Below are 125,177 nucleotides of genomic sequence, written 5' to 3'. Positions count from 1 at the left end.
GACTATAATTAGTGTTTGGAGAAGTACACAATTCTGTTACTTAGTACTGTAAGGTAGTACAGTGAGTGGAGAATACCTCAAGTAAAAATGAAAGTATCACATGAAAAATGTACTTTAGTAAAAGTATTAAAGGAACTGTTTAAATGTACTTAAAGAGTAAAAAGTAAAAGTATTTCATGCAGGGGCTTTTTTTTTTTTTTTTTTTTTTTTGGTAATAAAGCTTCAAATGTAGTGATTTTGATACAAATTCGTGCTCAATGTTGTTCAACAAAAACAACAGAATCGATTTTTTTCCCCAGCTGTTTTTATTTGTATGTATATATATTTTGCTCAAACTATGAACATACTAAAAAAACAAAAAAAACAAACAAAAAAAACAAAAACCCTCAGACTTTTCAGTAGGTCTAATAAAAAATACTTTTACTTTTCAGTCCAGTTCAAAAATGTAGTGAAGTACAGATATCTAAAATGTATACTTAAATACAGTACTTTGCTACTTTTACTTTGCTACATTCGACCACTGACTATAATTGATATAACTGGTATTTTCTGTATTAAAAATGTGTATATTTTGTATTTTGAGCGATAGCACTTTCATTGTGTTCATGAGTTTTTAATATTACCACTGCATTATTTTATGTGTTTACTCATATCCCCAAAAATATAACACAAAATCTAACTTGGTGGCATTTCTTGAACTTCTTGAGCGATGTGAAAATAATCTTAAAGGCCTTTTGGGGTCAACTGATACAATATACAGTTTGATTTATGTAAAAAAACTGCAACTTAACACAAGCTCAGATCTTGTACTAAAGCTTTCAACTGCACAGAGTAAACTGGAAATTCCCCTTTAGACTCGGACAATAGTGGTGAACCATGTCATAGCAGCTTAATGGACAAAGGACTGTGTGACCTACATAAACAAACAAAGACCTACGATCACGTGAAACTCAAGCGCTGGGTGTTTTATTTTGAAGGGCGTTCGTTCTCACTTCCGGTAGAGCTTCGCGTAGCTTTTTAACCCAGATTCACCCACTTCAGACGCTCCATGAATGAAAAGCAGTGACATCACATCAAAAAGAAAATACTACAACTTTAGCACCGCCAAACAAACAAATATACAAATATATGCTCGGATTTGGAAGTAAAAATGTTTAAATGTAAATTAAAGGTACACTGCAACTTTTCAGGTGAAGGGTCCGTCACGTGCTGGTTTCCATGGAGATGTTTAATGATATTTGTGGTGAAATGTTCACTTCATGGTTAAAATACCGCCCACTGACATTAAATTAATCCAAATAAAAAGTGCTAAGGGACTATAAATGAAAACTCAGAAAGAAAGAGAGAAAGAGAGAGGGAGAGACAGAGAGAGGGAGAGACGCAAAGAGAGACAGAGAGAGATATGGAAAGAGAGAGAGGGAGCGAGTGGAGGGGAAGGGGGAAGAGAGATAGAGAGAGAAAAAGAGAGAAAGTGGAAGGGCAGGGGAAAGAGAAGGAGAAGGGGAAAGGGAGAGAGAGGGAGAGTGAGAGAGAGAGGGAAAGAGAAGGAGAGTGTGGAGGGGCAGGGGAAAGAGAGAGAGAAGGAGAGAAGAAGAGAGAGGGGGGAGAAAGAGAGGGGAGGGGGGGAGAAAGAGAGGGAGAGGGGGGGAGAGGGAGGGAGAGAGGGGGGGAGAAAGAGGGAGAGAGTATGGGGCAGGGACAGAGGGAAAGAGAGGGAGGGAGGGAAAAAGAGGGAGACGGAAAGAGGAAGAAAGGGATAGAGAGAGAGAAAGATAGAGGGAGAGAATATGGGGCAGGGGGAGAGAGATAGAGAGAGAGAGAAAGAGAGAAAGTGGAAGGGCAGGGGAAAGAGAAGGGGAAAGGGAGAGAGAGAGGGAGAGTGAGAGAGAAAGGGGGAAAGAGAAGGAGAGTGTGGAGGGGCAGGGGAAAGATAGAGAGAAGGAGAGAGAAGAGAGAGGGGGGAAGAAAGAGGGGAGAGAGGGGGAGAGAGGGAGAGAGAGGGGGGAGGGAGGGAGAGAGGGAGGGGGGGAGAAAGAGGGAGAGAGTATGGGGGCAGGGACAGAGGGAAAGAGAGGGAGAGAGGGAAAAAGAGGGAGACGGAAAGAGGAAGAAAGGGATAGAGAGAGAGAAAGATAGAGAGAGAGAAAAAGAGAGAAAGTGGAAGGGCAGGGGAAAGAGAAGGGGAAAGGGAGAGAGAGAGGGAGAGTGAGAGAGAAAGGGGGAAAGAGAAGGAGAGTGTGGAGGGGCAGGGGAAAGATAGAGAGAAGGAGAGAGGAAGAGAGAGGGGGGAAGAAAGAGGGGGAGAGAGGGGGAGAGAGGGAGAGAGAGAGGGGAGGAGGGAGAGAGGGAGGGGGGGAGAAAGAGGGAGAGAGTATGGGGGCAGGGACAGAGGGAAAAAGAGAGAGGGAGACGGAAAGAGGAAGAAAGGGATAGAGGAGAGAGAAAGATAGAGGGAGAGAATATGGGGCAGGGGGAGAGAGAGATAGAGAGAGGGGGGGCAAGGATGAAAGGGGGAGAGTATGTGAGGAGAATCATATGTGATCTCTTGATAAATTCATTGTATTTGCTTTTCTACACATAATTCCACAGCTTTTTAGTGAAACCTGAACAGTTTTAAGCCCTTCTTTGATACTCTTCTGTGATACCTGTAACAGATTACTGAAATGTTAATCTCGGTTTGTTGTGTCCTATTCAAATAAACAATAATAATCAATTGCTGTGTTTCAGGTGAATTTTCATATTCTATAACCAATAATATTTAACACAGATGAGCAGCTAATATTAATATTGTTAAAATGCAGATTTCTTGCGAGTTCTTGCATCTAGTCACTGATACAAACGACGAGATTCAACATTTGTGCATTTACTTTTTGGATATTTCATGGCAAAGTACAATGTAATCAATAGGGAAAACGGTCTCTTGCGCCCCCCTCTGGCAGTATAACGTCATCACACTCTAGAATTTGAAAACACCAATATTTTACTCCTTCTTTCAGTGACTTTTTTCTGCAAAAGTTTAAATGTGTTAATTTTCCTCCTCGTTGATGCTGTTGTGCTATTTTTGTTATGATTTTTCTGGACTACTAATTAAAAAAAAAATTACAAACCAACAGACTTTACTTTCCATATCTTTTTATTCTTCCCTAATAGATCTGTACAATCAAGAAATCAAACTTTAGAGACGACCCTCTAGCAAAATATGATCTGTACACGTCGTTAAATGCTTTTGGGCAAAAAAAACGCGAAAAATACACACATATTTAAATAATCAATCGGATTACTTGTCTAGACCTATGCAAACAACACTTCAGTCATTTCAGTCCAACGGCTTGAAAAAAAATAATAAAATAAACTGGAAAAAAATGGACTTAAACAGTGAGTCGATATGGAGTAATGTTCCCTTTGAAATCTGCCCAGTGAAATAGAAAATTATTTAATATTTACAGCAACAAAAGCTGAAAGAAACTGATTTGGAAAGAATTATTCAGTCTGGAGATACGTTTTTTTTAAAGATATTGATGGACAACTGGTGTGGTTTTAAGTGAACGTTTTATATTAAAGGATTGGAGTAGCAGACAAAGTTATTTTACGGTTCAAAATCCTTCTGAGACTTTTGGGTGTGTCTATGGGTAAATGCAACAAGATTAATTGTATATAGCGGCAAAGTTTCTTGTAACCTACATTTCAATTATGATTTTGTCACGATTTATAAGATTAGCTACATATTAGAGCAAAAATGTACCTTATAATTTGGATTTTTCTATGATTCATGTACAATTATCTATATTATTATCATTATTTTAGAAGTTATTCAAGTTATATTCTTATTTTGGAAAGTCACACTTCGTTCGGATTGGTTTAAGCGTGACAGAAGCTGCGTTCACGTGACACCGCAACACTGTAGAAACCCCCAGAATTTATTAAACTGGAGACAGGTCCGAATTCTCAGGTGGAATTTGCTGTTAAACTGTTAAATTGTAGCGGTGTTGACCTGGTTTATGGTTAATATCTTTGTAATTACTGGGTCTAGCCACGTGAAACAGACACGACGATGTTCAACAGTCAGTTTACGCTTTTTCCAGGGGCGGCGCCAGATATTTTTGGTTGGAGGAGCAATGAGGGGGGCCCGCTCTTCAACGTGGGTGATCACTTAACATGTTAATTTAGAGCGTGACCCCCCAAACTCTATCATGTTTGAGTCGCTGTTTTAAACTAGTTTAAATGTAGCTAGCCCTTTTAGTGATCTATAAAAACGTTAACATGGATTTTTTAAAATTGTTATTATTTTTATTGTAATCTCATTTTGGATTCCCCCTGGTGCTGCCCTGTTTTTTTTTTTAATGTATTTATTTATTTATTTTTACATCTTTTTAAGAACAGTCCCAATTGTATCAAAGTTCAACCCGAAGACGTGACTGCTGTCAGTTGAAAGTACATTTCACTTGCGGATTTCAATTTCAATTTCTTTCAAAAACAGTAAATCTCGCCCTCATCATCAAATTGCAGAACGTGAACGCACCCGATTGTATTAAATATCCTTATTGTCATATTGTCCAGCCTTAACTTTACACATAAAGCTGTTAAACGGAAACTTAATTTAGCCAAAAATATCAACTTTGCTTTTATGTACAGGAAGTTACATCATTCTTCAATTGTTGCACGTGTCTGCTACTCCAAACCAAATACCAAAACGTGTATTTATACTTAGCCAACCGTTAACACCGGCTAATCCATAAATACCTTTTCAAACCGGCCAAAAACTCTACGTGTGATTCAAGACGAGAAGCAGAAGCAGTGAGCTCAGTGCAGATAATACAATGATCCAAATGAGGGAAGACAACCCATTGAAAAAAAAAAAGAAAATTAAAGTTTTTATGGCTAATTCCCCATCCAGCACCATGACAACACACTTCTACTGATGATTTAAAGGGGCTATATGTATGTTTACCTTTGAAATAAACGGCCTGTGATTGGTAAAATACAAGGCGTCCATAAAGTCTTTTTACAGTTTAGAACATTTATTATAAAGGCAGTTGATCAGACATATTAATCAGACTTGTTCTATTGTGTTCAGTGGTTTCCAAAGTGTTTTACTTCATTTAATCCACCTCTATCTGGGCACCATTAGCGGCATGAAGACGGTGCTCGACTTCTCGCCGTGTCCGCTGCAGTAGAGCCTCACAAAAGGTTCAACCGCATCCGTATCTTTTGCTTTAGTTCAGTAACGTCCCGTGTCTTTGTTCGATACACGATTTCTTTAACATAGCGCCGTGGAAAGAAATCCAGAGGTGCGATATCTGGTGAACCTTCCGATCCAACGGTCTGGAAATATTTGGAACATGCAGACCCCAATGTGATTAAAAACTTTTATAAACACCGAGTACAACAGAACAAATCTAATTATTATATCTCTTTGTAATTAAAGTTTAAAAATGTAGACGCTTTTTGGACACCCTGTACATGAATTACTTACGACTTAAAATTTTGAAATAGATTAAATGTAAGTACACAATCACCAGAAAGCATTTGTAGTACAGACTTAATAAGATACTGCATATTGTGGTATATATAGTAGCTAGGGAGAGTTTAGTGTGTAACATCTTATACAGTAATGAATGAGATTTGGTTATTATTTATACGGAACAATTCAAGTCCATATTATTTGAACGGGTTTATCATTTCAATAGCCAAACGAAAAACACAATTCTGTCAACTGGATAAAGGTTTTAGACTGAAAACATGAAGTGTTAAGTAGTAAGCGGCTCCCTTCAGACAGAGATATAAGGCAGTGTCCAACAGTAATCTGACCAGAACTGACAAAACGGCTTCGCTCTAAAACTTTTGTCCAGTTTACAAAATAGATTTTTTCTTTTGCTATGGATCATACCAAGACGACTGAGGGATTACACAGTTATTTCATATGCAGTACTATCTTGTACATGGGTGTATATATATATGAAGGTCCTATTTAAAGGCCTGTCATGATAATTAATTTGAATATATAAAAGCTGGTGCACTTTTAGAGGTCAAAATGTGTTATTTTTCTGTTCTGCGATGAGATTTCAGCCGTAGCCGGTTGTATTGTGACTCATTATAGAAACAAATCATCTAGTTAAGTGTAAGATTCTGTTATTTATTTATATCGGCAGCACTTTTCTTTTTTTTAAAACAATTTTGCATATTAATAATCATTTTGGGTGATATTTCTGGTTTACGTTTTGCTTTCAATATTATCGTTTATCGTCTATATTTACTTCCAACGATATATTGCACTTCAAAATGTGTTATCGTGATTTATTCAGGTTTTTCTTTATAAACTTTTTTTTTTTTTATTGTAACTTATTTTACAGAGTACATATAGCCCCTTCCTTACAGACTTCAAATACAGGAAACCGAAAATACCATGTGACATATGTTTGTATTTGCCCACATAGGCACAAAATGTACAGCAAACCCTTCCAACCGTTCCTGAGTTAAAGTATTGTTGTATTGTTTTTGTGTATGAATTACAGTAAGTTGGTTATTTCACGAGCTGTTAAGTGACCCCCGACTTCCCTTTGCATTTTTGATACTGTCCTTCAACTTAAAAAGCTGCCTTATTGCTAATAGAGTAACAATGATTATTTAATGAAGTCGATATAGAAAAAAAAAAGTCAAATAATCCCTTCAAAGTTTAGGAAAATGAAAAACAACAGTGATGAGACCCGCAGTGCAGTTGTCCAAAAGAAGGGAGCAGCTATCAAAAAACCCAGAGACAAAGTTGAAATGGTAAAACCGAGTTACATTTTTAAAGGGATAGCAGCAGATTGTTGTCGATTTGGTGTGTGATTCATTTTTAAGAATATAAAAAAGGTGCCCCGTGTTACTTTTCTGGTTTGAGAGGTTGTTGCGTTGCCTGGAATGATCCATAGTTATGCCGTTAAACTAGAGACAGACTGATATTGGACGATATTTGGGTTTTTTTAGCATATCGGCTTTAACCTCCAGCAGATGAGCAATATTTTGTTTTGATTTGCTGCCAAGAACATACGCAAAAAGCTTTATTTTAAATTTTATCACATTTAGAGCAGTTTCTTCTCTCAAGTTAAACGGCTCTCTTAAAGGTTTGTGGTGAAAAACAGGACTGTGGGTCAGTTGTAGTCAATTTAAGTGACATAAATTGAGGAAAATGATAAATTTTGACTAATATATTCTGCTATTTTAAAGAGTTGTACGGCACTGGCCATGAAAAAACCCGGATCGTTCGATCTCTAATTAAAACTGTCTATTTTGCTTTAGTTTATTTAACTATAAGTGTTTTATTGCTCAAAAACAGCTCCAAAAAACCTGAAATCATAACGTGAGCGCTTGTCTGGTGGTTTCATCTGCTTCGTCCAAGATAGAGAAGTTTAAGGCCATACTGTGTTCATTCCAGCAAAGCAAAAAAATAAAAATAAAAAAACAAAACATCCAAGGAGACAAGAAGGTAGCGACCAGCTTAAACCAGGAGTGTCCAAACAAGTAAAGGTTTAGAGTCATGGCAAGTCTATTGAACTGAACACAGTATCAGTCGATGTGCATTTTATCGATAACTTCCCCTTTAATTGGCTCTGAAATAACACTAGTGCTCACAAACTACTTCACTTTCAAGAATTCAGGACCTCTCAGAGCACGTTTGTCATTAATGTCTACATGATTCAAGTCAGTTCGCGCACAACACATGCGACCAAAAACCCATTACGTTACAAAACACTATTAGCGTTCATCATTTCAGTGCGTTTAAGAACACTGAAATCCAAGTCGCTCCCATTTACCATGAACCGAGTCTGAGGAACACGGTGAAATGATAATAAAAGTACAATTTTACACTAAAGAGAGACAAACTTAAGACATTTTATTGGTGGATTTGAAGGAGAATGATCCAAAAGGTCGTTTGGATCAGGACTTCGCACTGTGGGAATATCGTGTCGTTCCTGGGACTTTTTCCAGTACTTCAAACATATTAAACCCAATTCCTGCACCGTTATAATGTTACGCAAAAGTGATCAAAAAGCAAGTCATGTTTTCTCGCACAAACTTGCATTATTGATCGTGAAATAACAGTTTGCTCTCTAGACAAAAAGGCCTGGCACTGAACGATGCCACGTATATGTAGTTAAAAGACGCTCCTCCAGCAATATTTGAAATCCTGATAATTCCTGTAAAGCTTGCGGCTACATTTTGTCCCCAAATTCAAAATGACCAAACTTTCATAAAATGGGAACACAATAAATTTGATACATTTTACACAGCACAATTTTAAACATGAAAAAATAAGTTAATTTCGGACCCGACTTTGTTTATGTCAGAGCTGAGTGGGTTTTACTTTTAGCTCAGCAATTGTTTTAACGCAATTTAAGTTCCAAGCCTTGTCCAATTCATGATAAATGGGAGTATGTAGATTTGAGCACCTTTGAGTTTCACAATTCATTCCTTGGTGGTTTAAAACATCCTTCCGTTTAGTGCAAGCTCTAGTTTTCATACATCTTAGCTGTAAAATGCCCAGAACTGTAGGTTTTTATGGCCCAAAAATACAGTGGTCCCGTCTTCCTGGGTGAATTGTGTAGTGGCATTACTCGTCAGTCAAAACAAAATTTTGCCGTGGAAAGCGAGTGGTTTTGCTGGTTTAAAACCCCAAAAATTATAAAATGATGAAAAAAAACAACATGATTTTATGGGATGAGAGGATTCCTTTGACATTGCATTAGGATTGAGTGTACATGCAAAGGGCCCATAGCAAAATTATTGTTGAAAATGTGAGGAGGAAAAAATATTGGCGAACCTTTATTTAATTACAATATAGATTTATCTTTTTAAAAATGTACAAGTGCCTCTTCTTATTTCACTCCTTTGTACAGACTGAAGCAGTGCCATGTTGGTGTAGATTGCCTGCAAATCATTTTAATATTTTGAAGTTTTAAGGATATATAGGGCAAAATGGTGAAAGAAAAAACAAAAACGGAAAAAAAAAAAAAAAAAAATCTCCTCATTAGATCCAGTGGTGTTGCAAAATAATGGTGGGTCCAGATTTGATGGAAGTTTAGAAGCTGTCCACCCAAACGCCAAGCCCGCGTTCAGCCAATGTACGGTTCACAGAGACCACCTGGAAAACAACAAGATGTTAATTAAAAGGGTTCTACCAACTTTTCCCCAGGTATTTGCGCAAAATGAGTGCTCCAGTACAGATATATTGTATGAGCAGCTCTTGTAGTCAAAATGAGACGGCCGTGTGTGTGTCTGCATTTAATTATAAAACGTTGTATCGTCAGAGAATCATATATAAAGAAGTCGACTAATGTGTGATGTTACCCAGAGTTCAGGTCAAATCAAGTCAAATGAAGTTGATCGAGACTAGAAGTTATGAGTTATGAATTTGGAGTCAAGTTCCTCATTTGAAATTCCATCCGCGAGTATCATAGCAAACAAAGAGCCAATCTGGAGCGAGGCCGATGAAGGTAAAGCCCCTTTCTGCTGGCACCGCTGATTTAGAAAGGAGCAGGCGCTTGGCAACGCTGTCAATCAAACCTGTTGCTAACGCTAGAGGGAAAGACCTCAGGGAAAGAAGGCATCTGATTTGTCTGTTATTGAAGTTTATATCTTGATTCCTGGACAAAATGGCAAAATAAAAATACTAGGATCATGTAGAGCGGGTTAATCTGAACATTTTAAGACCAAAATGACGAGGATCACCGCAGCAGTTACAGAGAGAGGGGCCACAATTTTTCAATTTATAAAGTGAAATGGGAGTTAATGGAGCCAGAAGTGCACCTATGATCACTTCCCATTTGGAGCGCGGCGGCTAACAGGTTAACCATATCCATTTATATACACAGTCTATGGTTAACATGCTCTGCTCTGGCCTCTGAAAGTTATGAAAAGCGGTTACAATCTTCTCATGTTGAAGAATACAGATGCTAGGAATGCATAAGGTAAACCAAGGTTAAGTATGGACCGCTGCACGCCGCTTATAATGAGCTGGAAAACCATACCTCATCTCCGACCATATTCCACAAATGGACCAATGGGAGCCCGGTGTTGTTGTCATAGTTTGAGACCTAAACACAGACAAGTTATTTAAGGGTTTTTATCAGAATTACTTGTTTAATAAAAAAAAATATATATATAAATAAATAATAAATAAAAAAAATAATAATAAAAATAATAAAAAAATATAAGCAGGTAAATATTTCCCCCTTACATTTCATTGGAAGTTTATTTGGTACATTCAAAAAAACAAAAAAAAAACCCCAAAACAAAAACACTGTAAAATATTCAAAATAATTTCTAAACGCTTGAACAAATATTGAGAAGTTACGGTGTGGAAATTTTCATTATCATTATCACTTTTATGGTTGTGTCTTCCTCTTTACTGCAACTTTAATAAACTTTACTTCTATATGTCCACTTAATGTTCCTTTCTCACTTATAAATAAGCACTCTATTGTAAATATTGATGTTTGCAAAATACAAAAAATAAAAAAAAATTAAAATGCATTATTTTCTTCTCCAGTGCATTAGTTCCCAAAGTGGGGCCGCAAGTGGGGGGGTCTAATCATTTAGTTTTTGTTAATAAAATCAAAGTTTAACCTGTGCCAGAAGTGCTACTCCTCTGGTCAGCTCCTCTAACGCAGTCGTGGCTTCGGCTGAAAACGGTCCTCTCCTGAAACACATTTGCAATTTGGTCAAATTTAAACTTTTCTTATGTTTATCACAGGCAAAATAATTACATGAAAAAAATATTTTACCTGGAAGTGGTGCGATGTTGTCAAGCAAAACTTCAGCACCTTGAAATGGTAGTGTTACAAAGTCAGATCTGTAGAAAGAAAGGAAGAGTTAAGGTTATTTTAGTAAGTCATTTATTAAGTCCACCACAAGAGGGCTCCACAGAAAAGTTATACTTGTCTTTACCATGGCTCTAAATCTTTTGTGGTGTCTAACTAATTTTGAAGCACAATATACTACAAAGAAATACCACAATAAATGATAATATTGAAACTACTTTATATTTTAAATTGGTTTACTGGGATTGTCCTGCTTTGTGTCAGTCGTATACAGTATCATTAAAAGGCCTGAGCTGCAACAAATATCAACATGAAGCAATAATTAGCCATAAAAGTGACTTGTTCATCTGTCCACAGCTGAAATCCTATAGTATTACAACAAAAATCTTCCAATTATTGCAAAGAAAAAGTCCCTATGATACATATTGAGCCCATGTCGCCCCCAAGCCTCACATGAGTCGCCCGCAGACCGGTTCTAAAAATAGCACAACTCACTAATGAGCTGCATCTTTTATCTGTTGCTATTTTTTTTAATCACCCTTGCATTTATATAGATTTAAAAGTGACAATATCTTAAACATATGTTCATTATACGTGAAGTTTAGATAAGTTAAGGTGAACTTTGACCTACTCACTTCAAAGGTCAGTATTGTGCGCGTGACAAAACCAGTGCTCCGCTCGTGAGCGCTGTGAGGATGCGCTGAAAGCAGTTTCTTACTCCAAAACATGGTAGAAAATAAAGAGATCACTTTCACAACGATTTAAGACTGTAAAAGAAACCTGCGTGTATCTCATCTGCGGAGCGACTGTGGTGACGGCAAAGTGGCACAATGTGGAGGGACATTTCACTACGTCTCATAAAACTCCACACTAACTCCCCACGGGGACGCACACTCCCCACGGGGGCGCACACTATGGGCAGAACAAGCCCAGAGCTAAACGCAGCTTTGGGTAAACAACAGGCTTTTTTTACGACACCGGAGAAAAAGTCACACAACGCAACCGAGATTTATTTAAAAATATAAGCTTATTTTTCTTTAACGTTACATAATTGATAACTTTATGAAACATGGTGCAATGTATATTATTTATGTTTTGTTAAAAAGGTTTGTCAATTGATAGTGAAAATGGGACACTTCCTATGAGATGTAGTGATGTAAGTGTCATCTGGAAATTTAACAATTACTAAGATTAGTAAAGTTAAAGTGCTGAATACAGATATGTTTCTCTCCTTGCTTATTGTTGACAATCATTTTGAGAAATTATTAATGTGATCAGTGTCTTGCAACGTGATCAGTGTGTTCACATAGATGATTATCATTTATCATTATTAATAATGTATATCTAAAGGCAAACTGAGCAAATGTGTTATTTCAGAAGAGCGTCTCAAACTGGTCGCCCTTCGTGCGACTCAGTGCCCATGAAGTAGCTCTCAGGTTAAAAAAGGTTGGTGACCCCTGGTTTAATATATAAAACCTGGGACAATACAAGTCAGTATAGTAATTATCATGACAGGCCTAGAATGTATAGCAACATTTGGTTGATACTGATTGTCGTAATGGAGATTTATTTTATATGAATATGGCTATTGCATTGAATAAAATAAACCCAGATGTATAAAGTGCACAAAGAGCATGGACCATTCACACTGAAAACAAGTACAATTGGGTCTCCAATGTGTCTTCTAAAACTATTCAGGAAAGGTTCATTTCTGTCCTGTGAACGTGACCTAGATACTCATTTGATCAGGTATCAGTTCTAGTTTAAATATTGATTAGGATCTGATTTTTGATACTACACAAACGCAATTCCGGTGGTGTGGGTTCAGACCTGATTTGCCGCAGTGTGTCGATCTTGACGCGGTCGTATCCTCCGTAGTCGACGTATCGAATCTCGACTTCGCTTGACTCTTTGTAAAACGTGATGACCTGAGCTCTCCACCAGGCGCCTTCTCCAGCCGGCGCAGCACAGATCACACCCACTGCACACAAAATACACAGGGTTTGGATTTTTTAAATACTTTTTTTCCCCTGGTACAGACATTTTCAAAGTACTCAAGCCTCAAATGCAGGACAATACAGGACTACTACACATAAATTAATCACTCAAAATATAATGTGTTTACACTGTCTTGGAGTTATAACAGTTAATAAAAAAAATAATAAGCAAACTTTGATTTTTAAGATTCATTCACTTTATATGTAGGCGTCTGGATCATACCTGAATGACTGAGCGATTACACATGGTAAAAAGAAAAATTCAAATCTGACAAAAAGTTGTTAAAACTGAAGAAGCAGCTTTGATGAGCTCTGAGAATGGAGTCCAGCAATCTGACCAGACCTAAATCTAAATAAGGAAAACCAAAGTGCTAGCCAGTATGCTAATAGATGTAAGAGCATCCATTAGGGGCTTGAATTATTCTGCTAAATTTGACTCAGGCACAGTTCTCACTTGGTGTAGCTCATTAGACCTGGCTAACAAACAAAACTGTAAACAATAGACGTGTTAGTTTCAGTGCAGTTAGCTTCTCCCTTCAGACAGATATAAGGCAGTGTCTCCCAGTAATCTGTCCAGAACTGAAGAAGCGGCTTAAATGAGCAGCGAAACAACGAAACTCTTGTCCAGTTGACAGATTTGAATTTTTCCTTTACTATTTATACGTAGGCCCTCGACTCAGCTCCCTCACTATAGATTACGATCACTCAAAAGCTCAGATGGTGCTGAATACTCGGCACGAGTGTCAACCAACTCTGTTCCCCCCGGTTAGATTTATGTCCAACTCCCCCCTCGACTTCTTAGTAAGATTATACGGTGGCAACAATTGAGCAGTGTATTTACTGTTTTGACGACAAGTGTGTCAAGGGGTGTGGGAGGTCACAGAGGCGCACAAACTTGTACATTAGTTTTATTTATTTAAGACAGATCCAGTAAGTCCAGAATTCTGCTGCTCGGGTCCTGACTAGAACCAGAAGTACTTCACACATAAGTCCTGTGCTCATGTCTCTGCACTGGCTCCTGTAGCTCAAAGAACAGACTTTAAAAGCAGCTCTGCTTGTGAACAAGTCTCTCCGTGGACCAGCACCAAAGTACATCTCTGACATGTTAGTGTCATATGAACCTCTCACACTCTGAGAACTTCAGGGACCGACTCCTGCTGGTGCTCAGAGTCAGGACTAAAACATGGGCAATCAGTTTCAGTTTTATGCAGCTAAAACCTGGAACAGTCTCCTGAAGATGTGAGACAGGCCTCTACTTTGACAATGTTTAAATTCAGGCTCAAAACTGTTCTGTTTATCTGTGCATACGACTGAAAGGCTTTACTCTGCACTCTTCTGTTTTAATGGTAATTTTATGATGATTATGTGTGATTATTTATGTTTTGATTTGTGTGATTTTAATGTCTTTCTTATTCTGTAAAGCACTTTGAATTACCTTGTGTATGACTTGTGCTATACAAATAAACTTGCCTTTCCTATTCAGCAAACATTTCCAAATGAAAAAGAGCCCTGCATTTCCACAAAGATGTATAGCACTTTTCCACCTTCAAGGCACTCAAAACATCAAGGAACCACTCACCCATTCACACAGATTCCTACACCAGTGTACACAGACACTGGGGGCGAGGCGGGTTAAGTGCCTTGTGAACCCAGCTTGTATATAATCATTATTATTTTATACATTTTACACTCTCTGTACATTCACGCTTACTTACTGTCTGTAAGCTCCAGTTACCATAAACCGAAATCACAACACTTTGCGGTAACCCCATGCGGAAATGTGACCTCTGCATAGGAAATAAACAGAGCAGATGCACACCGGTGGGAAGATGGGTGAAATGTTTTATGTCTATATCTGATCTTTGTGACCCTCAACTTACAGATGCCTCCACTGTAACCGAATCCTCTTACGGCTGAAAGGAGCTGCTGAGATGTTGCTAATGCTGATTGGCAATAGCTGCAGCTACTGCAAAACGTTAACATTACTTTTGTTTTTGGCACATAATGCCTCCATTTTGATCGTGCGTGCTGGTGACTTAAATATTTAAAATGTGATCTAATCAGCTGAATTTGAACCAGTTTTCATTTTCATTCATTGAAAGACTGAGTTATCAAGCACTTGTCTTATTTGAATAGTCTAATGTATCAATAAAGTGGATTTATGAATTGTTATGATACCACTGTGATGTATATATTCATTGCAATAAGGTTAAGGAAATGTGCAGAATACTGAAACTGGAATGTCCTGTACAGGCCATGTTTCGTCTGTCAGCTTGAGCCGGATGTTACTGGACAGCGAGGTCTGACCTGTCAATGTCCAGTGGACTACTGCTACATGAATGATAGAGCTGATGTGGTAGGATGCTCTGCAGGTAGCTCACACATTTGCTCCACCTATTCCAACGTGCCTGGATAGTCATACTTGCACAAGGACACAACAACACAACAACAGCATTCGTCTGTGGGAGCTGGAATCGCACCGCCAATTTGAGAGTCAGTGGATCTGACTCCTCTACAAATCATGTTTATGTTGAGAGGAGGATTCGACCTGCCAACCTTCGGATCAGTGGACAAACGCTCTACCAGCTGATCTATTGTCACCCCGTGTGATTTTCGACAAACAACCAAGCCTGTTTTTTTACCTTCAGCGGGCGAGGGCAGGGCGGGCGTCCCGGGCTGAGAGTAGCAGAGGAACATTTGCTGGTCCAGGCTCCTCAGGGCGTGGTACGTGGGGTGAGTGTGCTGCTGAACAAACACATGACCGGCAGAAACGATGTTCACCACGATCACCTCCACCGTGACTCCACTCGGCAACAACAGCTGAGGAGAAAGGGTTAATATTATGTTTTTAAATCTACTGGAAAGGACAGCAGCTCTTCTCTTGGTCTCTTGTCTAATGTAACAAAATAAGCAATCTGGTATATTCTTTCAAAAAAAAAAGGACACTTGTGGAAAAGAAGTTTTAAATTCTGTAAAATAAGTTTGGGTTCAAATGCAACTTTCACTCCAGTCAAAGCTCAAAACTACAGCCTTCAATGTTCAATTTATAAGAGACACTTCCCCCTATAATCCCCACGTTTGTTTGGGCTAGTGCCACAATATTAAAATTTCAAACTTTATTTCGATACTAAAGAATGGAATCGATACAGATTTTGATACTCAAATGACAAGCTCTTTTAGACAACATTGTAATTTTCAAAACAAAATAATGAGCTAGGAAAGAAAACATTATCGATACCTGCTCAACTGAGAATCCAATTTTGATACTAGTTTCATCAGCAATTAGTATCTGATTTTCGATACTTTTGTCAACCTTAGTTTGGGCACATTGGCACTGCCCAGACTACAATGCTGCCCTGTGATGTCTTGGGGGTCTTGGGCCTAACTGCAATAACGGGCGTCTGGTCAGATAGATTTGAGAGTTTTCAGAACTGAATATCATTTGGATTGATGTTGCTGGCCAAGTTAGTTAGTGGCCAAAAGATGGGCTCATTTCTAGTCCCATTCATCATTATTATGAACAGAAGCTCTCATCATTAAACCGCACTAGGCCTGTAATTGCAATAGTTGGTACAATTATCAAACCGCAAAAGAATATAATTAGTAAGATTACAGAATGTCCTCTGCTCATGACATAATATTCTTATCAGAAAAATCTTGTAGCTGCGGTTTACAAACTTGTTTTGAAATGCATGGGATTCTTGTACTGGTTTAAAGGGCCTGCATTACACAACTGTCTGATCTATGTTATCATGTTTCCTCATCCCAATCATACCTGTTGTGTTTCATTCACAAATGTTCAACAGCCTAACCCTGCATGTTGAGGCTGAGTTCTTCTCTCAGTGTCATGTGACAAGACAGAAAGTGCTCCACTGTGTTTTACTGTGTTAAACTACATACGCCTTCACTAGAATCATTTCGATCATTTCAGCCCTGAAATTGCCAATCTCTGCTAAACAAAAGGTAAAAAAGGTAGCGGTTAACTTGAAAATTACCGCTTCATGACATCACAAGGTGAGCATTTTGAGCTTTGGAGATGTAGACAGTAATAATAAAGTGTTACTCAAACATGTGTGAATGAAACAAAGCAACTCTGGGTCTGTTTTTGATGAGGTAACAGCATTATAACACGACTTAAAGCTCACAAGAGTCACTTTTGCACAATATATCAGACAAAGATATCTTTAATAGTTCATATTTTAGTCTTCTCTCAAACGTTAATGCTTCTGGAGTTGTTTAAAAAGTGGCATTTTGTTCAGAGTGCACATTGTAAACTATATCTCATATCTAATCACAATGGTAAAACCTGTCTGAAAATTCACAATTAGGTTTTTTATCAAAATTGTTCAGCCCCACACACACACAGACACCCACAGACATGCAAACACACTTTTAAATTTGTTTTTCATTACATTTTAAGCTTTAAAAGGTTAAGTTCTTACCCAGGATGTCATGGGAAGTGAGGGGAGTGTAAGTGGAGGAGCTGGAGGTGCGTACAAATTTGTCAGGTCCAAATCTTTAAACTTTTTCCCGATCAGAGCTAAGGCTTTGTCAACCTGTTGCTGCGTTCCTAAAAAGAAAAAAGTAACATCATCATTATTATTATTATTTGTTAATTCAAGTTTTTTCATATTAAAGTAAAAACCAAACCAAAAAATAAGGTGTACATTAATAAAATAAACATAGGTGCATTCATTATTTCTTCATATAGAGCTGAGAGCAGACACTGACCCTCGATGTGGCAGATCTGGAACTCCTGTGTGTACGGTAAAGTCGAGATGTAGATCTTTGCTCCTGAACTCTGCTTCAGGAAGCTCACGTATCTGCCCTGTTTCCCAATCAACCTCCCCACCAGATGCTGCAAGAGAAGAACACACAGCTCAGTACATTTAAATCTCAACATTCACTTCAATTATATCTCATTTGAGGGAGATCTACATCGTCAAGGTACAGTTTATTGTCCCTAGGTCTTGTTCGGTATATGAGAGCTGGAACAATATATTTTGGGCATCAGTATTTATCATGAGTACATTTTCTTTGCAGAAGTGGGGAGATTTGGAGCATTTTAGTTGCAATGTGATAAGGTTTGAGCTGTGGAGAGGTGAATACGTCCCTTTTATGGCTAATTCTTGGTACATTCTGCTGTTTATTCGTTACAGCTCATGGCATTTAACACAAACGGTCTATTTAAAATGAAAATCCCTGAAAATGAGCAAAGACCAGGAAAAGTGCAATCCTAACGCAAATAAAATTCCTGTTTCACCCCTTTGACACATAACCAAACTGTTTTTTGATTGTTCTTTCATAATTAATAACTAAACTTTTACTCTAAATTTCTCAGGTAACTAAAAAGATAGAATTTTCTGTGTCCAGCTACACAGTAAATTCATTAAGTAGATGATCATTCCAAAAACTTGTTTACCCAAGCTCTGGTAGCCTGGTAGGATGGATTAGTGCAGAGGCCCCAATTTTTCTGGGGGATCAATAGTTTTGTTATTTTATTGAAGGACCATGTTTCATTTAAAAACATCATACTCCACATTTTCCATATTTAAAATTACTCAAGTAGTATGTCAAAAATTTCCATATGACCTACAGCATGCAGATACAGATCAGTGCTGACAGAACTGACTCTTTAAAATGACTTTTCTAACTACAAGTGAAGTCCCTCAGGTCAGAGGAGAGTTTCTGTCTGGAGCTTCTTCCATTCTTTAAAGCCTTTGTATGAGAAGGCCGTCTGTGCAAAGGCTGAGCTACATCTGGGACGTCTGCAGACATTGTGATGCGTGGGCCTGGGCGTTCGGGGTGGACCTGGGCGTTGGGGTGGACCTGGGCGTTCGGGGTGGACCTGGGCGTTCGGGGGTGGACCTGGGCGTTCGGGGGTGGACCTGGGCGTTCGGGGGTGGACCTGGGCGTTCGGGGGTGGCCCTGGGCGTTCGGGGGTGGCCCTGGGCGTTCGGGGGTGGCCCTGGGCGTTCGGGGGTGGCCCTGGGCGTTCGGGGGTGGACCTGGGCGTTCGGGGGTGGACCTGGGCGTTCGGGGGTGGACCTGGGCGTTCGGGGTGGACCTGGACGTTAGGGGTGGACCTGGGAGTCATGGGTGGACCTGGGAGTCATGGGTGGACCTGGGAGTCATGGGTGGACCTGGGAGGGACATTTTTTTGATGATAATTATAATAACGACGATGTATTCCCTAACCCTACCTATATCGATCCTACTTTGTGAATTAAACAGTTTTGCATAAGGCAGGGCATCAAGTCTACATTACCTTTGGCACCTCGATCTCCCAAATGATGACCTCTGAACTGGACGAACTGTGGTTGCTCTCTCCAATGCAGCCGCTGTCCACAGAGTCCATACTGTTCACATCAGAGCCTGTGTACACAAACAGCACTTAGACTGACAAAGAACTACAAATACAACACAACATTTTTCCCCAATAGATGAATGTGATGTCATACTCCCAGAAGGACCGAGAGTTTTGAGTAAGAGCTGTGAGAGAAGTGAGTGCTCCAATAAATACATAGGTGGAAGATGCATCAAAAAAATACCATAATTGTGGAAATATACTCTATAGTCAAATTGCATACATATAAATAATACTATGAAAAAATGCTATCGCCCAATCAAATGTATAAAGTGATTTTTCTGTCCTTCTGTGGCAACTTTTATGGTCCATTCTCATTTTGTGGGACATTTGAACCCCAGTCATTGAAAAAAAAAAAACACATTCTAGGATATTCCAGTCCTGATGCATAGTTGAATACTGCCTGGATATCATAAATGAGAAGGCAAAAAATATCAAGTATCGAGTGGCCGATATTGATAAGTGATTTCGCTAACGCTAGCTGGAGTGACCTTGGGGAAAGAAGGCAGCCGATTTGTGTGTTATTACTGTTCATATCTTGATTTACAGACACAATAGCGAAATAAAAATACCAGGATCATGTAAAGCAACATTTTAAGACCTAAATGACGAGCCGACAGCAGCAGTTACAGAGAGAGGCGACAGTTTTCTAATGTAAAGTGAATTGGAGTCGATGGAGCCGGAAGAGTGCCCATGAACACTTCCTGTTTGAAGCGCAACAGCTAGGTGTCTGCTATGTCCATTTTTATATACAGTCTATAGACAAGATGAGATTTGGACATCATTTATAATAAATTGTGTGGTTAACTTCACAATTACTTTTTAAAAATGTACTTCACTGAATACTTTTTCCGTCATTGTAGCAGGGATTTTTGGAGCTATGCCTTCTCAAAATGTTAACTGACGAGCATTAAACCTTTTGTGGCCAATCCAATGTGAACCGAAATTGCAAAGTTCCAAAAAGATCCTCGACCTTTGCTCAGTCGGCCTTTCTTCAAGCCAGACGACACTGGAATCAACTCCAGACAGTCTGAAGTTGTCTGCAAATCTTTGAGATAATCAAGTGTGTCCACATTAGTCTTGCACATAATGATTTTTAATACGGACTGTAGGAAAAATACTGTCTTGGACTTGGTGACATTTTGTTGTATTTTACTGCTAATATTAATGAACTAAGTTAGTCTTATAATGTAATTGTAATGAAACGTATTTTTATGTGTGGTCACCAGCACAGGAACAGCAGATGGAAACAAACAACTGTACTTTTTTTTTATGCATTTATTTGTTCTCTGTCTGTACAGTTTAAGACCAGACTAAAAACCACCTCTTCTTCCTGGCATTTGGTTATAGCTTGGCAGGATATCTTGATGTTTTATTGTTTATTGTCCTGTATATCCGTTTTTGCTGACTTTATGTGAAGCACTTTGGGCAAGTTGTATTTTAAATGTGCTGTAAAAATAAAATTGAACCGAACTGTCTTTTTTAAGCCATGTTTCGGGTTTTTGTGTTTGGGGCTTATAATCTTTGTTGTTTTTATATCACTTCATAAAAGGTTATTATTTTGGCATTTGTGTTTTGTTTTAATGTTTATGATTATGGTATTGTTTCATGTTTTATTGAATTTATGTTAATGAATTAAATCTGGTATAAATCATCTTTTGTTTTGTAAGATTAATGCACTGGTAGATGGTCCCTGACAAATAAATAAATAATTAAAGAATCCATATGGAAATGCAAGGGGAAAAAAAAAAAAATCTCATGAGATCAACTTCCCCTTGTGGCAATTTGATCTTGTGAGATCTTGTGGCACGAGATCCTGTCCCATTCAATTTTGATCACCATATCGGCGAGTGCGAGTGTATAGGATTAGAACGTGCAATACTGACCCTCTCCTCCGGACTGGTCTGTCTCTGCGTCGGTGCCGTGGGCTCCGTTGCCCAAGCTCATCCCGTTCAGCCTCTTCAGGTCACACACTCCCTCCACAGAACCATCCTCACTCAGGGCTCTCCGCTCTGCTCCATCTAACCCCACCACCTCCATCTGCGTCTCCTCCTCTGGTGCAGACAAATCAGTCACTTGGATATTATCTGTTGGGTGTAAGTCCTCACTGCTGACCTCCGATGGCATGTACTAGAAGCCAAATCATCCTCCGAAACGCCTTCAACTTTCGGCTTTGTTTGCCCTGAACAGTTTGATCTGTCCATAACTATATCTGTGCTGCAGCCATTTGACATTCCCTCTTCAGAATTTTGGACATCGGAGCTTGTTCTCGAAAGTAATTCATGCTCTGTTTTGTCTATTTCTTGTGAGCAAATTCTTGTACTTTCCAATAGCGGGCAGCTGGCGTCACCCATGACTTCTTGCGTTGCTGCGGAGATGACTTCTGTTATCAAACCAGCTGCGAGGAGCTCCAAATCTGGCTCGACTTCTTTTGGCTGTTGATCTACCTTCTCACAGATAAATTCTTGCATTTCTGCTGCACATAGTGGCAAAGATGGTGTGCTTGTTAGGACATTTAGGTGGAAATCCTGCAACAAAATGGGCGTTTCTACTTCGATTTGCGGCGCCACTCTTTGCAACGGGCTAACTGCGCACGCTGTCGCAACTTCGCCCTCCGGTTCGGGCCTTTCTTCCTCTGAAATATTGGGATCCAAACGTGAAACTTTGGTAAGCTGCGTGGACAAAACAACTTCCTGTTTTGATTCGCAAATGTCCAAATCAGATGAGCGCATTTCGTTTCGCGTCTCATCCTTTAAACCTACGCTTTCTTCTACTCTTAATGTCGCATCTCCATTATCTTGAGCGTGTGAGCTAATATCATGGTCCAGTCTCTTTGCAGTTGTGTGCACAGGGCTGTCTGGTCTTGCGGTCTCATCTGTGGGAGAGTTGGTGCCATTTTCGATCACACCGTTGCTGCCCTCTGTTGGTGAAGTTCGCAGGCTGGCGGAGGAGGGGGGTCGTTTGAGTTCGCTGTGGCCCAAAACCCGATCTTTCTTTCGGGAGATGTACCACCACCAGCCGATTAGGGCGAGGACTCCGGGCAGCGTGTAGGGCACGACCGAGCGAAACCTCAGCGGCATTTCCACAGGACACTAGCAGCTAAACCTGAAACGCACAAACAAAGGAAATGGTAAATATGAGAGATTGTATGTAAAGAAATAACTATGAATTAAAAGACCTATTAAGCTCTCTTGAGAGTCTTAGAACATTAATTCCTTAATAAAGAAACACAAAACAAAGGAGATGGTAAATTTCAGACACTGCAAGTAAAAATTATGAATTAAAAATGTAATATTAGTACCACCTGTATGTTTATATTTATATTTAAACCTTTAGGGTACTATTCCAGTTTTATATCGCCTCACATAATACTAGAAATGTATTAACAGCCTATAGTTATGCCATAAATACGATACGAATAATACAAATCAAAATAACTTCACTTGATTTAGCATAATTTCCTGCAAATAAATGGTCACATTTTATATAGGGCTTTCAAGGCCTTCCCCCTTCAAGACACTCAAAGCGCATTTACATCAAGAAACCACTCGCCCATGCACACGCACAATCATACACCATTGTACAGACACTGGGGGGGAAGTGGGTTAAGTGTTTTGCCCAAGGACACAACGGCAGCATTCATCTGTGGGAGCTGGATCAGGGGATTTGACCGCCCTACTTATGTTCATGTGGAAAGCGGGATTCGAACCGCTAACCTTCAGATCCGTGGATGAACACTATATTTATTGGGTGACAGTAGCTAAGTTGTTATTTAAAAGTGCAATATTGTCCCGATTAATGATTTTTGTGATCAATTCTGATGCAAAATAATGACTATAGTTATAGAAAATAAAAAATTGATAAAGGTTTGTAAATATTTAATTTAATCATTAGTAACATTATCAACAGCCAATTAGTGATCTGCTAATGTTGCTTTTGGTTTATCAAGTGAGCTGTGTGAAAGTTACTGGAACTGATTAGATTTTAATTTTTTTTTCTGCATACAAGTTTAACAGTCAGTTTTGAAATGAGTACATCTTTTCTTCATCTCTAATAATTAAACAAAGCCCAGAGTGTAGTTGGGCCTGTCACAATAACACATTTTGAAGTTTGACATATCGCTGACGTAAATATAGACGATAAACGATCATAAACTATGCTAAATCTACAATATTGTTTTTTTTTAAAATCATGAGCTGCAATAAATAAAACAGCAGAATGAAACACTTTAAGTTTGCATCTGTAATGAGTCTTAGAAGTTATAAATTCAACCTTTTACAGCATAAATCTTATCATGCAGCCAAAAAAATAACCCAAATGTGCCAGTAGTGCAGTTTTCATGTACTGAATGATAAGTCGATATAGTGATTATCGTGACAGGTCTATGTGGGGTTTGGATGAAGCTTTGCCAATTGCAGCGACGGTGCCCTCTGAACTTTGTATCGGCGAGTCGTTGGTGTTAAAAAAAGGTCGTGGGTGCATGCCTTTCCTTACAGAGCAGCATTAGGAGGTATGCACCACATGTGACTGAGGCGAAGGCCCAGTCATGGCTCAGGCTGGCAGCTGCTCACACAAACTGCCTCCTATATATTTATACACTCCGTGACAGAGGGTTTCATTACGCTCTGAGGAAAGGGCAGTCCTGACTATGGCTGCTACTAGTGCTGCAAAGAGAACGTGTAACATTTACAGGTGGGCAGATAATCAAAAAACGTAAATATCATGAAAGTTATTTTGCATATTGAGTACATCGTAGATTGTTATTTTAAAAAAATGCACAAAAGCTGATTAAAAAGCTAAAGACTATTTCTGCAATTTAGTGGGTCATTTTAAATAGTTGTTTTCAGATGTATTTGATGGTTCCAAAACATCTACAGGTACAATTTCATTAAAAAAGTTCATTATAAAGTTATTTTATGAACTAATGGTTGCACAAAGTTGATGGAATTTAAGTAGTTGGAGTAGTTGGCAGAGGTGGGTAGAGTAACATTACAAAAATAATATTACTGTAGAAGTACAAAGTAGTGGTCCAAGAAATTACCCTATTAGTATTACTATTAAAAACAGCAAAAGGATAAATGTAAATCCTGCCAACTGGACAAAAGTTTTAGAGTGAAGATGTTTCGCTGCTCATCCAAACGGCTTCTTCAGTTCTAAACTAAAGAAGCCACTTGGATGAGCAGAACTGAACTTTTCTTTTTTTTGCTATGGACACAAACTCAAGTAAGAGTAAAAAAATATTTGGGAAAAGTACTACACAAGTAATAGTAATTTAAAGAGCAACTGTTGAGACGTAACATCTGATTTAGAATTTGAAGTCAATGTTGTCTGAAGTACACAACATTAAACACTGGACAAAATCTGGTATTTTCAAAGAACAGACGAACTAAATCATATCTAAAAGAAGCGATGCAAGAAATTCACATATTTATATAATTTCATATTGTCAACATAAAGCTTTTGTCACTTAGATTTCCTCACAGTAGGAGGTGTAACCAAAACTTTTACTCAAGAGTACTGTTACTTTAATAAAAATATTACTCAGGTAGGAATAAAAGTATGCTGCTAGAAAAGTATTCTGAAAAGTACAATTTCTTTAGGTTCACTGGGTTACTTTTACTTGAGTAACACTTTAAACATAAAATAGTTTCTTCAGCTACTCTGCAAATGCTGCACACTACTCCTGACAGGCTGCTCCTCCTGTATTGGAAAAAAAAGCAGACATTATATCGCCGGAAAACAAAGGTGCATCATATAAACGGTCTTTGTTGACGTAAACACAGCACTGACTGACCATTCAAATCTGAATCTGCACATTTTCAGAACTTTTAATAAGCTTTACAAATATTCAGGGACATACTTTCTAGCCAACACAATCCAAAACCTATTTCATATGTGTGTATTTCTGTTTCATCATGTTTCTGAGATGCCCAGAACTTCCCACTCCTCTGTTTGCCGTTTAATAAAGTAAGATTAAATACAAACAGTAAGAAGTTTAAGCCTGAGCAAACATCCAACCAGTTCTCGTAATCCTCGAATGCGTCGTCTCAACTCTCCAATGAGGACACTTGTGGCATTCGTCTGGAAGCGGTCGGAGCCTGCACTGAATAATGGATAAACACGATGACTCATTCTCAAAGTAGTGGGAAAGCGAATACCAAAGGAGAGACAACTGGACAAGACTGAACATTTTAGAAAGTTTCTGTCCAACTGTTGATTGAAACCTAAACATTAAAAGAGCATTAGTGCAAAGTTAGGACAAAAATGTGAAATGGTTTTGTGCAGATCTTACATAACGAATAGGAATGAGTAGAAGTGAGCAATGTATTGTGACCATTGTGTGAAAATGTGCCTAATTATATCAAGTTTAGTGTCTCTAACTTGCAATATAAAGAGTATACAGTGACATTTTTATATATTTTGTGGTTAGCTTTCTTTTCACCTCTAGTGCAATACAATTTGACAACTTTCTGATAAAACTGCAATAATATAATCCTTTTATTGTTATCGGGAGAATAAGACTGGGGCGCTGTTAGCATGCTAGTTGTTGTTAGCATGCGGCAAAATGGCAAAACTCCATTCCTGCCTGTGAAAGCTGAGAAAATTGCTTATAAACTCATTGTGGTGAATAGTTAAAATGCTGGGAATGTGTTGGCAAAGTGAGGAGGGATACGTTTGGACTGGTGTGCAAAATTACAATTAACTACTTCTTTTTCATATTTTTAATTCCAAAAAAGTGAATAAAATCCTACAGTACTTACAGACTATTGTTATGAACAAAAGAAAAGAAATAAGTCAGATTTATGTGTTGGAAAATGTGGCAGCTGCATGTTACTGTGAATTGCTTGTGTGGTCTGTACTCCAATTCAATTTAATTCCAATATAGAGCTTTTGATACCAGTAATTTCCTTGTTCTTTGCCTTTGTATTCTCCTATTAGCTGTGATAATTGACAAATTTATAAAAATGTATCATAATTAGCAAGGCAGAGTTCTGTTTATTTTACTTTTAGAGCAGGCAGAGTGCAATAGCTTAAATGTTTTGAATACAACCAAATTATGCATCCTAGACAAAAATAGGGATTGGTTAATGTGAGCGCTAGCTAGAGTATAAACCTTTGAAAATACTGGTGGTGCATCCAGTCGCTTATCAGATGAAGCCAGTATACAGACTTTTCTGATGGAGGGTCTGCCACCTGCTTATCCCCATGAAAAGTTATCATTTTGCCTGGAAAATTCCACAGTATGGCATTAAACCTATCAATCTTACATTCATTCTCATTGCTTGAGACTGTGCTTTCTTCCTGTGAGCGGGTGGCATCTCCACAGAGTTTACCTATAACTTCTCCGGGTGGCATCAGTTGCACAGAGATAGACAAGTTGAAAACCATAATGTGGAATATTCTAGGAAAAGCAATAACATCTTCATTGAGAGAAGCAGGTGGCAGTCCCTCCACCAGATTGCATCAAAATGTACTAAAACAAAAACGTACTATGTGAAATTGCCAGTGGTAAATGATTTGCTTTGGCACGAAAGGTAAAAACAGTGTAGTAAAGTGAAGTGGAGCCCTACATATAAGCGAATGGTTATTTATGTACTTTACAACTACGGGACTGAAAGAACGAACTATGGAGTGCTAAACTGCCTGCCCATCAAAAGGTCACCACTTCAAACCTCATGTCAGCACTGAGTCCCAAGTCACTCATGTCACTTGTCTATTGTAACCAAATTATACAGATAAAATAGTTTTTGTGGAATTTAATTAAAGACAACGTATGTTCGACTACAACCGTTGCAATAGATTCACCTTGATCAAGGAGAAACACAGCTAAATGACCGGAAATCTCTCCTTAACAATGAACTTTGATGTTCATTGGTGCATTTATCATTGACCTCAATGTTGGTTTGCAGACTATGACCTTGCAATTCAGTCGGTTAGGGGAGTGGCAGTATTTGCATGTCCCAGTCTCCTGAGGGTGGCCGACCTAAGCAGCTTACTACTACATGCATAACTAGCGATCTCATAACACTTCACACATGGTTATGAACACACATTTACTCTATGGGATTAATAAACACAAATCTATGAAGTAATACCTATACTTCCAAACCACTTGTGGCAATGGACTCTATAATAAGTGCAAACACAACATTTAGTAGTCCTTAAAATAGCAGGTAGGACCTAATTTTTTTTAGAAGTACGGTAATTTGTCATATGTCATATTTTTGAACACATGGCCAACAGGCTACAGCTATGCAACTTGGGATGGCATTATCCAGTAGTAACCCATTACGAAGCTTACTTCAGAATAGCAAAAGACAAAGTTTAAATCTGTCAACTGGACAAATCGTTGTAGGATTGAAGGCGTTTTGCTGCTCATCCAAGCCGCTTCTTCAGTTCTGACTTTAGAAATGGATAATAGAAACTGCAAACAAAATTAACCAAGCTTACTTTACACCAAGGTCAAATGCAGTTTTGAAAGCAATAGGTTTATTATTTGCAAGGCCCCATCAAGTGTCTATGTTGTTCTGATAGTGATAGCCTACAAGCAGTGTCCATAGCAAGATTCTAACGCTATCTAACATTACAAATCTATAAATTGGGAAGACTTAAAAACCATGGAATAACAGTGACATATTATTATTATTATTAGTCATTTAAAAATTTTATTCGTGTCCCTGACTGAGAAGTGAACAAAAGGTTATTCATTAGGCCCCTGTAAACTAATCATGAAAAAGCTCTGGACACACATGATGATGATTTGTGATTATGTTTTGATTTTATGTATTGTGTAAAGCACTTTTAATTACCTTGTGTACAAATTGTGCTGTACAAATAAACTTGCCTTGCCATAATAGCGGGTTGTAGTTGTTTGCGGTAATAGGAACGATTGAGCCGCACAGTGGAGGGGTTAAAAGGACGTTCCTAGTCGGACTGTCACTGCCCAATTTGAGTCACTGCCCGATTTGACTCAAAAAGTGCACTACACATGCGTGAGACACTCTGTCCTGTTGGGTACGGCTACTACATGTGGACAAACATCATCAGGTCACTGCAAAAACGTATAATATACTTTTCAGTAATATGCATTTTGCCTTTAGAATGGCTGCAATGACTAAAGCAGCCATGCAAAGAAACGTGGTAAACAAAAGTAGCTGGAAATGCTAGGTCTGTGTTCCCCATTAGGTCACCCAGGGACGCGGTTTTAACAGTACAGTTTCGACAGAATAAGAAAGTAAACCTCGGTTATATTAGCACAAGGAAAAACGGGATATTCTGATGGCAAATCCATGTTAAAGAAAGTAGCACGTCTGGCGCAAATCGGGTAATGACACGGGCCTCAGACCTTCACGTTAGCCACTTAGCCGGTTCTGCCCGAGTATATAAAAAAAATAAGCAAATAAATGCCCCCAGATGCTTTAATTCACTCAATAACAGTAATAAAGAATGCCAGTTTGCTGTAGTAAATTGCTTATGGACATTTGGTTTGCTTGTGGTTAGTAAGTTACACAACGTCACCAGGGTTAGCTAAAGTTGGATGTATGGGCTTACGGTTCAATGACATGGCTTTGCTGCACGAAGCCAAGACCACGGCATATTGTGAACAGTTAACAGCGTGAAAAAGCAGCGTTACTTGATGGGTTAAGCATAAGTATTATAAGCTGTGAGGACAGAAACTGCACGTTTGAATGAAGTCACGCCGTGTCCCCATGTTGCTGCTACACACTAGCACGATGTGCATTCTCTCTGCTCTGTGCAAAATGCAGCAGTTTCTATGCACAGGTATCGGATCACTTACGGTGTTTTAAGGTCCTCGGCGCCGCCACGATGAAATCAACAGTGAAATAATACCAATACGCAAGTTTTTCAATCCGTGTCCCCGTGCAAACTATGGAAAGTCACTCTCCTCCCCACGTGCTGACCGACTAGCATCAATTCTTAAAAAAAAAAACAGTCTAAACAGCTGAGCAAATCTCGCGAGATGTCTACAACGAAACTACTCGAAAGTCTCGCGTTGACTGCAACTACATACTTTTAACATGCATTTGAGGATTTGCCGCGCCGTCTACTCTACAATGTTTTATTATTAGTTTTATTATTAGGCTTATTACGTTATTTATTAGGTTTATTAGGTTATGCGCATTATGAACATTAACTTTGCTAATTGCAAGAAGTAAGTAAGAAATAATACATTCATTTTTAATATACAATTTTTATTACCTTATTTATAAAGCTAAAAGGCTATAAGTGTTTCAAACAGAACAAAGCTACTGATAAATGTTACACCGTGTTTTAGGTGTCTATATTTAGAGATTCTGATGTATTAACATTAGTTTAACCGCCTCATTTCTGTTGTCATGGCAGTACATGTATGTAACTCTTAAGTGAAATGCTTTCATACAAATTCTGTATTTAGATTTTTAAACTGCCATAAAGCACCAAAATGTTAATATTTGTCAAAGGACGTGTCTTTTTTTCCTTGAAGAGATTCTCTTAAAAATTGAATATTGGCATTATAAATTATCATAATCTATTAATTTATTAACACCTTTAGATGCTAGGTTTTGTCACATGTAATATAGTAACAATAATATTCCATTATAGGACTTTTCATATATTAATTCATTGTGTTCCTTGTGGTTAGTAATATTTTGAATTGGTTATATTCATCCTAAAGCTTACAATGCACTCGCAGCATTCATGTGGTTGTTGGGAATTTGAAATTCCAAGATGAGAAGTCAGGGTGCCGACTTGTATACATTAATTTTCTTTTATTTCAGAAAGTCAGGATTTTGATATTACCATCAATAAAATCACTATAACAGATTTCATTGAGCTATCCAATAAGAGTTGTTGTTGCTGTAAACATTTTCCAAGGACCACATGAACATGAACGCATTTTAGTATTGCACTAAAATGGATTACTATATTTTTCAGATTTCATTAAGGACCTGTGAAGTCAACCTTGAACTACAGTCTACATCACATCTGGTATGTACTTTTCCATATGAATTGTGAGCTCTGTTTTATGTAGTAGGCTAATTTGACTGAACAAATTCTGCATTTAATCTTGAAAAATCAGGTTTTCACTGTAATTTGGCATTTAATGTCAAAATTATAGGGATTTGAAATCCTTTTGTCTTCCATTACAATCACTCTCATTTTTATCCTGCTACCATAGGATTATCGAAATCCTGTTAATTCCAACACAACTTTGTGTGTCAGGAGCTAATGAAATAAAGAAAATCTAAAGGGGTTTTGTGAGCTCAAATTCTCATTTTAATACCAAAGAAATTGTTGGGCATCTGAAATGACACAGTTCCATGAATGTGTTAGCTTCTCAAACAGAGGGGAATAATGTAAACAGAATTCTATATGATTATAAGATTGCAGTTTCAGCCCCTGAGCAGTAAAATACTTCTGTCGTCTTCACCATGAGGCCTGATTCTAAGGTACGGTGTAAACTTTAGCCTGACCAGCCAAAATAACACACGTTTCATATTCTATACAAAGATGATCTTTCTGGGATCCTGGATTATGTTTTTGAGTTCTGAATGTTTTTGAACTTTCTGGAAATGGCACGTCACCTGCATGAAATAAAATGTTGAAAATCTATTGAGATAGATCAGGTTTATGGCATTTTACAACATGGAACAACATTTCCATTGGAAAATAGCAGGCCTCTTCCAGGGCAAATAAACTCTCTTTTCCATTGTCACAGTTTAGCATTTGTTGAGAAATTATTTTATGTTTATTTTTTCTGCCTTTTGCCTTGTTTTCAGCTTCCTCTTATTTCCTTGTGTAGTCAGGCCCCCTGTGTGAGCTAGTACCCGTACGGTTCAGATTTCTCAAATGGGCCATTTTTGGGCCATACCGATCCACTCCGAAATGAACCAATGGAAACAAGGCTTATGAGTCAGATTTGTGGAGACAGGCACTAGCTTGCTTGCAGTTAATACGCATGTTTTTCTACAATTTCCAGTGTAGTAAAAACATCCCAAAATATTTTTTTTTTTGCAAAACAGTTACACTGTAGGGCTTTCACAAATACAAGCAGAAATGCAGAGCACATCCATATCAAAACAAACGTGGCAAGCATAAATGAAAGTTTGAAATAAAAAAAATGTAATCACACATTGGACATAAAATAGTGCACATTTGTGCCAACTCAGCAGGTAATGGAGTAATAATTTGCTTTGCAGGATCCCAGAATGATTCCCTGTATTTGAACTGAAAGGAGTTGCTGGTTTGCCAGGCTACACACATTTGAAAACAAATTAAAATTAATTTATGGGAGACTCTGTGTATCAATATATAGCTATAGGTTTTATTGAGGTCCTCCTTTTAGTTATTTATCTGTAGCAAATTCTGATGGCAACATTTTGATGCATCCACTTTTTATCAAGGACATCTCATTTCATTAATTTGTCAACATGCTACTAGTACAGGTAAGTAATTTTTTTTTTTTTTTATCTTTACTGCACGAAAGATAGGGCTCTTGTGGCTAACTAAAAAATCATAAGTTGTTAGCACTTTATTATCAAATTGTTTATGTTTTTGTTGTGGTACAAAGCTAATGTACTTTCTAAATTTGTCAAAGGTCAGATTATGTTGTTTAGTGTGTTGTCAGTATCATTTCCTTTACTGCTGCTATTGTTCCTAACAAGAGCGATCTATACGATAAAATAGTTTCAGTTAAACCCACATAATTTTGAAGCACTTCATATTAATATAAAACTGCTGAAGCACAAATAATGTAATGTTTTCACAAATCAGAGCAAAAAGGCGCTTAGTAATTCCAAGTTTGTGTTGCTGTGAAATGTGGCTAAAGCACAAAACAACTTACGATTTATTGTGTTTTTTCTCTACAAAAGCATAATTCGTTCCATAAGGAAGGAACTGTTATCAAATAGTTTAGCTTTTTGTTGTGGTACAAAGTTAAAGTACTTTCTAAACTAGTCAAATGTCTGATTATGTTTTAATATAATACTTCTGAAGCACAAATAATGTAATGTTTTGTCCACCAGGGGACAGCAAATCATTGACACGTTTATTTTTTTCTTGAACGATAACAATTAAATGCCATTCTCTGAACCAAGTCACAAACAGCTTGAGCTCATTTACCAAAAACATCTTTTATCAAAACATTGAATACTGAATATAATTGTGCCCTAAACTCTAACACTTTGCAGAAAACCAGCCACATTTGAACATACAAAAAGTGAAATTAACTGTCTCTTTACACACAAGTAAACACACTACCTGGCCAAAAAAAAAAAAAAAAAAAAGTTGCCCCCTGGATTTAACTAAGGAAATAGGTACGAGCCTCCTATTGGATAATTACTCTAGGTTCAACAACAGTCTGTGCTCAAAGACTGAGGTCAGCTGACGCCTGAATATACTGAATGACCAGGTTATTCCATAAATAGATTTTTTCTTCTCTGGCGGCATGGACATATTCCAAGATGACAATGCCAGGATTCATCAGGCTCAAATTGTGAAAGAGTGGTTCAGGAGCATGAGACGTCATTTTCACACATAGATTGTCCACCACAGAGTCCAGACCTTAACCCCATTGAGAATCTTTGGGATGTGCTGGAGAAGCTTTGTGCAGCGTCAGACTCGACCATCATCAATGCAACGCGAAGCGAAATCAAAACAGTGCCACAGTGAATCAAAGCTAAAGGCGGAATATTGAGTGTGACCTTTTTTTTTTTGGTAACGACTTTTTTTTGGCCAGGCAGTGTATCTCACAATTAACAAATAAATTAATAAATTAATTATTGTCAGATCTAAAAATTTAAATTTGACGACTTTTTACCTTCATGATTATGGATTATTATTATTATTATTATATTTTTCACCAATACATCATAATGATGAAAGTTTTACAGAGCACCACAACCTCAATCTTAAAAATAAAAATAAAATAAATAAATAATATTTAGTGATATTTGGCTGTCTTAGGCTAGACAACATTCCACAGGCAAGGGCAGCCAAAGAGACCTGTATATCTGAGGCAGCAGAGTCCTTTTTGATCTTGGCTGAAGTAAACAAATCCTTTAGTTGGACTGAATCTAAAATAGTGGAAAAAAGTAAGTGCACTTTATGTAGTGTTTTTAATAAAAATCACCAAAAACATGTTTGCAGTGCACATGCACAACAAATTACACCAACACTGATGTTGCAATTCTAAAATAAGTAGAATAGGAAAATTAAAACAGAACCCAGTCAAACAAAGGCTTTTCTGTCTTTATCTGCTTTTTAAAAAAATCTACAGAACAACTGCTGTTGTTTAATAACATCCAAATGCTACACTACTTTTTTTTTGTCTGAATTTGAGTTATGTCTTGTGACAATATACGTCTTAATATTACTCTCTTTTTTTGCTCTTTGTGTGCAAAACAAATATCCCTTGGAACAATAAAGGTCATTAAACTACAACATTCACAGGCAACAAAACTTTATTAATCCCAATTCAGTTTGCAGACTTTTGATCATGCACAAACCACAAGTAAATTCATGTATATATAACATATCATACATTCAAACAATCTTAGTTCATGAGGAGACACATAAGCAAATTTACTTTCCATTTAAAAGTTTTATGGCACAAGGAATAATGGAATAGTACCTTCCTTCGGGAATAACCACAATATTGGTTACTCCACTATTGTGGTTATTGTCATTACGACCCCAAAATGGTACCCCGAGTATGTATACACTTTTTGTCATCCACACCTATTTAATTAAAATAATAATAATAATTGTAAACTCACAGTGGAAAGTTTGACCAATTACGTCAATAGGAGTGTTAGTGTTTCTTGCCTCAACCTCAATGTTCCCATTAGAGCTAATTTCCACTTTTAAGTACAATGAGTTGCAGTATTTTTTAATAACAAGGTTTAGGGCATTAAAAAGGCCTTCAATTCCACAACACAAATCACAACCCAGTAGTCACCTGGACACTTAGAGCTGACTCACTTTGCACCAAACCTGTGCAAGAGATTGTCACCAGTCTGAGTTCATCTACATGATGCCTCAATGTGTTACCCACTAAATTTCTAAAGTTTTATGCAGCTAAAAGCTGGAACAGTCTTCCTGAAGATGTGAGACAGGCCTCTACTTTGACTGTGGCCGTGTCTCCATTCTCCATGGACGTGCGGTCCGTGGTGTAGGCCTGTCCCATTTCAGCAAGATGGTGGCTGCACTGAGGAGGACACATTCTTGTCCGGAAGCTTCAAACTATACTTTGAGGAGTACTTCGAAGAGTACCTTCAAAAGGTGCATTTGGCGAATTGAGACACAGTCAATGTTTAAATCCAGGCTCAAAACAGTTCTGTTTAGCTGTGCATATGACTGAAAGGTTTTTATTCTGCACTCTTTTGTTTTAATGTAAATTTTATAATGATTATTTGTGATCATTTATGTCTTGATTTGTTGTATTATAATTTTAATGGATTTCTTATGCTGTAAAGCTGAATTAGTCTGTGTACGAATTGTGCTATACAAATAAGCTTGCCTTGCCTTACCTAGTCCAGCACACTGAGCATATTTAAACACAATCATGAATAATACCAAGTTGTATATTATTAGTCTTTAAATTAATCTACACCTCTTTGGACAACTCCTTGGGGCACAGGAAGCGGACTTCATGGCAATCGCAACCTTTCTGGTCTTCCTGTTTACAAAATTTAAGTTTCACTCTGTTATGGCTCTGTTATTTTTTTTTTTTTATGCTATATATCGAAATCCCACAACAACTCGAAAACTCCTCCCTTTGTGACTGGACATAGTAAACTCAGTAAAGGTTAGGGTAAAGCCCAGTGCTTCAAGCCAGTATCATCAATTGAAAATGGCTTTTGGATGGGGAGCCAAAGTATCTTGATCTCAAAAAACAATCTGCAAATAACCACCACCTATACAGCTTTTTCAGTGGTTTCCAGAGTTTCCATTTTTTCCAAAATTCCCATGTTTTTGTTGTTGCCTTGGTTTCCACTGTTACTTTTATTACCACTTTTTCCATTATTTCCTTGATTTATACTGTTTATGTTGTGTCCAGTGTTTACTTGGGTACTGTTGTTGTCCTGGTTAGCATTTATTCCTTGGTTTCCCTTGATACTCCATCCTTTCTATTGTTCCCCTTGGTTATCATTCCCTTGATTATTGTTGGTTCCATTGGTTGTTGTTGGTTCCTCTGATTCCTTTGTTATATTCTCTGTCATACTATCACACCATGTGTATATTGAAAAATTGGAAACACAAATTAAAGAAAGTCTGCTTGATTGTGGCAGATGTTTAATCTGCATATTTTAATCAAGCTGAGAAAATGTGACTTGGTTATCACGTGTGGTGTAGCTCCTCCCTCGAAAATTCCCTTTCCCAAAACTCCCAGACGGAAAATTCAAATGTACACAGGACAATTACAGGAGCCTCTGTAGAGCAGTGTAAATCCAGGATGACTGTGAGAGCTGATTTTTAAAGTTTTTACACGTTTTCTGGTCAAGAATGCAAATAGGTGTGTGTTTTATTTGAAATTAGAATTAATGTAAGAGTGCTGTCCGCTGCTAACATTTTTAGACACAGTAGACACACTGGTCTTTCCTCGTCTCTCACCGTAGTCACGGTGAAGCCAAGTGCTACATATGCTTCATCATACTTTCTTGTCTTAGCTTTCGGGTCTCTTTCGTTTATCTTATTACCTCTCTTGAAGGGTTTGTTCACTGCTGTGTTTACGATCTGTTCATTATCTCTTGCTCTTTGCTGTGTACACGCACAAACCCTACACCATAGAGCTAATACTACCTGTGCACACTCTGACAATGTGTGACAATCTCAATGTAGATGAACAGCGGCTGTACTCCGAGCTCCTCCTGTGTGACCGAGCTCCTCACCCTATCTCTAAGGGAGCACCCTGCCAAACCTATTTTGGTCACTTGTATCTGCGATCTAGTCATTACCCAAAGCTCATGACCATAGGTGAGGGTAGGACCATAGATTGACCGGTAAATTGAGAGCTTTGCCTTTGGGCTCAGCTCCTTCTTCACCATAACAGACCACAGCAACCACAATTACTGCAGATGCTGCACCAATCCACCTGTCAATCTCATGCTCCATCCTTCCCTCACTCGTGAACAAGACCCCAAGATACTTGAAGTATCTTGGCAAGGACTCACCACCCAGAGAGGGTAAGCCACCTTTTTCTGTGACAAAGGGCAGCCCTGGCAGATTCCAACATGCACCAGGGACAGGCCTGACTTACTGCAGGCAATTTTAACACAGCTCCTGCTCCAGTCATACAGGGACCCTTAGCAAAGCTCCCTGGACCCCATACTCCCAGAGCACCCCCCAAAGGACACCGTGAGGGACACGGTCGAATGTCTTCTCCAGATCCACAAAACACATGTGGACTGGTTGGGCAAACTCCCATGAACCCTCGAGGACCCAATGGAGTCCAGTGTTCCGCGATCGGGACAAGAAACACACTGCTCATGCTGAATCCAAGGTTCAACTATCGGTCGGATTTTCCTCTCCAGATACTGTCCCTGACCGCCACGTGATGTTGCAGAGATGTGTCAGCCAAGGCAGCCCCCAACATCCAGAGACTTGAGGTACTTGGGACGGATCTCATCCACCTCCGGAGCCTTGCCACCGAGGGGAGCTTGCCAACCACCTCAGTTAAAATAAAAATACTAAAACAAAATAAAATGCCTGTTACTTTCAGAAAAAAACGAAAACGTTTGAGAGCCATCAAAACACAGGCCACAGACAAACAAAGTAAGTAAACCAACTAAGCGTAGTTTTATTTAATGACAGATAATTACCAAGAAACATAGGTGTGACAATTTTAAAAATACAAGCCAATTATATCATTGTAACATTTATACTGTTGGTCATCAGATGATTTTTTTTTTTTATGACTTACCAAACCCTTGGATTAAACACTGACTGTCCTCTTTGTTGATTTACTCATCACCCAGTGATTTGGTCTTGAGAACCATTTCATAAGCACTTCGTTGACAAGTATGCACATTATTTACTTAATAGGGATGCGTCTACTACCCAGTGTCAGGTATCAGTCCACCGGGAGCTTGTTCTCGTACACGTACTTATCGTTGCATCAATGGCAATCATTGATGCAACAGAGGAAATCACAAATGCATTGGACCAAAAACAATATGCTTTTGGTATCTTTATAGACCTGAAAAAAGCTTTCGATACCATCAATCATGATATTTTACTAAAAAAGCTTGAACGATATGGGATCAGAGGACTAGCCGGTAACTGGTTACGAACGTATCTCACAAAGAGAGAACAATTTGTACAGATGGGAGTGCACACTTCTGATATGCTTGGTATTGCTTGTGGAGTTCCCCAGGGCTCCGTTTTGGGGCCAAAACTGTTTAATATATACATAAATGATATCTTTAATGTATCCCCGTCATTAAAACTTATCTTATTTGCGGATGATACTAACATATTTTACAGTAGTCCAAATTACAATGAACTCATTTGTACTGTAAACAAGGAACTTGATAAAATAAAAAAGTGGATGGATTGCAACAAATTATCGCTTAATTTAAAGAAGACAAAAGTTATGCTTTTTGGAAATTCAAAAATTAATACAGAGCTACCAATCCTGATTGATGATGTTCAAATTGAAAGTGTAAATGAGATAAAATTTTTGGGTGTTATAATAGACAATAAATTATCATGGAAAGCCCATATTAGACAAATAAAAAGCAAAATCTCAAAAAGCCTCGCAATAATAAATAAAGCAAAAAACTACCTTGATCAAAATGCCCTACGTACTTTATACTGTTCCTTAGTACTCCCATACCTCACTTATTGTGTTGAAGTGTGGGGGAATACTTACCAATCTACACTTAATCCACTAGTTGTATTACAGAAACGTGCTTTGCGAATCATCCATAAAGTCGGATACTTGGAGCACACACATGCTTTATTCATATATTCAAAGCTCCTAAAAATTCCTGATCTTGTAAAATATGTTACATTAACTATACCATTTAAAGCTTCCATAAACGTGTTACCGAGTAAGCTGCAAGTTTTGTTTACAGCCAAAGAGAGAACATACAATCTTAGAGAATATGAGAAATTCAAATTGCCTAAAGTTAGAACTACTCGAAAAAGTTTCTGTGTATCGGTATGTGGTGTTAAACTTTGGAACAGTCTGGATATACACATCAAGCAATGCCATAGTATCAGTACGTTCAAGCATCGATATAAAAATATGATCTGGTCGCAGTATCTAGAGGAAGAGTCTTAATATAATTTCAGTAATCTTGTAATGTAATCTTGGCTTGTATCTGCCATTTCTTTACCATTGTTGGTATCTGTTGTCCATTACCATTGTTGGTATTTGTTGTCCATTACCATTGTTGGTATTGTTGTCCATTACCATTGTTGTATTTTGCTGTCCATTACTATTGTCGTATTTATTGTCCATTACTATTGCTGTATTGCTGTTCATTACCATTGTTGGTATTTACTGTCCGTTACCATTGTTGGTATTAATAACTTTCCTTACCATTGTTGGCACCTTATCCAATATGATGTAACACATAAGTTGCATGAGTTTAACTCATAGTCCCCAATGTAATCATGTAATACAATCATGAAAAGGAAGTAAAGTATGCTAAAATTAAGAAATAATAGCAGAGGGGGTGGGATTAAATAAGTTTTCTTCTTCCCACTCCTTTTTGGGCAATCGGAGATACTCTTTTTTTGTGTGTTTTGCTGTCTGTTTTTGTTTATTTTTCCTTGTCTCTTGTATCATGTGTTGATTGACATCGATTGTGGCTGCCTAGGCTATGCAAGAGAAAAGATGTCTATTTGCCCAAGACAAATAAAATAATAAATAAATAAATAAATAATAATTTTGCTGCCGATATCAAGAGCTGATACCACTATAACTGTGCTGAATCTTAAGATAACCTCAGCTTGCCTCCCAGTTGAGGAATGAGGAGTTGAGCACATTAGCTGCCAAAGTCGTATTAAGCTTAGCTTTAATCATGAGTGACGAATGATGACGAGTGATGAAGTCATCCATGGTAATCCTTGACCAACCAGGTTGACAAATAACATGATCCACTGTCAAGTTTGCCTCTACTGTGGTTTAAAAGATGACTGGGAACACCTCTCATTGTTCCTGACCGCTGCTCCTTGCAGTCAGACTATTATCAAAGCTTTGCTTTGTTTTAATGCAAGTGGTATGTCAACATGCAAAGAGACAAGCACACATCACGGGAATTAAAACAAATGGTGCTTGGCGACAATATCAAAGACACAGTAAGCAAACAGATGAATGCTCTTTTCAAAGACAGTGACTTCATCTGTAAAATCACTAAGGTATTGGGAAAAGGTCCAGACTGAAACACGGATCCGGTCTAGTTTGTTATATCTTGTTTGAGCAGCTCTTCTTTTTGATGTAATTCTTTATTATTTCCTCTTCAGGTAAACGCGGCATTTAACCATATTCCATGCCCTCATGCTTTAAATCCCGGGGGTGAGGCAAACATGAATACATATTTTGGGGCATTTCATTCAAATGATGCAGGTTTTCTGCCTCTGCATTTACCAGCTGCTTGTGCATACTGCAGGACCAGTGCTCTGCGCACAGGTTCATAAACACCTTGAGCCCTCTGCCGAATGCCCAATATACACACAAATATACACCCTTTTCACAGCCATGTTAGTAAATGAGCGTCAATATGTTTTATTGTTCAGAGAATTAAAAGATTCTATGGAATTTGACATTGCTTCCATCTTAAGTTCACTTTATTAAAGTGCGTATGACAGGTTCATTTCACTAAAACGTGGTTAACATGGACTAATCTACAGTTGAACCCAGAAGTTTACATACACTATATAAAAAGACACATGTCTTTTCCTGTCTTTTCCTCACTGTCTGACATAACTGAACTTTTCCTGCTTTAGGTCAGTTGGGATTACCAAATTTATTTCTTGTTGCTAAATGTCGGAATAATGAGAGATGGACTTTTTTTTAGACAATTCTTCATTTCTTTCTTCAAAGTCAGAAGTTTACAAACACTCAGATTCCTACGCATTTAAACAGTTTGGAAAAAAAAACAGATGATGTCATGTTTTTGTAAGCTTCTATTTATTGACGACAATTGAGTTAATTAGAGACACACCTGTTGATGTATTTGAAGGCACACCTGATACACACTTCCTCTTTGTGTAACATCATCAGAAAGTCAAAATAAATAAGCCAAGAAGGAAGATAGGAAGTAGAGGAATATCGGTATTTATTATATATCAGCTATATATCATATATCAGCTCTCATACTGCTCAGGAAGGAGATGGGTTCTGTGTCCCAGAGATTAACGTGCTTTGGTCCGAAATATGCATATCAACCTAAGGAATAAAAGCAAAAAACTTCGTGAAGATGCTGGCTGAAGCTGGTAGATTGTCATTATCCACAGTGAAACGAGTACTATACCGAAAAGGCCACTCTGCAAGGAAGAAGCCATTACTCCAAAAGAAACATTAAAAAAAAGCCAGATTGCAGTTTGCAAATGCATACAGGGACAAAGACCTTAATTTTTTGAGACATGTCCTGTGGTCTGACGAAAGTAAAATTGAACTATTTGGCCATAATGAGCATTGTTACATTTGGAGGAAAAAGTGACAAGGTGACAACACCATCCCAACTTTGAAATACAGGGCTGGCAGCATTGTGTTGTTGGTTTGTTTTGCAAAGGGAAGGACTGGTGCACTTCACAAAATAGATGGCATAAAGAGGAAAGAACATTATGTGGAAATACTGAAGCAACATCTCAAGACATCAGCCAGGAAGTTAAAGCTTGAGTGCAAATGGGTCTTCCAAATGGACAATGACCCTTAAGGTTAAAAAGTCAATGTTTTGGAGTGGCCCTGATCACAATCATATAGAAAACTTCTGGACAGACCTGAAAAGGCATGTGCAAGCGAGGCGACCTACAAAGTTGGCTCAGCTCAGTTGTCAGGAGGAATGAGCCAAAATTCCTGCCAACGATTGTGAGAAGCTTGTGGAAGGATGTCCAAAACCTTTGACCCAAGTCATACAGTTTAAATGCAATGATACCAAATACTAATGAAATGTATGTAAACTTCTGATTTTGAAAAAAGTAATGAAACTGTCTAAAAAAATTATCTCATTATTCTGGCATTTAGCAAATATAAATAATTTTGGTAATTTTATTCGTTCTAAAACAGAAATAAATATCTTTCTACAACAGCAAGTGGCACTAGTGGCTAAACTGTGTCTGTATTTGACCAGTGTAATCCATAAACTAGAATCCTGAACATGACATGACATGACACGTGAAAAAACCTGCCTATCCAGTTGGGCTGGATATCATCTCCTTGGTGTGAAAGAGCTTGTACCAAGCTGACTAGACTACCAGCTGTGTTTCCAGCTTGTATTAATCATTACATATTTTTTCTTTATGTGTATGTCAATGTTTGGCACTGGTTTGGCCGACACACCAGCAGATGCTTGGATTTAAAGACATTGTGATTTGTCTGCTATTACAATCGATGACACCCATGGATCATTATGATTTAATTAAGACATTTTAAATCGCAGTATTGATCTTAACTGTGATCTTAACTTAACTTCTTTAACTGTGCGGTGCAATACTGGAATTTCCCCACTGTGGGACTAATAAAGGCATATCTTATCTGATCTAAAACAACTTAATAAAAGAAACAAGTCCGCTGACCCGTTAGAAAATTGCGGTTGGACACACAGTGTATAAAATGGAAAAATTCAAGAGTTTTGTTACGCAAATATATAATGTATTATTGACTGAAAATTATAAACCATTGAAAATTGAAAACATGTGGAGTAAGGATTTGGAGGCAGTATTGGAGAATGACAACTGGAAAAGAATATGGAGCACAATTACTTATTCATCAAAAAATCCAAACAGATATTGCACTTTAACTTTCTACATAGAACTTATTTAACCCCCCAAAAGAGGCACTTGATGAAACTCACTTCTTCCCCATATTGAGGTAAACAACTTGACTCCTAATCACTGGAAAAATACCTTTCGTTATATCATAAACATGGAATTATCAGTAGCTAAAATGTATTCAACCAAAACAAAAACTGTCTCATTATGGAGTAAAACCTTATTAGAACTGGATTATCTCAACTAAGTAAGATTCAATAACTTATAATAAGTGGAAGAGATTTTATAATGTAAATATACTGTAAATTAAAAGTTAAAGCGAGTAGCTGTAAAGTCCCTTTAATTTAATTTAAATGTTATTATTATTTATTAATGATGATGGTAATAATAATAAATGATAAATAAAAAAAGAAAGGTTTGTGTGTGTATATGTGTGTATATATATATATATATACATAGGGGTGTGTGTGTGTGTGTGTATAGAATGTATAGTAATGTATAGGTATATATGAATACACACATAGTGCACAAGAATATAGGTGTATATGTATGTTTTGTGGATATAGGTGTGTATGTATATGTATGTATGCATATATGAATGTGAGTTTGTATTTTGTATGTTTGTATGTGTGTTTTGATCCTGTACATGTGGAGCCCAGGGAGAGGGGGTAGGATATCACCATGAGCTCGAGATTGGGGTTTCTTCCTTTTTTTTTTTTTTCTTTTTTTTTTGTTATTATACAAACAGCTATCAGCAGTTATGGATAGCTGATTTTTCATTTGCATCAAAACTGTAATATTATAATACTAAATTGTATGTCAGAACAAAAGTACATATACATTTGATCACTAAAACAGCTTTCTTTCACTTAAAAATATATATCTAGATTCACATGCTTAATGGCCCAGTATGAAAATCTCGTTCATGCTTTTATATTCAGTAGACTGCATTACTGTAACGATCTCCTGACCAGAGTCACCCAAAAGAAGATCAAACAGCTCCAGCTTATACAAAATGCTGCAGTCTGAGTACTAACCAGAACTAAAGGATCTTAACATATAACACCTGTCCTCAAGACACTACACTGGCTTCCTTTCAGCCAACATCTACACTTTAACGTCATGCTTTTTAACTACAAATCACGAAATGTCCAAATATCCTGAGTACATATAAGACATGTTATAAGAAATGAAATGTCAATAAATTACAAACCAAGAAACAAACTTAGATCTCAGAACTTAGATCTGTTAGCCAAACCAAGAGTCCAAAGAAAACAGTAAAACAGCTTTTAGTTATTATGCTGCAAATAGATGGAATAGATTACTCTTGAAAAACACCCCCAAACATGAATAAAAACAATCCTCCTTATATATGTGCATGGTTAGGTAACTAAAATACATTTGAATGTAATTCATAGCTTTCTTTTTAACTTATTGTAATATCTTTATATTTGTAAGGCTTTGAATTACCTTGTGTATGAAATGCACAGTATGAATAAAAATGCTTTGCCTTGCCCTAGATCTCACTTTAAGGGTGCCGGCTTTTACTGGAAATAATGGTACTGCTCCGAAACGCCTATAATTATTAGGGAATTTCTTTCACTTATGTTTAATAAGTTCAGATGAGTGAAGGCCAACTTGAAACTACATGGCTACCTGTTTTACAAGATTAATTATACCTTTCTCAACATAAAATTATGCAGTAAAGTATGCTTGGTCATCGACAACTCAAAGTTTCAAATAAGGCTTTGAATTTAAAAAAGCATAAAAGAGTTACTATGTTTCCTGTAGATACAAAAATGTGTAGAAAATAATTTCTGATTAAATAGCATGCATGAAAAGCTGTAAGTAGTCCAAATATCCTTTGCCACATAAGATAAATACTCGTACATATTTGATTATCATGACATCATGATCCATGTTTTCACTATGAAAATGGCTAAAGGAACACTTTATAATGGTTCACACGATTGATTGTGTCAAGCTCAAGTTTTCTTGTGATAACATGACTATTATGCTATGAGCTGAGGCTAACCCTTGGAAAAGTTCACAAATCAAAGAGAAATGGAAAGATATGGTTGTGTTTGCATCTCTGTTAACTGTTGATCACATTGCTGTTGAACACTGCTTGATATAAATCATAACACATCTTATGAAGTTTAATCTTTCTCCATGTGTCACTATGAGATCTATAGCTACTTTTGAGCCGCAACACAAAAATTTGATCAACCATCAGTAAAATTTACTCTTTACCAAAATCTTCTTTACCAAAATCATGCTGTGTACACCTTTAAATGGGACAGTTTAAATGAGTAATTTCACGAAAGCCCATGTTAACATTGTTACCTAGCAGGCATCCTGTGCCCCAGAGGGCAGCCGATATTGTACTTATTTTTCATGTTCGGAAACCTGGAGCACCTTGCTGTGAGGTGAGCACACTTAGCACTGCAACACCGTGCCACTCTTACCTAGGCCCTGTCCCAATATACTCACTATGCACTACATATTTCAATGAAGTGTGCATGAGAGCACAAGGGTGCAGAGGTGCGAATGAGAATTGGGACAGTCCACAGTTCAGATAACAGATGTAATGAATATAATAATGTAAAAACAGCTGTCTACAGTATTGCTATTGCAGTTTGGTCTCTTAGCATACAAGCTTTCTGTCATGATCCCAGTCTGTCTTGCCTTTATGAACTGTTTCCCCCCCTCCCTTCTGTATCTGAGCCTGGAACTGCTCAACTCCATGATCGATCTACCTGTCACTCGATCTAAAACTGTCAATAAACATTGTTAAATCTTTCCCCGAATTCTGTCTCTTTGGTCCCCCCTGTCAGTCGTTATGACACTTTCATGCAGACATGAAATTAATGTCTTCGTCTCACTTTGTTTATTTCAATTGCTAACTGTCCCCTACAAATATTTTAAACTGCTAGTTGTGGTTGTATCGGCCCAACCTGCTACATATCCTTTTTAATCTTACTGTATTTAAATTTCTGACTTTGAAGAAACTAATCAAAGAATTGTCTTTAAAATCCTCATTATTCTGGCATTTAACATATAGAAATTATTTTAGTAATTCTAATTGACTTAAAACAGGAAAAGATTTCACGTTAGACAGTGGGGAAAAAAGCGTATGTGTCTTTTTAAATAGTATATGTAAACTTCAACTGTACATACATCAATCTTGTACAAAAAAGTTAATGTGAAACTTCTTACATTACGTACATTTTTGAGACATAAATCTATTTAATGTGAAACTTCTTACATTACGTACATTTTTGAGACATAAATCTATTTTTGAGATTTATGTCTCAAAAATGGTCATTTTCAGCCATTGTTACACAATGCCATGATGAAACACTAATACATTTTTTTCTTAATTTTTTTGTTCACCTTTCTAATTTTTTTTATTTATTTTTTCACCTGCAGTGTCTGGCCTTAATTTAATGGAAATTGGTTCTGTAAGGATGGAATCCACTACTTCCTTTATTATTCCTGTAACACTCTGATTTATATGTACCTCTATTACAAACTGTTGACTAGGGATTGAGAAAGTAACACGACCAAGATTGTTTAATGGTTATGTAGCTGTTTTAATTATAAGGAGTGTGAGGGCCACTCAGGTTTACATAAAGAAATAACAAAAAATGTTCTCTAAGGCACGACTCAGACATCATATATAAATGAGACACATCATAAATAAACAGACACACGGGGAGCACAGAGCAAGGCGGGCCCTGGCCAAGTGCTATAACCTCAGATACTATCCCACTCGACTGAGGAATATTTTGAAAACATGAAGACTTGTTAAATGCACCTGAAGCTTAATACAAAAACGATTATATTTAATTTTAAAAAGTTGCACGGTTCTGGTAGGTTGTATATATTCCACTTATATTTAATAGTTTAAAATGAGTTATTGGTCTTACTGTCCAACAACATGAATTATTACAGTATTTAGACTACAATAACTATGGGCCTGGCCCATAACAATATGCAAAATCATATTCTTGAAAAGATTTCCATACACAATTGAATGACTTCTACAATACCTCCACTGTCATAATTTTGTCCAGTTACAGAAGTTACATACAATGTTAAAAAACAATCATACCAGAAATGTTCCTATTAGCACAAATGACCTTTACATACAATACTTACATAACTCAGAAAATAAATATATAAATATTTCAATATAGGTAATATCTTTTGATAATCATTTTAATGTGATAATGACGGGTAAAGTGTCTACACGTCACATGGACAGCCATATCGGACCTTGTAGTTATAGCAGCGACGATTTTTCTGGTCACGATTGCGGCAGACAAAACCTTCAGTGGGGCTGTATCTGAAAATGTGCACAGTGCTATAATTAGTCATTTTGTTGTTATATATGGAAAATATAATAAATAATGAACATACATGTGGAATGACTGTCCAGTGAAGTCAGCAGGCATATGGTTGTGCTTGGTCACAACTTCAATGTAAAGTGGACTTTCACAGATTTGTCCAGGATTTTCAGCTCTCAAGTCACAAAGGAGTTCAAAGTCCCCAATGCCACTAGGGCTGTCTTGGTCAAACCACCTGGTCCAGCACACTGGCACAAGAAAAAAGATGTGTTTAGTTAACTGGGGTAGAAATCTTTGGGTGTCTCACAATTTGATTTGATTACGATTCTGAGGCTCATGAACCGATGCAAAAAAAAACCCCAAAAAACGCATCTTAGTGTTTTACCATACATTTTACCATTCATTTCAAATTGTAACTACTTTTTACATATGCGGAACAACAAGATTAAGCAAGGACTCTTTATTTAATTTTAAATGGCCTATTGCATGGCATATTTTCTTTTCTGTGACAGGGTTTATTTTACCAGTTGAGAAATAATATTGCTGTTGCAACTAGAGCTTTAGCATCACGTGAGAAGTTATTTTTCTAAATGCTCAAATGTGAACAAAATAAAAGTGTCAGACAAATCCTGAACAGCCTGATATTTCTGTAGGTCACTGTGCAGAGTGGACAGCTCTGATCACAGGGCAGCACCAGCAGCGGTTCACTACAGTGTTGTGCTGCTAGTCTGAGTGACTGGAGGGAGTGGCCGTAACACAGAGAGACACGGGGAAAGCAAACAGACAGAACGGGCAGCTTCAGTCATTCAATCAATTTTTAATCATCATTTTATTCGAATCGATGATGCATCTAAATGCTTTTGTTTTTTGCACCCCTATTAGTTACAGAATTTTTGTTATATTTGAAGTTATTCATGCACATACCTTTGGGATGACAAAACTCTTGAGGGCAGAGGAAACGGACTTCATAATTCGCACACTCTGAACCTGGTTGTTGGTCAGAGTTTTTACAGACAAAGCCATTTCGTGTGTCTGTCCTGTTGAAGAGAACCCAGTGAATCAAAACACAACTCATTCTACAAAATTACTACGACGTGTTCAAACTCTTACATTGTAATGACATTCCCAGTTGAAGAAACACTGTGCCCAGATGTAGTCCTGACTTGCATACGAAGAGGCCTGTTGCAGATCATCCCAGGGTTTTCATGGTAAAGAAGGTCTAGGGTCTCCCAATCTCCTGACCCACTGGGATCATCTCTATTAAACCATTTTGTCCAGCATTCTGCAATGCACAGTTTATTTTAAATTTTAAGTATTTACTTGCACAGTAATCGTGATATAATTTCACACAGCAAGATGGATTCTCGCGAGTGAGTTCATAAAATCATGAGAATCCATCTTGGACCCACTAGCGCGGTAGGACCGGCTACTGGTCGACGGACCAATTAGAGATCAGCATTGAGGTTTGTGTGGAAATCAAAGTCAAGGTACCCAAAAAACTAAAACAAACGTGGCAGTGCCAACTGACGTCCTTCAGCCTATTCTAGCAACAACAAAAAAAAAGGAAATATGTGCAGAAGTTAAACGCTTTGTGCATCTAAGGACAGGTTATTGATGTCTGTGTTTTTCTCTTAGAAATAGATGTAACAAAAGTTAGAACCTGGAAAATCCAAATTCTTTTTAATAATACATAAAAAATGTGAAGTATTGTTATTCTTATTGTAGTTATTTATTATTCTTCTTATGCATAATGCATGCATGCATGCATTGTATCTACTCGACTACTATCAAATCACTGCTAAATAGTGCAAGTGCACAATTGATGAGAGTAGTGTGTGCAGGTTTCTGTAGAATTTTTGCAATATTATTTCATTCTTAAATGATTAGTTGTGATACACTGACTAGCAAACACTTTTTAATTACATTGTACATGTTGCAATGACCAAGAAGCTTATTCTTAAATGACTCACCATCTTTGTCCTCTTTGCTTTCATCGTAGTTGCACTCATGACTGTTGTCCCCTTGACTGTTGTCCCCTTGACTGTTGTCCCCATCTGAACCACTTCCACTGCTGAGGTCACTACCACTGGTATCATTTTCCTCATTGTCCTCAGTTTCTTCAGTGTCATCATCTGAACCACTGCCCTCGTTGTTGTCATTGCTCATATTACTACCATTGTCATCATCACTACCACTGCCTGTATCATTGCCATTGTCGTCACCTGAACCACTGCCTTGATTTTGCTCACTGTCTTCGTTGTGTCCCTCACTGTTGACATCTGAACCACTGCCCTCGTTGTTGTCATTGCTCATATTACTATCATTGTCATCACTACCACTGCCTGTATCACTGCCATTGTCATCACCTGAACCATTGCCTTGATCTTGCTCGCTGTCTTCGTTGTCTCCCTCACTGTTGACATCTGAACCACTGCCCTCGTTGTTGTCATTGCTCATATTACTACCATTGTCATCATCACTACCACTGCCTGTATCACTGCCATTGTTGTCACCTGAACCACTGCCTTGATCTTGTTCGCTGTCTTCGTTGTCTCCCTCACTGTTGACATCTGAACCACTGCCCTCGTTGTTGTCATTGCTCATATTACTCCCATTGTCAACATCACTACCACTGCCTGTATCACTGCCATTGTCGTCACCTGAACCACTGCCTTGATCTTGCTCGCTGTCTTCGTTGTCTCCCTCACTGTTGACATCTGAACCACTGCCCTCGTTGTTGTCATTGCTCATATTACTACCATTGTCATCATCACTACCACTGCCTGTATCACTGCCATTGGATTCACTTTCATTGCCTGGATCAGTACCAACGTCTTCATTTGTTTCACTGCTCACCAGTTCTTCAATGTCGTCTTTTACTTCACTGTCCTCATCTGAACCACTTCCACTGCTGAGGTCACTACCACTGGTATCATTTTCCTCATTATCCTCAGTTTCTTCAGAGTCATCATCTGAACCACTGGCCTCAACCTCTTCAGTGTTGTCATCCTTATCGTCCGTCACATCTGAACCACTGCCCTCGATGTTGTCATTGCTCATATTACTACCATTGTCATCATCACTACCACTGCCTGTATCACTGCCATTGTCGTCACCTGAACCACTGCCTTGATCTTGCTCGCTGTCTTCGTTGTCTCCGTCACTGTTGACATCTGAACCACTGCCCTCGTTGTTGTCATTGCTCATATTACTACCATTGTCATCATCACTACCACTGCCTGTATCACTGCCATTGTCGTCACCTGAACCACTGCCTTGATCTTGTTCGCTGTCTTCGTTGTGTCCCTCACTGTTGACATCTGAACCACTGCCCTCGTTGTTGTCATTGCTCATATTACTCCCATTGTCAACATCACTACCACTGCCTGTATCACTGCCATTGTCGTCACCTGAACCACTGCCTTGATCTTGCTCGCTGTCTTCGTTGTCTCCCTCACTGTTGACATCTGAACCACTGCCCTCGTTGTTGTCATTGCTCATATTACTACCATTGTCATCATCACTACCACTGCCTGTATCACTGCCATTGTCGTCACCTGAACCACTGCCTTGATCTTGCTCGCTATCTTCGTTGTCTCCCTCACTGTTGACATCTGAACCACTGCCCTCGTTGTTGTCATTGCTCATATTACTACCATTGTCATCATCACTACCACTGCCTGTATCACTGCCATTGTCGTCACCTGAACCACTGCCTTGATCTTGCTCGCTGTCTTCGTTGTCTCCCTCACTGTTGACATCTGAACCACTGCCCTCGTTGTTGTCATTGCTCATATTACTACCATTGTCATCATCACTACCACTGCCTGTATCACTGCCATTGTCGTCACCTGAACCACTGCCTTGATCTTGCTCGCTGTCTTCATTGTCTCCCTCACTGTTGACATCTGAACCACTGCCCTCGTTGTTGTCATTGCTCATATTACTACCATTGTCATCATCACTACCACTGCCTGTATCACTGCCATTGTCGTCACCTGAACCACTGCCTTGATCTTGTTTGCTGTCTTCGTTGTCTCCCTCACTGTTGACATCTGAACCACTGCCCTCGTTGTTGTCATTGCTCATATTACTACCATTGTCATCATCACTACCACTGCCTGTATCACTGCCATTGTCGTCACCTGAACCACTGCCTTGATCTTGCTCGCTGTCTTCGTTGTCTCCCTCACTGTTGACATCTGAACCACTGTCCTCGTTGTCATTGCTCATATTACTACCATTGTCATCATCACTACCACTGCCTGTATCACTGCCATTGTCGTCACCTGAACCACTGCCTTGATCTTGTTTGCTGTCTTCGTTGTCTCCCTCACTGTTGACATCTGAACCACTGCCCTCGTTGTTGTCATTGCTCATATTACTACCATTGTCATCATCACTACCACTGCCTGTATCACTGCCATTGTCGTCACCTGAACCACTGCCTTGATCTTGCTCGCTGTCTTCGTTGTCTCCCTCACTGTTGACATCTGACCCACTGCCCTCGTTGTTGTCATTGCTCATATTACTACCATTGTCATCATCACTACCACTGCCTGTATCACTGCCATTGTCGTCACCTGAACCACTGCCTTGATCTTGCTCGCTGTCTTCGTTGTCTCCCTCACTGTTGACATCTGAACCACTGCCCTCGTTGTTGTCATTGCTCATATTACTACCATTGTCATCATCACTACCACTGCCTGTATCATTGCCATTGTCGTCACCTGAACCACTGCCTTGATCTTGCTCGCTGTCTTCGTTGTCTCCCTCACTGTTGACATCTGAACCACTGCCCTCGTTGTTGTCATTGCTCATATTACTACTATTGTCATCATCACTACCACTGCCTGTATCACTGCCATTGTCGTCACCTGATCCACTGCCTTGATCTTGCTCGCTGTCTTCGTCGTCTCCCTCACTGTTGACATCTGAACCACTGCCCTCGTTGTTGTCATTGCTCATATTACTACCATTGTCATCATCACTACCACTGCCTGTATCACTGCCATTGTCGTCACCTGAACCACTGCCTTGATCTTGTTCGCTGTCTTCGTTGTCTCCCTCACTGTTGACATCTGAACCACTGCCCTCGTTGTTGTCATTGCTCATATTACTCCCATTGTCAACATCACTACCACTGCCTGTATCACTGCCATTGTCGTCACCTGAACCACTGCCTTGATCTTGCTCACTGTCTTCGTTGTCTCCCTCACTGTTGACATCTGAACCACTGCCCTCGTTGTTGTCATTGCTCATATTACTACCATTGTCATCATCACTACCACTGCCTGTATCACTGCCATTGTCGTCACCTGAACCACTGCCTTGATCTTGTTCGTTGTCTTCGTTGTCTCCCTCACTGTTGACATCTGAACCACTGCCCTCGTTGTTGTCATTGCTCATATTACTACTATTGTCATCATCACTACCACTGCCTGTATCACTGCCATTGTCGTCACCTGAACCACTGCCTTGATCTTGCTCGCTGTCTTCGTTGTCTCCCTCACTGTTGACATCTGAACCACTGCCCTCGTTGTTGTCATTGCTCATATTACTACCATTGTCATCATCACTACCACTGCCTGTATCACTGCCATTGTCGTCACCTGAACCACTGCCTTGATCTTGTTCACTGTCTTCGTTGTCTCCCTCACTGTTGACATCTGAACCACTGCCCTCATTGTTGTCATTGCTCATATTACTCCCATTGTCAACATCACTACCACTGCCTGTATCACTGCCATTGTCGTCACCTGAACCACTGCCTTGATCTTGCTCGCTGTCTTCGTTGTCTCCCTCACTGTTGACATCTGAACCACTGCCCTCGTTGTTGTCATTACTCATATTACTACCATTGTCATCATCACTACCACTGCCTGTATCACTGCCATTGTCGTCACCTGAACCACTGCCTTGATCTTGCTCGCTGTCTTCGTTGTCTCCCTCACTGTTGACATCTGAACCACTGCCCTCGTTGTTGTCATTGCTCATATTACTACCATTGTCATCATCACTACCACTGCCTGTATCACTGCCATTGGATTCACTTTCATTGCCTGGATCAGTACCAACGTCTTCATTTGTTTCACTGCTCACAAATTCTTCAATGTCATCTTTTACTTCACTGTCCTCATCTGAACCACTTCCACTGCTGAGGTCACTACCACTGGTATCATTTTCCTCATTATCCTCAGTTTCTTCAGAGTCATCATCTGAACCACTGGCCTCAAACTCTTCAGTGTTGTCATCCTTATCGTCCGTCACATCTGAACCACTGCCCTCGTTGTTGTCATTGCTCATATTACTACCATTGTCATCATCACTACCACTGCCTGTATCACTGCCATTGTCGCCACCTGAACCACTGCCTTGATCTTGCTCGCTGTCTTCGTTGTCTCCCTCACTGTTGACATCTGAACCACTGCCCTCATTGTTGTCATTGCTCATATTACTCCCATTGTCAACATCACTACCACTGCCTGTATCACTGCCATTGTCGTCACCTGAACCACTGCCTTGATCTTGCTCGCTGTCTTCGTTGTCTCCCTCACTGTTGACATCTGAACCACTGCCCTCGTTGTTGTCATTGCTCATATTACTACCATTGTCATCATCACTACCACTGCCTGTATCACTGCCATTGTCGCCACCTGAACCACTGCCTTGATCTTGTTCGCTGTCTTCGTTGTCTCCCTCACTGTTGACATCTGAACCACTGCCCTCGTTGTTGTCATTGCTCATATTACTCCCATTGTCAACATCACTACCACTGCCTGTATCACTGCCATTGTCGTCACCTGAACCACTGCCTTGATCTGCTCGCTGTCTTCGTTGTCTCCCTCACTGTTGACATCTGAACCACTGCCCCACGTTGTTGTCATTGCTCATATTACTACCATTGTCATCATCACTACCACTGCCTGTATCACTGCCATTGTCGTCACCTGAACCACTGCCTTGATCTTGTTCGCTGTCTTCGTTGTCTCCCTCACTGTTGACATCTGAACCACTGCCCTCGTTGTTGTCATTGCTCATATTACTCCCATCGTCAACATCACTACCACTGCCTGTATCACTGCCATTGTCGTCACCTGAACCACTGCCTTCGTTGTCTCCCTCACTGTTGACATCTGAACCACTGCTCTCGTTGTTGTCATTGCTCATATTACTACCATTGTCATCATCACTACCACTGCCTGTATCATTGCCATTGTCGTCACCTAAACCACTGCCTTGATCTTGCTCGCTGTCTTCGTTGTCTCCCTCACTGTTGACATCTGAACCACTGCCCTCGTTGTTGTCATTGCTCATATTACTACCATTGTCATCATCACTACCACTGCCTGTATCACTGCCATTGTCGTCACCTGAACCACTGCTTCGTTGTCTCCCTCACTGTTGACATCTGAACCACTGCTCTCGTTGTTGTCATTGCTCATATTACTACCATTGTCATCATCACTACCACTGCCTGTATCACTTGCCATTGTCGTCACCTAACCACTGCCTTGATCTTGCTCGCTGTCTTCGTTGTCTCCCTCACTGTTGACATCTGAACCACTGCCCTCGTTGTTGTCATTGCTCATATTACTACCATTGTCATCATCACTACCACTGCCTGTATCACTGCCATTGTCGTCACCTGAACCACTGCCTTGATCTTGCTCGCTGTCTTCGTTGTCTCCCTCACTGTTGACATCTGAACCACTGCCCTCGTTGTTGTCATTACTCATATTACTACCATTGTCATCATCACTACCACTGCCTGTATCACTGCCATTGTCGTCACCTGAACCACTGCCTTGATCTTGCTCGCTGTCTTCGTTGTCTCCCTCACTGTTGACATCTGAACCACTGCCCTCGTTGTTGTCATTGCTCATATTACTACCATTGTCATCATCACTACCACTGCCTGTATCACTGCCATTGGATTCACTTTCATTGCCTGGATCAGTACCAACGTCTTCATTTGTTTCACTGCTCACAAATTCTTCAATGTCATCTTTTACTTCACTGTCCTCATCTGAACCACTTCCACTGCTGAGGTCACTACCACTGGTATCATTTTCCTCATTATCCTCAGTTTCTTCAGAGTCATCATCTGAACCACTGGCCTCAAACTCTTCAGTGTTGTCATCCTTATCGTCCGTCACATCTGAACCACTGCCCTCGTTGTTGTCATTGCTCATATTACTATTATTGTCATCATCACTACCACTGCCTGTATCACTGCCATTGTCGCCACCTGAACCACTGCCTTGATCTTGCTCGCTGTCTTCGTTGTCTCCCTCACTGTTGACATCTGAACCACTGCCCTCATTGTTGTCATTGCTCATATTACTCCCATTGTCAACATCACTACCACTGCCTGTATCACTGCCATTGTCGTCACCTGAACCACTGCCTTGATCTTGCTCGCTGTCTTCGTTGTCTCCCTCACTGTTGACATCTGAACCACTGCCCTCGTTGTTGTCATTGCTCATATTACTACCATTGTCATCATCACTACCACTGCCTGTATCACTGCCATTGTCGCCACCTGAACCACTGCCTTGATCTTGTTCGCTGTCTTCGTTGTCTCCCTCACTGTTGACATCTGAACCACTGCCCTCGTTGTTGTCATTGCTCATATTACTCCCATTGTCAACATCACTACCACTGCCTGTATCACTGCCATTGTCGTCACCTGAACCACTGCCTTGATCTTGCTCGCTGTCTTCGTTGTCTCCCTCACTGTTGACATCTGAACCACTGCCCTCGTTGTTGTCATTGCTCATATTACTACCATTGTCATCATCACTACCACTGCCTGTATCACTGCCATTGTCGTCACCTGAACCACTGCCTTGATCTTGTTCGCTGTCTTCGTTGTCTCCCTCACTGTTGACATCTGAACCACTGCCCTCGTTGTTGTCATTGCTCATATTACTCCCATCGTCAACATCACTACCACTGCCTGTATCACTGCCATTGTCGTCACCTGAACCACTGCCTTGATCTTGCTCGCTGTCTTCGTTGTCTCCCTCACTGTTGACATCTGAACCACTGCCCTCGTTGTTGTCATTGCTCATATTACTACCATTGTCATCATCACTACCACTGCCTGTATCACTGCCATTGTCGTCACCTGAACCACTGCCTTGATCTTGTTCGCTGTCTTCGTTGTCTCCCTCACTGTTAACATCTGAACCACTGCCCTCGTTGTTGTCATTGCTCATATTACTCCCATTGTCAACATCACTACCACTGCCTGTATCACTGCCATTGTCGTCACCTGAACCACTGCCTTGATCTTGCTCGCTGTCTTCGTTGTCTCCCTCACTGTTGACATCTGAACCACTGCCCTCGTTGTTGTCATTGCTCATATTACTACCATTGTCATCATCACTACCACTGCCTGTATCACTGCCATTGTCGTCACCTGAACCACTGCCTTGATCTTGTTCGCTGTCTTCGTTGTCTCCCTCACTGTTGACATCTGAACCACTGCCCTCGTTGTTGTCATTGCTCATATTACTCCCATTGTCAACATCACTACCACTGCCTGTATCACTGCCATTGTCGTCACCTGAACCACTGCCTTGATCTTGCTCGCTGTCTTCGTTGTCTCCCTCACTGTTGACATCTGAACCACTGCCCTCGTTGTTGTCATTGCTCATATTACTACCATTGTCATCATCACTACCACTGCCTGTATCACTGCCATTGTCGTCACCTGAACCACTGCCTTGATTTTGTTCGCTGTCTTCGTTGTCTCCCTCACTGTTGACATCTGAACCACTGCCCTCGTTGTTGTCATTGCTCATATTACTACCATTGTCATCATCACTACCACTGCCTGTATCACTGCCATTGTCGTCACCTGAACCACTGCCTTGATCTTGCTCGCTGTCTTCGTTGTCTCCCTCACTGTTGACATCTGAACCACTGCCCTCGTTGTTGTCATTGCTCATATTACTCCCATTGTCAACATCACTACCACTGCCTGTATCACTGCCATTGTCGTCACCTGAACCACTGCCTTGATCTTGCTCGCTGTCTTCGTTGTCTCCCTCACTGTTGACATCTGAACCACTGCCCTCGTTGTTGTCATTGCTCATATTACTACCATTGTCATCATCACTACCACTGCCTGTATCACTGCCATTGTCGTCACCTGAACCACTGCCTTGATCTTGTTCGCTGTCTTCGTTGTCTCCCTCACTGTTGACATCTGAACCACTGCCCTCGTTGTTGTCATTGCTCATATTACTCCCATTGTCAACATCACTACCACTGCCTGTATCACTGCCATTGTCGTCACCTGAACCACTGCCTTGATCTTGCTCGCTGTCTTCGTTGTCTCCCTCACTGTTGACATCTGAACCACTGCCCTCGTTGTTGTCATTGCTCATATTACTACCATTGTCATCATCACTACCACTGCCTGTATCACTGCCATTGTCGTCACCTGAACCACTGCCTTGATCTTGTTCGCTGTCTTCGTTGTCTCCCTCACTGTTGACATCTGAACCACTGCCCTCGTTGTTGTCATTGCTCATATTACTACCGTTGTCATCATCACTACCACTGCCTGTATCACTGCCATTGTCGTCACCTGAACCACTGCCTTGATCTTGCTCGCTGTCTTCGTTGTCTCCCTCACTGTTGACATCTGAACCACTGCCCTCGTTGTTGTCATTGCTCATATTACTACCATTGTCATCATCACTACCACTGCCTGTATCACTGCCATTGTCGTCACCTGAACCACTGCCTTGATCTTGCTCGCTGTCTTCGTTGTCTCCCTCACTGTTGACATCTGAACCACTGCCCTCGTTGTTGTCATTGCTCATATTACTACCATTGTCATCATCACTACCACTGCCTGTATCACTGCCATTGTCGTCACCTGAACCACTGCCTTGATCTTGTTCGCTGTCTTCGTTGTCTCCCTCACTGTTGACATCTGAACCACTGCCCTCGTTGTTGTCATTGCTCATATTACTCCCATTGTCAACATCACTACCACTGCCTGTATCACTGCCATTGTCGTCACCTGAACCACTGCCTTGATCTTGCTCACTGTCTTCCTTGTCTCCCTCACTGTTGACATCTGAACCACTGCCCTCGTTGTTGTCATTACTCATATTACTACCATTGTCATCATCACTACCACTGCCTGTATCACTGCCATTGTTGTCACCTGAACCACTGCCTTGATCTTGCTCGCTGTCTTCGTTGTCTCCCTCACTGTTGACATCTGAACCACTGCCCTCGTTGTTGTCATTGCTCATATTACTACCACTGTCATCATCACTACCACTGCCTGTATCTCCGCCATTGTCGTCACCTGAACCACTGCCTTGATCTTGCTCGCTGTCTTCGTTGTCTCCCTCACTGTTGACATCTGAACCACTGCCCTCGTTGTTGTCATTGCTCATATTACTACCATTGTCATCACTACCACTGCCTGTATCACTGCCATTGTCGTGACCTGAACCACTGCCTTGATCTTGCTCGCTGTCTTCGTTGTCTCCCTCACTGTTGACATCTGAACCACTGCCTTCGTTGTTGTCATTGCTCATATTACTACCATTGTCATCATCACTACCACTGCCTGTATCACCGCCATTGGATTCACTTCCATTGCCTGGATCAGTACCAACATCTTCATTTGTTTCACTACTCACAAGTTCTTCAATGTCGTCTTTTACTTCACTGTCCTCATCTGAACCACTTCCACTGCTGAGGTCACTACCACTGGTATCATTATCCTCATTATCCTCAGTTTCTTCAGTGTCATCATCTGAACCACTGGCCTCAACCTCTTCAGTGTTGTCATCCTTATCGTCCGTCACATCTGAACCACTGCCCTCGTTGTTGTCATTGCTCATATCACTACCATTGTCATCATCACTACCACTGCTGTTGACATCTGAACTACCACTGCTGTTGATATCTGAACCACTGCCCTCGTTGTTGTCATTGCTCATATTACTCCCATTGTCAACAACACTACCACTGCCTGTATCACTGCCATTGTCGTCATCTGAACCACTGCCTTGATCTTGCTCGCTGTCTTCGTGGTCTCCTTCACTGTTGACATCTGAACCACTGCCCTCGTTGTTGTCATTGCTCATATTACTACCATTGTCATCGTCACTACCACTGCCTGTATCACTGCCATTGTCGTCACCTGAACCACTGCCTTCGTTGTCTCCCTCACTGTTGACATCTGAACCACTGCTCTCGTTGTTGTCATTGCTCATATTACTACCATTGTCATCATCACTACCACTGCCTGTATCATTGCCATTGTCGTCACCTAAACCACTGCCTTGATCTTGCTCGCTGTCTTCGTTGTCTCCCTCACTGTTGACATCTGAACCACTGCCCTCGTTGTTGTCATTGCTCATATTACTACCATTGTCATCATCACTACCACTGCCTGTATCACTGCCATTGTCGTCACCTGAACCACTGCCTTCGTTGTCTCCCTCACTGTTGACATCTGAACCACTGCTCTCGTTGTTGTCATTGCTCATATTACTACCATTGTCATCATCACTACCACTGCCTGTATCATTGCCATTGTCGTCACCTAAACCACTGCCTTGATCTTGCTCGCTGTCTTCGTTGTCTCCCTCACTGTTGACATCTGAACCACTGCCCTCGTTGTTGTCATTGCTCATATTACTACCATTGTCATCATCACTACCACTGCCTGTATCACTGCCATTGTCGTCACCTGAACCACTGCCTTGATCTTGCTCGCTGTCTTCGTTGTCTCCCTCACTGTTGACATCTGAACCACTGCCCTCGTTGTTGTCATTGCTCATATTACTACCACTGTCATCATCACTACCACTGCCTGTATCACTGCCATTGTCGTCACCTGAACCACTGCCTTGATCTTGCTCGCTGTCTTCGTTGTCTCCCTCACTGTTGACATCTGAACCACTGCCCTCGTTGTTGTCATTGCTCATATTACTAACATTGTCATCATCATTACCACTGCCTGTATCACCGCCATTGTCGTCAACTGAACCACTGCCTTGATCTGGCTCGCTGTCTTCATTGTCTCCCTCACTGGTGACATCTGAACCACTGCCCTCGTTGTTGTCATTGCTCATATTACTACCACTGTCATCATCACTACCACTGCCTGTATCACTGCCATTGTCGTCACCTGAACCACTGCCTCGATCTTGCTCACTGTCTTCGTTGTCTCCCTCACTGTTGACATCTGAACCACTGCCCTCGTTGTTGTCATTGCTCATATTACTGCCATTGTCATCATCACTACCACTGCCTGTATCACTGCCATTGTCGTCACCTGAACCACTGCCTTGATCTTGCTCGCTGTCTTCGTTGTCTCCCTCACTGTTGACATCTGAACCACTGCCCTCGTTGTTGTCATTGCTCATATTACTACCATTGTCATCATCACTACCACTGCCTGTATCACCGCCATTGTCGTCAACTGAACCACTGCCTTGATCTGGCTCGCTGTCTTCATTGTCTCCCTCACTGGTGACATCTGAACCACTGCCCTCGTTATTGTCATTGCTCATATTACTGCCATTGTCATCATCACTACCACTGCCTGTATCACTGCCATTGTCGTCACCTGAACCACTGCCTTGATCTTGCTCGCTGTCTTCGTTGTCTCCTTCACTGTTGACATCTGAACCACTGCCCTCGTTGTTGTCATTGCTCATATCACTACCATTGTCATCATCACTACCACTGCTGTTGACATCCGAACTACCACTGCTGTTGACATCTGAACCACTGTCCTCGTTGTCATTGCTCATATTACTACCATTGTCATCATCACTACCACTGCCATTGTCGTCACCTGAACCACTGCCTTGATCTTGCTCACTGTCTTCGTTGTCTCCCTCACTGTTGACATCTGAACCACTGCCCTCGTTGTTGTCATTGCTCATATTACTCCCATTGTCAACATCACTACCACTGCCTGTATCACTGCCATTGTTGTCATCTGAACCACTGCCTTGATCTTGCTCGCTGTCTTCGTTGTCTCCCTCACTGTTGACATCTGAACCACTGCCCTCGTTGTTGTCATTGCTCATATTACTACCATTGTCATCATCATTACCACTGCCTGTATCACTGCCATTGTCGTCACCTGAACCACTGCCTTGATCTTGCTCACTGTCTTCGTTGTCTCCCTCACTGTTGACATCTGAACCATTGCCCTCGTTGTTGTCATTGCTCATATTACTACCATTGTCATCATCACTACCACTGCCTGTATCACTGCCATTGTCGTCACCTGAACCACTGCCTTGATCTTGTTCGCTGTCTTCGTTGTCTCCCTGACTGTTGACATCTGAACCACTGCCCTCGTTGTTGTCATTGCTCATATTACTCCCATTGTCATCATCACTACCACTGCCTGTATCACTGCCATTGTCGTCACCTGAACCACTGCCTTGATCTTGCTCGCTGTCTTCGTTGTCTCCCTCACTGTTGACATCTGAACCACTGCCCTCATTGTTGTCATTGCTCATATTACTACCATTGTCATCATCACTACCACTGCCTGTATCACTGCCATTGGATTCACTTTCATTGCCTGGATCAGTACCAACGTCTTCATTTGTTTCACTGCTCACAAGTTCTTCAATGTCGTCTTTTACTTCACTGTCCTCATCTGAACCATTTCCACTGCTGAGGTCACTACCACTGGTATCATTTTCCTCATTATCCTCAGTTTCTTCAGTGTCATCATCTGAACCACTGGCCTCAACCTCTTCAGTGTTGTCATCCTTATCGTCTGTCACATCTGAACCACTGCCCTCGTTGTTGTCATTGCTCATATTACTCCCATTGTCAACATCACTACCACTGCCTGTATCACTGCCATTGTCGTCACCTGAACCACTGCCTTGATCTTGCTCGCTGTCTTCGTTGTCTCCCTCACTGTTGACATCTGAACCACTGCCCTCATTGTTGTCATTGCTCATATTACTACCATTGTCATCATCACTACCACTGCTGTTGACATCTGAACTACCACTGCTGTTGACATCTGAACCACTGTCCTCGTTGTCATTGCTCATATTACTACCATTGTCATCATCACTACCACTGCCTGTATCACTGCCATTGTCGTCACCTGAACCACTGCCTTGATCTTGTTCGCTGTCTTCGTTGTCTCCCTCACTGTTGACATCTGAACCACTGCCCTCGTTGTTGTCATTGCTCATATTACTCCCATCGTCAACATCACTACCACTGCCTGTATCACTGCCATTGTCGTCACCTGAACCACTGCCTTGATCTTGCTCGCTGTCTTCGTTGTCTCCCTCACTGTTGACATCTGAACCACTGCCCTCGTTGTTGTCATTGCTCATATTACTCCCATTGTCAACATCACTACCACTGCCTGTATCACTGCCATTGTTGTCATCTGAACCACTGCCTTGATCTTGCTCGCTGTCTTCGTTGTCTCCCTCACTGTTGACATCTGAACCACTGCCCTCGTTGTTGTCATTGCTCATATTACTCCCATTGTCAACATCACTACCACTGCCTGTATCACTGCCATTGTTGTCATCTGAACCACTGCCTTGATCTTGCTCGCTGTCTTCGTTGTCTCCTTCACTGTTGACATCTGAACCACTGCCCTCGTTGTTGTCATTGCTCATATTACTACCATTGTCATCATCACTACCACTGCCTGTATCACTACCGTTGTCGTCACCTGAACCACTGCCTTGATCTTGCTCGCTGTCTTCGTTGTCTCCCTCACTGTTGACATCCGAACCACTGCCCTCGTTGTTGTCATTGCTCATATTACTACCATTGTCATCACCTGATCCACTACTGTTGACATCTGAACTACCACTGCTGTTGACATCTGAACCACTGTCCTCGTTGTCATTGCTCATATTACTCCCATTGTCATCATCGCTACCACTGCCTGTATCACTGCCATTGTCGTCACCTGAACCACTGCCTTGATCTTGCTCGCTGTCTTCGTTGTCTCCCTCACTGTTGATATCTGAACCACTGCCCTCGTTGTTGTCATTGCTCATATTACTACCATTGTCATCATCACTACCACTGCTGTTGACATCTGAACTACCACTGCTGTTGACATCTGAACCACTGTCCTCGTTGTCATTGCTCATATTACTACCATTGTCATCATCACTACCACTGCCTGTATCACTGCCATTGTCGTCACCTGAACCGCTGCCTTGATCTTGCTCGCTGTCTTCGTTGTCTCCCTCACTGTTGACATCTGAACCACTGCCCTCGTTGTTGTCATTGCTCATATTACTACCATTGTCATCATCACTACCACTGCCTGTATCACTGCCATTGTCGTCACCTGAACCACTGCCTTGATCTTGCTCGCTGTCTTCGTTGTCTCCCTCACTGTTGACATCTGAACCACTGCCCTCGTTGTTGTCATTGCTCATATTACTCCCATTGTCAACATCACTACCACTGCCTGTATCACTGCCATTGTTGTCATCTGAACCACTGCCTTGATCTTGCTCGCTGTCTTCGTTGTCTCCCTCACTGTTGACATCTGAACCACTGCCCTCGTTGTTGTCATTGCTCATATTACTACCATTGTCATCATCACTACCACTGCCTGTATCACTACCGTTGTCGTCACCTGAACCACTGCCTTGATCTTGCTCGCTGTCTTCGTTGTCTCCCTCACTGTTGACATCCGAACCACTGCCCTCGTTGTTGTCATTGCTCATATTACTACCATTGTCATCACCTGAACCACTACTGTTGACATCTGAACTACCACTGCTGTTGACATCTGAACCACTGTCCTCGTTGTCATTGCTCATATTACTCTCATTGTCATCATCGCTACCACTGCCTGTATCACTGCCATTGTCATCACCTGAACCACTGCCTTGATCTTGCTCGCTGTCTTCGTTGTCTCCCTCACTGTTGACATCTGAACCACTGCCCTCGTTGTTGTCATTGCTCATATTACTACCATTGTCATCATCACTACCACTGCTGTTGACATCTGAACTACCACTGCTGTTGACATCTGAACCACTGTCCTCGTTGTCATTGCTCATATTACTACCATTGTCATCATCACTACCACTGCCTGTATCACTGCCATTGTCGTCACCTGAACCACTGCCTTGATCTTGCTCGCTGTCTTCGTTGTCTCCCTCACTGTTGACATCTGAACCACTGCCCTCGTTGTTGTCATTGCTCATATTACTCCCATTGTCAACATCACTACCACTGCCTGTATCACTGCCATTGTTGTCATCTGAACCACTGCCTTGATCTTGCTCGCTGTCTTCGTTGTCTCCCTCACTGTTGACATCTGAACCACTGCCCTCGTTGTTGTCATTGCTCATATTACTCCCATTGTCAACATCACTACCACTGCCTGTATCACTGCCATTGTCGTCATCTGAACCACTGCCTTGATCTTGCTCGCTGTCTTCGTGGTCTCCTTCACTGTTGACATCTGAACCACTGCCCTCGTTGTTGTCATTGCTCATATTACTACCATTGTCATCATCACTACCACTGCCTGTATCACTACCGTTGTCGTCACCTGAACCACTGCCTTGATCTTGCTCGCTGTCTTCGTTGTCTCCCTCACTGTTGACATCCAAACCACTGCCCTCGTTGTTGTCATTGCTCATATTACTACCATTGTCATCACCTGAACCACTACTGTTGACATCTGAACTACCACTGCTGTTGACATCTGAACCACTGTCCTCGTTGTCATTGCTCATATTACTCCCATTGTCATCATCGCTGCCACTGCCTGTATCACTGCCATTGTCGTCACCTGAACCACTGCCTTGATCTTGCTCGCTGTCTTCGTTGTCTCCCTCACTGTTGACATCTGAACCACTGCCCTCGTTGTTGTCATTGCTCATATTACTACCATTGTCATCATCACTACCACTGCTGTTGACATCTGAACTACCACTGCTGTTAACATCTGAACCACTGTCCTCGTTGTCATTGCTCATATTACTACCATTGTCATCATCACTACCACTGCCATTGTCGTCACCTGAACCACTGCCTTGATCTTGCTCACTGTCTTCGTTGTCTCCCTCACTGTTGACATCTGAACCACTGCCCTCGTTGTTGTCATTGCTCATATTACTCCCATTGTCAACATCACTACCAATGCCTGTATCACTGCCATTGTTGTCATCTGAACCACTGCCTTGATCTTGCTCGCTGTCTTCGTTGTCTCCCTCACTGTTGACATCTGAACCACTGCCCTCGTTGTTGTCATTGCTCATATTACTACCATTTTCATCATCACTACCACTGCCTGTATCACTGCCATTGTCGTCACCTGAACCACTGCCTTGATCTTGCTCGCTGTCTTCCTTGTCTCCTTCACTGTTGACATCTGAACCACTGCCCTCGTTTTTGTCATTGCTCATATTACTACCATTGTCATCATCACTACCACTGCCTGTATCACTCCCATTGGGATCACTTTCATTGCCTGGATCAGTACCAACGTCTTCATTTGTTTCACTGCTCACAACTTCTTCAATGTTGTCTTTTACTTCACTGTCCTCATCTGAACCACTTCCACTGCTGAGGTCACTACCACTGGTATCATTTTCCTCAGTTTCTTCAGTGTCATCATCTTCCTCACTGAGCAAATTTGGACCACCGTCCTCATTACTAACATTGCTCATATCACTCCCATTTTCATTATCACTACCACTGACATTGCTCGTTTCCCCGTTATTGTCATCATCACTACCACTGGATTCATTTTCCTGCTTGTCCTCATCTTCAGTTTCACCTTCACTATTCATATCTGAACCACTGCTCTGATTCTGCTCAATATTTTCATCAACCTCAGTGTCATCCTTTCCATTGCTGTTCACTTCTGAATTATTGCTCTCATCCTCTTCAGTGTCATCACCTTCATCACCGATCGAATCTGGACCACTGACCTCATGACTGACCTCGCTCATATTACCATTGCTGTCATCATCATTACCACTGCTCTGGTCACTATCACTAGATTCATTTTCCTGATTGCCACTTCTACTTCCACTACCACCACTGCTTTTCTGATCACTGACTTCATTTTCATCACTGTCCTTGTTTTCTTTAGTGTTATCATCTTCTTCACTGGCAGCATTTGAATCACTGTCCTCATTTCCAACCTTGCTTGTATCACTATCATTGTCATCATCACTACCACTGCTCTGGTTACTAGTACTGCCTTCATTTTTCCCACTGTCCTCTTCTTTTGTGTTATCATCCTCTGTACTGTCATCATCTGCATCACTGTTAACATTGTTGTTGCCTAGGTTACAACTGTTTCCATTGTTTTGCTCATTGCTCTCCTTGCTTTCACTATCTTCTGTTTTTTCAATGTTTCCAATGCATTTTCTCTTCGGTGGTCTACATTTTGCCTTGTAGCTGGGATAGCTGCAACTTTTTCCACCGTTGTTGCCTTTGTTACCACTGTTACTATTGTTACTGGATTCATTTTCCTGATTGCCTTCATCTTCAATGTCACCCTCACCCTGACTGCTCTGATCTAAACCACTGTCGTCATTGTGCTCACTATCTTTATCATCCTCCGCAATGATCGAATCTGGACCACTGACCTCATTACTTGCCTTGCTCATATCACTATTATTGTCATCATCACTACCACTGCTCTGGTCACTTCTACTGCCTTTATTTTCCCCACTGTCCACATGTTCTTTACTGTTGTTATCTTCTTCACTGTCCTCATCTCCTTGGTTTACGTTGTTGCCCTGGTTTCCGCTATTCTCATTGTTTTCTTGGTTGACACTGTTTCCATTGTTGGTTCCTTGATTGTTGTTGGTTCCTTGGTTGTGGTTGCTTCCTTGATTATTGTTTGTTCCTTGGTTGTTGTTGTTGTTGGTTCCTTGATTGTGGTTTGTTTCTTGGTTGTTGTTTCCTTGGATGTTGTTGTTGGTTCCTTGATTATTGTTGTTTCCTTGGTTGTTGTTGATTCCTTGGCTGTTGGTTCCTTGATTGTTGTTGGTTTCTTGGTTGTTGTTGTTGCTGTTTCCTTGGTTGTTGCTGGTGCCTTGGCTGTTGTTGTTTCCTTGGTTGTTGTTGGTTCCTTGGTTGTTGTTGTTTCCTTGGTTGTTGTCAGTTGCTTGGTTGTTGTTTCCTTGATTATTGTTGGTTCCTAGATTGTTGTTGTTTCCTTGGTTGTTGTTGTTTCCTTGATTATTGTTGTTTCCTTGGTTGTTGTTGTTTCCTTGGTTGTTGTCGGTTGCTTGGTTGTTGTTTCCTTGATTATTGTTGGTTCCTAGATTGTTGTTGTTTCCTTGGTTGTTGTTGTTTCCTTGATTATTGTTGTTTCCTTGGTTGTTGTTGTTTCCTTGGTTGTTGTCGGTTGCTTGGTTGTTGTTTCCTTGATTATTGTTGGTTCCTAGATTGTTGTTGGTTCCTTGATTGTTGTTGGTTTCTTGGTTGTTGTTTCCTTGGTTGTTGTCGTTTCCTTGATCATTGTTGTTTCCTTGGTTGTTGTTTACTCCTTGGTTGTTGTTGGTTCCTTGATTGTTGTTGATTCCTTGGTTGTTGTTGTTTCCTTGATCATTGTTGTTTCCTTGGTTGTTGTTTACTCCTTGGTTGTTGTTGGTTCCTTGATTGTTGTTGGTTCCTTGGTTGTTGTTGCTTCCTTGATTATCGTTGGTTCCTTGGTTGTTGTTGTTGGTTCCTTGGTTGTTGTTGCTTCCTTGATTCTCATTGGTTCCTTGGTTGTTGTTGTTGTTGTTGGTTCCTTGATTGTGGTTTGTTTCTTGGTTGTTGTTTCCTTGGTTGTTGTTTCCTTGGTTGTTGTTTCCTTGGTTGTTGTTGTTGGTTCCTTGATTGTTGTTGTTTCCTTGGTTGTTGTTGATTCCTTGGCTGTTGGTTCCTTGATTATTGTCGTTTCCTTGGTTGTTGTTGGTTCCTTGATTGTTGTTAGTTTCTTGGTTGTTGTTGTTGTCGGTTGCTTGGTTGTTGTTTCCTTGGTTGTTGTTGACTCCTTGGTTGTTGTTGGTTCCCTGATTATTGTTGGTTCCTTGGTTATTCTTGGTTTCTTGATTATTGTTGGTTCCTTGGTTGTTGTTGGTTCCTTGATTATTGTTGGTTCCTTGATTATTGTTGGTTCCTTGATTATTGTTGGTTCCTTGATTATTGTTGGTTCCCTGATTATTGCTTGGTACTAAGTTGTTGTTGGTTCCTTTGTTGTTATTTCTGTTGCTGTCATTGTTGGTGATTCCTTGGTTTACTCCATTGCTTTTGTTTCCATCAGTGTTGAGTTGTGTGCCTTTAGTGCCCCCTGCAGGAGATACATTTTGAGGTCAGTCAAATCATTTGACATAAATCTAAACATTATTTGAAAGTTAAAGCCCCAGTATGAAATTTATTTGCCAAAAATAGACTAAAATAAAAGCATTCATTTCAATATGGTTGTCTTTGACTGAAAAACACACTTCCTTACTCTGAGCGCCTTGCATTTACACAAAACTGGTTCTTATTTGGCCTGAAGAAGGGTATCCCTCTGCCGGTTTCTATGGACATGTTGTTCCTTTGGCTATGATATTCTTTAGTATGGTTTAGAACTTATATATCTTCAAGGAGAATGTTCTGAAGAATGGTTTTCTATTTCCATGGAATCATACAGTTGACTTTTCACCACTAAAATGTTATATACTTGGGCTTTAACTTATTCTATATAATCTATTTTTAGTGACCTGGCAGCACTTATTAAGTACATCTTGTAAACTTTTACAGCATTGCAATAATATAGCATAATAACTTGAATTAAGCCAAACGCTTATGGAATGTACAAAACCTTTGAATGTCTAAAATAACTGTAAAACAACTTACCAATAAGCAAGAATGCTATAAAAAAAATCGTAATCTGTTGAATAAATGAACACAAAAGATTATGATTCATTATTCAGGCATGCAAGTTATAAAATATTGTAGTAGAAATAATGTTATACCCAGTATGTCATCGTTGTCACTTTTTCAGCACACTTGAAAATGTCGGCTTAACCTGTAAAAACACACTTATTAAAACCAAAGGTACTTTGGGGCCTCAGATATTATGAGTTTGTGGTTTTTTGTTTCAATTTGGCCCCGTTAAGTCTCAGGACCCTCAAACGCCGTCTTTTTGGACTAAGAATCTGGACCAATTTTGTGAGTGAGTACAAAGTAGTACTACAGTCACATACATTATGTCACAGTAATGAAAACTGGATCAAAGAATACTGACATGATAGGCACTACAGCAATATCACATTATAGGGGTTTAAGTATTGTTGTTTCCAGTTATTAGAGCATTTAGATAAATAGCTAGATAGATTATTCCAAAGTCTTATTCCTAAAACACATATCTTTACCTAACATTAGTTCTTATTTTATTAGATTCAAACCAAAGCAAACCTCTTAAGTTACAACGTCTACTTCTTTAAAGATGGACTAAATTCCTACGGGAATATCCTTGTTCACAACACAAAACAGAATTGTCAAAATTTTTAACTTAACTATGTCCATAAATTTTAAATCTTCTATTTCATAAATAATTCATGAGTCGGATCATGGAATCCTGCTTTATGAATGATTCTTATTGCTCTTTTCTGTAGTTTAATTATAGGATCTACATATGTTTTACAGGCATTTCTCCAAATTTCCGAACAATAAGATAAATAGGAAAGCACAAGTGATGAATATAATATTTGCAGAAATTTCTTATTCAGTACAGATTTGGTTTTATAAAGTATACCAACAGTTTTTGATATTTTACTCTTGATGTACTGTATATGAGGTTTCCAACATCTCTGATGATCTATCACTCCCAAGAACCTTGTCTCATAAACCCTACTCTGATTCCATTCCAAAACAATTTTATATTAGAATTTGCCTTACTGGATCCAAAAATTATGAATTTTGTCTTCTTCTCGTTCAACGATAACTTATTTAAATCAAACAGTTTTTTTTTTAATTGTATGAACTCATCAACATCAAAACCTGTACAATATAAATGTGTATCATCTCAAAAAATAACCAGCTTCAACCAGTAAATATACTTTACAAATGTCACAACATGAAAGCCCCCCTCTATGTTTGACATGTTCGTCTGACAACGCAATTTGGATCAACTTAATATCAGCTACAGTCTCCTTCTGCTTCTGTCTGCGGAGGTGAGCCTGGGTCTGTCTGTGTGTCGTTCAAAAAGTGTTTTCTCCTCCACCAGCACATATCCTCACAATGTATTTAGGCACAGTTGAAACAAAAGACCGCCGCGTATAGGGGAACCGAGCATGTATGCGAGTATTTATAGGCTCCGGTCACTTGAAGCTCGTTGTCATAGAAATAAATTTGGTGATCAGCCGATGGACTCTCACATGGCTCATGGTGTTTGCACGGTGTATGTGAAGACCTGACCCAAAAGTGAAGTAAACTAAATCTAGCATGCACAGGAGTCATTCAACAGAGTGCACTAACATTTGCGAAGACAGCTTTAAATGATCTTTCTCGGGATTCTCGGGACCTTTTCCCATCATATATTGTTCCATCTGTCCCAGTTGTGTAAAATTATTTTACTTAAAAAACTAATAGTCGAAGACTTTGCATAGAAAGTATAAAAAATTGGAATAAACGCTCCTCTTTTATACACCTCAAAACTCAAACATTTTAAAAGATAAACAACTAAAATTTCGCTTTCTTCAACTGTGCCAGGTTTAAATCAAATACATAAAGGTTAAGTTGAATTGTTATTTGGGGGTATAGAATGTAGCAGTGAATGAACTGTTGGAGACACATTTACACATGAAACAGTACTGTGGTGTCACAGTCTGACTGTTTGTGAACAGTTACACTGCTTTGGTTTTTGTTTTGTTTTTTTTGTTTTTAATTTAGATTATTTTAAATAAATGGTCTAATCATTACCTATTCCTCCTAGTTCCTAATACCTATTCCTCATCATGTCAGTATTCTTTGATTCAATTTTCGTTACTGTGTCATACTGTTTGCACAGTATCACTTTTTTATTTCACTCATAAAATTCCATCTGAGGTTTGGTCAAAAGGGGGATTTTGGGAACAAATTGGACTGAGTTGAAACAAAAGACCGCAAACTTGTAATGGCCCAAGCTGTACACTAATGAAACTTATTAGTAAGAAAAAGATAGCAAAACAGGGACTAATATATGATCAGTAACTAGGCCAGGTGTCATCTGCTTGTCTCCATGTGGAACATTACAGGAAAATAGTGTCATGATACTTGACATTCAGTACTAATTCCAATACCACAATAACAAAAACCCTCTTTATTCAGACAATAGAATGTGATTTTCAAAATTAAATTATAGTTATTTATATAATAAATAAATATAATTTAACTATAATATACTAGTCTATATGACTGATACTTGATATTCTGTGAATCTGTGAAATTTTTGTATCTATATTTGTTCAGTATCTAGTTTCTGTACTAGTTTGAAAATTGATTAGTATCTGATTTTTGAATAACAACCCTACAGGCCTATAACACCTCCATGGAGAAAAGCAGGTGACGGACCCTCCACCAGAAAGTTACATAGTGCGCCTTTAAAGGAACATACTGTAAAGAATCACTCACCAGTTGTAAGCTGCAGTAAAAGTTTAATCGATTGATGCGATCTGGTACTAGTACTAGTACCAAGGGAAGTGGATTTTATATAGTTTAATTTAATGACAGATAATTACCTTGAAAAATAGGCGTGCAAACCTGCAAGGCACTCAGTTACGTAATCGTTGTGTAATTGGTCATCAAATGACTAACCAAACCCTTGGATTAAACACTGACCATCCTCTTTGTTTATTGGCGTTTTTATTGGCACTTTGTTGGCACGAATTGCACATTATGTATTTACTTAATATGTTTGGTAATTCAGAGAATCAGGATTCAATGGGTCAATGAATATAAACCCTCTTTCAACATAACATTGCTTCAGTTCATTGGTTTTAAGTGCATATGGCAGGTTAGACTACTATTCAGAGTTCACTGAATCCCTTACCCTAGTTTGGCAGTGTTGGTAATTATAATGTTTTTGTTTTTGTTTTTTTCATTTTTTTAACTGTTAACAGGAGCCACAGCTTGCCTAATAAACTTAGTAGTTCCAACAGGGCGTAGGGCTTTTCTGGTTTTGCAATGATAAGTGCATGGGCGAAGCACTCGTGCTCAACTGTCTTGACAAAAACGTCGTCCTCCCAGGAGCACTCAGCATTAAGCAATGACCAATAACACTTGTAATGGACATCTTTATTTATTACGATACATTTAATAATCAACCATGAGTCAATTGGCTTCACCCATGCACTCATCGTTGTCACCTTCGTCCTACCAGGAGAACCCATAATTAAAACCAGTAACCGAGCATGCAAATTTATTATTGTTAACAAATAATGAGTCAATGGGCGAAGCATCAGTCGTTCGATGATGCTTGAACCTTTAATTATCTTGTGTTCCTTGCACGTAAATTCTTCCGATGACATAAATTGAGGCACTATAAATGAAAGAGATCAGGCACATGCACAACTGAAGTGAGAAGAACTATTTGAGACCAAGAAAAAGCTGGAGTAACAGAGATGCAGGAACAGCAGGTCTAGAACATGAATACTTTTTCTCTACCTATACTGTGAGGAGAGAATATTTGTTATAAACTAGTTAAAAAAATACCTTAACTTTACAATAAAGCTAAACTAACTGCATGCATTATTGTCACAGATAAGAGACATGCTTAAATGAGAGTGAAAAGAGAATTTTGTGAATGGAGCATGGGGCTATTCAAAATGCACTTCATGTGGGAACTGGAGACACAGATTTTTCCTCCAAAAACCAGCCTCCATGTTCTCCTCTGTGCTCCTTTGAGGTCCAACGGTTTTATTCACTCTAAAGACATGCTGGCTACTGGTTGCAAAAACCTGCTTGACCAGTCCGGACTGGTTATTATCTCCTTGTGTGAAAGAGCCTTAAGTCAGGCTAAGAAAAAAAGAACAAAATTAGGGGAAAAAACTTCTTATTCCTTACTATTAAATATTATTTTTTATTATTTATTTTTGTGTGATATTTGAATAGTGCTGGCATTTACTGGAACCAGTGGCACAATTTTCAAAAGCTTATGATCATTAGGGAGTTTTTTAACAAGTTCTACAACCTAAAATTACATGACTACCCGTGTTATAACTACTCATAGCTTTGTCAGTATACAGTAAGTATACAGAATCTTTGGCCTGTGGTAACATAATAGTAGTTATTTAGATTTAGATGTCTTTGTTAGATCCCCCAAGAGGCAATTCTGGTGCAGCCAGCAGCTTAAAACATTCACTTAAGAAGATCACACAAGCAAGAATCAATAGTACATAAATACAACAGCATACAGTTAAGCAGGACCAAATAAAGGCAAAGTGCAGCAGTGACAAGTCAGTTATGCTGGTTAGCTGAGCCTGGCAATACAAGTTAGTAAATTAAAGAGAAATCAGGAGATGTCATCGCATTGGCTGAACTCTTCAATCGTGCACTTCTGTTTACTGTTGATCACGTTTGACAGAGGCTGATCATAGACGCAGTGGGAGGAGTCTTTTCTGCGTCAAATATTAGACACTGTTCAAATACCCACATTACACATTTGAATCAAGCGTGTATTGTTTGAAAACACATGAGTGCACTTGAATGAAAATTGGCAGTCTGCACTTCAGATCACGCGTAGTGAACCTGATAAATGTAAAACACACAGCAGCGTAAAATAGCTGTAGCTGTGTTGCCTTTATTATGTGCATTTTTTATTAGTTCGTAATGATTAATATTAATAATATTAACGCTACTCTAACTAACCATCTTCTAGGGCCAATTTATGTCATATTGTAGTGATTAAACTTAAATATGTATCTGTCCAAGTAAAAAAAAAATAATAATCTAATGAATTGAATAGCCAATTATGATGACTGGGGCTCTTGCTTTTTAACTACGTCAACTTTTCCTCCCTACAAACAACAACACAGCAAAGTGAACCATGGCAGAAAAATGATTAAAAGTAGCACTAATATCACATTCATCTCTCTCCTCTGTCTCAGCTCAGTCTCACGTCAGTCTCCTCCTCTGTGTGTGCATGGCGCATGTGTATTTCAGTGGGCTCGGATACAGCCCCCCTCCTCGCTTTAAACTACAACAACTGCTAATGCGTATGTGACATAACACGTGTGATTAACCACGTACACGAGCTATTCCCAGTTTACTGACGATGGAAACTGCGTGTAAACTCACATGCAGGTTTAGGTCAATCTTAAGTGGGGCATTCTACTGTGGAGGTCAGGATTCAGAAGATTGTATGTGCACCAGGACTCAAACTGTGACTGTTTTGGTCGCATGTTCACCAAAATTAAGTCAGTGCAACTAAAGAAAATAAAGAAAATACTTGTTAGCTCACTTGCAATGGAAAATTAAAAAAAAAAACGCCTACTATTATGAGTTTATCTGCAGATTTATGCAGTCTTAGAGTCATACAGTTGATCCTTGTGCCATTGGTTTGATTTAAATTACTGGAGCAAATGTGACAGATGTGCAAACTGGCATTGTTTTTTATTAAATGCTATAGTCATACAATTAATAATTAAACAAGACATCATACAATTGTAAATGTAAAAAACAAACAAAAAACAAATAAATAATTATACCTGCAAAAGGCATTTTATCACAAGCACTCAGCAACATGTAGATAGTCCAAATATAAATAGATACATTATTTATAAGAAAGTAAGGTATTAAATGTAACAGTGATATAAATAAATGCCTAAACATTACATGGACAGTTCTCTCTGGTCACAATTGTGGCAGGCAAGACCTTCAGTGGGACTGTAGCTGAAAAAGTGTACAGTGCTATATTTAGTCATTTTTTTTCTTATTTGTAGAAAAAAAATCATACATGATAAGGAACCTACATGTGGAATGAGTGTCCAGTGAGAACAGCAGGCAAACTTTGGCCTGAACTTCAATGCAAAGTGGCTCAGCTCTCAAGTCACAGAGGAGTTATATAATAAACCACATGTATTGTATAGTTGCAGACCAGAAGACGACTGAAGTTATTCATGTACATACCTTTAGGATGATGGAACTCTTGAACTCTTGAGGACAGACTTTATAATCATGACACTCTGAACCTGATGTTAGTCAGACAATTACAGACAAAGCCACTGTGTGTGTCCGACCTGTTGAAGAGAACTTAATGATTTTAAAAAGAGTGAGTTTGAAGTACTACTATTTGTTTAAACTTTTATAAAAATAAAATTAGCATTGGATTTTTTCATGATACCCAAAGAGCTTCACATTGAATTATTTATTCACAGACTCAGGGGTCGTAAGCCACTACTGAAGCCTCAGCCGATTGAAACAAACTGACTGATGGAAACAAAGCTGCCATTCTGCGTCATCTACCGCTACGACCAGGACCTGTCATACACTTACACACACTCCACATTCATACTAGACACGGTGGTTGTCTAAGGGCATGACAGCAGTATACAATAGAGCTACTGCCATTCTACTGCCATTCCACAGCTCACAGTGTATATATAGCTTACGTTGCAAAACCTGCTCAGAAACTGAAAATAATCTCTCATACGGTATTGGTATATGTGGTATTTCTACTCTTGAAGTGTCCACTCCCAGTGATTGAGTGATTGAGTGGCTGTTACGTTACTGTTTATAAACACAACAAAGGAAATACTTAACCAATTAGTTGGTTACCCGATACTCTGACGGTTTACATGGGATAAGGCTGCACTCTGATTTGCACTGGCTCTGGTGCCCAGACTGGTTTGCCTTGAAACTGCTTGACAGTTGGTGGCGTATGCTTCTCTGGTTCAATCACAGAACTGCAATGGGTTGTTCCTCCTTAGCTAAAGTGGAGCTGGTACCAGAATGAGCTACACCCATCTGGGAGTTATTACCTTGCGTGGCCCGATTTGGGTCTCTTAAATGGCCCGGTTAACAGTTAACTTTAGACAGTATATACAACATCAGACTGTACCAATCTGCTCCAAAGCTCCCCCCATGGAAAAGGGTCTGAAGTGACCACATTGTGACGGTGGCAAAAAAAGGAATACCTCACGTTTTCTGATGGAGGTTCTGCCACCTACTTGTCTCATGAAAATGTTATGGATTTGCCTTTGTTTCACTGTATAATGCAAACAACCAGTTTCTTTTTTTCAATTACATTTTTATTGCCAAAAACACATGTTTTGAAGGAGCCTTCTGTTTATAGATTGATCAGTTTTATGGCATTTTGTGGAACATTCAAGTAAAGCGACACCACCATGGAGACATTTCCACTATCTTAAAACTTTAAGATTTGCTTCTCTGGACAAGTTGCTTTGAATGATCAGGTCTGTTTGATACTTACTTCATTGTTTTCTCCATTGATAAAATGGAAAAGGTTATTTTGCATCCTGCAATACTGCACTGCCCTCTAGTGGTAGTTCTTTTGACCCTGAATGTTACATTTGAACTTCAGTTAAGAAACTCTTTGAGGGGAGGAGGGGCTAGGTTTTGGATTATGCTTAATAGCAGGTGAACTTGAGAAAGAATATTTTCCCAATGAATGTATTTTGTCCCATTTTTGAATCAGATTACTTTACTCCTATTTCTAGGGACAGTTAGTTTGCGCAATAAAAGTACGTAAGGGACAACAAAACATTCAGCACATAGTGGGGCAATTCTGAACAATGAGGAGCTTTGAGGTCAATCCAGCACCCAATAAGAAGACATTACATCTAAGCAAGTCAAGTTTATTTGTATAGCACAATTCACACACAAAGTGATGTGCTTTCCAGAATAAGAAAGACAATAACATTACAATACAACAAATCATAACATAAATAATCAATCATACATGTAATTTCAAATAGCTATTTGTTCTTGAATCAGGAACAACACTGCGATGGCCTGATGGCAGTAAAGAAAACTGTACTTATGACTCTGTGCACTTATGATGGCACTGGCTTTTTGTAAAATGTGTGTGCTACAAAAGGAAACCAAGTCTGCCTCACTGCCATAACTTTACAGTCGATTTTAACAATAGAATTAAGACTCTTCTTGTCTTTTACAGAGAGGCTGTTAAACCAGCAAATAAAAGTAAAACTCAGGAGGCTGTCAATAAAAAAAAGACACAAAACCGACAGAGACAGATCAACTTCCTAAAAAGCTGTACTTTTCTATTCACATCAAATTTAAGTGAATTGTCTAAAAAAAACTTGCCTAAATATTTGTAAGCAGGGTTTTAGCAGCATCTAAATCCAAAAAGTTATCGCACCAAGTAATAAAATCAGTGTAAGAACAAACTTTATTTATTTATATTTGTATATCATTATATCATTAACATGTGTTTTATACAAATGTGTTTAGAAAATCTAGTTACAGTCACCATCATTGTTTATTGTTCCATAAAAAATCATTTAATTGAAAATAAATTTGTTACAATTTTTCATAAATTAATATAATTAAGCTAAAGCTACATATAAAGTATTGTTATTAATTAGAAGAATTAGAATCATGAAGTAATCCTACTGATGATCATCTGTAAGGATTTTGATTTGTTGTTGTAATGGCAGCTGTAGACGCAGGGATGTCTAAACGGTGGACCTTGTAGTCATGACGGCTTCAGTGGGGCTGTAGCTGAAATTGGAGAGAAAATATTCTTTGTTATTCAAAAGACAAGTTATTTATGTACATACCTTGACAAAACTCTTGAGGGCAGAGGAAACGGACTTCATAATCTTCGCACTCTGAATCTGACTCCTGGTCTGAGTTTTTACAGACAAAGCCATCGTGTGTGTCTGACCTGTTGAAGAGAATTCAATAATTTAAAAGAAATTTTAACAACTCATTCAACAAAATTGCTATGATGTATTAAAACCCTTACACTGCAATGACGTCCTTTGTTGAAGATACACTCTGCCCAGATGTAGTCCTGACTTGAATACGAAGTGGCCTCTTGCAGATCATCCCGGGGTTTTCGTGGTAAAGATTTTCTAGGGTCTCCCAATCTCCTGATCCACTAGGATCATCTCTATTAAACCATGCAGTCCAACATTCTGCAATACACAGTTTAGCTCATTAGTCTGTCTGGTTAAATATCTACTGCTGACAATGTTCTCATTGTTTGCTTATCACATAATAAGCATACATATCTCCCAGTCTAAGAGAGTCTAAGTAAACCTGATTTTATTGTTATCATGCCTTACAATTTCTACTATCAAATCACTTAAAGCTGATAAATTGTGCTAGTACACTATTGACACACGTATGTGGAGATGAGTGCAGTGTGTGCATGTTTCTGTAGAATTATGACATTATTAAATCTTGAATGTTATTTGTGATGCACTGACTAACAAGCACTTTTTAATTTTGTTGTACACATTGCAATGACCATTAAACTTATTTTTATACGACTCACCCCCGTGCTCCTCACTGCTCTCTTCACCCCTGCTCTCATGACCGCTGTCCTCATGGTTTCCTTCAGAATTGATTCCTTTACTGTCGGTGTTTTGATTGCTACAACCATCACTACCGCTGCTCTGAACACTGGCTTCTTTTTCCTCATTGTTCTTATCTTCCTCAGTGTCGTGAACTCCCTCATTGATCGGATTTGAAGCACTGTCCTCATCACTACCATTACTTGTATCACTATCACTGTGGTCACCGCTACCACGGCTTTGAACATTACCACTGACTTCATTTTGTACACTGTCCTCATCTTCACTGTCCTCATTTGCCCTCAACCTTTTTAGTGTCATCATCTTCTTCACTGTCCTCATCTGAACCTTCACCTTCTTCTCGCTCTCTGTCTTCGTCATCTTTAGTGTCATCCTTTCCTGTTCACACCTGAGCCACTGCCCTCAACCTTTTTAGTGTTGTCATCTTCTGCAGAGTCCTCATCTGAACCACTGTCCACGTTTTCACTGTCCTTTTGTGCTCCAATGTTTGTATCTTCCCAAATTTCCACTGCTGCGCTCATTCTCACCCTGACGAATATTTTTATTATGTTTCTAAATGTGAAAAGAAATAAATGTAGTGAATTCAGATATTACTTAATGTTTTATAATGTGGTGGTAATATTTTTGTCAATATTTGAAAACACTGAATTAACACATTTCCCAAATAAAAATATGAAAAAAGAGCAGCATATTTTAAACTTACCTAGTAGAAGGGCCGCAACTATGACTAAAAGTAAAGTAGATTATTTTTTTAATTTATTTTTTTTACCAATGTCTTCATTTTGATAGTTGATGCAAGTTTCTCTAGGAATGATCAAATGTATTACTAAAAATTATTATATTGTTATTATATTATATTATTATATTGCTCTGAGGTGTGTACAATTCTGTGCCGCTTCTTATTTTCCTGTTCAGTAGATGGTAATAACTTGATTTTCATATCTTCAAAATGAGAGATTTTCTTAGAAGCCAGGGAACACCAACTTCACAGAAGATTGTACAATGCAATTATTAAAGAAGTAATAATTACTAAGTTGCGCCTCTACTATAACAACAGTAATGTAACAATGTAATAACCTGGTGACAACATTTAAAGCTTGTGGTTTTCTGACGTCATTATTTTGAAATTTCACTGATTTTGCTTCTCATTTTCATTCTCATATAAACACACGGTACAGCCGGTTCCACCTGAATTACCTTTTCGTCTTTCTTTGACTAGAGGACTGTGTCAGACCCTGCCATTGTGTCCTTAGGCAAGAGACTTCACCCACATTGCCTAACATGAGAACTGTTTAAGTTTTGGTGTTATGAAAGGTGCTGTACAAATCCAATGTATTATTATTCGATGATTTTGGTGATGAGGGGTAAACTCAAGTCCCGCTAGAAAGAAGTTGCCCTTGGTTTATTTACTATTATTGTTATTAGAACTTGCCAACATTGTCACCAACATTAATACTGTGCTTGCAAATGACCCCATTCGTGTTTCTTAAGTTGAATTTATCTTGAATAGTCATTGCTCATTCTAGGAACTGATCAGTGTGATTTGAAATAATTACATCCTTCATCATCCTTGCAGGCATTCCTTTGGTTAATTATTTTTATAGCCATCGAGACTATTCCCGTCACTATGATGGCACATTACACAAAACTGATCAACACTTACTTTAAGATCATAATTAATTGGTGGTGTCTTGTAGTTTATTGACTTGTTGTTTACCATCGATAGATTAAGGTTTGATCAAGTTCTAGTCATGGTCTAGTCAAGTTTTAGTTACAGATTTAGTCCAGGTTTAGTCCAAATTTTACATTTTCTTCATATTTATTCTTTTTTGCACCTCTATCGCTTCATGGATAATAATGTGCGGAGGCTGAGTTGGTGAAGGTCACATCTTTTATTTATTTATTTATTGGTTTATTTGACAGGGACAGTGTACATTAATAGCATTGCTGCAAATGCACCAGAATTAGCCAAAAGGCTATTTTTCATCTGTTGTCCCTGGACAGATGGCAGACCTGTCTCCCTAAAAACAAGAGTAAAATATTATAAAGTGAAAATTACAATAGTGCTGCCTTCAACTAAACGTGTCCAAAACAGTTGGCATGTACTTCACCAAAAGTGTCAACTCCACCACGAACCCTGACATATTTGTGTCTGGTCAAAAACTACAATTGGTGGAAGAATGTAAGTACCTTGGCATCGTAATCGACTCACATATTAACTTTAAGTCACATGTTAAACAAACCATCAAAAGGGTCAAATTCAATTTATCAAATTTCAGATTCATCCGAAATTCTATGTCCACACAAGCAGCCAATATTTACATGCACGCCATGATTCTCTCGCACCTGACTTACTGCCTGACGAGCTTCTCCCAGGCCAACCATACCACACTCAGACCACTACAAACTCTGTATAAACAGACACTCAAAGTTCTAGACAAAAAACCACGCCACATCCATCACTGCAGCATTTTATCTAAATATAATATTTTAAGTTGGGAGAATCTGATAAGATTCACAGATGCCTGCTTTGTTTATAAAATCTTACATGGACTCGCCCCTCCACGGCTCAATGACTTTGTTAGACTAAGATCAAGCTCAACCCACATCACTAGAGGAGCCTCAAGAGGAGACTGTCTGATTCCATTCAGAAAGACAGCATTTGGTCAATCAGCCTATTCTGTTAGAGCTTCTAAAGGGTGGAACAGCATCCCTACAACTATCAGGGAGAGCTCCACATACAACTCTTTTAAGTCTCAATTTAAACGTTGGCTTTTAACAAATCAGACCTGTCAACACCAAACTCCTGCTGCTGCCATCTAGTGTTTGTCCCTTTGCATGTGCGCCTCTGTAATTCTGCTTCAGCAAATCTTTTTATTGGCCCTTTGTTTATTTTCTTGTGCTTTTTTAACATAATCTTTTACTGTTATTAATTGCAAGCTGTTTTTAATAACCTGTCTGTTTTAATTATTTCATTTGTTTTCGCTATGATTCACTTCACTTGTCTTTGCTATGATTCACTGCTCAAGACTTAATGCTTTTCTACCTTTTTACCACACCTGTAAATGCACATTTATTTTTATTTTATTCTCTGTGTCCTCTGTAAATTATTTAAATTTGCAAGGAGCCATCTGTACATCATGGCAACGGACAACAGATGAAAACTAGCCTCTTGGCTAATTCTGGCATGTTAAACAGTTACTGTTGGTCAACATGCACTGTCCGCTATAAATAAAATAAATATAGTATAGAAAAATCATTAAAAACAGATATAACAAACACTGTAAACAAAAGTGTTCAGAAAGGACAAACAAAACACAGGCATCATACAGACAGTCCACAGCCATTCCACAACATCCAACTCAAGAGAAAACACAAGTGCTTGTCTGGTTAGTCAGGGGGGAGTCATTAGTAATGTTAATGCAGACAAGTTTGATGTGTTATGAACCAGTTTTTTAAATGTTTTTTGAACAGAATATAGGTGCTTATTTCTCTGATGTTCTGAGGGACCGAGTTCCAGTCCTGTGCAGCTGTAACTGAGAAGGCACTCTGACCGAAGACACTTCTCCTCAGAGGAACAATACAGTCTCCTCGGGCAGACCCTCGTGTGACCCTCTGAGAGCTGGTTCTTGTGTTCACAAACTGATTGAGTGGAGGGGATGACAGACCATTAATGATTTTATATATTAGACAGAGGTTTGAATACTTGATGACATTCTCCCAACTTAACAGTTTATGCTTCTGTAAAATGGTGCAATGATGACGTCTTGAAGGTTTTTTATCTAGAATCTTGATTGTCCGTTTGTATAATGATCCAATGGGTTTTAGTGTTGTTTTGTTTGCCTGTGACCATGTTGTAAGACAGTATGTTATGTGCGAAAGGACCATAGCATGAATATTTTAGCTGCCTGCAGTGATAAATGTGACCTAATGAATCTGAAATTGGACAAGTTAAACTTTACACGGTTGCACACTTTTTTGATTTGTGATTTAAACGTTTTTTTTAGCTCTTATATGCAGGATTACATAAACATGTATAAATTGAACAAAAACACGATTCCAAGTGTATTTTTTGTGGCTGAACTACAATTACACCAACTTCATCTTACTTTTTTCTTTACCTGTTTGCACAGCAAAACTCACTAAAATCACAGACTCACAGAATCAGAATTACTTTTACTCATCTTTACTGAAGATGCTGCTGAAGCTGGTACGAGTGTGTCATTATCCACAGTGAAACGAGGACTGTACCGACATGGACTGAAAGGACACTCTGCAGGAAGAAGACATGACTCCAAAACAAATGTAACCCGCTCGGTTAGAGTTAAAAATAATGTTTCATTTGTTTTGAAATTGTTTTATTTCATGTTATACATAATTTGTTTTATTTTGAAAACCGGAAGTTATTTTGACGGGAAACTGGAAGTAGAATGAATATGCACAGATAGCTTAACTTTGCTCATTGACAGCCTTTTGTCTCACGTGTTGGTTGAAAAAGAAAGAAAAAGGTATGAAAGCCGAAATACAATGTCTTGAAAATGACAAATGTTGAAGTCTATGTTCTAATATGATTAAAACTCCTGTTTAGAGGTGAAAGAACTGTCAAAGAAGCACTTTTAATTTGCTGAATCACCCGAGTTAATCGTCTTGGTAAGCTAGCACTCACGTGTTCTCATAGACTGTATGTATTTTGGCATGCTAGCTCATCATTTTGGGTTCTTTGCACATTTTAAGTTCATTTTGTAAAGAAATATATTGCTAAAAGCATTTCATTGATTGTGTAAGAAGGATAATTAATGGTGATATGTAACGTGTCATTAAAGGAGCAGTTTGGATAATTTTACACTAAAAAAGAATAGTCACACTCGCTAAATGCGACTCTGGGTCAAAGTAAAAAGCATTTGAAGATAAAATTGTCTTTATAATTTATCTAAATTGAGTAAAACCAGCAAAGCTGGGATTTTTGTTATTTAAAACTATTTTATTCCTTTTATCTGAAATCCTATGTTAAAAAGGGTTGCAAGCGTCAAAGAGGACTAAGAGACTGAAATATAAGTCAGAAGGGTTTAATGAGTTCATCACAGGTAAAGTTAACAATGAAGCACCGGACTCTCAGGAAAGGATAGGAAGAGAGTCCTGAGATGTTTGTGTTTCCAGCTTTTATAGGCCTCCCAGTGTGTGAGGCAGGTCTTCCTCTCGGCAACATGTGGTTACACATTAAAAACCTTTTTGGCAAAATCCCTGAATGTGCGTTTTTATGTCAGTCAATCTCATTGTTTTTTGACCCTCACAGGATGGGGGCACTCAGTCCTTGGTGAACAGGGCCACAGATAAGAAGTGGCCCTGGTCCTAGGTGTTATCTTCTTGGCCCATCTGAATTGTGAACTCTACCACCCATACAACGGATCCTTTGGTAGGATTGTATAGGTCCCACTGACTGATACCAACGAGAGCCTACTTTGGATACATTCCCTGACTTGACTATCCCCCTGACTTACTGACTTGAACATTGAAGTTGCAAGGCAACAATTTTTTGGGCCCATATATGTAATTGTTTTGTATACTGTTTTATACTTTTATAACTAAAAGTTCACTATTAACTACAATTACAGGTGTCCATTGTTCTTGCTACATCTCAGCTCCTATGAACCTAGAGGCGAGACGTGTACATACCCTGAAGTGGGTTACACAAACATAAAAAAGACAGATTACAGTTTGCAAATGCACACGGGGACAAAGAGCTTAATTTTTGGAGCCACGTCCTGTTTAGCCATAATGAGCATTGTTACATTTGGAGGAAAAGGCAGGAAACTTGCAAACTGTAGATGCAGAGACGTCTAAGCATCTCTCTGGTCACAACTGCGGCAGCCACAACCTTCATTGGAGCTGTAGTTGAAATTGAAGACAAAATATTCATTCAATTATTTTGTTTTCATTTTTGGACAGAGAAATTATCATAACTTGGGATGAACCTACATGTGGAATGAGTGTCCAGTGAAATCAGAAGGCAAATTGTTGAGCTTGTTCTAAGTTTCAATGTAAAGTGGCTGTTCACAGATTTGTCCAGGATTTTCAGCTCTCAAGGCAGAGGAAATGGACTTCATAATCTTGACACTTGAATCGGACTCGTTGATAAGGACTGAATAGTTGACAAATTGTATGCTGGGATGAGTGTAGTGAGTGCATGTTTGTGTAGCATTATAGCAGTGTTAAATCTTGAATGTTATTTGTAATAAACTGACCAGAAAGCACCTTTTAATTTTGTTGTATTGCAATGACCATGACGCTTATACTTCTACGACTCACCGACATGCTCCTCACTCCTTTCTTCATGACGGCTGTCCTCATGACTTTCTTCAGAACTGCTTCCTTTACTCTTGGTGCTTTGATCACTTCCACTTTTTTTCAAGCAGCTCGAAATAATTACATCCTTCATCATCCTCGCAGGCATTCCTTTTGTTAATTATTATTTTTATAGCCATCGAGACTATTTCTGTCACTATGATGACACATTACACAAAACTGGTCAGCACTTACTTTAAGATCATAATCAATTGATGGTGTCTTGTAGTTATTGACTTGTTGTTTACCATCGATAGATTAAGGTTTAATCAAGTTCTAGTCATGGTCTAGTCAAGTTTTAGTTACAGATTTAGTCCAGGTTTAGTCCAAATTTAGCATTTTGTTCATATTTATACTTATTTTGCACCTTTATCGTTTCATGGATGATAATGTGCTGAGGCTGGGTCAGTGAAGGTCACATCTTTTGAGCTCTTATGTGCAGGATTACCTGAACATGTATAAATTAAACAAAACACGATTCCAGGTGTATTTTTTGTGGCTGAACTGCAATTGCACCAACTTCATCTTAATTTTTTCTTCCTCACTAAAATCACAGACTCACAGAATCAGAATTACTTTGACTCATCTTCAGTTTTTGTTACTGACATGTAGCCTTATTTTATACAACACAGCAGCACTTTTAATAGCTGTAAAGTAAAAATGCTGATAGTAAACTTGACTGGAATGTGCTTTTTGTCTACACTAGATGTCAGTATTGTATCTCTTTGTACAATATATATATAATACAGAGACAGGATTATTAAGACTCTCTCTCATTTATTAAATTTGCTTTCACTGCAGCTCAAACAGAATTTGTTGCATCAAATGTAATATCACTTAAGTACAAGCAAAATTGACTCATACATACATTATTATAAATACTCTTTGAAAAATCTTTAACCAAATAAATGTATCTAATCACTATTTACAATTGAAACAAGTTTACATACACTATATAAAAGGACAGATGTGCTTTCTTTTGTCTGACATGATTTTTTTTAATTAAATTAGGATTGCCAAAATATTTTTTATTTACTACATGCCAGAATGACAAGAAAAGGATTTTTTTTTTTTTTGGACAATTTTTAATTAGTTTCTTCAAAAAAGAAAATAAGTTTACATACAGTAAGATTACTATGCATTTAAACATGATGATCCCAGAGATGAACGTGCTTTGGTCTGAAATGTGCAGATCGACCCAAGAACAAAAGCAAAAGATGTTGTGATGATGCTGCTGAAGCTGGTACGAGTGTGTCATTATCCACAGTGAAACGAGGACTGTCCCGACATGGACTGAAAGGACACTCTGCAGGAAGAAGACATGACTCCAAAACAAATATAAAAAAGACAGATTACAGTTTGCAAATGCACATGGGGACAAAGAGCTTAATTTTTGGAGACACGTCCCATTTAGCCATGATGAGCATTGTTATATTTGGAGGAAAAAGTGGGAAACTTGCAAACTGTAGATGCAGGGATGTCTAAATATTACATGGACAACTGGAGGGGACCTTGTAGTCATGGCGATGGCGTTCTCTCTGATCACAACTGCGGCAGCCACAACCTTCATTGCGGCTGTAGCTCAGGGGTCACCAATGCTGTGCCCGCGGGCAACCATGCGCCCCCAAGGACCCCTCATGGCGCCCGCAAGGCATGCTCCAAAAATAGCACCGCTCACATTGCAAATCAATAGTTGCATTTTTTTCAATTAATGCTTGCATTAATTGATTTTAAAAAATCACGTTATATAAAATTTAAAAATTCAAATAGAAATATTTAACTTAAACTCGCCTCTTTCTAAGTCAAAGGTCATTCGTGCACGGCTGCCACACCTCTTTCCTGACACACTTGGCCCAAAGATCATGGCAGAAAAGCGAAAAGGACATACTATTTTCACAATGATTGGGAAGAAGAGTTCTTTTTTACGTCATTCAAAGAGAAATGTCTGTGCCTTATTTGCGGGGAGACTGTTGCAGTGCTAAAGCGGCAAAATGTGGAGAGGCACTTCAAAACCTGCCACAAAAACTTCGATGTAAATTACCCACCTGGCACCGCATTACGGACAGAAAAAGTCCGTGGGTTAAAGGCAGCTTTAGACACGCAACGGACTTTTTTCACAAGGCCGGTAAAAAAATCTCAGAACGCAACCGAAGCTTCGTTTAGAGCTGCACATTTTTTGATAAAGAACAAGAAACTTTTTTCAGATGGGGAGGTTTTTAAAGAAGCTATGATGCTTGTCGCTAACACATTATTCAAAGATGAGAAACATGGTCCCGATGTCATCTCTGCACTCTTCGATGTCCAGCTTGGGGCAAGTACGATGGCTCGACGAGTGTCATCTTTGTCTGAGAACTTAACAGAGCAGCTGGACCGGGATCTCGCTACGTGCAGGTGGTTTCGTATCCAGTGTGATGAGTCGGTAGACAGCGCCAGCACGGCTCAGCTGATATTTATCCGAATGGTGTTTGATGATTTTTCTGCAAAGGAAGAACTGCTGACACTTCTGCCACTTAAGACAACAATGCGGGGAGTTGACATATACACCGCGGTAAAAACTTTTTTTGTGGAGATAAAGTTGACATCGGTAACAACAGATGGGGCACCAGCTATGACGGGTCGGCATGCAGGCTTCATTGCACAATTCAAAAATGATCCAGACTTCCCAAAATTTCTGCACTACCACTGCATCATTCATCAACAAGCGATTTGTGCGAAAGTGACCGGCTTTGGTCACATGATGACTCCTGTCGTGAAGACCATAAACAGCATCCGCTCCAAAGCTAAACAACACAGAATGTTTAAGATGCTACTGGATGAGCTGTGCTGAATATGGTGACCTGTTATTACACACAGAAATTCGATGGCTCAGCAGGGGTCGGATTCTGCAGCGTTTTTTTGTCACTTCTGTGTGAAATAAAAGAGTTTATGCAATCCAAGGGGGAAGACGCATCGCTGCTAGAGGACCCAGAGTGGATACTTGACCTCGCATTTTTAACGGATTTGACTGAGAAACTGAACCATCGGAATCGGGAACTGCAAGGTAAAGATAAAACTGTTGCTCACATGATCAGTGCAGTAAACACATTTAAAGCCAAGATGAACATTTTCTCCACGCAGGTACAGAGGAAAAAAATCCTGCATTTTCCCTCTGTGCAGGCAGTGTTAAATGACAATGTTTTTGCATCTGCAGCTTTGGACGAAGCTGTAAAAAAGTACTCCCAAGTCATAAACAGACTAGGACAGGAATTTGAAGACAGGTTTTGTGACTTTGAGCAGCTTGAACCATGCGTGTCATTTGTTACAAATCCTTTCATGCACATAGACATTACATCCACTGCTAAGCAGCTCAGTGCTTTGTTCAATTTGAACTCTGGTGAGGTAGAGATAGAAATCTTAGCGCTTCAAAATGACCTCCACCTCAAAGCTCATCAGTCTGCACCTAACTTTTGGTGCCTTGTGGACAAGGAGAAGTATAGTGGTGTATGCACAGCAGCTATGAAAATTGCCTGCTTTTTTGGTTCAACTTATCTCTGTGAATCAACCTTTTCAACTTTATCAAGAACAAACACAGATCATGCTTGACTGATGCACATTTACAAGACTCACTGAGAATTGCAGTGTCAAATTATTCACCAGATTATAATGCACTGGTGAGCAGCATGCAGTGCCAGACCTCCCACTTTCATAGTAAATGAGCTGACGAATCAGATATTTTTTTTTCATTATTTAAACATCAGCAATATTCCAAAAAAAATATTGCACAAAATGTTAAATGTTCAGAAAGAACTTATTAACCTGTTCAGGCAAAAAAATGTTCTTTTTCTGGCTTAAAAATGTTAAAAGTGATCATTTGTATTAAAAAATACAGCAGGTGTTTCCCCTAATTTTCAAACGTTTGAGCAAATAAAGATAAATAAGTGTTTCATGTTCAGACATGTCTTTCTTATTTTTATTGATGTGTAAATTAATAATTATGATTGATATGTGAGCAATCACTTCACATAATGTTATAATAACTACTGCTATTTTAATATCACTATTATAATGTTAGTTATCCATTCAGTGCCCCTGAAATAGCCCTCAGTATCAAAAAGGTTTGTGACCCCTGCTGTCACTGAAATTGAAGACAAAATATTCATTCAATTATTTTGTTTTCATTTTTGGACAGAGAAATGATCATACATTAGGATGAACCTACATGTGGAATGAGTGTCCAGTGAAATCAGCAGGCAAACTGTTGAGCTTGGTCTGAACTTCAAGCTTCATTTGCACCACTGCCCACATCTGTCTCAGTATCAGCTTCATTTGCACCACTGCCCACATTTCCACTGTTGTTTGTATCTTCAGTGTTGGTATCCCCACTGCTGTTCTCATGCTCATCCACTTGAACACTTTCTTGGTATGTGTCTAAATTTTGTAAATTTCGATTTTACTTGGTGATGGTGATAAGATTTTTGTCATTATTTTAAAAATGCTAAATTAACGACCTTGCCATATAAAACATGAAAGACAAAGCATCATAGTTTACTCTTGCCTACTAGAAGGGCTGCAACAACAACTATACGTATCTATTGGGAAGAAAAAGAACACAAAAAATATTAGTGTATGCAGAACAGCATGAATTTCTAGAAAGTGTCTTGCCAATGTCTTCATTTTAATAGCTGATGCAATGAGCGCAATTGTACAATTCAGTGATTCAATTCATTTTATTTTTGTAACGCCCAAAATCACAACAACCGTTGTCTCGAAGGGTGTTCATGTTTTGGTTCATGGGGGAAACCGGAGTACCCGGAGGAAACCCATCCAAACACGGGGAGAAACATGCAAAACTCCACACAGAAAGGCCTGGGCGACCCGGGGATTGAACCAAACTTTCTTGCTGTGAGGCATGAGTGTTGCCACTCAGCCACCGTGCTGCCTACACAGGAAAAACAAACAGGAAAATCAAACAACAGGAAAAATCAGACAAAACAAGAAAAATCTGCCAGGCGAGGAGGAGGGAGGGGGGCGGAGGAGGGAGGGGGGCGGAGGAGGGCCAGGCGAGGAGGAGGAAGACCAGGCGAGGAGAAGGAGAGCCAGGCGAGGAGGAGAGGGAGGCGGGTGGAGGAGGGCCAGGCGGGGAGGAGAGGGTCCAGCTGTCATCGGGGCATCTGAAAGAGATACACTCCACAGGGGGAGTGGGACAGGGGACAACATGTGAATAGCATTGCTGATGAGAAAATAGGACAAAGCAGAGGATAGTTCTCAGGTTGCCATACTTCCCCCAGCTAGTTATCTCCTACTGCAGCTTATCTTATCCCGGATTTTAGTGTCACTCCCTAACTCCCTCACTAAGTAACCTGGTCATAAGCTATAGAGGAAGGTTTTAAGCCTGGTCTAAAATACAGAGACTGTGGGGGCCTGTTTAACATCTGCAGGGAGTTGATTCCATAGCACAGGAGCTTGGTAACTGAATGCTCTCCCTCCCACTGTACTTTTGGACACTCTAGGAACCACTAATAGTCCTGCATTCTGAGAGCGGAGTGCTCTGTTTGGCTGGTACGGGACAATAGCATCTTGCAGATAGGATGGGGCCATACCGTTTAGGGTTTTGTATGTCAGGAGGAGGACTTTGAATTTGATTCTAAGCTAGACAGGAAGCCAGTGCAGATATTTTAGTACAGGACTGATGTGGTCTCTTCTTTTAGTTCCTGTTAGGACTCTGGCTGCTGCATTTTGGACCAACTGGAGGCTCCTTATAGTACTTTTGGGGCAGGCAGCGAGCAGAGAATTACAGTAATCAAGTCTGGAAGTAACAAATGGATGAGGTTTTCAGCATCGTTTTTAGGTAAAATATTTCAAATTTAAGTTATATTTCGCAGGTGAAAGTATGCGGTTTTACAAGCTAGGTTTATATGGGCTGTGAATGAGAGATTTTGATCAAAAAGGGCTCCAAGATTTTTTACAGTAGGGCTAGAAGCTATACTCACATTGTCGAGTGAGATTATCTGGTCCGACAGAGAATCTCTGACCTTCAGGACCAACGACAATGACCTCTGTTTTTTCAGGATTTAAGAGCAGGTAATTCAAGGTCATCCAGGTTTTGATGTCCTTCACACAGGCACTGAGTTTATCTATTTGATCAGTCTGATTTGGTTTCATTGATAAGTACAGCTGAGTGTCATCAGCATAGCAGTGAAAATTAATGCCATGTTTTCTGATGTTACCCAATGGCAACATATACAGAGTAAATAGGATTGGACCAAGCACAGATCCTTGTGGAACACCACAGGCTACTTTAGAACAGGGAGAGGTGCTCTGGTTTATACTAACAAATTAGTACCTATCTGATAGATAGGATTTAAACCATTTGAGGGCGGTCCCTCTGATTCCAATGTCACAGTCTAACCTCTGCAGTAGAATGTTGTGATCAGTGGTGTCAAACGCTGCACTGAGGTCCAGTAGGACCAGGACTGAAGCCAGCCCGTTATCAGCAGCTAGTAGTAAGTCATTTGTTACTTTAAGAAGTGCAGTCTCTGTGCTGTGGTGAGCTTTGAATCCAGATTGAAAATTTTCAAATATATTATTGTCCTTCAGGTGGCGGCAGAGCTATTTCACCACCACTCGTTCTAGAATTTTTGAGAGGAAGGGAAGATTAGAGATAGGTCTAGAGTTGACTAGTTCATCAGGATTTAGGTTAGGTTTTTTCAAAAGGGGTTTAATCACAGCATACTTAAAGGACTGAGGAACGTAGCCATTTTCTAACGACATATTTATTATGTTATGGATGGAATCTATTATCAGGGGGAGGGCTTCTTTGAGGAGTCTGATTGGAATAGGGTCGAGCATACAGGTTGATGGTTTGGACGACATGATGGCTGAGGTAATCTCCACCTCATCAACAGGAGTAAATTTATCTAATATTATTAGAGGATCCATGTGGGATATTGGCATTACAGACTGGATTAGCTCAGAGCTGATTTTTGGAGTAGCTTTGTTGATTTTGTCTCTAATAGTTGTAATTTTGTAATCGAAGAAGTGAAGAAAGTCATCACAACTAATATTCGAGGGGATAAGAGACTCATTAGCAGTGTGGGAGTTTGTCAGCCTGGCTACAGTGCTGAACAGAAATCTGGGGTTATTTTTGTTTACTTCTATTAGATTTGAATAGTATCTAGTTCGGGCTTTCCGCAGAGCGGCCTTATAAGTGAGCAGGCAGAGCTTCCATGCCTTCAGAGACTGCTCAGAGCGCGAGCGGCGCCAAAGCTTCTCTGTGTGTCTTGCATGTTGTTTGAGTGTCCTGAGCTGTAACGTATACCATGGAGCCGGAGGTCTTGGTTTAATGCTTTTCTGTTTTAGCGGAACATCGAGAGCAGATTTTAAGGTGAGCATTGTTCTGTCAACCAATTAATCAGTGACACTTGGATTAAATTTATTTTCATTGTCACATGACATATCTTTCAGTAATGACTCAATAATTTCTTTAAACTCTGTAACGGATTTATCTGATAATGTTCTTTTCATTATAGTTTTTTCTGCGTGGCTGGATAGTCTTTTAGTATAAATTGAAAGGTAATTAAGAAATGGTCAGAGAGTATAGGGTTTTGAGGAAGGACAATTAGATCATTAATCTCAATACCGTTAGAATGAGATCTAGAGTGTGATTGTGACAGTGAGTCGGCTTATTCACACTCTGGGTGAAACCGATCCCATCCAGGAGCGCGCCAAAAGCATTACTGAGGCAATCACTGCCGTTATCAACATGTAGGTTGAAATATCTAACTAACAATCCTTTCCCAATTCAAGACTAAACTTGAAATGAAATCAGAAAACTCTGTCAGGAAGTCGGCATATGGACCAGGAGGTTGATAAATTATTATAAATATAACAGCTTTTTGTTTTTTCCAATTGGGGCACGTAATGGAGAGTGCGAGGTTTTCAAAGGAGAGGTAAGTATAGTTGGGTTTGGGGCTGAGAATTAGATTGGAATGAGAGATGACGGCCACACCACCACCTCGACCTGTGCTCCGGGCACTCTGAAAGTTCATGTGACTTGATGGTGTCGATTCGTTTAGTCTAACAATCATTTTCCCGAAGCCATGTTTCAGTTAGGGCTAGCAGATCAATATTAAGGTCACCAATTAGTTCATTTATTAAAAGAGATTTGGAGGAAAGAGACCTGATGTTTAGCAATCCATATTTTACACACTTATTTTGTTTATTTGCGGCACATTTATTTATTTTTATTAAGTTATGAGATCTGACAGCTTGTCAGAGTTTAGGGGTGTTTTATTTGTACTTTTTGTACATGGGGCACACACAGTCTCTGTCTGTTTGGAGCTGTTCTTGCTGACTGAGCTGTGCCTCACTGGTCTAACCTGCTCCCTAACGTCACTATAGCTGTGCTTCCCTGAGCTATTCTGCGTGCTAGTCTTACCTGGTCAATCTAGACTAGCAATCATATTCTGAGCTAACAGGGCGGAGCCAGCCTGCGTGGGATGGATGCCGTCTCTACGTATAAGCCTAGGCTTCCTCTCAAATGCCCTCCAATTATCTATGAAGATGACACCATTCTGCGGGCATCAATTAGTCAACCACTGGTTGACTGCTGAAAAGCGGCTGTATATTTCAGAATTGGTGTAGGTTGGGAGGGGGCCAGAGAAGTACACGGACTCCGACATCGACTTAGCCAATTCACAGACTGCCGCTATCTGTAACTTAACCACCTCTGACTGACCGCGCCAAGTATTGTTACCCCCCACGTGTATAACGATCCAGCGGTACCTATTCATACTTTTCTTTAAAAGCCTAAGATTCCCCTTGATGTCACCCAGTCTGGCTCCAGGATAACACCGTGTGGAAGCTGCAGGCAGTTCCACGTCCCTGACTATGGAGCTCCCTATGACTAAAGTGTCCCGGGTCCAGCTCAGGGGAGCAAACCTGTTTTGGACGGGGAGCTCTCTTCTCTCAACCCTATGTCCCTGGTCTGCTACAGTCCTATTCTCAGCCCTGTGTCCCTGGCCTGTCCTACGCTTTCTTCTAACTGTCACAAACCTGTCCTGGTCTGATCCCGGCTGCACGGGTTGCGCTGGGGGGCTAGTCTCGCTAGCTACGCTAAGGCTACTGCGGTCCGCGGTCCCTACTGCTGCTACCTGACTGTAACTCGGGGTCAGAGCCTCCAATGAGCGGATCCGCGTTTCTAACTCTGAAACCCTGGCCTGCAGGACTGCCACTACACTTAATGCAACTGTCCCTATCATCGTTAAATAAGCCAGGGTCATCACTCCACATATGGCAACCAGGGCAGGGAAGAGCGAGAGAAGAGGAGGAAGGTTTAGCCATGATGCTAGTCGGCTAAGCTAGTTCAGGCTGAACCGAGAGTTAGAGGGGCTTAATCCATGAAGTACGGAGCAATAGATGCTGAATGAAACTTCGGTGGTTTAACGAAGTATTCAGGCACTAGTGTAGATGTTAGAAACTGCTTTTAAAACTGTAAGGATTCGTGGATTAACAATTTCAGGAGAGAGACGCTAGATATACAACTCGCAAAACAGAATGCACTCACCCGGAAATGACATCACAACGCAATAAGAAGTGATGCTTCTTCTTTTCTTGCTCAATAGGTGGTAAGGACTTGATGTTTATATCCTCAAAATGACAGTTTCTCTTGGCAGCTTGGCAACACCCACGTTACAGGTAGTAGTTCACAATTCTGAAGTGAACTAAATTAACCAAATTAACCAATTAGAGTTACACGTCTACTATAACAGTAGTAAATAGTTGTAAATTGAGAGCATCTGGTGATGGTGTTATGAAAGGTGCTATACACTCACCTGAAGGATTATTAGGAACACCATACTAATACGGTGTTTGACCCCCTTTTGCCTTCAGAACTGCCTTAATTCTATGTGGCATTAATTCAACAAGGTGCTGAAAGCATTCTTTAGAAATGTTGGCCCATATTGATAGGAGCATCTTGCAGTTGATGGAGATTTGTGGGATGCACATCCAGGGCACGAAGCTCCCGTTCCACCACATCCCAAAGATGCTCTATCAGGTTGAGATCTGGTGACTGTGGGGGCCATTGTAGTACAGTGAACTCATTGTCATGTTCAAGAAATCAATTTGTAATGATTTGAGCTTTATGACATGGTGCATTATCCTGCTGGAAGTAGCCATCAGAGGATGGGTACATGGTGGTCATGAAGGGATGGACATGGTCAGAAACAATGTTCAGGTAGCCCGTGGCATTTAAACGATGCCCAATTGGCACTAAGGAACCTGAAGTGTGCCAAGAAACATCCCCCACACCATTACACCACCACCACCAGCCTGCACAGTGGTAACAAGGCATGATGGATCCATGTTCTCATTCTGTTTACGCCAAATTCTGACTCTACCATTTGAATGTCTCAACAGAAATCGAGACTCATCAGGCCAGGCAACATTTTTCCAGTCTTCAACTGTCCAATTTTGGTGAGCTCGTGCAAATTGTAGCCTCTTTTTCCTATTTGTGGAGATGAGTGGTACCCGGTGGGGTCTTCTGCTGTTGTAGCCCATCCGCCTCAAGGTTGTGCGTGTTGTGGCTTCACAAATGCTTTGCTGCATTCCTCGGTTGTAACGAGTGGTTATTTCAGTCAACGTTGCTCTTCTATCAGCTTGAATCACTCTGCCCATTCTCCTCTGACCTCTAGCATCAACAAGGCATTTTCGCCCACAGGACTGCCGCATACTGGATGTTTTTCCCTTTTCACACCATTCTTTGTAAACCCTAGAAATAGTTGTGCGTGAAAATCCCAGTAACTGAGCAGATTGTCTGGCACCAACAACCATGCCACGCTCAAAATTGCTTAAATCACCTTTTTTCCCATTCTGACATTCAGTTTGGAGTTCAGGAGATTGTCTTGACCAGGACCACACCCCTAAATGCATTGAAGCAACTGCCATGTGACTGGTTGATTAGATAATTTCATTAAGGAGAAATTGAACAGGTGTTCCTAATAATCCTTTAGGTGAGTGTATAATTCCAATGCATTATTTTTGGGTGATCAGGGTGATAGGTGGTAAAGTTGCCCTTGGTTTGTTCTATTAGAACTTGTCAAGATATTCACCATCATTATTAATATTGTGTCTGCAAAATACCCAAGGACTGCAGTACATGTAGAACAAACACACACTCATTGTTACTGCCCAATATACAACAATCTGTAGAATCTGGTTTTAAGGTTGGGCAAATTCATGTTGCTTAAGTAAAAGTTATCTTGAATAGACATTTCTCCTTCTAGGAAACGATCATCGTGGCTCGAGGAACTTAAATAATTACATCCTTAATCATCCTTGTAGACATTCCTTTTGTTAACTATTGTTGTTATAGTCATGAGACTATTCATTCGGTCAATTATCTTTGCCAATCAATTATCTTTTGTCAGTCACACGATACCTTACACAAAACAGGTCAACATTGATTTTATCATTAATTCATGGTGTCTTATAGTTAAGGATGTCGTGTTTACCATTGATTGATTAGGATTTGGCCCAGTTCTAGTCACGGTTTAACCAAATTTTGCATTTTCTTCATTATATTTATTTTGCACCCGTGTAACTTGATGGATTACAATATGCTGAGGCTGGGCAACCTCTTATATGCAGGATTACCTAAGCATATATAAAATAAACAAAACATGATGTTTTTTCTGGTTTAATTACAACTACAGCAACTACAACTTACTTTGATCTTTACCTGTTTGCACATCAAAATTCTTGACCATGGTTTATAATTTTAAGCAGAATTTCAAATAACAGAATCATAATTACTTTTTTGTTACTCTCATGTAGCTGACCAGCAGAAGAAATTAAGTTGAGTAGATGGCCTCATTTTATTCTTTATATGATGACTTTTCATAACTAAGTAAAAATGCTTATAGTAGACGTGACTAGAATGTGACAATGCTTTTTGTCTACGCTAGTCGTCATTATTGTATGTCTTTGTAGAATATATATATAATACAGAGACAGGCTTTTTAAGAATCTCACTCTCATTTAACAAATTTGCTTTCACTGCATTTGGTGGATTTCTCAGCTCAAACTGAATTTGTTGCTTCAAAAGTAATATCACCAAAGTACAAGCAAAATTGACTCATACATACTTATTACTTATTATAAATACTCTTCCAAAAACTTAGGGTAATCCTAGATCGTTCTAATGGGTGAACGTTTAGAAGGGGAAGGTTTTATATCCTCAGTGGACAATCAGGCCCATGAGAAACACCACATGGTAGTAGACCCGGGTAAAATCTCTTTTGAGTTCTATAGTTAAGTAACCCGAATAAATCTGCTTCGTCAGCAAAGATTTAAAAACAGGATCATTGAGTGGAGTAGCGCCTGTGATAATTATTAGCTTTGTTAAGCCTGATGGATTACAGAACAGTCATTTTGAATCATAACTCGGCTGCGGATAGCACTGTAGACTCGGCAACAGTTGAGAAGAATGACAAGGTGCTTTTAAAACCTTCTAGTACCGTTCTACTGTTGTCGTGTGATAACAGTAGTAGATCTAAAGCATTGCTGTGTTGTGGAATGTCATTTCAAGGGCCAAGCTTAAATGCAGATAGTTTAAAACACAAAGGAATAGAGAACATCGAAAAGTAGAACATTTTAATTGATGGAATACAAGAGTACAGATGTATACTGAAAGACACAAACATAAAAATAATGCAGAAATTTGAGAAATGCTTTTTCTTTGTGTCATCGTTATAGAGGAAAAGGCAGGCCGCAGTGGCTGCCATAGGACTCGTGTAAAGCCTTACAAAAAGCACCACATTACACAGACAGAATGTTTGCAGAGTTTGAAAGTAACAACAGCAATTGTTACTCACTCATCAACAAATGTGGTATCCCTAGAAGAAATGTAGTTGTATTACCATTGCGCACAATTCCCTCTTCACAACTTCCTCATAGTTCTCGGAGATTTAAATTTCTGAAATTAATCATGTTCCCAGACCTACAATCAAGGTATACAGTGAAAGTTTGCAAACGGCTTAACAAAGCATATGACAGAATCAAAGAACAGGAACTAACAGACATGATTAAGTGAATTGAACAATGTCAGATGAAAATATGCGTGTAATTAATGAAGTAACTGGGCAAAAAAAATGCAATGCTGGACATATACATGTCAATGCAAAGGAGACATTAACTTTTTGGTTTACACGCTTTAGCAACCTACTTGGCAATTCCCCTCCAATAGACGATGAAGAAGAGAAAATACCACTGTTGATAACAGATATTAAGTACTGGAATTTTGATGACATGATTTGGAACTTATGCAAATGTTGTGGAATTTGTAATAGTAAAAACCTTAAAATTCTAAAATCAACAGAGAAGTTGTCTTGAATCAAAAAGTCTGGTTTATTGAATCAATTGTGCACAATCTTCAAAGAGCTGTTGTCCCTAGAAGTGTTGTGTCGCCCTCAGCTGACAAAGAAAATTCATAAAGTGTATTTATACCATCAAAGCAATACCCGTTTAGTCTAGACAAAGCCGCACAAACGAGGGATACACCTGTGCATGACAACAGATGGTATTATGAAGGTTAGGTCAAAAAGATCCATAACAATATAAGTAAAGATTTAAGGTAAAGAAAGCCATGTCACAATCAAGCCCCAATGGATGGATCATGCCCCAGACAGTGGTCACTGTCCAATATTCAACCGGTTCCTAAGTCAGGAAATCTCTCACTTTCAGACAGTGATATCAGGGTAAGCCTGAGTGGTATCATTTTCAAGTAAAGGAACCGAATGCTTTTGAATTGTATTAGAGACAAATAAGACGCACATTTAAGAGATAATCAAACTGGATTTCGAACGTCCCGCTCTACACTGTTCCAAGTTGTTGGATTGTCATGTAATACAATCATAGAAGAGTCAAAGAAAAAGAGTCTGCCAGCTACGTTTTATCGACTTTCAAAAGAATTTGATTATCTACATAGAGGGAAAATTCTGCAAATACTGGAGGTTACTTACCATGGCCGTAGTCAGCCTCCTAGCCTACTAACGTTACACATACACAATTGCAAGAGTATTATCCCTGGATCGATGCACTGAAAAATTCCAAGAGCCGGAGTACTTCAAGGAAATACCTTAGCGCCCTATCTATTTACCATAATGATGGACTACGCCCTGTGAAAAGCCATATAACTGTGAAGCTGAAGTGGGATTTACCATCACACCCAAAAGGTCCTCTAGACACCCAATGGTACAACAAACGCAGCAACTCCTGTACTATGGGTGGGTGTATTATGGGTGGCCTAAGTAAGGAAGTAAGTAAGTACAAGACAAAAATAATCAATAACTACAATTACGATCATTGTTTATTGTTTCATACAAAATAATTTAAAAGAAAATAAATTTGCAACAATTCTTAAAAATTGTATACAATTAATTATTGAGCCCAAAGGACATGTAAACACCAGTTATTAACAAAAATTATTCAATACAAATTCTGCTTACTTATTACAACAGGATCTAAAGATGAATCATATAATCAAGAAGTAATGCTATTGATTTGATATGTTGTAATGGTAACTGTAGATGCAGGGATGTCTAAACACTACATCGACAACCGAAGCGGACCTTGTAGTCACGGCGACGGTTACAACTGTGGCAGCCGCAAGCTTCAGTGTTGAGCTGGTTCTGAGTTTCAATGTAAAGTGGCCGTTCACAGATTTGTCCAGGATTTTCAGCTCTCAAGTCACACAGGAGTTCCCAGTCTTCAATGCCACCACGGTTCTCTCGGTTAAACCACTGTGTCCAGCACACTGGCACAAGGAGAAAAAGTATGTAATAATCCATCTGTATTGCATAGTTACAAACCAAAGTTATTTATGTACATACCTTGACAAAACTCTTGAGGGCAGAGGAAACGGACTTCATAATCTTCGCACTCTGAATCTGACTCCTGGTCTGAGTTTTTACAGACAAAGCCATCGTGTGTGTCTGACCTGTTGAAGAGAATTCAATAATTTAAAAGAAATGAAAACAACTCATTCAACAAAATTGCTATGATGTATTAAAACACTTACACTGCAATGACGTCCTTTGTTGAAGATACACTCTGCCCAGATGTAGTCCTGATTTGAATACGAAGTGGCCTCTTGCAGATCATCCCGGGGTTTTCGTGGTAAAGATTTTCTAGGGTCTCCCAATCTCCTGATCCACTGGGATCATCTCTATTAAACCATGCAGTCCAACATCCTGCAATACACAGTTTAGCTCATTAGTCTGGTTAAATATCTGTTGCATACAATACGCTTACACTAATCATGATAAGCATGCAGTAAACTTTATTTTATTGTTATCATGTCTTACAGTAATTTCTACTGGACTGGTATCAAATTATTTTAAGCTGATAAATGTTGCCAGTACAGTTTTAACAGATGTATGCTGGAATGAGTGTAGTATGTGCATGTGTGTGCTTATACTTCTACAACTTACCGTTGCTTTTTTTGGAGCTTCCTCCAGAGCTTCCTCCAGAGCTTCTTCCAGAGCTTCCTCCAGAGCTTTTATTACCATCACTACTGCTGTGCTCTTCTTCTACTTCACTGTCCTGATTTGAATCTATGTCATCACCTTCCTCAATATTTTCATCATCTTCACTGTCATCCTTTCCGTCACCATTAATATCTGAACCACTATCCTCAACATTTTGACTGGTGACATCTGTTGATTTCTTGTCAGCACCACTGCCCACATCTGTCTCAGTATCAGCTTCATTTGCACCATTGTCCACATTTCCACTGTTGTTTGTATCTTCTGTGTTGGTATCCCCACTGCTTTTCTCATGAACTTGAACAGTTTTTTGGTATGTTTCTAAATGTGAAAAGAAATACATTTAGTACAAATAGATTTTATTTGTTATTTAATATGGTGATAACATTTTTGTCATTATTTGATAATGCTAAATTGACAACTTTTCCATATAAAATCTTGAAAGAGAGAGCAGCATAGTTTAATCTTACCTACTAGAAGGGCCGCAAAGATGACTAAAATTATCTATTGGGAGGAATAAGAACACAAAAAATATTAGTGTATGCAATACAGCATGAATTTCTAGAAAGTAAGTTTCTTACCAATGTCTTCATTTTGATAGTTGATGCAAGTCTCACTAAAAATGATCAGAGTTCTTTGAAAAAATATTACTATTGTTCTGAGGTCTGTGCAATTCAGTGCTGCTACTTCTGTTCTTGGTTTGTTATTTGATGGATTTTTATATCCTCAAAATGACGCAGTTTCTCTTAGCAGCTAGGCAACACCCACATTACACAAGGTAGTGCTTTTCAGTTATTACATAAGTAATGATTACTAAATGCACCAATTAGGGTTACACCTCTAACAATAGTAAATCGTTATCTGTGAACAATTGCTTTCTATGAAATGTCTGAGAGTTTACCCAACCTTAAAAGAAAATATTCCTTAAACACAATTATCCAGATACTAATTAAAAAATAAATAAATGCAATCAAAATGAAGATAAGAATAAAGATTAAAAAAATTACATGACACAGGAAAATAGATAACTGTCCCAGAGCGCCCCGTCATTAGACACTTTCTCATCAAGGAAGAACTTCCAAAACCCAATGAGAAAACTTGAAAAGTGCAATGAAGGAAAGATCCATTCCCATGGATGGACAGGCTGTAGAACTAAACCTGGACTAAACCAAGACTGAAGCAGGACAGACAGGTGGTAGAAGTGTCTAGGACTTGCAGGCATCTGTTTTCAGATATCTGTTGCAGATAAAGGAGTGATTCTCTTTCAATCATAAAACTAAATGTGGTGCAGCAAATTGATATATCCAACAAATAATGCATGTACAGTATGAACATGTTTGATAAAATAACCAGAGAAGATATACTCCTGTCTATGTCCCTGTTTGTACAGGAATGCTCATCTGGGATGCTCATCCGGCTCTCATTTATCAAATTTGCTTTCACTGCATTTGGTGGATTTCTCAGCTCAAACAGAATTTGTTGCTTCAAATGAAATATCACCAAAGTACAAGCAAAATTGACTCATACATACAACATTACTTATTATAAATACTCTTCCAAAAACTTAGGGTAATCCCATGCGCAGTGGATCCGAGTTTCTTTCATTTTGCATGGCTGCTGGATTTAGGCTGAGACTGCACTTGGGCCGGAGTCTCAGTATAACTACATTGTTCTAATGGGTGAACGTTTAGAAGGGGAAGGTTTTATATCCACAGTGGACGATCAGGCGCATGAGAAACACCACATGGTAGTAGACCCGGGTAAAATCTCTTTTGAGTTCTATGGTTAAGTAACCCGAACGAATCTGCTTCGTCAGCAAAGATTTAAAAACAGGATCATTGAGTGGAGTAGCGCCTGTGATAATTATTAGCTTTGTTAAGCCTGATGGATTACAGAACAGTCATTTTGAATCATAACTCGGCTGCGGATAGCACTGTAGACTCGGCAACAGTTGAGAAGAATGACAAGGTGCTTTTAAAACCTTCTAGTACCGTTCTACTGTTGTCGTGTGATAACAGTAGTAGATCTAAAGCATTGCTGTGTTGTGGAAGGCCATTTCAAGAGCCAAGCTTCAATGCAGATACTTTAAAAGACAAAGCAATACAGAACATCGAAAAAGTAGAACATTTTAATTGATGGAATACAAGAGTACAGATGTATACTGGAATAGACAAACATAAAAATAATGCAGAAAATTGAGAAACACTTTTTCTTTGTGTTATCGTTATAGAGGAACTAGCAGACATGATTAAGAGAATTGAACAATGTCAAACAGATGAAAATATGCGTGTAATTAATGAAGTAACTGGGCAAACAAACCATCAAAACAATCGTATCCATTTAGTCTAGACAAAGTGGCTGGAGGCCGCTAGACGCACAAACGAGGGATACACCTGTGCATGACAACAGATGGTATTATGAAGGTTAGGTCAAACAGATCCATAAAAATATAAGTAAAGATTTAAGGTAAAGAAAGCCATGTCACAATCAAGCCCCGATGGATGGATCATGCCCCAGACAGTGGTCACTGTCCAATATTCAACCGGTTCCTAAGTCAGGAAATCTCTCACTTTCAGACAGTGATATCGAGGTAAGCCTGAGTGGTATCATTTTCAAGTCGAGGAACCGAATGATTTTGAATTGTATTAGAGACAAATAAGATACACATTTAAGAGATGATCAAACTGGATTTCGAACGTCCTGCTCTACACTGTTCCAAGTTGTTGCATTGTCATGTCATAGAATCATAGAAGAGTCAAAGAAAAAGAGTCTGCCAACTGTCCTATGTTTTATCGACTTCCAAAAGCATTTGATTGTCTACATAGAGGGAAAATTCTGCAAATACTGGAGGCATACAACATACCAGGATGATCAAATGGATTTACACAGATGTAACCAACTCCTAAAGGAACGTGGCAAAGAAGAAGTCCTATCTGCCTTTAAGCAGTGGGGTCACAGTGGGGTCTACTGCTGACAATGTTCTCATTGTTTGCTTATCACATAATAAGCATACATATCTCCCAGTCTAAGAGAGTCTAAGTAAACCTGATTTTATTGTTATCATGCCTTACAATTTCTACTATCAAATCACTTAAAGCTGATAAATTGTGCTAGTACACTATTGACACACGTATGTGGAGATGAGTGCAGTGTGTGCATGTTTCTGTAGAATTATGACATTATTAAATCTTGAATGTTATTTGTGATGCACTGACTAACAAGCACTTTTTAATTTTGTTGTACACGTTGCAATGACCATTAAACTTATTTTTATACGACTCACCCCCGTGCTCCTCACTGCTCTCTTCACCCCTGCTCTCATGACCGCTGTCCTCATGGTTTCCTTCAGAATTGATTCCTTTACTGTCGGTGTTTTGATTGCTACAACCATCACTACCGCTGCTCTGAACACTGGCTTCTTTTTCCTCATTGTTCTTATCTTCCTCAGTGTCGTGAACTCCCTCATTGATCGGATTTGAAGCACTGTCCTCATCACTACCATTACTTGTATCACTATCACTGTGGTCACCGCTACCACGGCTTTGAACATTACCACTGACTTCATTTTGTACACTGTCCTCATCTTCACTGTCCTCATTTGCCCTCAACCTTTTTAGTGTCATCATCTTCTTCACTGTCCTCATCTGAACCTTCACCTTCTTCTCACTCTCTGTCTTCGTCATCTTTAGTGTCATCCTTTCCTGTTCACACCTGAGCCACTGCCCTCAACCTTTTTAGTGTTGTCATCTTCTGCAGAGTCCTCATCTGAACCACTGTCCACATTTTCACTGTCCTTTTGTGCTCCAATGTTTGTATCTTCCCAAATTTCCACTGCTGCGCTCATTCTCACCCTGACGAATATTTTTATTATGTTTCTAAATGTGAAAAGAAATAAATGTAGTGAATTCAGATATTACTTAATGTTTTATAATGTGGTGGTAATATTTTTGTCAATATTTGAAAACACTGAATTAACACATTTCCCAAATAAAAATATGAAAAAAGAGCAGCATATTTTAAACTTACCTAGTAGAAGGGCAACAACTATGACTAAAAGTAAAGTAGATTATTTTTTTAATTTATTTTTTTTACCAATGTCTTCATTTTGATAGTTGATGCAAGTTTCTCTAGGAATGATCAAATGTATTACTAAAAATATTACTATTGCTCTGAGGTGTGTACAATTCTGTGCTGCTTCTTATTTTCCTGTTCAGTAGATGGTAATAACTTGATTTTCATATCTTCAAAATGAGAGATTTTCTTAGAAGCCAGGGAACACCAACTTCACAGAAGATTGTACAATGCAATTATTAAAGAAGTAATAATTACTAAGTTGCGCCTCTACTATAACAACAGTAATGTAACAATGTAATAACCTGGTGACAACATTTAAAGCTTGTGGTTTTCTGATGGAATTATTTTTGGAGTTTCAGTGATTTTGCTTCTCATTTTCATTCTCATATAAACACACGGTACAGCACATTTCCACTTGAATTACCTTTTCGTCTTTCTTTGACTAGAGGACTGTGTCAGACCCTGCCATTGTGTCCTTAGGCAAGAGACCCACATTGCCTAACATGAGAACTGTTTAAGTTTTGGTGTTATGAAAGGTGCTGTACAAATCCAATGTATTATTATTCGATGATCTTGGTGATGAGGGGTAAACTCAAGTCCCGCTAGAAAGAAGTTGCCCTTGGTTTATTTATTGTTATTAGAACTTGCCAACATTTTCACCATCATTAATACTGTGCTTGCAAATAATAATAATAATAATACATTTTATTTATAACGCACTTTACATTCGAACAACAAATCTCAAAGTGCTACAGTAAAAATACATTAAAAACAGAAGACAATTAACATTAAAAAGAGAGACAATTGGTGTAAAAGCAATAAAACAATAGCCAGGTGTTTAGCTGTAGGCCAAGGTAAAAAGGTAAGTTTTTAGTCCTCTTTTAAAAGCATCCACTGTCTGTGGAGCCCTGAGATGGTCTGGGAGGGCATTCCACAGACGGGGAGCAGCCACTGAAAAGGCTCTGTCGCCCATGGTCTTGAGCCGTGTCCTGGGCATGACCAGACGGTGCTGTTGGGGTTGAATGACCCCATTCGTGTTTCTTAAGTTGAATTTATCTTGAATAGTCATTGCTCATTCTAGGAACTGATCAATGTGACTTGAAATAATTACATCCTTCATCATCCTTGCAGGCATTCCTTTGGTTAATTATTATTTTCATAGCCATCGAGACTGATGGCACATTACACAAAACTGGTCAACACTTACTTTAAGATCATAATTAATTGGTGGTGTCTTGTAGTTTATTGACTTGTTGTTTACCATCGATAGATTAAGGTTTGATCAAGTTCTAGTCATGGTCTAGTCAAGTTTTAGTTACAGATTTAGTCCAGGTTTAGTCCAAATTTTACATTTTCTTCATATTTATACTTTTTTGCACCTCTATTGCTTCATGGATAATAATGTGCTGAGGTTGAGTTAGTGAAGGTCACATCTTTTGAGCTCTTATATGCAGGATTACATAAACATGTATAAATTAAACAAAAACACGATTCCAAGTGTATTTTTTGTGGCTGAACTACAATTACACCAACTTCATCTTACTTTTTTCTTTACCTGTTTACACAGCAAAACTCACTAAAATCACAGACTCACAGAATCAGAATTACTTTTACTCATCTTTACTGAAGATGTTGCTGAAGCTGGTACGAGTGTGTCATTATCCACAGTGAAACGAGGACTGTACCGACATGGACTGAAAGGACACTCTGCAGGAAGAAGACATGACTCCAAAACAAATGTAACCCGCTCGGTTAGAGTTAAAAATAATGTTTCATTTGTTTTGAAATTGTTTTATTTCATGTTATACATAATTTGTTTTATTTTGAAAACCGGAAGTTATTTTTGACGGGAAACCGGAAGTAGAATGAATATGCACAGATAGCTTAACTTTGCTCATTGACAGCCTTTTGTCTCACGTGTTGGTTGAAAAAGAAAGAAAAAGGTATGAAAGCCGAAATACAATGTCTTGAAAATGACAAATGTTGAAGTTTATGTTCTAATATGATTAAAACTCCTGTTTAGAGGTGAAAGAACTGTCAAAGAAGCACTTTTAATTTGCTGAATCACCCGAGTTAATTGTCTTGGTAAGCTAGCACTCACGTGTTCTCATAGACTGTATGTATTTTGGCATGCTAGCTCATCATTTTGGGTTCTTTGCACATTTTAGGTTCATTTTGTAAAGAAATATATTGCTAAAAACATTTCATTGATTGTGTAAGAAGGATAATTAATGGTGATATGTAACGTGTCATTAAATGAGCAGTTTGGATAATTTTACACTAAAAAAGAATAGTCACACTCGCTAAATGTGACTCTGGGTCAAAGTAAAAAGCATTTGAAGATAAAATTGTCTTTATAATTTATCTAAATTGAGTAAAACCAGCAAAGCTGTGATTTTTGTTATTTAAAACTATTTTATTTCTTTTATCTGAAATCCTATGTTAAAAAGGGTTGCTAACTGAGAAGATACACAAGAAATATGGTTTATGCATTTAACTGTAAAAGTTAATGTGTTTTCATAAATGAGTGAATGCATTGGTAAAATGTTATATTACATTTAATTGAAATTACTACGGGTTAAAATCATATATTTTAACTATAGACATTATTTGTAAAGTAATTGTAGTTACCTACTTGTTAACTATATTTAGTTATTTCCGATTTGATAAGATAAATTTATGTTGTACAACAACCTTTTATAGGAACTTTATGAGAATCTAGTGAATCTAATTGCAATTGCATAAGTGAGAATTGGATTATAAAACCTGTTTTGCAAATACAGGTCAGGATTTTTGACTACATGGAAAAGTGATGCACAGCCTTGATGTCCGAGGTTGACGAGATCCATTGATGGCGAGCCTCCCAGCTGAATTGTGAACTCTACCACCCATACAATGGATCCTTTGGTAGGATTGTATAGGTCCCACTGACTGATACCAACGAGAGCCTACTTTGGATACATTCCCTGACTTGACTATCGCCCTGACTTACTGACTCGAACATTGAAGTTGCAAGGCAACAATTTTTGGGCCCAAATATGTAATTGTTTTGTACACTGTTTTATACTTTTATAACTAAAAGTTCACTATTAACTACAATTACAGGTGTCCATTGTTCTTGCTACATCTCAGCTCCTATGAACCTAGAGGCGAGACGTGTACATACCCTGAAGTGGGTTACACAAACATAAAAAAGACAGATTACAGTTTGCAAATGCACACAGGGACAAAGACATACATTTTTGGAGACACGTCCTGTTTGGAGGAAAAGGCGGGACACTTGCAAACTGTAGATGCAGAGATGTCTAAGCATTACATGGACAACCACAGCGGACCTTGTACTCATGGCGATGGCGTTCTCTCTGGTCACAACTGCGGTTGTCACGATCCGTACTGTTCCTGTCCTTGTTTTGTCTCCTACCTTGTTCCTTCTCTCCCCCACCTGCCAGAGCCAGAGCTGGTCTGAGCTCCTGGCTCCTCCCACACGCACCTGCAGCTCATCAGCTCAATCCACACCACCTGCCGTGGATAAGAGGGGCCAGGAGCAGACACTCAGTGCTAGATTGTCCGCGTGTTCACGTGAATGCCCTTGCTTGTCTTGCCTTTTGCCATTTTGTCTTTTTGCATCCCACTCATTTGGATTTTTATGCCGCTCTGCCACCCTGCCTTCCTGACCAAGTAATAATAATAATAATAATACATTTTATTTATAACGCACTTTACATTTGACATCAAATCTCAAAGTGCTACAGTGCAAAAAAGACTTTAGAAACAGAAGACAATTAAAATCAATGTAAAAGCAATAAAACAATAGCTGGAGTTTAGCTGTAGGCCAGGGTAAAAAGGTAAGTTTTTAGTCCTCTTTTAAAAGCATCCACTGTCTGTGGAGCCCTGAGATGGTCTGGGAGGGCGTTCCACAGATGGGGAGCAGCCACTGAGAAGGCTCTGTCACCCATGGTCTTGAGCCGTGTTCTGGGCATGACCAGACGGTGCTCTTGGCCTGACCGAGTCTTAGTAGAGGTGTGTGGTGTGAGCAGTTCAGTGGGGTAAGTGGGGGCTGCACCATGGAGACAGTGATGGGTGTGCAAGTGGACTTTGTATTGAATACAGAAATGAATGGGGAGCCAGTGCAGAGAGTGAAGAATGGGGGTGATGTGCTCGTGTTTACGCAACCTAATCAGGATCCTGGCGGAACCCCGCTCATTGGAGGCTCTGACCCCGAGTTACAGTCAGGTAGCAGCAGTAGGAACCGCGGACCGCAGTAGCTTTAGCGTAACTAGCGAGACTAGCCCCCCAGTGCAACCCGTGCAGTCGGGATCAGACCAGGACAGGTTAGTGACAGTTAGAAGAAAGCGTAGGACAGGCCAGGGACACAGGGCTGAGAATAGGACTGTAGCAGACCAGGGACATAGGGTTGAGAGTAGAGAGCTCCCCGTCCCGAACAGGTTTGCTCCCCTGAGCTGGACCCAGGACACTTTAGTCATAGGGAGCTCCATAGTCAGGGACGTGGAACTGCCTGCAGCTTCCACACGGTGTTATCCTGGAGCCAGACTGGGTGACATCAAGGGGAATCTTAGGCTTTTAAAGAAAAGTAAGAATAGGTACCGCCGGATCGTTATACACGCGGGGGGTAACGATACTCAGCGCGGTCAGTCAGAGGTGGTCAAATTACAGATAGCTGCAGTCTGTGAATTGGCTAAGTCGATATCGGAGTCCGTATACTTCTCTGGCCCCCTCCCAACCTACACCAATTGTGAAATGTACAGCCGCTTTTCAGCAGTCAACCAGTGGTTGACCAATTGGTGCCCGCAGAATGGTGTCATCTTCATAGATAATTGGAGGGCATTTGAGGGGAAGCCTAGGCTTATATGTAGAGACGGCATCCATCCCACGCAGGCTGGCGCCGCCCTGTTAGCTCAGAATATGATTGCTAGTCTAGATTGACCAGGTAAGACTAGCACGCAGAATAGCTCAGGGAAGCACAGTGATAGTGATGTTAGGGAGCAGTTTAGACCAGTGAAGCACAGCTTAGTCAGAGGGAACAGCTCCAAACAGACAGAGACTGTGTGTGCCCCACGTGCCCCACGTACAAAAAGCACAAAAAAACCACCTCTAAACTCTGACAAGGAAGCTGTCAGATCTCATAACTGAATAAAAATAAATAAATGTGCCGCAAATAAACAAAATGATATGTGTGTAAAATGTGGACTGCTAAACATCAGGTCTCTTTCCTCCAAATCTCTTTTAATAAATGAACTAATTGGTGACCTTAATATTGATCTGTTAGCCCTAACTGAAACATGGCTTCGGGAAAATGATTATGTTAGACTAAACGAATCTACTCCATCAAGTCACATGAACTTTCAGAGTGTCTGGAGCACAGGTCGAGGTGGTGGTGTGGCCGTCATCTCTCATTCCAGTCTAATTCTCAGCCCCAAACCCAACTATACTTACCTCTCCTTTGAAAACCTCGCACTCTCCATTATGTGCCCCAATTGGAAAAACCAAAAAGCTGTTATATTTATAATAATTTATCGACCTCCTGGTCCATATGCCGACTTCCTGACAGAGTTTTCTGATTTCATTTCAAGTTTAGTTTTGAATTGGGAAAGGATTGTTATAGTTAGATATTTCAACATACATGTAGATAACGGCAGTGATTGCCTCAGTAATGCTTTTGGCGCGCTCCTGGATGGGATCGGTTTCACCCAGAGTGTGAATAAGCCGACTCACTGTCACAATCACACTCTAGATCTCATTCTAATGGTATTGAGATTAATGATCTAATTGTCCTTCCTCAAAACCCTATACTCTCTGACCATTTCTTAATTACCTTTCAATTTATACTAAAAGACTATCCAGCCCCACAGAAAAAAACTATAATGAAAAGAACATTATCAGATAAATCGGTTACAGAGTTTAAAGAAATTATTGAGCCATTACTAAAAGATATGTCATGTGACAATGACAATAATTTTAATCCAATTGTCACTGATCAATTGGTTGACAGAACAATGCTCACCTTAAAATCTGTTCTCGATGTTGTAGCTCCGCTAAAACAGGAAAGCATTAAACCAAGACCTCCGGCTCCATGGTATACGTTACAGCTCAGGACACTCAAACAACATGTAAGACACACAGAGAAGCTTTGGCGCCGCTCGCGCTCTGAGCAGTCTCTGAAGGCATGGAAGCTCTGCCTGCTCACTTATAAGGCCGCTCTGCGGAAAGCCCGAACTAGATACTATTCAAATCTAATAGAAGTAAACAAAAATAACCCCAGATTTCTGTTCAGCACTGTAGCCAGGCTGACAAACTCCCACAATGCTAATGAGTCTCTTATCCCCTCGAACATTAGTTGTGATGACTTTCTTCACTTCATTGATTACAAAATTACAACCATTAGAGACAAAATCAACAAAGCTACTCCAAAAATCAACTCTGAGCTAATCCAGTCTGTAATGCCAATATCCCACATGGATCCTCTAATAATATTAGATAAATTTACTCCTGTTGATGAGGTGGAGATTACCTCAGCCATCATGTCGTCCAAACCATCACCCTGTATGCTCGACCCTATTCCAATCAGACTCCTCAAAGAAGCCCTCCCCCTGATAATAGATTCCATCCATAACATAATAAATATGTCGTTAGAAAATGGCTACGTTCCTCAGTCCTTTAAGTATGCTGTGATTAAACCCCTTTTGAAAAAACCTAACCTAAATCCTGATGAACTAGTCAACTCTAGACCTATCTCTAATCTTCCCTTCCTCTCAAAAATTCTAGAACGAGTGGTGGTGAAATAGCTCTGCCGCCACCTGAAGGACAATAATGTATTTGAAATTTTTCAATCTGGATTCAGAGCTCACCACAGCACAGAGACTGCACTGCTTAAAGTAACAAATGACTTACTACTAGCTGCTGATAACGGTCTGGCTTCAGTCCTGGTCCTACTGGACCTCAGTGCAGCGTTTGACACCACTGATCACAACATTCTACTGCAGAGGTTAGAACGTGACATTGGAATCAGAGGGACTGCCCTCAAATGGTTTAAATCCTATCTATCAGATAGGTACCAGTTTGTTAGTATAAACCAGAGCACCTCTCCCTGTTCTAAAGTAGCCTGTGGTGTTCCACAAGGATCTGTGCTTGGTCCAATCCTATTTACTCTGTATATGTTGCCATTGGGTAACATCAGAAAACATGGCATTAATTTTCACGGCTACGCTGATGACACTCAGCTGTACTTATCAATGAAACCAAATCAGACTGCTCTTAAATCCTGAAAAAACAGAGGTCATTGTCGTTGGTCTCAAAGGTCAAAGAGATTCTCTGTCGGACCAGATAATCTCACTTGACAATGTGAGTATAGCTTCTAGCCCTACTGTAAAAAATCTTGGAGTTCTATTTGATCAAAATCTCTCATTCACAGCCCATGTAAACCTAGCTTGTAAAACCGCATACTTTCACCTGCGAAATATAACTTAAATTTGAAATATTTTACCTAAAAACGATGCTGAAAAAGTCATCCATGCATTTGTTACTTCCAGACTTGATTACTGTAATTCTCTGCTCGCCGCCTTCCCCAAAAGTACTATAAGGAGCCTCCAGTTGGTCCAAAATGCAGCAGCCAGAGTCCTAACAGGAACTAAAAGAAGAGACCACATCAGTCCTGTACTAAAATATCTGCACTGGCTTCCTGTCAAGCTTAGAATCAAATTCAAAGTCCTCCTCCTGACATACAAAGCCCTAAACGGCATGGCCCCATCCTATCTGCAAGATGCTATTGTCCCATACCAGCCAAACAGAGCACTCCACTCTCTGAATGCAGGACTATTAGTGGTTCCTAGAGTGTCCAAAAGTACAGTGGGAGGGAGAGCATTCAGTTACCAAGCTCCTGTGCTATGGAATCAACTCCCTGCTGATGTTAAACAGGCCCCCACAGGCTGTGTATTTAAGACCAGGCTTAAAACCTTCCTCTTCGGTATAGCGTATGACCAGGTTACATAGAGAGGGAGTTAGGGACATTAAAACCCGGGATAAGACAGGCTGCAGTAGGAGATAACTAGCTGGGGGAAGTATGGCAACCTGAGCACTATCCTCTGCTTTGTCCTATTTTCTCATCCGCAATGCTATTCACATGTTGTGCCCTGTCCCACTCCCCCTGTGGAGTGTAACTCTTTCAGATGCCCCGACGACAGCTGGACCCTCTCCTCCTCCTCGCCTGGCTCTCATCCTCCTCGCCCGGCTCTCCTCCTCCTCGTCTGGTCTTCCTCCTCCTCGCCTGGCCGATTTTTCTTGTTTTGTCTGATTTTTCCTGTTGTTTTTGTGTGTAGGCAGCACGGTGGCTGAGTGGCAACACTCATGCCTCACAGCAAGAGGGTTTAGTTCGATCCCCGGGTCGCCCAGGCCTTTCTGTGTGGAGTTTTTCATGCTTCTCCCGGTGTCTGGATGGGTTTCCTCCAGGTACTCCGGTTTCCCCCATCAACCAAAACATGAACGCCCTTCGAGACAACTGTTGTTGTGATTTTGGGCATTACAAAAATAAATAAATTGAATTGAATTGACATACTGGAGCTTTTGAATGCTCCTGCAAGAGAGCCCAATGAGGAGTGCGTTACAGTAGTCCAGCCTGGAGGAGACAAAGGCATGGACGAGCTCCTCTGCAGCAGGGAGGGAGAGAGAGAGAGCAAAGTTTGGAGATATTACGAAGGTGAAAGAAGGCAGTTTTGCAGATGGAGATGACATGATTGTCAAAGGAGAGGTGGGGGTCAAATTTGACCCCCAGGTTTGTTACAGAGGGAGAGAGAGGAATGGTGTGTCTTAAAAATGAAACAGAGGTGATTGGAGAGGAGCGGAGTTGATGAGAGGTACCAGTTTGAATGGCTTCTGTTTTGGAGCCATTTAGCTGCAGGAAGTTTTGACTCATCCACGCCTCTATCTCCTCCAGGCAGAAGGGAGACTGTGGCAGAGGGGGTACAAGAAGGAGAGATGGTGAGGTAGAGTTGTGTGTCGTTGTGTGTCGTCAGCATAGCAGTGGAAATTTATTCCATGCTTGCTGACGACACGACTGAGGGGAAGCATGTAAATGGTGAAGAGGGTTGGGCCGAGAATGGAGCCCTGGGGGATCTCACAGATAACAGTGTGGGGTCTGGATCTTGCTTCCCCCAGAGCTATGTACTCGGTTCTGTCAGCGAGGTAGGAGTGAAACCAGTGAAGGGCAGTGCCAGAGAGACCTGTGTAATGCTGGAGACGGTGTAGGAGGATGTGATGGTCTATGGTGTCAAACGCAGCAGAGAAGTCGAGAAGAATGAGGAGGGATGTGGAACCGGAGTCAGAAGCCCTCATCAGGTCATTGGTGACTCTGATGAGGGCTGTTTCTGTACTGTGGGAGGGGCGGAAACCAGATTGAAATTTTTCATACAGGTTATTGGATTTGAGGTGGTGGTGGAGCTGGGAGGAGACAACTTTTTCTAGAATTTTTGCAAGAAATGGGAGGTTTGATATTGGTCTGTAGTTTGACAGAGTTTTGGGGTCTAGGGTGGGTTTCTTGAGGAGGGGTTTGACAATGGCAGTTTTGAGGGTGCTGGGGACATGGCCTGTTTCTAGGGAGGTATTGATTATTTTTGTGATGAGGGGACTGATGGATGAGCAGTGAGTTTTGAGCAGGGGTGATGGGAGAGGGTCGAGTGGGCAAGTGGATGGTTTAGATTTATGGATGGTTTAGATTTATGGATGATCTTCTTGAAAGTCTCGTCTCCTCTTGTCTCTTGCACTCTGCCTCACTGGACCCTGGTCTGCACCCTGCTCCCCGTCTGGTCACCTTGTCTCCGCTCCCGCTTCTCCTGTCACTGGATACCGGCTCCCGCTCAGCTTCCTGTCCCACCGCCTGCTCCGCCGCACCGCCTGCTCCGCCGCACCGCCTGCTCCGCCGCACCGCCTGCTCCGCCGCACCGCCTGCTCCGCTCCTGGATCCTGCCCTGGACTCTGTCCACTGTTCCCCACCAGATCCATTCCTGTGTTTGAACTATAATTCACAAATTGTAAATAAACACCGTAAATCTTGCCTGAGTCTTGCACTGTTTGGTCTGTTCTGCCTACCATTACGACAGAACGATCTGGCCAACACAGACCAAGCGGACTCGGGCTCAGACCCATCGCTTCGTCAGGCATTGTCACATCATGGAATAATTATAGGTCAACACAACCAAACAATTCAGACTCTTATGGAATGTAATCAGACCCTGTCCCAGCAGCTGGGCCAGCTCAGTAACTAGGTGGCCGCGCTGCTCGCTACCGCGCCCACGACTCCAACCACCGCCGGACACCCGGGAGTCAGCCCAGCCTCTGTCGGGGGTTTTTGTTTCAATGCCAATCGATTTTTCAGCAATGCCCGCATCACACGCAGCGAAGATCCGCTATATCTGCGGCCTCCTAAGAGGGAGAGTGCTCCAATGGGTGGAGGCCAAATTTGCACGGACTGAGTTAAGCTTCATGAGTTTCACAGACTTCCTTGGGGATTTTAAGAGCATTTTTGACCACCCGCATTACCAGGCGGATGCTGCTACCCGCCTGCTAAGTCTGTCCCAGGGATCCAAGTCGATAGCCGATTATTCTATCGAGTTCTGGACTTTTGCTGCGGAGGTAGACTGAACCGACATCGCTTTAAAGGCCTTTTTATTTTAAAGGGCTAAATGATCGCTTAAAGGATGAATTGATTTCCCATGATGAGCCTCCGGATTTAAAGCCTCTAATTGCGCTGGCTAACCGGATTGATCTCCACCTACAGACCCGCCTGCAGGAGAGACGCCAGTCACCAGCCCGGCCTATGAGACACCACTCCCGGTCCAGAGTGGGGAGCTTCCCTGTCCGTCCACCGCTGGGGAACCCATGCAGCTGGGCCGTGCTCGTCTCTCGGCTGAGGAGCGCCTGCGTCGCCACCTGACAGGGGTGTGTTTGTACTGCGGCGAGACCGGACACTACATTGCCACTTGTCCTGTTCGGCCAAAAGATCGGGCCCACCAGTAGCCCTGGGAGTACTGGTGGGTCAGCATGCTGTCCCAGTGAAAGAAAATAGACTGCTCCTCCAGGCCTCCGTGTGCCTCCGCTCAGAGACTCTTGTTTCTGGGGCGGAAGAGGATTTTATTGACCAGCAGGTGGCAGAGCAGTGGGTAACCCTCGAGCCCTTAGAGTGTCCCATCACCGCACTAGCCCTAGACGGACAGCTGCTTGCTAAAGTCACACATGTCACCGAGCCCATCATGCTGATCCTATCAGGCAATTACCACGAGTCCCGGAGCATCCACATAATTTCCTCCCCATCCACTCCTTTGGTCTTAGAATATCCATGGTTGAAGACCCACAACCCCACCATTGACTGGATCCAGAAGGGCTGTCGGGGTGGAGCTCCTTCTGCCACGCCCAGTGCCTCCAGTTTGCCCTGTCCCCGGCGGGGGATGTGTGTTCCGCCCCCGACCAGACTCCTGAGACTCTGGACCTCTCCTCGATCCCGGAGGTATATCATGATTTAAGAGAAGTGTTTAGTAAGAGCAGGGCGCTCTCACTGCCCCCTCACCAACCATATGACTGCACCATTGACCTGCTCCCTGGAGCCCCCTTACCTGCTAGCCGGTTGTATAACCTCTCTAAGCCTGAGCGCGAGACCATGGAGAAATATATCCGGGATTCACTGGCAGCTGGCATCATCCGCCCGTCCTCCTCCCCTGTTGGTGCAGCCTTCTTCTTTGTGGCTCAGAAAGACAAGACCTTACGCCCCTGCATAGATTACCGGGGCCACAGTGAAGAACAAATACCCCCTTCCACTCCTCGACTCCGCTTTCACTCCACTTCACGGGGCCACCATCTTCTCTAAACTGGACCTCCGGAACGCCTATCATTTGGTGCGTATCAGGGAGGGGGACGAGTGGAAGACCGCGTTTAAGACCCCTCTGGATCACTTCAAATACTTAGTCATGCCCTTTGGACTCACCAACGCGCCCGCGATATTCCAAGCATTAATTAATGATGTCCTGCGGGACTTCCTGAACTGGTTTGTGGTAATCTATCTCAATGATATTTTAATCTTCTCCCGCTCTCCACAGGAACACCAGCACCATGTCCGATTAGTTCTCCAACGTCTCCTTGAAAATAGACTGTTCACGAAGGCGGAGAAGTGCGAGTTCCACTCCGAAGAGGTCAGTTTTCTTGGGTTTATTGTAGGTAAAGGTCAGATGAGGGCGGATCCCGAGAAAATCAAGGCGGTGACTAATTGGCCTACCCTCAACAATTGCAAACAGCTCCAACAATTTATCGGCTTGGCAAACTTATATAGGCGGTTTATCCGAGACTTCAGTTGGGTCATTGCGCCCCTCACCAAACTGACCTCCCCCTCCCAGCAGTTCTCCTGGTCCCCAGGAGCCCAGGCGGCCTTCGACCGTCTCAAGAGTCTGTTCACCTCCGCTCCCATCCTACATCAACCAGACCCCTCTCGCCAGTTCGTAGTGGAGGTTGACGCGTCAGATACCGGCGTGGGGGCTGTTCTTTCCTAGCGGTTCGAGCCCAAGTATTGCCTTTTTCACTGCGCTTTTTTTTCTCGCCGTCTGTCCCCAGCCGAGAGCCACTATGACGTGGGAGATCGGGAGCTACTGGCAGTGAAGTTAGCCCTGGAGGAATGGCGCCACTGGCTGGAGGAGGCGGAGCTACCGTTCGTAGTATGGACTGATCATAAGAACCTCTCGTATATTCAATCAGCTAAGCGTCTGAATTCCCGCCAAGCTCGGTGATCCCTGTTTTTTAACCGTTTTGACTTCACACTCACCTATCGTCCAGGTTCCCGCAATGTTAAGCTGGACGCCCTGTCCCGGCAGTTTATCCAAGAGGAGGGCTCCACCGTCCCGGAGCCCATTGTTCCAGCCTCTCGTGTGGTGGCAGCCGTCCAGTGGGAGATCGAGGACTTGGTCCGGCAGGCCCAGTGGAGCGACCCCGACCCAGGTAATGGCCCACCTGGGCCACCCTATTTGTCCCTAACCCTGTACGTTCCCAGGTCCTGGAGTGGGTCCACGGTTCCTGGTTCACCTGTCACCCCGGAATCAACCGCACAATCTCACTCCTGAAACGGTATTTCTGGTGGCCCACCGTGGACAGAGACACCAGGGACTATGTCACCGCATGCCAGGTGTGTGCCAGGGGGAAGGTCTCTCATTCACCGCCGTCGGGACTTCTCCATCCTCTCCCCATCCCGAGGCGTCCTTGGTCCCATGTAGCGGTGGACTTCGTCACCGCTCTGCCCCCGTCCCAGGGCAACACGGTCATCCTCATGGTCATCGATCGATTCTCCAAGGCCGCCCACTTCGTCGCCATGCCTAATTTTCCCTCTGCGAGGGAGACAGCTGACCTCCTGACCCTCCATGTGTTTCATCTCCACGGGAACCTGGCAGATATTGTCTCCGATCGCGGGCCGCAGTTTACCTCGCAGGTGTGGCGTGCCTTCTGTGAGGGACTGGGTGCGTCCGTGAGCCCCACCTTGGGCTTCCACCCCCAGTCGAATGGACAGACCGAGCGGGCCAATCAGGACCTGGAGACGGCCCTACGGTGCGTGGTATCTGCCAACCCGGCAGCCTGGAGCACGTTCCTGCCCTGGATCGAATATGCCCATAACTCCCTCATCAGCTCAGCCACGAGCGATCTCCATTCGAAGCTTCTTTGGGCTACCAGCCTCCACTCTTTCCCTCGGAAAAGAGGGATCTGGCTGTTCCCTCTGTTCAGCATCACCTCCAGCGCTGCCGGCGGGTCTGGGGAAAGACGAGAGCCACACTCCTCCGGACGGGGCTACGGACGAAGACGGCCGCTGACCGACACCGAGTTCCCGCTCCCAATTACCAGCTGGGTCAGTCGGTGTGGCTCTCGTCCAGGACCGTCCCCCTCAAGATGGACTCCTGCAAGCTTTCTCCCCGGTTCCTGGGTCCCTTCACCATTGCCAAGATCATTAACCCACCCGCAGTGCAGCTCCAGCTTCCCCTTTCCCTCCGTATCCACCCCACCTTCCATGTTTTCCAGCTCAAGTCCGTCTGAACCAGCGACCTCCCCCACCTGCCGGAGCCAGAGCTGGGCTGAGCTCCTGGCTCCTCCCGCGCGCTTCATTGGAGCTGTAGCTGAAATTGAAGACAAAATATTCATTCAATTATTTTGTTTTCATTTTTGGACAGAGAAATGATCATAACTTAGGATGAACCCACAAGTGGAATGAGTGTCCAGTGAAATCTGAAGGCAAATTGTTGAGCTTGTTCTAAGTTTCAATGTAAAGTTCACAGATTTGTCCAGGATTTTCAGCTCTCAAGGCAGAGGAAATGGACTTCATAATCTTGACACTTGAATCGGACTTGTTGATAAGGACTGAATAGTTGACAAATTGTATGCTGGGATGAGTGTAGTGAGTGCATGTTTGTGTAGCATTATAGCAGTGTTAAATCTGGAATGCTATTTGTAATGAACTGACCAGAAAGCACTTTTTAATTTTGTTGTATTGCAATGACCATGACGCTTATACTTCTACAACTCACCGACATGCTCCTCACTCCTTTCTTCATGACGGCTGTCCTCATGACTTTCTTCAGAACTGCTTCCTTTACTCTAGGTGCTTTGATCACTTCCACTGTCCTCATTATTAGCACTGCTTTTTTTTCAAGCAGCTTGAAATAATTACATCTTTCATCATCCTTGCAGGCATTCCTTTTGTTAATTATTATTTTTATAGCCATCGAGACTATTCCCGTCACTATGATGGCACATTACACAAAACTGGTCAACACTTACTTTAAGATCATAATCAATTGGTGGTGTCTTGTAGTTATTGACTTGTTGTTTACCATCGATAGATTAAGGTTTAATCAAGTTCTAGTCATGGTCTAGTCAAGTTTTTGTTACAGATTTAGTCCAGGTTTAGTCCAAATTTAGTATTTTGTTCATATTTATACTTATTTTGCACCTTTATCGTTTCATGGATGATAATGTGCTGAGGCTGGGTCAGTGAAGGTCACATCTTTTGAGCTCTTATGTGCAGGATTACCTGAACATGTATAAATTAAACAAAACACGATTCCAGGTGTATTTTTTGTGACTGAACTGCAATTACACCAACTTCATCTTACTTTTTTCTTTACCTGTTTGCACAACAAACCCGACTAAAATCACAGACTCACAGAATCCGAATTACTTTGACTCATCTTCAGTTTTTGTTACTGACATGTAGCCTCATTTTATACAACACAGCAGCACTTTTAATAGCTGTAAAGTAAAAATGCTGATAGTAAACGTGACTGGAATGTGCTTTTTGTCTACACTAGATGTCAGTATTGTATCTCTTTGTACTATATATAATACAGAGACAGGATTATTAAGAATCTCGCTCTCATTTAACAAATTTGCTTTCATTGCATTTGGTGGATTTCTCAGGTCAAACTGAATTTGTTGCTTCAAATGTAACATCACTAAAGTACAAGCAAAATTGACTCATACATACAACATTATTTTTTACAAATAAGTAAATGTATCTAATCACTATTTACAGTTGAAGCACAAGTTCACATACACTATATAAAAGGACAGATGTGCTTTTTTTTTGTCTGACATGAATTTTTTAATTCAATTAGGATTGCCAAAATATATTTTATTTGCTACATGCCAGAAAGATGAGAAAAGGATTTTCTCAGACAGTGATATCAGGGTAAGCCTCAGTGGTATCATTTTAAAGTCGAGGAACCAAATGATTTTGAATTGTATTAGAGACAAATAAGACACACATTTAAGAGATAATCAAACTGGATTTCGAACGTCCCGCTCTACACTGTTCCAAGTTGTTGGATTGTCATGTCATAGAATCATAGAAGAGTCAAAGAAAAAGAGTCTGCCAACTGTCCTATGTTTTATCGACTTTCAAAAGAATTTGATTATCTGCATAGAGGGAAAATTCTGCAAATACTGGAGGCATACAACATACCAGGATGATCAAATGGATTTACACAGATGTAACCAACTCCTAAAGGAACATGGCAAAGAAGAAGTCCTATCTGCCTTTAAGCAGTGGGGTCACAGAGGTCTCTTCTGAGGCTGTTGCATTCTCAGGTTGGTGTCCAGGGAAAAAAGTGGATTTGTCGATGAAAAAAACTGTTCTGATGGTCAGTTGTTTTTTTTCCTGCACTGAAAAAATTGACAACCCTTCAACTCACCTCATGATGGCAAGCTACCCAGATTTACCTAGGACTCACAACCTACTGCAATTTTTTTTAGAACATATTCTTATCATATCTAGAACATTTCTTTCTATTGAAGTAAAACTCGGAACAACTGCATCCACAAACTTTTGCATCAACTAATAATTCAAATACTCAGAACTGAACTTTAAGAACATTATACTCATCTGTTGAGCCGCTGTTTCTGTTAATAATACAAATACTACTCACAGTCTATTACTGTTGTTTATCTTGATTATTGTTTATTTTTATGAAATATATACATTAATACATTCTTGGTTTAATCATTTGTTTTATCACACCTCAGGCTCCAATAAGGAACAGCCTACTTATATATTACATATTATAATATAATTATAATAATTACATGTTACTTACCATGGCCGTAGTCAGCCTCCTAGCCTACTAACGTTACACATACACAATTGCAAGAGTATTATCCCTGGATCGATGCACTGAAAAAATTCAAGAGCCGGAGTACTTCAAGGAAATACCTTAGCGCCCTATCTATTTACCATAATGATGGACTACGCCCTGTGAAAAGCCATATAACTGAAGCTGAAGTGGGATTTACCATCACACCCAAAAGGTCCTCTAGACACCCAATGGTACAACAAATGCAGCAACTCCTGTACTATGGGTGGGTGTATTATGGGTGGCCTAAGTAAGGAAGTAAGTAAGTACAAGACAAAAATAATCAGTAACTACAATTACAATCATTGTTTATTGTTTCATACAAAATAATTTAGCAACAATTCTTAAAAATTGTATACAATTAATTTTTGAGCCCAAAGGACATGTAAACACCAGTTATTAACAAAAATGATTCAATACAAATTCTGCTTACTTATTACAACAGGAACTAAAGATGAATCATATAATCAAGAAGTAATGCTATTGATTTGATTTGTTGTAATGGTAACTGTAGATGCAGGGATGTCTAAACACTACATCGACAACCGAAGCGGACCTTGTAGTCATGGCGACGGTTACAACTGTGGCAGCCGCAAGCTTCAGTGTTGAGCTGGTTCTGAGTTTCAATGTAAAGTGGCCGTTCACAGATTTGTCCAGGATTTTCAGCTCTCAAGTCACACAGGAGTTCCCAGTCTTCAATGCCACCACGGTTCTCTCGGTTAAACCACTGTGTCCAGCACACTGGCACAAGGAGAAAAAGTATGTAATAATCCATCTGTATTGCATAGTTACAAACCAAAGTTATTTATGTACATACCTTGACAAAACTCTTGAGGGCAGAGGAAACGGACTTCATAATCTTCGCACTCTGAATCTGACTCCTGGTCTGAGTTTTTACAGACAAAGCCATCGTGTGTGTCTGACCTGTTGAAGAGAATTCAATAATTTAAAAGAAATGAAAACAACTCATTCAACAAAATTGCTATGATTTATTAAAACCTTACACTGCAATGACGTCCTTTGTTGAAGATACACTCTGCCCAGATGTAGTCCTGACTTGAATACGAAGTGGCCTCTTGCAGATCATCCCGGGGTATTCGTGGTAAAGATTTTCTAGGGTCTCCCAATCTCCTGATCCACTGGGATCATCTCTATTAAACCATGCAGTCCAACATTCTGCAATACACAGTTTAGCTCATTAGTCTGGTTAAATATCTGTTGCATACAATACGCTTACACTAATCATGATAAGCATGCAGTAAACTTTATTTTATTGTTATATCATGTCTTACAGTAGTTTCTACTGGACTGGTATCAACTTAATGGAATGAGTGTAGTATGTGCATGTGTGTGCTTATACTTCTACAACTTACCGTTGTTCTCCTCACTGCTTTCTTCGGAGCTTCCTTCAGAGCTTCCTCCAGAGCTTCCTCCAGAGCTTCCTTCAGAGCTTCCTTCAGAGCTTCCTTCAGAGCTTCCTCCAGAGCTTCCTCCAGAGCTGCTTCCTTCACTGTTGCTACTTTGATCACTACCACTTTCCTCATTACTAGCACTGCTTTTATCACTATTATTGTCAATGCCATCACTACTGCTGTGCTCTTCTTCTACTTCACTGTCCTGATTTGAATCTATGTCATCACCTTCCTCAATATTTTCATCATCTTCACTGTCATCCTTTCCGTCACTATTAATATCTGAACTACTATCCTCAACATTTTGACTGGTGACATCTGTTGATTTCTTGTCAGCACCACTGCCCACATCTGTCTCAGTATCAGCTTCATTTGCACCATTGTCCACATTTCCACTGTTGTTTGTATCTTCTGTGTTGGTATCCCCACTGCTGTTCTCATCAACTTGAACAGTTTCTTGGTATGTTTCTAAATGTGAAAAGAAATGCATTTAGTACAAATAAATTTAATTTAATGTTATTTAATATGGTGATAACATTTTTGTCATTATTTGATAATGCTAAATTGACAACTTTTCCATATAAAATCTTGAAAGAGAGAGCAGCATAGTTTAATCTTACCTACTAGAAGGGCCGCAAAAACGACTAAAATTATCTGTTGTGAGGAATAAGAACACAAAAAATATTAGTGTATGCAATACAGCATGAATTTCTAGAAAGTAAGTTTCTTACCAATGTCTTCATTTTGATAGTTGATGCAAGTCTCACTAAAAATGTTCTTTAAAAAGTTCTTTGAAAAAATATTACTATTGCTCCGAGGTCTGTGCAATTCAGTGCTGCTTCTTCTATTCTTGGTTTGTTATTTGACTGATTTTTATATCCTCAAAATGACGCAGTTTCTCTTAGCAACTACGCAGCATCCACATTATGCAAGGAAGTACTTATCACAGGTTTTACATAAGTAATGATTACTAAATGCACCAATTAGGGTTACACCTCTACTAACAATAGTAAATTGTTGTTAATTGTCAACAATTGCTTTCTATGAAATGTCTGAGAGTTTACCCAACCTTAAAAGAAAATATTCTTTAAACACAAATATCCAGATACTAATTAAAATGTAAATGCAATCAAAATGAAGATAAGAATAAAGATTAAAAAAAAAATTAGATGACACAGGAAAATAGATAACTGTTTGTACAGGAATGTATCCGGAAAACACAGTCCTTCAAGATTCTAGAAGGTGTTGATGTTGTTCCCTCCAAGCTGCGCGCGTGCGCAATTGCGCACTGCTGACATGGTCTCCGCGCACAGAAAATCTGTGCTGCGCAGAAAAAAATCGAACCAGAGTTGAAAATAAAATAAACACACAACAATTCATTCTGCGCTATTTTTCAATGTGAGTCAGTGAGTGTGACCGGGGACGAGCTGCTCCAGCCAATTATGTGATTCACATATATATTTGTGCAGCTTATCAATGTCACTGACAGGCGTCCTCATGCGCCGCTACCAGTGTTTTAGCCAATGTGGCCGATGTGGAGTGAAAACTTTATAATGATTCTAAGTGCTGTTTCGATGGCCCGCTCTCAGTGTGTATTGGTCATTGAATACTGTTACTAGTTTATGAGTTGTAAAAATCAAATGATCGTGTCATATACTGAAAAAGAGTTACCCGACTGTCTCCCAGACACAGTAGGACAATCTCACTCAGTGCACAGCAAAAGCTTCACACAATGGCTTACACTCATAATAAAAGTCAGAGCTTTATAATAAAAATGTTAAGTGTGTTTTCAACACTGGAGTTTACAGTTGTCTTGGTTTGGTTGGAAGTTCATGTTTTGCCATAGTTAAAGTTAAATATTTATACTTCCAATAGCATTAACATACTACACAGCAAGATTTTTGTCATTTTCATTGTATAAGTGGCTAAAGCACTTAATTAAAAGTCTTAAAACAGAAATGTAAATGCAGTAGTTTGATTCTTTTAACAAACCATTTAACTTGGATGGATGCGATGCAGCATGACCACAGTGCGCACGTCTGATGTTGCTCACAGTGGTCCATGGGACCGCTCAGGGAGGTTGTGTGTTTGCTCAGACTCGTGAAAAATTAGAGGGAACATTGGTGTTGATGTCATAATCCCAGATGGAGAGCGAGAGTTTTTCCTATTGTTGTAATGCTAGACACGAGCGACCAAAAATACAGAACTCCCGGAAGTTTAAACAGTGTTTATTTACAAGGTGAGCACGTAAAAAGCAGAGAAAAAACATGAACAAAGCCAAGCAAGGTATATTCACGTGAACACGCTCCTCTTATCCACCGCAGGTGCAGCTGATGATGATTGCTTCCAGGTGTGTACGGGTGGAGCCAAGATCTCCGCCCAGCTCCAGACTCAGACACGTGAGGGAGGGGGGAAAGGACAACAAGCGAAGCAGGACAGACCGGGATCATGACAACAAACATCTGCATTTTCTTAGTTGACCGCCTCATTTGTATTAAATATTACAGGTCTATAGAATGTTGTGATGTCACTTCAAACCCAGCCAACCCAATTAGGGCTGTATTTATAGGTAAACATTGACATGTGAAGGAGCGTGAAAAGAAGCAGTACATTGTGTACTCTACTTTTGCTCTGCACAAAATTCAAATCTGCTTGTGACAACTTGGAGAAAATATTTAAACCTTGTGGTTTTCTGAGATAATTATGTTGGAGTTTCACTGATGTTTTCATTCTCATATGAACAGTCTTTTTCACATGGTACAGACACCTGAATGTCCTGTTCTATTGATTTTGACTAGTGAAATTCTGTCATTGGCCATGTCCCAATTTGTCAAAATGCCCTTAGATGCACCATTCGAAGTGTGCGTCAAAGGGCAGTTACGTAACTTCTGGCACGACAAGGACTGTCCCATTTCAATGCACCTGACTGAATGTGCCCTACAAATATACCCTGCGGTTACAGCATTTCCATGGAGATTGGCCATAACCGAAGCGTGCATCTATGCACACTTCATGCACTGCTATATCCCATCATACACCGCGCCTACGCAAAAAGAAGAAAATGCAGTCTGCTGTGCAATACACATTCAAATGTTTGTACTGGTTTACGTCACCTGCAACAATGCGACATGAAACTGTTAAATCTGAATAAAGATCTGTACAGACTGTGTTTGATGATT

At 40.1% G+C, this 125,177-nt stretch overlaps 4 protein-coding genes across 4 annotated transcripts; all 4 read right to left on the bottom strand.

The window, feature by feature from the left end:
- Positions 1–8,700: 8,700 nt before the first annotated feature.
- Positions 8,701–29,105, bottom strand: LOC117380667 (A-kinase anchor protein 1, mitochondrial-like). Its single transcript, XM_033977498.2, is given in 12 exon segments — positions 8,701–9,121; positions 10,008–10,073; positions 10,606–10,661; positions 10,746–10,831; positions 12,630–12,780; positions 15,439–15,616; positions 17,239–17,366; positions 17,528–17,654; positions 19,065–19,171; positions 21,050–21,288; positions 21,291–22,268; positions 28,963–29,105. Coding segments are annotated over 11 exon segments (2,154 nt in total). The 5' UTR covers positions 22,244–22,268; positions 28,963–29,105; the 3' UTR covers positions 8,701–9,058.
- A 16,556-nt stretch (positions 29,106–45,661) lies between these two features.
- On the bottom strand, positions 45,662–56,521 carry LOC129456709 (dentin sialophosphoprotein-like). Its single transcript, XM_055225791.1, has 5 exons — positions 48,433–56,521; positions 47,573–47,744; positions 47,387–47,499; positions 46,536–46,710; positions 45,662–46,461 (listed from the first exon to the last, which is right to left on the bottom strand). Exons 1-5 carry the CDS (start codon positions 53,207–53,209, stop codon positions 46,362–46,364), a joined length of 5,337 nt encoding a protein of 1,778 aa, XP_055081766.1. The 5' UTR covers positions 53,210–56,521; the 3' UTR covers positions 45,662–46,361.
- Positions 53,860–56,831, bottom strand: LOC129456710 (dentin sialophosphoprotein-like). Its single transcript, XM_055225792.1, has one exon. The coding sequence runs from the start codon at positions 56,713–56,715 to the stop codon at positions 53,965–53,967; it is 2,751 nt and encodes a 916-aa protein (XP_055081767.1). The 5' UTR covers positions 56,716–56,831; the 3' UTR covers positions 53,860–53,964.
- Positions 56,832–57,204: 373 nt separating this feature from the next.
- On the bottom strand, positions 57,205–71,162 carry LOC117379902 (putative uncharacterized protein DDB_G0282133; the record flags this gene model as incomplete). Its single annotated transcript, XM_055225822.1, has 11 exons — positions 71,099–71,162; positions 68,461–68,513; positions 68,342–68,375; positions 66,901–67,790; positions 66,655–66,849; positions 64,864–66,603; positions 64,735–64,830; positions 62,529–62,598; positions 62,317–62,405; positions 61,647–62,073; positions 57,205–61,610 (listed from the first exon to the last, which is right to left on the bottom strand). Coding segments are annotated over exons 2-11 (7,959 nt in total), but the record flags the coding sequence as incomplete, so codon positions are not given.
- Between the last annotated feature and the right edge of the window lie 54,015 nt (positions 71,163–125,177).

This window comes from Periophthalmus magnuspinnatus, chromosome 13 (assembly GCF_009829125.3).
Source record: "Periophthalmus magnuspinnatus isolate fPerMag1 chromosome 13, fPerMag1.2.pri, whole genome shotgun sequence".
NCBI lineage: Eukaryota > Metazoa > Chordata > Actinopteri > Gobiiformes > Gobiidae > Periophthalmus > Periophthalmus magnuspinnatus.
The sequence above is the reverse complement of the archived record's forward strand: the minus strand, read 5'-3'. Positions and strand labels throughout refer to the sequence as shown.

What these genes read in the sequence shown, in the direction of transcription:
- LOC129456710 (XM_055225792.1), bottom strand. Translation starts at nt 56,715, where the DNA reads ATGAGCAATGACAACAACGAGGGCAGTGGTTCAGATGTCAACAGTGAG.
- LOC129456709 (XM_055225791.1), bottom strand. Translation starts at nt 53,209, where the DNA reads ATGAGCAATGACAACAACGAGGGCAGTGGTTCAGATGTCAACAGTGAG. An exon ending in AAGCAAAGAGGACAAAGATG is followed by an intron (nt 47,745 to 48,432) that starts GTGAGTCATTTA and finishes TGTGCATTGCAG; the next exon opens with AATGCTGGACAAAATGGTTT. An exon ending in ACTGGGAATGTCATTACAAT is followed by an intron (nt 47,500 to 47,572) that starts GTAAGAGTTTGA and finishes TCTCTTCAACAG; the next exon opens with GACAGACACACGAAATGGCT.